The sequence below is a fragment of the Artibeus jamaicensis genome, unplaced genomic scaffold (genome assembly GCF_021234435.1).
Source record: "Artibeus jamaicensis isolate MK-2021 breed Jamaican fruit bat unplaced genomic scaffold, CSHL_Jam_final contig_519, whole genome shotgun sequence".
Taxonomy (NCBI): domain Eukaryota; kingdom Metazoa; phylum Chordata; class Mammalia; order Chiroptera; family Phyllostomidae; genus Artibeus; species Artibeus jamaicensis.
The window spans coordinates 24,008,636-24,152,814 of record NW_026521871.1 but is presented as its reverse complement, the minus strand read 5'-3'; the positions used below and the strand labels follow the sequence as shown (position 1 = coordinate 24,152,814).

Genomic DNA, 144,179 nt, shown 5'->3' with positions numbered 1-144,179 from the left:
CTGGGACTCAAATCAATGGAGTGGACCAGAAGGAAGAAAGAAACAACCAAACAGAAAAAAATGAAGAAATGAGAACTCAAAAAAATGAGGAGAGGCTTAGGAACCTCCAAGACATCTTTAAACATTCCAACATCCAAATTATAGGGGTACCAGAAGGTGAAGAGGGAGAGCAACAAGTGGAAAACTTATTTGAACAAATAATAAAGGAGAACTTCCCCATTCTGGCGAAGGAAATAGACTTCCAGGAAGTCCAGGAAGCTCAGAGAGTCCCAAAGAAGGTGGACCCAAAGAGGAACACACCAAGGCACATCATCATTACATTAGCCAAGATTAAAATGAGGGAGAGAATCCTAGAAGCAATGAGATATAAGGGGACAGTCACCTACAAAGGAGTTCCCATCAGACTGTCAGCTGATTTCTCAAAAGAGACCTTACAGGCAAGAAGGGGCTGGAAAGAAGTATTCCAAGTCATGAAAGGCAAGGACTTACATCCATGATTGCTCTATCTGGCAAAGCTTTCAGTTAGAATGGAAGGATAGATAAAGTGCTTGTCAGATAAGGTCAAGTTCAAGGAGTTCATCATCACCAAGCCCTTACTATATGAAATGTTAAAGAGACTTACCTAGGGAAAAGAAGATAAAAAACATGAACAGCGAAAGGACAGCAAACTCACAGTTATTAACAAGCACACCTAAAACAAAAGCAAACTAAGCAGACATCTGAAACAGGAGCAGAGCCACAGAAATAAAGATCACATGGAATATTAGCAGCGGGGGAGTGGGAGGAGAGGTGGGGAGAAGGTACAGAGAATAAGTAGCATAGATGGTGGGGAGAAAATAGGGGGAGGGCAAGAGTAGTATGGGAAATGTAGAAGCTAAAGAACTTATGACACATGGACATGAACTAAAGGGGGGAATGTGGGTGAGAGGGGGTGCGCAGGGTGGAGGGAAATGAAATGGGGGGAATGGGACAACTGTAATGGCATAATCAATAAAATATATTTTTAAAAAGTATGAAGTGGATTGAGTGCAGGCCTGCGAACCAGACAATCGCAGTTCAATTCCCAGTCAGGGCACATGCCTGGATTGCAGGCCAGTTTCCTACAGGCCAGTTCCCAGCAGGGGACGCACGAAAGGCAACCATACATTGATGTTTCTCTCCCTCTCTCCTTCCCTTCCCCTCTAAAGAGAAACAAATAAAATCTTTTTAAAAAAAGTATGAAGTGTATTTTGTGGTTTTGATTTTCATTTTCCTGATATTAGTGATGTTGAGTACCTTTCCATATACCTATTGGCCATTTCTATGTCTCTTTGGAAAAATGTGTATTCAGTTCCTCTGTCCTTTTAAAAATCAGATTTTTTTCTAGTGGGTTGTATGAGTTCTGTACATATTTTGGATATTAACCGCTTATCAGATATGTGATTTGCAAATATTTTCTCTCCTTCTGTAGGTTCTCTTTTGATTTTGTTAATGATTTCTTTGCCTTTTAATTTGATGTAGTTCCACTTGTTCACTTTCCTTTTGTTGTCTAATCTAAAACTCATTGCCAAGCTTTGATGTCAATGGTCTTGCTTACCTGTAACTTTTTGCTTCTAGGAGCTTTATGGTTTCAGTCCTTATGTTCAAATATTTAATTCATTTTTAGTTGATATTGTGTATAGTATAAGAGTGGTCCAGTTTTGTTCTTTGGCATGTGACTTTCCAGTTTTCACAAAACCATATATTGGGGACTACCCTTTCCCAGTTATATATTCTTAGTGCCTTTATCATAAATTAATTGACCATGTATGTGTGAGTTTATTCCTGGGCTCACTTTTTTGTTCCATTGATCTATGTGTCTGTTTTTATGCCAATACCATAGTGTTTTGATTAGTATAGCTTTGTAATATAGTTTGAAACAAGGAAGTGTTATGCTTCCAGCTTTGTTCTTCTACCTCAAGATTACTTTGGCAGTTTGGATTATTTATTTTTTTGTGTTTCCATCCAAATTTTAAGATTCTTTGTACTATTTCTATGAAAACTGTAATTTTGATATGGATTACATTGAATCTGTAGATTGCTTTGGTAGTATGGACCTTTGAATAATATTAACTCTTTCAATCCTTGAACATGGAGTATCTTCCCAAATATTTGTGCCTTTCTCAGTTTCTTTCATCAGTGTCTTATAATTTTCAATATATAAATCTTTCACTTCATTGGTTAAATCTATTCCTAGGTAATTTTATTCTTTTTGATGCAATCATCAGTGGGATTGTATTTTTTAAAGGTTTTATTATTTATTTTTTTGAGAGAGAAGAAGGGAGGGAGAATGAGAGGGAGAAAAACATCAATGTGCAAAACATTGATCGGTTGCCTCTCACATGCCCCGAACTGGGGACCTGGCCCATAATGAAGGAATATGCCCTGACTGGGAATCAAATTAGCAATCTTTCACTTTGCAGGATGATGCCCAACCCACTGAACTACACCAGTCAGGGCATGGGGTTATATTTTAAATTTCTCTTTCTTACAATTTATTGCTAGTGCATAGAAATGCAGCTGATTTTCGTATATTGATTTTGCTTCCTGCAACTTTACTAAATTTGTTTATTAGTTATAACAGTATTTTGATGAAGTCTCTAGGGTTTTCTATATGTAATATGTTATATAAAATAGAGACAGTTTTTCCTGGCCAGGTAGCTCAGTTGATTAGAGCATTGTCCTGATATGCCAAGGTTGTGGGTTTGATACCTGGTTGGGGCACATGCAGGAATCAACATGCAGTGAGTGCATGGATATTAGGACAAGTCAATGTTTCTTTCTCTCTCTTTTTCTGCCCCCCACTCTTTCTCTCTTTCTCTCCCCCTCTCTCCCCCTTCGTCTAAAAAATTAAAATTAAAATTAAATAAAGTTTCACTTCTTCATTTCCAATTTGGGTGCCTTTTATTTCTTTTCCTTGTGTAATTACTCCGGCCAGGATTTCCAATACTATGTTGAATAAAAATGATGAGAATGAGCCAGTCTTATTCCTGATCTTAGAGGAGAAATTTTTAGTTTTTCACTGTTGAATATAACGTTAGCTGAGCATTTGTCACATATGGCCTTTATTATGTTGAGGTATATTTCCTCTACACTCACTTTGTGGAGAGTTTTTATCATGAATTGATGTTGAATTTTGTCAAGTGCTTTTACTGCTTCTATTGAGATAATCATATGGTTTTTATCCTTCATTTTTAATTGTAGTGTATTAAATGGATCGATTTGCAGATGTTGAACCATCCTTGCATCCCTAGAGTAAATCCCAGTTGATCATGGTATGAGATCCTTTTAATGTGTTGTTGAATTTGTTTTACCAATAGTTTGTTGAGGATTTTTGTGTTTTTGTTCATCAGGGATACTGACCTGTAATTTCCTTGTCTTGTAGTGTCCTTGTCTGATTTTGGTATCAGGATAATGCTGGCCTCATAAAATGTGTTTGGGAGTGTTCCCATCTCTTTTGTTTTTTGGAAGAACTTGAGAAGGATTGGTATTAATTTCTCATTAAATGTTTGCTAGTATTCACCAGTGAAGACACCTGGTCTTGGTTTTTTATTATTGATTCAATCTCCTTGCTAGTAATTGGTCTATTCAGATTTTGTATTTCTTCATGATTCAGTCTTGGCAAGTTGTATGTTTCTAGGAATTTACTCATTGTTTCCTAGATTGTCCAGTTTGTTGGCCCATATTGTTCACAGAAATCTCTTATGATCCTCTGTTTCTGTGGCATCAGTTGTAATGTCTGCTTCTGCACCATTTCTCACTTTATGTACTTGAGTCTGCTCTCTTTTTTCTTGGTAAGTCTAAAGGCTTGTTTATCTTGTTTTTATTTTCTAGAAGCCAGTTCTTAATTTCATTCATTATTTATATCATCTTTTTAGTCTCTACTTCATTTATTTCTGCTGTGATCTTTTTTTCCTTCTTTCTACTAATTTAGCTAAAAGACCTTCACTTTTAATCACCCCTCAATCCTACCTTTCTTACAGGGGGAAGGGGGACTGCTATTTATCAGACCGCTTTCTTTATCTCTAAGAAAATTAGAAAGCTATTTTTTTAAATGGAGAAACAGAGAATTATTGTGTTGACTGTATAAACCTTAGAGAACACCCAAAGCCGTGAAGAAGGTCATAGACATGATTTCTGCCTGCCCATAGAGGAGCACAGGCTGGCATAGGGAGACCTACAAGGGGCTTAGCCCCAGCAGGTTGGAGGAGAGGACTCTAGTCACCCTTGGGGACTTCCCAGCAGGGACCTGGATGCACCACGTGAGACAGGGGAATACATACACGGGTGGCCTGGAGTCCTGGGGTGGTTTGTCTGAGTGGGGCCTATTGCTGGCAATGCTGCAGAGAAGGGGCATCGGTTGGAGTAAACTGGTCATCAGGGAAGTCCTCCTGCAGAGAGACTCTGAGAGGTGAGGGCTGGCAGGGTGGTGAGGGGGAAAGAGAAGAAGTGTTGGGAAGGGAACACTGGACACTTCCTGGGGAATGCAGGGGGGTATTTGTGAATTTACTGGGCCCCACAACAGGGAGGGAAGGAGTCTCTAGAGCGGAGCAAGCAGATCTGGAGATGTCCCACATCAAAACAGCTAGGACTCAGGATGATGACATGCCCTGGGTGAACAGAGAACAGGAAGTATGCAGACATGGCATTGGCAGTCACAACATGGCCCCAGGCCAATAGACAAAGGTCAGGCAAGGGACATCCAGGACTGGTACCAGCACTGGGCAGAGGCAGCTGGAGGGAGAGGCAGTGGTCGTTCCCTCTAATACATGCAGCTTTCATCTTTCCTGGGGACAAAGAAGGGAGAGAGAGGGGAAGAGTGCTCAATTGCCTGGGAATCGGTTGAGAAAGTTTGGTAGCACTGGGTCTCTTGTGAAATGCCTGGATGGTTGCCTGGCAGTGGTGAACACAGGGTTCAAGAGCTAAGCTAGGTTGGGAAATAAAGGCACCACCTTTCCCATGGAGATCTGGGTGAGGAAATTCACTGTCCTCTGCATTGTGTTTATCTCTTCTTTGAGGTAGGTCTCCCCCATTGTTACAAGTGGGGAGTTGAGGCGCAGGGGTATAGTTGCTCACCCAAGGCCCCGACAAGAAGCCAGGCTGGCATGTGAGCTCATGTCTATATGAAATCAAAGTCCCTGTCTGTTCCCTTGGTCTTGCTGTCTGTGGCCTTCTCCCTGGGGATCCTGGGACAGTGTATCAGCAGCAATTCCAGCAAACAGATCCTTGAACCCAGAGAAGTGCCCCTGGCCACGCCTGAGGCCTGGCTCCCCAGCTGCTCAGCACCACAACCTGCGGACAGAGCTGGAAACGTGGCTGCCCTTTCCTCCCCTTCCAGGGCAGTACTGAGCACTGATTGGAAGATATTTCTGGAGGCTGCTCGAGGGCCAGGCCTCACACACAAAAACCCTGGAGTGATTTTTCATCTGAAATCCTGGAAACATGGTGGAGAAATCTTGATGAGTCCATCACGGAAGATGATGCAAATCTCCTGGCTTTTGGTGCAGACATCTCCAGCCGAAAGATACCACCTCCAGATGTGGTACCCTCTAAAAATAGCAGGTGGAGTCATCTCCCCTGGCTAATTGTTCTAAGTGGTCCCTCAGTGCCATCTGGAAGTGGGTCTCATCAGTGTACCAGGACATTGCCCCAATTATCTGTGCAACGGCTCTTCAACACCGCTCCACAACAGAGGGGCAGCAGCTGTCTCCGCTCATCCCCCTCTCTTGCCGGCACCAGTTCTGCCTCCAATGTGCACTGCACACTCTCGCCCTGTGGGCTCTGCCAGAGGAAGCCATTCCCCCTAGAGGAAGATCCTGGTAGAAAGTGGCAATTTCCCTCTCCCAGGCTGCAGGAAGGCAATTTTCCTCTCCTGGGTGGGGATGAGGGCTGCTTTCTCTGTCTTCACTCCAGGAGAATTGTGGGCCAGGTCACACCAGTGGTGGATTCTGCTGCTCTGAGTGTGTAGCACCCACTTTGCGTGGCTTTCCTGCCAGCACCTCTGGCAGCCAGGTCAGGAGATGTGCGTGTGGAGCTATCTCTCCCCTGGGTTATGGGTGTCCTAAGGACAGTGGCCACCACAGTGGACTCAACTTTGGACTGGTCCTCTGCTCTCCTCAGCCCCTGGGAGATGAGCTGGTTTCCCTGCTCTGTCCACGAGTCAGTTATGAGGAGTGAGAAATGGCAAAGTTCTCAGAGGTCATGTGGCTCATGATGAAGTTCCAGGAATGCTGGTTTTGTGGGGTTAACCCTAGCACATTGTCCCCCATACTACCCACTATGCCCTTTTCTGATGTATGAAGTTTGTCTGGAAAAAGTCCAGCTATTGTTAATATAACAAGAACGGTTTGTGCAACATCAATATAACCTGGCAGCCAAGTAGAGTGGACTGGAATGTGTATGTGTGAACAGTGATGACTTCACTGTACTGGTCCATGGGGGCTGTAGATACTGTTGAGTGAGCATGTGTACTGTGTGGCTGTCACATTTAAAATGACTGATCAAATAGAGCAAACAATCGTCATCAAATTTTGCATTAAGGTTGAACATTCCTCCTCAGAAATTATTTGGATGATTCAGAAGACTGCAGCTGTGGGCAACTGGTGATTGGCAGCTTCATCGTGACAACATGCCCACTTGTGCATCACATCTTGTGCAGAGTTTTTTGTGTAATCACCCAGGTGACTCAGACCCCCTATAGCCCGGATTTGGCACCTTGTGATTTCTGGCTTTTCCCAAAACCAAAATCACCTTTGAAAGGTAAGAGATTTCAGACCATCAATGAGATTCAAAAAAATATAACGAGACAGCTGATGGCAATTGGAAGAACTGTGTGAGGTCCCAAGGTGCCTACTTTGAAGGGGACTGAGGCGTCATTGTCCTATGTACAATGTTTCTTGTATCTTATATCTTCAATAAATGCCTCTTTTTTCATGTTACATGGCTGGATACCTTCTGGACGGACCTCGTGGAATGAAGCCCACAGACCACCTCATTTATACCCTGAGGGGCACCCCTCTGGCCTAAATGGGAGGGAGTGCTTTGAGTCCAGGAGTAGCAATTTTGGAGTGCTCGGTGAGGGCATATGCAGACCCTGCCTGAAGCCCAGGAGGGCAGGTGGTGGCACAGGCATTTCCATGCCGTAGGGACAGCAACACCTGTACAGGACACCTGGGTCCCATCTGCACTCTGTTCTACTCCCACCTGCTCTGTTACCTGCACCAAGCTGCTTGTGGGTCAAGTGTTGTCTCAACTGGGAACACATTACTAATGAGAGGAAATGCAGGGATGGGGGCAGAACTAAAGCAATTCAAACTCATGGGGGTAGAGTGGAGACGGGATCAGGTGGTCAGATCCCCCTCCCCCTCAGACTGCCTAACTGAAGGGTGCCTAGTGTGGGGCTCGACTGCAGGAAGCATTTCTCCAGAAACAGCTGCAGAAACGAGCCCCAGCCCCAGCCCCATTCCTCCCCCGGGGCTCAGGGTAGCCTCCCCCCATGCACATTTTCTGGTGGAATTGTTCCTTGGTTTATCTTTGACCTCCACTGCAAGGAGGCTCATTCTGACAAGGCTTTGAAGTCAAGTGCCTGAGTCTCCCCCTCTGGGGCTGGGTCCAGTCCAGCTGGACAGGGGCTGAGTGCCTGGCAGAGGTTGGGGTGCAGGTGGCTGGAGGCAGGAGCAGGGAAGACCCAGCACGTGGGCCGTGGAGGTGGGTGGGAAAGGGCAGGGATGGGAGAGGTGAGCAGGGCAGTGACCTGGACGGGTCACACACCACAGGGTGTGGAAACCAGGCTAGGACACAAGGCCTCACCCCAGAGCCTAGTGGTGGGCATTTCTGGGCAGCAGCCACAAAAGGTTCACACAAAGCAGGTGTCAGATCTGTGACTTGAGTGGTATGTACCTTCACCAGGGGTTCTCAAACTTGAGCTTGCATCACAATGGCTTGTTGAAGTACACAGCATAGGGCCCCACCCCTGAGTATCTGAATCAGTAGGCCTGGGATGGGGCCCAGAATTTGTGTTTCTAACCAGTTCCCCAGTGAGGCTGCTGCTGGTGATCTTGGACCACATTCTAGAATGATGGCCTGAAGTTTTTTGCCTCCCCATTCCCTGGGGAACAGGAAGAGGCAGGCTAGTACTTTAAAGGAAGCAATGGGGGCCTGGAAATTCATTTTATCAGGGCTAACCGTAGAAGTGGTAACATTTGTTGAGCTTTTATTGGGTCCCAGTCACTTCACCTACATTACTTATTGAATCCATACAAGGACATTGCCCAATGGGATTATCACTTCCATTTTAGAGAAGGGTAAACTGAGGCTCACAAACTTGAGTCACCCCAAGTCACCTGCTAGCCAGTAGCAGACCTAGGGCTGGACTGCAGAGGACATCTGCTGGACTGCAGCACTCTCTGGTCTCTCAGGACAGACAGGTAAACGACCACCAGTTGTGAGATCAGTTCAGAGCCCAGAGAAACCCCTTTTCTTGACAGGCTCAGGGAAGGCACATAGGGCCCCTCTGTCCACTGATGCTGCTGGCCCAGGCCAGGGCCTCCTCAGGGTCTGACCACCTGGCCTGCATCACGGGTTAGACAACTAAAATGAGGAGTGAGCAGTGGGGAAGCCTGGGCCAGCAGCCTGACGGCTGCTGCCTGCCAGGTCACGCTGACTGTCCCTGTCCCTCTGGGCCAGCCTCTGCATCTGCGAAACAAGGGGGCTGGACCCTGCTGCAGCGGGCCCTTCCTGACCTACCGTAACACCTAACGGGGCTCCACACTGAGTGCCAATCCCTTGGGCCTGGAAAGGTTCATGGACACCCTGAAGCCAGGTCCACTCCACCTATGTTGGAGGGGTCGTATGCCTCGGAAGAAAGTGGGCCCTGCAGCCGGGCCCTGACTTCCGCAGAATGCCACCCCGCATCCCACACTATGGGGCCCTGCCAGGGGAGCGGGCCCAGTGCCCCCAGGGGGGGAGCTCTCTGAGCCCCCTGTGCTAGCGAAGTCCTGTCTGATAGCATCAGCAGTGCTAAGATGTTGGCTTAGCTCCTTCCACTTTTTTTTTTCTTTTAAAGCTGTTTCTGAACCTCCTTAGCCTATATTTTATTTTTCAGTTGAAAGTGCTCCTCCCTCCTCATCCAGTCTGTTTGGCTGTATAATTCCTGGACAGAACTTGTTGTCAATGATGCCAGCATATCTGTTCTTATCTGGGTGTGCATGGGGGCCTGTGGACACATGTGGGTGGCTGTTTTGTACAGGCATACGTGGTGTCCAGTGTGTCTGGATACAGGCAGGCCCAGGTACACGTGTGAGGTCTGTGTGCATGTTGCCTCACTGTACTTCCCGATGGGCATCAACCTCTAACTGTGAACAGATGTGCCTCACAGGGCCAGGCAGGGATCCCAGCTGTTTGGCTGCCAAAAAGCGGCCAGTTCTGAGGGCCCAGAGAGGAGCCTGGAGCACCTTGACCCAGGAGAGGAGCACCTTACCCTCCATGCTGCTGCTGGGCCAGGGCTGCCTCTCCCAGCCTGTGTGGCTGTGTGGCTGTGCAGCGTGTGGGGGAGGCAAGGCCGCCAAGCTGTTTGAAATCAAGCCCTTTGAAATGGTTGGGGGCTGCCGGCCAGGCCTCTGGCAGAAGCAGTGCTTTCTGGGCCTGACTTGGTGGTGACCTGGCTTCTCGCTCCCCTCTGGCCACTCGACATCACATCCCCGCCATGCAGTTGCCTGAGAGAGGAGGTCCTCTCCTCCCCGTTCATTCCCTAACCTTATGGAGGCAGGAATAGCCCTGGAGGATGGAGGGGGAGGAAGAGAGTGCCAAGGGGAGCCTCTGCGTCCCAGGGCAGGCGTGGGAGAGAGGGAAGGATGGTCTTCCAAGGACCTGACTGTGTCTGCTTTCCTCTGTGGTTCCAGGGCAGCCCTGATCTCCCTCTTAGCTCAAGAAATAACCCTAAAGGAAGACAGGAAATGACAGCAAGTGCAAGGACATCCCTCACATCAGCCTACCCTTCCATGTCCAGTGCCTAGCGTAGCCATTGACACAGAGCAGGCACTTAGAAAACATTTGTTTATTTTCCAATAATTCTGACTATTTAGCAAGTATTAGTGAATGAGGAGGGAAAGAAGTAGAAGCTTGGGGGTAAGGGCTGGTAGAGAAAAAGAGGAAGCAGCAGCCAGAGAAATCCCAGAGAGAGAATTAAGGAGCTCAGCTGGCTATGAGGTCAGTGATGGGACGGGAGAGAGGGAGACAAGGGCCAGGAGGTAGAGGAAGCAGCCAGCAGTGAGCATGGAAGTGGTGGTGGGGAGTGGGGCAGGGCGCCCCCTCCCACTGCTGCCCAAGTGCCAGCACCAGCGAGGTCATTGGTGGGCCAGCGGGCCGTATCTCTGCTTTCCCGCGGCAGTGGGTAGGTTGAGGATGGGTGGTGGGAAGTATAATCTTTTGGGTGGGGAGGAGGTGCTGGTTCCTCTGAAGCTTCAGAGTGCACAAACCTGGTGGGGTGAGGGTGGGCGTGAGGTGTGCAGCACAGTGGCCATCTGGGTGTGAAAGCCACGCTTGCTCTTAGAAGGGAAGTCTGTATTGAGGAAGGTGCCCGGTCATTGTGTCACCACATGTCTGCCATGGGGTCCTGCCTGTCCATTCGGGAACTAAGGAAACTGAATCTGAGAGAGGCTAAGAGGGTTTTTTTAGTAGGAAGTGGGGCACATTGGGAAGGAAGGGGCCCAGATATGCCTGGTGCCAGAGCCCCTGGGTCAGGACAGGGCAGGAAGGCTTCTTGGAGGAGGTGGAATTTGATTGGCTGAGACTTCAGTGACGGTAAATTGCATTATCCGTAAGAACCAGTGGAGAGAAGAAACCTTTTGTGTTTTCTTAAGTCAAGAGAGATGTCACATCTTGGGCTGCCACGGCTGCCACCCTGCATTAGGCTGCCCGTGGGCCTTCTGCGTGGAGCAGGGGAAATTAGAGGCAATCAATGCGATTTCAAGGCAGCAGCTCCTTCCCAGCAGCCCATGGACATGCCTGTTAACGAGCCCGCAGGCCCACTGGCCTGATACCACGAGCAAATAGCCCCTAATGGGGACCAGACCTCCTCCCGCCTGCCCCCCTGTGTGTCTGCATGCCTGTGTGCTGAGCGGAGAGCATTGCCCCCGGGACCTGTGTTGCCAGCAGGCCCCAGGCCTACTTACCCCTGCTGGGCCAGGCTGGGGGGTGAGTAAGGGAAGGTTAGAGTCCTGCCAGGGGTCCCTGCTCTGCAGGGAGCAGGGCATTTCCATCCCGTAGGGTGGGTGTGGCCTGGCTCACGTCTGCCCCCAGGAAGCCGCAGCCAGGTCATCTGACCACCGCATGCCTTTCGCTGCCCACAGAGGGTCCAGTAATTCTCTCTCTGCTTGTTGCCAAAGGGAGGCTGGGTGCTGGGACTGCTGAAGAGATTCTGCTGTGCATAGCTCCCACCTATCCAGGTCCTCCTCTTGAACCCCATTTCCCCAGCCTTGACTTGGGCCCTTATCAGCCCTTGCCTGGGATTCTTGGACTCACTCTCAAAGGTCTTCCTGCTTCAAATCCCTCTGCCTCCTCCCCCCACCCTGCAGCTGCCGAAGATTTTCTAAAACACGTTTGCTGGAGTTACTTCCCATCCTTAGTTGCTTGCCACTGCCTTCAGGGCAAAAGGCAAAGTTCTGAGCTGAGAGGGCTGCCCCTGGGCCCCCTGTTCTACCCTCTTCCCAAGAATCCTCTCTTGAATGAGCCAGGACTAGCGTGGGGAGAGTGAGGCATTCACCTCTGGTGCAGAACTCAAGGCAGATGCCCAAAAACTCAGTGATCAGCATAAATCAAGTCTTAACACGGTCTTTTGTGGAGTCAAAATAATGAAAAATTTTAATGAAAGCATGGACTGACGGGGCCAGGATTAAAGTCAGGGGAAGTGAGGTGAGTTGTGCAAGCGCACAGTCAGGTCCTGTCTTTATCGAGGCCTCACCTGCCACCCCTGCGTGCGGACAGGCCCACCTCATTCTCCAAGTCCACCTGTGGCCCGTGGAGCAGAAGCCCCCAGGCACCCCAGCCTTTGCAGTGCTGTCCCTTCTGCCTGGGATTCTCTCCCGTCTTCCTCCTCTCTTATTCCCCTGACCTTTAAAATTCTTCTAAAACTCCACCCCAGGACAGGTTAGGAGCCCTTCTTTGTCTCCCAGCTTTCCAGCCCCCCACCCCCACCCCCAAGTCATGTAAGCTCCTGCTCTTTTATGGCACGTTGTGTTCTCTCTTCATCTCTGCATCCTCGAAGCCCGTCCTGGGACTGGACACAGGCTGGGCTTTGATCATCTTTGGCTGATTGACTGACCCAACGGATGGAAAAGGAAAGACTAACAGGGCCGTGGGTCACATCCCATTCAGCTAAAACTTTAATGGCCCAAACCAAACAAAACCCCCGAGGTTCCTCAGGCCCAGAGCGTCCACAGGCTGCAGCATTTCGGTCCAGCAGAGAAGCTAGCCGTCTCCGAAATCCTTGGCGATGGAATTAGATCTACACTTTTTAAAAATACTCTTTTTTCCCCTCATGAACAAAATTCTTCAGCATTCTCTAAAAGATAACATAGGGGGCGGGTGACAGTGCAGGCCAGTCCTCTGCAAACAAGGCACAACCAAGCTTTCCTTTATTTTTTAGCAATGATTTCTTTAGTTCGAGAAGGCACAATTCCATGAACACCACCAACTTCCAGAAAAGTTTCAACAACTCATAAAGATCCACATGTGCTTGAAGACCCTGTGACCCCTTTTAGGGAAGGAGCCCCCAGAGAGCCCGAAACCTGGGTTGGGGCCCCGTTGTCCCGTCCCCAGGACATCTCCCCAGCCAGGCTGGACAGTGAGGCCCCCCGAGCAAGCTCGACTCTGCTGTGCTGAGACAGCCCGCCTCCCCTCAGCGTGCGGGAGAAAGTCAGTTTTGGTGCACATGACACCAGAGCATCCTGGAAAAGTCACATTCCCCGGAAAAATCTGACCAAACATAAGAAAGAAGAAGGCTGTCAGCTAACTTTGCGGAGACCTATGGAGAGCCAGGCTCCGAGCAAAGGAGCTGGAGGAAGAGTATTTAAAGTAACTCGGTGGAATTGTCCATGCCATTAGTGTCCTGGTATCCACAGCCTGGCCAGGTGCACACCAACCTGAGCAGGAGTCACCTACAAACAGCGGCTGGAGGCAGACACCTGCGCTCTCCTCTGCTCTCAGTGCTGTTGACCCATCTGGAAAATGGGGGTAACGTCAGGATGAGCTAATCAGTGCAAAAGCCAGAAAGCCTGCTGCCTCGCTCTCTCTGTTTCCAATATGATTTTTATGGCCTCCGAGATGGTGTCTCCTCGTAATCTTTCTCTGCAACAGGGTCGTTTTTCTCCTCAAATTCCTCCGTGCTTGGCTAAGAACAATCTGTTTTCCCCGCATTGGTCAAGTTGCTCGAAATTCCTAATGCTCATTCATGTCCTTTCCAAGGATTAGCAGAACACCCCTTGCTCGTCTTTCATCGCACACCCTCCGCATGCGGGGTAAAAACTGTACTCGAGCAGAACCCTGGCTGTCGGTGCCCATAAAATGGAGACTTTGGCGAGACTCACTTGCATGGGGCAGAGTGGGAAGGAGGCCGAAATGCGGGCCTGAGCATCTTTAATGATGTGCAGAAAGAGAGGGGCCTCTGCCCACACGGGCAGATGTGCACAGCTGTTAATGGAGAAGCCCCTAAGACTGCGACCAGCGCAGAGTAACGGATACCCTCAAATGCTTCCTAGTGGAGTTAAGAATTTTTTGTTGATCGTGCCTTTGAACTAAGGTCATTTAAGTATACAACAGATGTTTCTCTGAGGGAAACAGACTTATAAAGTCAGGAACATAGAAGGGACCTAATGGTTTACTGGGGGTGGCGCATTAAGTTCATAGCAGTTTAACTCCTTTCAATGTTAAACAAAACAATGACGCAATTTTATGCACAATAAAAACCTGTCAAAACAATCATCCTGGGCAGTGGAGGTCCTTTCAGTCATTTCTTCTAAAGATAAACTGAGGGCATAAGTGACCGACATTTTTGGCTCCCCCTGTGGTTAAAGCAGTCGGCATGGCAGCCTCTGCAGTTCAAGGCTGAATCATTCAGGCTGGTCAAACCCTGGAGATCGGAGTGGAGGGAAGGGGTGGGTATTAAAAAAAAGGCAGAAAATTCACGGTCTGTGTGGCTCACTGCCCTGCTAGCCTTCCATGGATGGACTCGGGAGTCCCCCGGGAGGGCGCCGTGCAGAAATGAACCCCTCCACCCTCTGCCTTCACCTGTCCTCCTCCCCCTGAGGGCTCTGTCAGTCAGACTGCTCACAGTTCTGAGTGTCTGCGCAGCAGCAGGCACGTCCACTGGGGTTGAATGAGTATTCCCCTCTTCAGGGTCTTCCGTGGAAATGTGATTCTCCCTGGGGTGACTGGATTTGAATTCAGATTGGAGTCTGAAGTGTAGCCTGCACTGGTTAGTTGTGTGACCTTGGAAAAATCACTTAACCTCTCTGAGCCTTTATTTTCCCCATTTGTAAAATGGAGGTGGCTATACTCTAACTGCAGGATTAGCAGTCTTGGGGGAAGAATGAATAAAAAAATTCCCAACACAGTTCCTGGAAAAGGCATTTCACTTCCCTTGTCAGAGATCCCTGCCTTCAGGAAGCTTATAGTCTAGATGCAAAGACAAACTCAGTGTACACAAAAGACAAGGGATTCTTCTGGGCCTTAAGAAGGCAGTGGCCAGAGAAAGCCACAGACAGACAGGAGCTTTAGCGGCTGAGCAGAGGGCAGGCCACAGGGACTGGGTCGTCATGGCTACGTCGGCCTTGAGCTGAGGCCAGGAGACTCTGCAAAGGGAAAGCAGTGCGTCTCGGTTAGCGGAGCCCAGTGAGCAAAGGTCCGCTGGGATTTTGAAGTCATGTTGGAGGCCCACTGTGAGGCGGCCAGTCTGGCTGAAGCACGGCATTCAGTGGGTTCCTGATGGGAATGAAGGTTGCCAGGGAGCGGGGATACACATTGTGAGGGCCTTGAACACAAAGCTTAGCTTTCTCTGGAGTCAGTAGGGATCACGGTTGTTCTTTGAACTAATGACTATTAATAACATTTGTACTCCAAGATTTGTCTAATCCATGAATGGAAAAATTCTGGCACATCCCCTCACCCCCCACATCCTGTGCTCACAACAGACATTGTTAATCAATCTCAGCTTGGAGGCCAGGAGACAATTCGGAAGCTGTTACAATCTGCTCTGTGTGTGGGGATGAAGATGCACCCTGTGTGTGCGTTCACCACAGTTATTTGAGAGCATGTGTCTCTCTACCTTTTATTTTAAGACAGGCAGGGAGAAGGAGCTTATTGTGAATGGACAACGATTTTCATCTTTGCTGCTCCTCAGACCAGCTTCTGGGTCTGGAACCTTCCCCCCAGCTTCCTGGCCACTCCGTGTTCACTGTCCCAAGCAGTCTCTGGTGCCCCCTGTTGGTTTCCGGATCAGAGCCCGACAGCTGCAGCTGCAGCTGGCGTCCAGCCTCCAGCCCCACAGCGAGTGGGGCTGGGGCTGGCGGGCAGGCCTGAGGCATGGACCCTGGACCGAGTCTCAGCAGTGAGCGGTGACGTGGGGCTTCCCATCTGCACCCTCTTTAGCGGCAGTGCACATCCGAAACCTCTGTTTGGGCGGGAGCTTGGCAGGCACAGCCTCCCTCTGGAAGGCGGGGAGGGGTTGGAATTTTCCTGAAATGACAAACCATTTAAATGTTTCAGGACTTTCTAAAGTTACCAAGGTGCCAGAAATAGAAGGCAAGGCGGCCTCACATTGGTGTAATTTCCTTCTTGATTTGCATTTAGAGCCGATTTTGGCCCATGGAGATGGCAGCTCCTAAAGCCTAGTCCTGCCTCTGCAAGAAAGGGAGAAGTTTAGAGGCCTCTGGAGAGCAGAGGTCCCCCTTCAACCGGCCAGGGCCCCATTCCCGGTGGGAGGCCCCCTCCATCCCACAGAGCCCTGGGCACCCTCCTGCCTTCCGAAGGGCAGGGCAGCTCCATTCCCTCCTGGAGAAGACACCAAAGTCTGGGCAGCACGAATGCCTGCTTTCCCACCTCCCTAGTAAGCACCTCCGGCCGCACTCGTCACTCCCTGCACCTCTGGCCACTGTCTTCTCTCCTGGCGGACTGGAACAGCCTGCTCAGTGGTCTCCCTGACTCTCTGCTCCCTCCTTCTCTCCTGCACTGTTCCATACAGCAGCCAGGTGATCTATTTGAAGAGCCAAATAAGTATTAGAAGAAACTGATTCAGATAATCTCCTAGGCACTCTGCACACAACAACCGGTGGGAGTGGCGTTGTCACTTTCCGATTGCCCATCTTAGAAGTGAGAAAACGGAGGCACAGAAGGCTTAATAGCTCACTTGAGACCACGTAACTACCAGGGGCAGAGCCAGGACCAGAACCCTGCTTCCCCTGGTTCAGAGCCCACGCGCTTAGCCCCCATGCCGCATTGGCTCTCTATGCCACGGCTCTGCTCGAAGCCAATCTCTGGCTTTTTTCCGCTGCACGTGGAGTGACACCCAGGCCCCGCAGCATCTGCCCAGGGCCCCTCCTCTGATCTCTGTCAGGCCATTTCCCTCTTGCTCTGCTCTGGTCAGCCTGGACTAGGGTTGCTGGAGGCTCAGTTACATTTGAACTTCTGATAAAATTTAAATATTTGGGGGGTATAAGTTTATCCCATGCAATGCTTAAGACATATTTATACTGCAGAAGTATCTGTTGTGTATCTGAAATTCAAATTTAATTTGCGTGTGTGTGCATGTACGCACCCTGTGCTACTAAATCTGGCAACTCTAGCTTGCTCTCTCTCTTCCTCCGACTGCTGAAGGCACCCACCTCAGGCCGCTCGCTGCTCAGGCCGCTCGCTGCTCCCGTGCTAAGGGCGGTTCCCTGACAGCACAAGGTTGTCACCGGTGGCCCTTGGGTCCGGGTGCCACTCTGTGGGAGAGTGAGAGAATCAGCTCCCAGTCATGGCCCATGTGTCATCCTCAGTCTGACAGGGACAGTGGCCCAGTCCGGACCGTAGTTGGGCATCCGGAAAATGTCTTGCTCCATTAGCCGAGGGCAGAGGTCTCTAATTTTCTGTGCTAACACCCTTAGTGCCTCAGTACCTTTTCATGGCATTCTAGACCAAAATATTTAACAGTTCTCCTTATTAATGAGTTAGGTACAAACAATTTAATAAGTACTTATATGCTAACAATTTAGTAGCCATTTGGGAAAAAAACTCATAAATTGAAAAGAAATGTCTTTGGTATTGCTCGCAGTTAGCCGCAGGGACTTGCTGATGGCATGTGTGTGCCCGCGGGGCCCTGCACAGCTTCTCCAGCCTGGGCCGGGGGCTGACTTCCTAATTACATTGGTTTCTGTGTGGCGCTTTCGAGGCCAGCAGCCACTGAAAGCCTCGCTGCACACAGATGTGCCGTCGTAGCTGGGTAAATAGCTCCACAATATTCATCGGTTTCTTTATAAGGGTATTGAACTCACTGCAACACGTTGGGGTGCCTTGGTGCATGGTTTGGGAGCTCTGGGCTTAGGGTTCACAGATTACGCCTCTGCGGAGCCCGGTGTGAGGCGGATGAAGACCTGAGCAAAGTCAGGGCTCCGTTCACAAGGAAAGTGGGAGTGGGTGCCAGACGGTAATGGGGTCCATTGAAGGGGACTTTACTGATGGTTGCCTGGATGGTGAATGTCAAGGCCATTAAGAAAGAAATACCTTCCCGTAGCTCCCTGCTGATGCCCGACACTGGGAAACAGTCTGGGGCCTGCAGAAATGTCATTCCTGTTACACGGGTCCTCTCACTCGGTTTCCATTGGAGACTTTGTTCAAAACACCAGGAACTATTTCGGGGGTTCTTAGACTCTTGGCAGGCTGATGAGGCCTGGGAGCCCTTCACAGACAAATGTTTGGGGCTGCTCGGCCCCTGACTCACTGTCACTTTAGGTACATTTTCTGACAGCTCCCGAGCTCGGCTTGTGGTGGAGACCTGTAAAATGCCGATGGTCACTCCCACCCAGCCTCCCCTCTGAGGACATCCTGTCCTGGAACGAGGAGTTCCTATTGCTGCTGAGAAAACTGGGGTGCTAAGGACACCTATTGACTGGAGCCATGGCCCCTTCCTTGGGACAGCCTGGATGGCCCCTGAGCCCACCACCCACTTCCCTGGGAGGGCCCGGCCCAGTGGCTGGGGGCCAGGCTTGGGGGTGGCCCCTGACAACAAGGCACATTTCTGGTCAGGCTCTCCACCCTCAGCCCCGAGAGAGGGCTCTGCCCCAGTCTGATCTCTCCGCCACCCTCCACCACCCAGAGCTATGGATCTGGCTTCTGTCTCACCAGAGCCCCAAAGAAAGGCCTGCAGGCTGAGTCAGCCAGGCGCTCCCTCAGCCCCCAGGTACAATCCCTCTTGGCTACCGCACAGGCTTATCAGAGTCCGGTGTCCTTGTTCCCCAGAGAGCTCAGACAATCTCTTTCCGGAGATTAGGTTCCCAAGCCTACGAGGCAGCTGGGGCTTTGATAACCACCTGGCGCAGTGGCCTTCACCTCCCCTCCGGAGGAAGCGTCCCGTTTCAGACTGGCCTGCCCCAGGGGCTGAGCACAGCCAGACCTCTGGTCGGACAGAGACGGGCCGGCGACTGCGGGTGACCTGCGCCACAGTGGGCTGGGAGCATTTTCTACACCTTGGAGAACCCCTTTCAGTTGGGCTTAGGTTTTCAGTCCACAGCGAGCAAATTCAATAGCATCAAATCCTTGATGTATTTACTTTGTGCCAGTCACTGGTTTTTCTTCGTACATAACTTTTTAGTGTATAATTACATTCAGTTCTCATGATAACTTGATAAGCAATTTAATTTCCTTCTCTCCCCTCTTTACAGATGATAGGATTAAGGCCTAGGACAGTTAAATAGCTTGCTTGCCCTGGGTAGTACCACCGGCAAGTGGCAAAGCTGGGACACGAGCCAGGCCAACCTGACACCCCAGTCTGGGCCGCTGACTCCTGCCGGGTGCCACTCTGTGGGAGAGCAAGAGAATCAGCTCCCAGGCCGGAGACCTGGGGTTCAAGCAAATGGGGAGCATTTGGTTCTAGCAGTAAAGACCCTGAGGCCTGAGGTCAACCCGCTCACCAGTGACAGAGAGGCTCTGAAACCTGCTCTTCTTATCCTGGGCCCAGTGCTCTTTCCAAAGACGTTTACCATTGTTTTATTGTGTGGGGAAGGTGGCCTTTGAGGGCAGGGAAGCAGGGAGACTGTTTGGTACTTGGAAATCCCAGAACTGATGGTGGTGGCAAGATAACTGAGTAGCAAGGTCTGTGGTTGAGGGGACCTCTGTCACTGGCCCTGAGCACGGTGTGCTGGATTCTCGGTTCACCCCAGGGGCGACTGATTGGGTAACAGAGGCCCGGAACCCTAACACCGCTCCTGCGCTTTGCCCAACGGTGCCACTTCTAGAAGTCCCAAGGGAATGTTCTGGAATGCAGGCAAAGCTTTACATGGCTTGACTTCTGCAACACCACAACATGCACACACAAAGCTTACAGCTGGGGAATGCTCCCGGAAACCTTGGCTCAGGCCAGTGAGGAAGACTACGCAGCCTCTGAAAATTGTGTTTGCAAAGGGAGTTAGTCGACTAAGTAAGAAAAATCTTGCTGGTGTAGGGTTAAGCCAAAGGGTGCAGTGGGGTGGGGAGAACCGGGCATGGAATGGAGCATGATAAATACTTTAGGATCTTAATTATTCGAAATAACAATTAGTGGCAGTATGAGGGGGAGTGGCGGGGTGGAGACTGGAAGGAAAATTCCATAAATTTGATAGTCTCTCTATGCAATTTTCTGTTTGCACAGTTTTCTACAGATTTAGCTCTATTTGTATAACTGGAAAACACAACCAACAAACCGGCCACAACAATAAATAGAGGTGAACATTCCTGGGGTTGGTGCCTCCCCGGACTGGGAGGGCAGGGGCAGCCCCCACCTTCCCTGCTCCCAGGGCCCAGGACAGAGGAAGGCTCAGGGACTGGCGGGGGTGCCCGTGTTCTGAACCAGCCCGGAAACCCGTCTGTCTGCTGTGTGGGCCGCGCTGTAGCTCCCCCTCACTGTGGGGGGTGGGCGGGGGTGGGGTGGGATGATCCCTCCTTTGTCAGGCACTTCTCCACACAGCCAGCTGAGCTGACTTTGCCTGTTGCTCAGGGAGGGTCCAGCCCCTCCAAGACTCACCGTTGACCCCTGGAGGAAGGAGCAGGCTCTCGGAGAAGGTGACTCAGCTGACTGAGAGTTAGTACTTCCCTTCATTCCCTTTGCAAAGCCAAACCAAGCCTGTGCTGCCTGGAAAGTGCTGTGCTTTGACTGGGTAGGGAAAAGCAGAGCCTCTGGGCTGGAAACAGTCTGAGTTCAAGTTTGGTCTGGTGTCCATCAGGATGGCTGAGGCGTCCGGAGAAACCTCCTTTGTGGTGCAGGGTGCCTGGAAGGGTTCAGAGTGCTGAGCTTTGGTGGGTCCATCAAATCTAGGCCACAACTTCCCCTGCATGTCCACCTGCTGTGGAGCCAAGGGTCCAAATGACATGCAGCCCAGGCAGGCCACTGGCTCAGGAGCTAGTGGACCAAGTCTGCACACAGGACTGCAACCCCAGCCAAGTGGGCTCCACAGATGCCTGGCTGCATGAGCAGTGATGGTGACTGCCATGGGCTGAGTGCTTGTCTTGCCAAGGACTACTCAGCTGTCCACACAGATGTCAGCAGGATGAACAGTTGGAACAGCCTGGGTCCTGACCCCAACCTCAACCTGCCACGTGGGGGCAATGACCATGAGCAGTGGGCCAGTGTAGGGAGGAGGACTTGGCCCCCAGGAGAGCCACAAGGTACTGAGGAAGACTCCGAGGAGCAGCAGAGTGACACTTCCATGCGGCAAGGTTGACAGTGAGGCTCCTGCAGGTGGAACCGGGGCTGTCCAAGGCCCTGCTCCGTTCCCAGGAGGCCTGCATTCTGCTCACTCTTGAGCCTTTCCTCATCCCCTGCAGACTCATGGGTCAAGGTGTCTCCAGCCCAGAACTGCAGATGCGCATGCGGGCCTCACACTGGCCCCTGCTCACCCTGGGTGCCTTGGTCTCGGTGCGGGAGTCTGATTCACACCCCTGGAACGGTCTTGGGTTTCTCGGCTGGATCTCCAGGACGTCTCTCTCTCTCTCTGGTGGCTGCACTGGCCCACTAAGCTACGCTCAGCATGTGTGTGGTCACAAGACAGTTACGAAGTTACTTGGTTCTGGTTTTGGTTTTGAGTTTTGTTTGTTACTGTTTCTTAATAATGCTTAGATCAGACAGAGATATGGTTTTGCAGAAAAGATAGGAAATCTTGGCTGTGAATGCGAAGAAAAGGCAGTGCAATGTTTCAGAGCTCCCACCTGTTTTATAATAGGAGCTACTGTTTACCGAGTGCTCACTGAGTCCTCTGCCCCTCCTCGTCACATTGTCACTAACCCTTAAAACAACCCTATGAAGTGGGTATTTTTGGATCATTCATTTATTCCACAACTCTTGAAGGCTGTTACTACACCTCACATCTCATCGCCTCTGTTCTAGGATGCAGGACAGGTCCAGAGGGGTGCAGGAACGTGCCTCGGCACTCCAGGCGGAGTGAAGGCAGGTGAGGGAGGACGGACTGGTGGAAGCAGGTCAGACTGGGGTGCACAGCACTTGTGCCGGGCAGAAGGCTTGATGTGACGAGTGGAGGGGACACTGATGAGCAGGAGAGCCACGGGCCAGGGCCAGGCTTGAAGGCAGTGGAGGCGGGTGGCTGTTTCCCCCTCTGCCTGTTTTACTGAGATATAATTGTAACTCAGCAGTGTAGAGGTTTAAGTGTGCAGCAGCATACTGACGTGGCTTACCTATACTGTGAGTTGATTACCACAGTACGTTTAGTTCCTGTCCGTCATCTCACATAGACACACACACACAAAGGAAAAAAATCTTATTGCCCCTGTGATGTGAACTGTTAAGATTTACTCTCTTAACAACTCCAAACGCACCACAGACGGTGTTACCCAGACGCCCCATTGTGCCCTGCATCCCTGGTGCTCAGTCACCGGACAGCTGGGAGCTTGGACCTGTTCACCATTTTCATCCAGTGTCCCCTCCCCCCACTCCCTTTTCTTTGGGAACCACAAATCTGATCTTTTTTTCTACGAGTTTGCTTTTTTCTCTTTTTAAAAAGACTCTCCATATAAGTGAGATCATATAATATTTGCTTTTCTCTGTCTGACTTATTTCACTCAGCCGTGAGGGCATGTCACAATGTCCTCAAGGTCCATCCACATTGTCACAGGTAGTAGGATTTCCTTCTTTTTTTTTTGTAGCTGGATAGTAGTCCCCTGTGTGCGTGTACATCTCTATCCATTCACTGGTCGCTGGACGTGGAGGCGGTTTGCACATCAATGCAGCCACGAACATGGAGGGGCAGACGGCTCTCTGACGTGGTGCTTTCGCCCCCTTTGGACCGTTCCCAGAGGGAGAACTGCCGCGTTGTAGTGTGCGCCCTCCATCCTGTTCTCCACGGCGGCTGCACCGGTTCACATTCCCCTGGCCGTGCACAGGGCTCCTTTCCTCCACACTCGCCAGCAATCGTTAGCTCTTGTCCATTTGACGATAGCTATTCTGACAGAGGTGAGGTGATATCTCATTGTGGTTTTTATTTTCATTTCCTTGATGATTGATGATGTTGAGAACCTTTTCATGTACCAATTGGCCATTTGTGAATCTTCTTCAGAAAAAAATGTCTATTCAGCTCCTTTACCTATTTTAAAGTTGGATTATTCAGGGTGTGTGTTCTTTGACAGGTTTAGCTGATGTACGATGTTCTCCCTTAGAAGGAAGAACATGCAGAACATCTGAACCCGTGTAGAGAATGGAAACTACCCGTCTTGGATTATTGCCCTCCCGCTTATACCTGGGAAACGACCCAAATCACCGCAGCATCAGCGAGTTTGGGCAGAGGCTGCTTGTCTGGGGCAGTGAGACCAGGCTCCGACCCCCTTCAGATGCCTTCCTTTTGATCTGGCCACACTGTGTGAACTTCCCTTCTCTGGAATTCCTTTCTGCCGAAATGCCTGTGCTGTCCCAATTGTCTACAAAGATTAAGAGATAGTAATATGACATAGTGGCTGGGAGGTCAGACTCCAGGGCAGACAGACTCGGGTCCTGGTCCCAGCTTAGCCGCTTCTCAGTTCTATGACTCAGTTCTGTGACCTTAGATGTAGTGTTTAGACCCTCCTCTGCATCTTATTTGTCTCAGCTGTTCAAAGGAGAGGATGATGGGAATTTGTGTCTCGTGCCGTTATTGTGAGGGTCAAGTGAGATGCAATCCTTGTAAGTTCCAGTGTCCCTGTGGGTCAGACGCGGTGCAGAGCCACAGTCAACGAAGCTCAGCCCAAGAGCCAAAGGCAGCTAACGCATGTCAGCCCTCACTGCACCTCTTGAAGAGCATCGCAGTAGATCCTGTCTGTGACTCGCCAGAATGATTCTCAGAGTCACGCTCCTCTGCCCCTCAGTTCTCCAGTGTGTCTGCTCCCAAATCCTCACTCGCCAAGCACTGCCTGTTCTCCCCTCACTGATTAGCTGCATCACATCTTAACCTGGTGGTGAAGGGAGCCTCTGAAGGCTCCTTTGTTCGCTGTTTTTGCCCTGCTGCTGATGCAGTGCTTACAAAGCACTTAGCGCAGAGCCTTGCCCTGCGTCAGATCCCAATGCTTTCTGCCACTATAAGGAGAACTGTGAAAGCACGTAGTTATTGTTCAAAAGTTGGAGCTCAAAAAATAGAGTCGGCTGGTACAAACAGCACCCCTTCTCCTAAAGATATTAAATAACTGAAGCAGTTATTCAAATCTTTAAAACCTTTTAAAAAGCTGTCCCCTGATGCTTGGGTCCACTGATCTCTTCTTAAAACCCTGTCTCTGGATTAGCAGGAGAAATTGCCTCCCCCGGCTGCTCTGGCAGCCTCTCTGGTTCCTGCCACTACTCCTCTGTTCTGTGAAGCCACAGTGAGTGTCTCTGAATTGCTGAGAGCTCTGAAGCTGGAAGGGATTTCATGCTTCCTTGGGCCTCCAGAATGGAGGGGCGGGCTCTGACAGCCACTTGGGCTTGTCAGAGTCAGCCAGAGCCTTAACTGGAAAGAATTACGTAAAGAATTACGTGAAGACAGAGGAGAGAGGGACAGCACAGACCATTCATTCATTCATTCGTTCGTTCATTTGTTCACCAGCTCTTCACTGAGCACCTCCTGGTTACTGATTGTGACAGACTGTGTTTTCCAAACATAGCCATACCTTTTTCTTACGGTGTGACTATCACTTCTTCCACTGAGCAGTGGGGACCTGGGTTTATTATCTCTGAGTTTGCCTGAGTGGGTATGACTCATCAACAGAGTGCGGCAGAAGCGATGCTACGTGGCTCCCAGTTTCAGGTTACAAAAACTGCACGGATTTCCCCTCTCTGCTCTGTCTCTTCTGGGTGCCTGTGGCCCCCAGTCACCGTGCTGAGAGGAAGCCAGGCCGCATGGGGAGGCCCTGCGCTCCTTCAGATAGTTCCGGCGGAACCCCACGGAGGCCCCGGGGGCTGTGGACTAGATGTCCCTGCTGTGCTAAATGCCTGACTTCCAGAAACCTCGAAGTTGCTAAGTTTGAGGGTAGTTTGTCGTGCAGCAATAGAGCTAAGACACGGGCCCTGTGGGGAAGCTGGGCCCACAGAGAGCAAGGCTCTTGGGGCCTCTGGGGAGACCTCTGCGTAAACAGACAATGACTTTGTTGTTTGATGAGGTTTCGGTGGAGGAAGCACTGAAGAGCTTCGTCTGAGTCCTCCGGGGCAGCCTCAGAAGCGGTATTTGGAAGAGGCGACACTTCAGCTTGGTCCGGAAGGGCAAGTAAGAGTTAGCTAAGGAAGTGAGTGAGTTAGCGGGTGGGGGCACTCCAGCGGGAACCTGGACTCGTGTCCAAACTCCTAGGAGATAGCCGCCAGGGAGCTAGCTATCGGGCCTTCCTTTTAAATATTTTATTGTTTCTGCTACTTCAGTTGTCTCAGTTCCCTCCTTTGCCCCCCTCCGCCCAGCCCACCCCTCACAGGCAATCCCCACACCATTGTCCATGTCCATAAGTGATGCATACATGTTCTTTGACTCATCCCTTCACCTTCTTTCAACCAGTGCCCCGCCCTGGTTGGAACAAGGGCACTCCAAATTACAGCTGGAGTGTTCTTCTTCCTATAGCTGTCAATCCGTTCCATGTTTCTATGCCTCTGGTTCTATTTTGCTCACTAGTTTATTTTGTTCATTAGATTCTATTTATAAGTGAGGTCCTATGGTATTTGTCTTTCATTGACTGGCTTATTTCACTTAGCATAATAGTCTCCAGTTCCATCCATTCTGTCACAAAAGGTAAGAATTCTTGCTTTTTTACTGCTGTATAGTATTCCATTGTGTAAATATACCACAGCTTTTTTTATTTAGTCATCTACTGATGGGCACTTAGGTTGCTTCTAAATGTTGGATTGTAAATAGTACTGCAATGAACATAGGGGTGTATAAATCCTTTTGAAATAGTTTTAAAATTCTTAGGATATATTCCCAGAAGTAGAATCGCTGGGTCAACAGGCAGTTTCATTTTTAATTTTCTGAGGAAACTCCATAATGTTTTCTAGAGTGATTGTATCTGTCTGCCTTCCTACCAACAGTGCTCTCTGGCTTTTTTAACTCAGTATCTGAGCAGAGAATCTTTCCAGGAACTGACCATCTTGAGGGGCCTCTGAGTTGGCAGAGTGCCCTGCATCTGCTCAGGGCCAATGGAATCAGGACTGTTCCCAGCCATCTCTGGGCCAGGCAGGGTATGAGGCAGCAGTCCCACGGTCAGTGGTGGGAGTTCCCAGGAAAGCATGCTTCTTCCCTGCACTGTGCCGGCAGTGGGATGTCCTGAAGTGGCCCCTACTCAGAAGGGAAAGGTGTTTCTAACACAAATCAGAGCAGCAGCGTCAGTGCACTTAGGCGGAGGCTGCTTGCCTGGGGCAGTGAGACCAGGCTCTCACTCCCTCCAGAGGCTCGCCTTGTGATCTGGCCACGCACAAGGAATAATACCCTTTTCTGAACGTAGCTTCTCCCAGGAATCCTTGCCTTTGGCCCGGCTCGTCCTTGTGCCAGGAATGCCCTTCCTGCCATTTCCATCTAACACCTGGCTTCAGACATCCCCTCCTCCAGGAAGACCTCAGAGATACCCAGAGCTCCTCAGGACTCCACAGCCCCCTCCATCACAGCCCTCAGGTGTGGCGATGCCCTGAGCTGTTTACCTGTGTGTCTCCCTGACTAGGCTTAGGGTAATGGGATGTTAGGGTGGCTGGGCTTGGGGTGTCTGGGTGCACAAATGTCTGTGTCTAGTGGTTTGGGTGTATGTGTTGCACAGGTATGCATGCTTACATGTGTCTGTGACTGAGGGTCCATGTGGATCTCATCGTGGATATTTCCAGATGTGTCTTCTCTGACTATGTGTGTGTGTTTCATGTCAACATGGGGACATACCCTCCAAGCTGAGAATGGGGGTGGGGGGATAGAGTCGGGGACCACCCCATCAGGAGCCAGCCAACTCCTCCAGCTCTTCATGGAGCCTCTCACCTGCCAGCCTCCCGGAACAGCCAGCCCAGCCCAGTAAGACCCTCTGTGCTCTCTCCTCACAGTTCTGACCTGGGCTCAGACCCCGTGCATGGCACTGCCTGCCCTCTGGGTCCCCTGCCTGGTGAATGTGCGTGTGGTCATGGCTGGCATCCCCTCTGCTCATGGTCGGTAAGGAATGGATTATAATTCTTGGGCTGGCTGCATCTGCAGCCAACTTTAGGGAAATAATTGTTGAGCGAGTTGAAAGACAAAAAAATTGGAACTTCAATTCAGCCAGCCATCCGTGTCATTAAATAAAACTAATATAAATCTTCAGAGCCTAATTTAGCAGCTTCCAAGGCTGAAGCCTTACCCTACATGGCTCTCTGGAGTCCCCACTGCAGAGTCCCTGGCAGACACGGTGGGCAGAGACCTCACAGCCCAAGGACTCACAGGGCCTGTAGGGGACACCAGCCACTCCTCAGGGCACTGGCTCTGAGCTGAGAGGCAGGCTGGTTCTTGGGCTGTCCCTGCCCCTCCCCCTGCCCCTGCGAAGTCACTCAGCAGCCCCAGGCTCATCTGCTCTTGCCCGGCTCACAGGCCCTATCAGAGGCCTCTGGGATGGAAATGAGGTTGCAGTTCCTCCGGAGTTGCCTTAAAGTTGCTCTTCCAAGCTGCATCTTGTTGACACCAGCCAATGGGTGACTGGAAGAAATGAGATAAATCTGTGCCAGAAATCCAGCTCTTTAAGGGACTGTCGTGAATCATTAATTCCTTCACCCACTGAGACAGTTAGTGACTCATTAACTCAAGCATTCCTTCCCTCCTTTACTAGTTCTTTTCTTAGACCCCTCACTCCCTCATCCCGTCTCTTGATTTATTCATTCGCTGGCCCCTCCCTCCCTTCCTTTTCATGCTTTGGGGAATTGTGTGGTAGGTGCGTGTCCCAGTGGCTGCCTGGAAGCGGAAATACTTGGGGGCCTGCTGCCCTGCGGATCAGAGTCCAGGCTGGGGCTCTTTGCCTCTGGCTCCCCACTGACCCCTTATCGGAGTACATTTCTTCTCTGCTCCCCTCTGTCAGTGGACATGGGAGCTGATGGTGGGCTGGTGGGTGCACCCTCTGCCAGGGCACTAGGGAGGAAAGGTGCTGAACTGACCTGATAAATGAACCGACAGGGATATGTGGCCTGGCCTCCCTCCCCCTTTGATCAAAAGCCTCTGAACCCCCGATGACATCCCATGGCGTATTCCTCTATTAATCAGAAAGGCCTTGACAGATGTAAGCAATTTGTCTTTGGAGCGGACTGGAGGGGGGGGCGCGGGGAGGGAGCCAGCTCTAGCCCCATCAGCGGGGAGAAGATGCTGAGGGTAAGTCTTGAAATGGGGGCTGAATTCATGCATATTAAGAAGGCAGGAGAACCCAGAGCCAGGCAGATCAGAAAGAGAAGTGTTTTCATTTCAAAGCATATTTCTTCCTTGATTGAATAGGGCCTCCCCCCACTGCCACCACCCAACCGGGGAGGCTGGAATGAGGCTGGGATCCTGGGGTTAATCCCACCCAGACCCTTTCAGGGCTCAGATGCTTGAAGCAACAGGGGGTTCACGTGTGGATTCTCTGACAAAACAGCAGTCAACGCTCCCAGTGCCGAGGAGCTGCTTCAGTCCTCACCTGCGGTAACGGTGAAGCTCCGCTGAAAACCCACACCGAACACCAGATGGACCTGCCACACAGCGGGTCCAGAGCTGGCACCGGAGATGCAGACAGGAAGTGATGTCAAAACCCCAGTCGAGAGCACCAGGAAGATAACTAACCCAGGAAGTGCGTGGACAAGGGAGTGGGCTGGACTGTATCTCCCACTCGAGGGGACACTTCCCAGAGGAGGAGGCATACTCTGGGTCTTTGAGGGGGACAAGACGTGCTCACAGGAGAAGGGCTTCCCTCATGGGTTGGTTTGGAGAACTTCTGTTCATACTTCAACACCCAGCTTGGGCCTCCGCCATCAGGCTCTTTTCCTCACTAATTCTCGAGGTCAGAAACTGTGTCTGACTCCTGTGCGTGTTCTAGTGCCCAGCCCAGGGCCTGACACAGAGTAACAACCAATGCTCTCTGAAGTGAGTGGAAAGGAGTTGCCAACTGTGGGAACAGCATGTGCAAAGGTATGGAGGCAGGCGTGAGTCAGCATGGGGGTGTACCGAGAACTACAGCCTGTGTTGTATCAGTGAGACTGTGTCTAAACAGTGCCTGCATCAGTAATAGGGGAGCCGAAAACTGGATTGCATTCCTGGGTTTTCACTTGAATGTCTGGCGCCGGACAAAGGCAGCCTAAAGACCGACCTGACTGCGTCTGAGGAGTACATACAGTCTTATTCTCATTGTGGTTTTTTTTGTTGTTGTTAAGAGTGCTCCATGAATCTGTTTAGATGCTTCAAACATAGATTTTAAAACTTGCTCTTGCAAATTTCAGAGATGAGAGCCATCGCCAATGTTTTGATCATTTGCCTCCTCCCCCTTCCAATAAACACCTAGCATACTTTGCCAAGCTTTCTGTGGTCGGGATTTACAGAGCTGTGACTCACCCAAGTGAGCCAGGGAACATGAAAAGATGTCGCTGGGGAGAAATATGCAGGGAAGGATGGGAGAGGTCAGCGCCTTCACCAAGCAGGACAGACTCCCACAGCTTTTCCTAATAAACAAGTTTCCAGGCCCTTTGAATTCTTCCGGAGAGAGGAGAGGAGAGGAACGTTAGCAGTCACATGCGGGGTGGAGGGGGGCGGGGCGGGCATCATGGACAGTGGGCCTCAGAGAGGGGGTGAACAACTCCAGCAGGAAACAGAACTGGGAGGCAGGCTGGTCCTGGCGTGGTGGTTGCTGACAGCCATCACTGAGTACCTGCTGTTTGCCCATCAGCAATGGAGTGAGTGGGGAACTGGTATCAGAGCTGGGTGTCCAGAGGGCCTCTTGTTCTGGACTCTGCTGGGATTTGGACAACGTGGGATCTTTCAGTGGGGCTGTGACTCGGGGCACCGTGTAGGTTGCTGCTCGTTGTAACATATCCAAGGATGCTCACTCATTTCGAGACCACCCCCCCCAAACAAGTTCCACAGTTAGTATAGAGTGACCACATTTAAAATAGGATTTACTCCAGGCTTAGAGTGTCCTCTGAGTGTCCCCAACCTGCAGGACAAACCCTCTGCTGACCAGGAGTGTGCATGTGTAAGTTCCTTCCTGTGCCCACAGTACATTCACCACTTCCCCGAGCCTTGTAGGAGGCCAGCTGAGTGGCCACCCCTCCACGCAGCCCTCCTTGGCTCCTCCGGCCTTCATTTACTTCCTGAGGATCCGACACTGAGAAAAACCTGTTCCACAAGTCGAGTTCTAGCCGTGTGCCTGCTATGCGCTCGGAGTTTTGTAGACGTTATCTGGGTGGATTCTTGAAGCCCCTCTCAGGGATGGGTCCTGTTGTCTTTACTTCCCGCATGAGATGTGGAAACCCAGGGAGGTTAAGTGACTTGCTGGAGGCCACACGACTGGAAAAGGACAGAGCAGGATTCACCTGCGTGACCGGGGAGCCTGCGTTCCTGCCAACTGCGCTCCGTGTCTCGAGGCCTCCTCCCCTCCCTCAGCTTTCAGGTTCCTGACTCGCGCCGTCTCCGGTCCACCTGGTCAGCCCTGACTTACCGGGTGGGGCACTGGCCTCTTCATCCCCTGGTACCTTTTGAACTGGTTTTTCACTGTGTGTTCAAGACATGTGAGGATGGTCGGAAATCGGCATGTGGCTTCTGGCAGGTTGCTCCCTCCACGCAAGTGTGAGCCTGTGTTTATGTGCATCTGTGCACACGTGTGAGAGCACGTGTGACTATGAGTGTGCACACACGTGTATGAGCATGTGCGTCTGTGTGAGTGAGCTGGCGGCGACAAATGGGAGACAAGAACAGGAAGGCGAGTCTGAAGGAACTTAGGGTGACGGGCAGAACAGGTCTCTGGGAGATGAGATGGGCCTGGTGTCCTCGGGGCTCTGCTGTGCCCCAAAAGGGACAAAGGTGGAGCAAACCTGGGGAGTCCAGCAGGGTGCAGACAGGCTGGCGGCCCCGGGGTGGGGGAGGCCCCCGCGTGGTGGACATGCCCCCCGTGACACTCGTACGGCTGCCGGGCGCCCTGGCACAGACCTGTGTGGACCCATAGGAAGAGAAAAGCAAATTTCTTACAAAAGCAGGATCTGCCTTAATGATGAGATGTGAAGAAAAATAGTAATATCTGCCATTAGCTGAGTGCTTGCCACATGCTAAATATGTTACAAGCATGAACAGATGTAATTCTCAGCCCTTTCAAGGGCTACATTATGAATGAAGCAACTGACCCAGAGAGGAGGCCACACAGCAGATGGGTGAATATGGAAACGTCAGGACAAGGATGGGTCTGCCTTTCAGTGACCGGAGCTGAGAGCCCTCAGCGGGGCAGTGCCAGGGCAGCCGGTGTGAACCCGGGGATGAGTTACAGAGGGCCACCAACAGGCCTTCCTTACTCAGGACCGAGGACCAGGCCTCCACTTCAGAGTGGATCTGGGCCTGCCAGACCTAAGCTGGCAGGGGTGCCCGGGGCATCTGATCAAGGAGGACCCGTGTTTTGCCCCAAACTGGCACAGAATACATGTCAGCAATGTTGACAGAACTTTGGAGACCTTGGGATCTGAGTCTTGGAGGTCAAGTGCTTGTTCTTACCCAGCGCATCCAGCCTCCGAGTCACTGAGCAAGCCGTCCCCGTCCACTTGCCAGTCTGAGTCTCACCACCCTCAGGGCTGAGTTCCAGGCCCACCTCCTCCAGGAAGCCTTTCTTGTCTAGTCCAGCCCAGCCACAGGGATCAGACCCTCAGGGTGGCCCTGCCCCAGCCTGTGTACAGGCTGCACCAGGTGGAAACGCCGCAGTGCGGAGGCCCTGCAGAAGCGGCGCAGCTGACGTGGAGAGGGCAGGGAGGAAAGAGCCACTGTCAGCTGCTGAGCAGCCCAGCGGAGGGGCCTGTCGTTTCCCTTGGAAATAAATTGTAGTTCAAGAGCTGCCGCTAAGTTCCTCGAAGAGTGTGCAGGTGGCAAATATAACCAGATACTATTTTTAAAGTGTATTTTAACATATATTCTAAAACGAGTCAGCTGGCATTTTTTCTCTGAAAGCCCACCCACCCGCTGAGACAAAGCCCTGAGGTTTGTGCTCCAGGGGCAGAGTGAGCAAGCACAGCCCAGGGGATGGAGATCCCTCGGGCAGGAGCGTGGAACTGCCTGCAGGAATCCTTCAGGTGCAGGGGAAAAACCTCTCCCAGGATTAGGAGGAAGGAGGAAGGCGGGGACGTGGCTGGGCCATGGCATCCGGTTCCCACCCCCATGCACCTGAGGAGAGATGTGATATAAGAACATGCAGAGTATTTCTGACTTCATGGAGGTAGACCGAGAAAATTGTGATTCCTCTTAGAAAGTACCACATGGCACCACTGACCATGAGATAGAGTCAGCAACAGCTGGACGGGGAACCACACAAATCGTGGCTGGTCTCCTTTGGCTCCTCTAGAGGAATCTGGCATCGTCCACGAGCTCCCACCGAGAGGTGTGGGAAGGCGGGAATGGAGCAGCCAGGGGGCCGCCACGGTGAGAGTCACGGAGACCTCAGACCAGAGACCGGGCTGGGGAGGCCGAGCTGGGCCAGGCGGTGCGCCTGGCAGAGACGTTCGCAGCATCTCTGAGGACGGGGCCAGGGGCTGGGGTCGGGGAGCCCAGTGGGCACTGAGCGTGCAGCAGGAAAGCCCTCCGGTTCTCAGCCCTGAGCTCCATCAGAGGAGGGCGGGAGTGAGCTGAGGGAGCAAGCCCAGGGCTTATCTCCCCCTGTCCCGAGACCCTCCCTCCACAAGAGGGGACACATAAGCTGGCCTCTACTTTTAGAAGCTATTTTGGAAAGGAGAGGAAAAAAGGGAGACTGAGTATTCACCTGAAAGACACTGGGATTCATGTTACCGTCAGTGGCGCCCGGCCGCCTTCCTGCACTGTCCTGACGGAGCAGATCTACGGAGGGGAAGGAAGAAAGCCTCGCTGTGGGGGGTGTTGTCCAGGGTATAACAGGTTAAGTTCTTGACCACGAAACAAGATTAGTCTCAGCTTCAACCATAAATTTATGCTGAGGGCATGATATCCACCTATGAAGTAGTTTTTTCTCTCAGAGAATTTACCATTTGAAATCATCTCGTTAATTATCCCTTTAAATACCCAGAAACGGAGACCTTTGAAACAGTTATGTGCCTTTCCTTTCTCCTTTCAGGTGGAAAAGTCTTTGCTGTGTTCTCTTAGTCTTCCGCTCCAACTCCTGTCTGCCCCACGGTGCACTTCCCTTCTTCTGTGTGTGGGGCGGGGGGAGGCCAGGGGTGGGTTTGCCAGCAGGCCCAGTGTGGTTGGTGTGGTCACTGGAGTACGGATTACTACAAGGGGTGCCAGATAGAGCTTTGTACACAGCCTGCAATGACATTTGCTATCTTAGCTTTTGACAGCAAGTAACAACGAAGGGTGACTTACAAAATATAGATACTTAACAGGAAGACTGAAGAAAGATATATCCAGAGTCAGTTCAGTGGCTCAAGGATGTCATCAAGTAGTAAGGCTCTTTCTAGCTATTTCCCTACCCATGACAAAAAAGCATGTCAGCATTTTTGTCCTTGTGCATGTTGCCTCATAGTCACAATATAGCTGCCACAACCCCAGACATCATATCCTCGTACAACTGTGTTCAATCCAGCTCATGTGTCTTTTTTTTTTTTTTCTGGTAGGAAAACATCTGCCAGAAAGCTTGTCCGGGGATTGCTCATGAATCCATTCTCCAGACCATGTTCTGCACCGGGCTTCCCTAAGATCAAGACGTTATCAGATACTCAGTTTTCTCTTAGCGGGGGGAAGGTTTGAGATGACCTTCCTTTGGGCCAGGAAACCAACAGTGTTTGTCAATGGTCCCAGTGAGACCAGACAGGGAGAGGGAGCCAGTATAGGAAGTTTCATGTGCCAGAAGCTGAGAGAAGACAACCAATAGAGTTTAAAGTGGGTGGATGGTGAACTGCAGTGTAGATGCTGCTGATGGTGGTGGTGATGGTGGTGGCTATGAGCTACAACTTACAAAGCACTAGTGCCACACTTGATCCTTACTTAGCAGTCCCCACTGAATCCTCACAGCAGTTCTACTATTTTGCTCACGAGGGAATTGAGACGCATTCTCACGTACTGGCAGGTGGGCACAGAGCTCACCATTTTACCACCCAGGCTGCTGGTGTGGGTTGCTGGGAGCACTTCAGAACAGGTGCTGTGTGGGGGTCCCTTCTTTCCCGTTCCATCACATAGTCAAGCAATGTTTAACGAAGCCTCCTCTGTCAGACTCATCTAACATCCTCACATTCTAGGATAGAGTGGAGGACACAATCGACGGTGCCTCTGCTCCTGTGGAGCTACAGTCTAGTGGGCAGTGCGGGAGATCGTCCAGAAAGCAGTCCACCAATAGGAAAGGTAGTGTGGCAAGAGTCCAGTAGGACATCGTGACAAGTTGGTGCCACCGTAAATGCTTGAGGGAGAGCCTCGTTTAGGTGGGATGGCCTGGGAAGGGCTCCCAGGAGGTGGCGCTCGGGCTGAAACTTCAGTGGTGAGGTGGCACAGGTGTGAGGGCACAGCTGTGTGACCATCTGGTGGGAGAGGATTCCAGGCAAGGGAACAGCAAGGGTGCAGGCTCAGGGACTGCAGGTGGCATTTGAAAAACACCTTGACAGGAGCCGGGCCAGCCAGAAACTGGCGTGTCTTGGAAAAGAGTCTGGATTTTTTTCCCAAGTAATGTGAGATGCAGTAAAGCATCTTCAGCAGGGGAATGTAATCTGATTTACGCTTTTGGATGGGTACTCCTGTGCACAGGGCTCCCCCTTTCCTTGGTGCACATTGACACTTCTGTTCTGTGTGCATCCACCATATTTCCCCAGGAGGACTGCAAGTTCTTGGAGGTGAGAATTGCATCTTCTCTTGCACCTGCCTGAAGCCATCAGCAGTGAACCAGCGACAGAGATAAAAAAGTGAATAAATATTGAAAGTTTCTATCTTTACCTAAAGGGCCTGAGAAGCAATTGTCCCAGGGGAGAATTGGAGCAAGAAGAGGCATGTCCTTCTGCAGTTCTTCACCGCGTCACAGAGCAAAGCAGAAGCACATCTGTCTTCCCTTGGAGATGTTTCTCCAGGTTGGCGAGGGTTCCTCTCCATCCAGCCGCCTGCACAAGCTTGGAAGCAGCCCTGGGTCTCATTAGGGGGAGGCTGTCAGATGATCTCAGCGTTCGTTCGGCAGATCATTCCTCCAATGAGATCTGATAGGCAGCAGACGTGTGTGCTGGGGGTGACCTGGTGAGCAGCTACCCCTCTGCCCCCGCCTGCCAGCCAGGGGCCTTCCCCCGCCCGCTCAAGGTGCTCTCAGAACTCGACTCTGAATTCACGAAACATGAGGCCATCCCCCTTAATCAGAGCTGACTTATGGGAAAATTAAACACAGAAGGACACGCCAGCTCCAGGGAATGTTCCTTCCCTGCCTTCCTGGAGGCCCAGTCTGGCTCTGAGCACCTTCAGGGACAAAGACTGACCTTGCTGTCAGCCCCAGAGCTGTGACCCCAGGTGGCACCTGCATGCAGATATGTGCATTTTGACGGGACCAGGGCGGTAGTAACAGAAGAATAATAAAACGCTGAACTTTTTGTTGTTGTTTGGAATGGTCTATCTAGTCTCCACATCCTCATGGCTGGATAGCATTGGTTTTTCAGAAGTACTGAGTTAAAATCTCATTAAGTTTTTCCAGGTGCATCAGTTACAACCCCTTATCTAACCCCCTCTGGAGCCACTAGAACGAATGCAGGTTCGGCGATGGAGAGCCCAGGAGGCCAGTTTACAGGGACTGTTGGGAGGATGGGCACGAGAAACCTGGGAGAACAGAGTTCAAGAGGCTGAGCCCTGTGGAGGGGAGACTGAGCAAGGCTGTGACTGGACCCCAGTGTTGCCACTTAGGTTGAAGGACAGGCCAGACGTCTCCTCTCTGAGTCACACCACACTGAACACGAAGGCAGCAGGGTGACGCAGAGCCAGGGGGCTTCTTCGTCTAACTGAGTTTGTCCGGAGAGCCTTTTGAAGGCTGCCGTGGGCTCCCGCTCCACTCAAAAAGACCCTTTCTCATGAGGATTTAAAGCATATGCTTAGCCAAGGCTGTCAAAATGCATCACAGAGATGGTCCCAAACCAACTGCTGAGCATTCCCCTGTCCTGATCAAAGCAGAGGAGGCCGGCATCCCACTGCCTGCGGACGCTGGAGCAGAGCATGGGAGAGCCAGCTGGGGCTGCACGCAGACGGCCCTGCTAGCAGTGGGGGCTGCTGACCCGCCCTGGGCCAAGGTGTGGGAGACGGGTCGATGATTTCTCTTGTCCAAAGCCAGGTCAGAGCAGCTTGGGCTGGGCCAGGGGATCAGAGTCAGGGCTGGGTGGGGTGAGGCCACAGATGGGAGGAGGCAGGCCTGCCAGGCTAGATGGGAAATTGGGAAGCATGGGTGGTACTTACGCCTGGGAGGTGGGTAGAGGATCAAAGGCAACCCTACAAGTCCCAAATCTGAAGCTAATTCTAATTACAACAGCTACCTTGCTTGAGCACCAGCCCTGTGCCGGGCACCATGCCAGAACTGTCATGCCTGACCTCAGAATGTCCTCCTAAGAGGCCTTGGGAGTGTGCACAGGGTGTCTCCCTGTTTGACACACCAATAGCGTGCAGAGAGACGGAATGCTGTGCCCACACGATGGCACAGTTAGGATCTGAACCCGCAGCTGGGCATATCCTCACAGAGGAGAGAGGTGGGGCGGGGGCCTGGGAGCTGGGGGCCCAGGGCTCTGCCAGCGGGGGCTGGCTCGGAGGACTCCCCTGTGTGGGAGGCCCTGGCGGTGCAGGTGCATACCCAGAGAAAGGCTGACGGAGAGGCGCGGAGTCAGTGAGCGGGGTCTCCTGCTGGCGACCCACAGGCTGCACCTGCCTGCACGTGGCCTGGGGGTTTGGCAGGGCCGAGGAGGGGCAAACCACACTCCCCACCTCATAACTCTTCCCTACACCATTAGATATGGGTCATGGCCCCATTCTCTGGAAGCTTCTGGAAAAACAAAGTTCTCACATCGGTAAAGTGAGTGGTGGGTGGCTCGTGGTCATCACAACAAAGAAGCTGGTTCTGGAAGAAAACTGCCATAATATGGGTGTTCTCTCTGGGATCCTAATGGCTCTGCCTTGGGAAGAACTCAGCTGAAGAAGAAGGTCCTGTGTCTAGGAAAGAGGCACAGTTGTCTGGCTCCCTGGAATCTGCTTTTCTGGTTCCCAGGTGGGAGCCCCTGGCTTGGGCAGCCAGGGTGTCTTTCTTGGGCAGGGCTGTGCGGGACCCACGCAGTGGGGCAGAGCCCAGAGCCCAGACATCAGGTCACTCTGGATGCCTTGCTGCCTTATATGGGCTGGAACGAGAGCCTCGCTGGGGAGCATGTGCCACATCCCCCATTTACTCCAGTCCCATGACTGAGTTCCCACTTGGCTGCCCCAGCAGCCCTGCCTGTGAGCTTCAGGTCCCCTGGTGGGTCCCTGGTACTCACTGGGAGCTCTGTGCTGCTGTCTGCCCCCAGCCCTCTGCTCCAGTCTAGTGCCCAACACATCAGACTTGTTGGGTCGGGTCTGGTCTGGCCTCCAGGGCCGGCATTTCCGCTAAATACCAGGCAGGCATTGGCTTCGGAGCAGATGCTCCCGGAGGAAAACTCCATCACCTATCAGCTGTATTACCTGGGGGAGTGACTTGATCCGTGGTCACAGACAATAGCTGCTTCCTAAGCTATTGTCTGAGCTCCAACCCGCCCTTCTTGTCCTGTTATGTGGTGCTCCTGGACTTTACAAATCAGGCTCTGCCCAGAGGGGACATCAGAGGGAGCCCGCAAGTCTCCCTTGACGAGGGAGAAGGGGCTTGCTCCTTCACTTCTGCTCCCTCTTCCCATCAGCAGTGACCCTGCACAGGAGCTGCTTCTTCTGGTGGCCTGTTCCCTCCACACTCCCAGAGCCAGCCCCATTGGGTCCTCCCTGAAGTCTAGGTCCCAGCCTTGCAGGCCCCTCTTCCAAGAGTCTAGGTCTTCATAATCCCAAAGTCTCACCTTTCTTCCCCAAGAGCTAGGAGTTATTACTGATGCTGAACATCTTTCAGGTCCTCATTTGCCTTTTCTATATTTTCTTTGATGTGTCTGTTAAAATCACCTGCCTGATTTTAAAACTTGCATTGCTTTCTTAATACTGAGTTGTAGCACTTGGCCTATTCCTGCCATTATTATCTCTGTGATATCTCACATTCCCTTCAGCCTTTTCAGTTCTGCTCCGTCAAAAGAATGTTTTTCTTCTCCTGATGGACACACCTGTCTGTACCTCAGAGTCTTCATCCGTCCAGTAGGGACAATGACTCACACACAGGTGGTCAGGAGGACGGTGAGGTGATCCCTGTGCTGGGTGAAAAAATGGTGGCTTCAACCCTGGTAAGAGAATCCAAGGTGCAGGTGGAAGCGGATGAAGCAGAGCCATGGAGCCCCACGTATCCCGTTAATGTGGCAGCTCTCACGCCATCGCCCTGGGGAGTAGCAGCCCTTTAACAATCTTGGCCCAGTCTAGTTCTATGAGATATGTCATTGGAATCTTGATAGGAGTTGCATTGAATCTGTAGATTGCTTTGGCAGTATGGACATTTTAATGATGTTAATTCTTCCCATCCATGAACTTGGTATGTGCTTCCACTTATTTGTATCTTCTTCAATTTCTTTCTTTAGTGTTTTATAACTTTCTGAGTACAGGTCTTTTACATCCTTGATTAGGTTTATTCCTGGTATTTTATTCTTTTTTGAAGCAATTGTGAATGAGAGTGTGTTTTCTTAATTTCTTTTTCTGTTAGTGTTTTGGGTTTCTTTGGATTGATACTCAGAAGAGGAATTGCCAGGTCCTTCTTTGTCTCTTGTGGCAGCCTTTGTTTCAAAATTTATTTTGTCTGATATAAGTATTGCTACCCTGAGTTTTTTGTTTCCATTTGCATAAAATATCTTTTTCCATCCCTTTACTTTCAGTCTGTGTGTGTCTTTCCATATGAAGTTTCAGTATGAAGTAAGTCTGTTCTAGGCGGCATATTATGGGTCTTTTTTTCTTATTCATTAGGCCACCATATTTTTTATTGGAGCTTTTAATCCATTCGCATTTAAATCAATTGTTGGTAGATATGTGGTTATATATTTTTCCTTCTTCTTTATAAAGAAGTCCCTTTAACATTTTTTTTCTAATACTGGATTGGTGGTGATGACGATGATGATAGGTTTTCCTGTCTGGGAAGCTTTTTATCTGTCCCTTGATTCTAAATGATAGCTTTGGTTAGAGTAATCTTAGTTGTAGGTCCTTGCTTCCCATCACTTTGAATATTTCATATCAGTCCTTTCTGGCCTGTAAAGTTTCTGTTCAGAAATCAGCTGAAAGTCTTATGGGAGCTCCCTTGTAGATAACTAACTGCTTTTCTCTTGCTACTTTAAAGATTCTGTCTTTGTCTTTAATCTTTGGCATTTTCATTATGATGTGCCTTAGTGTGTACCTCTTTGGGTTCATTGTTTTGGGGACTCTCTGTGCTTACTGGACTTGTATATCTATTTCATTCACCAGGTTAGGGAAGTTTGGGAGAAAACTGCCACTCCAGCCCTTACCCTGAAGCTAGACAATTCATTTCCTTTTCATTTGTCTCTGGCACTGTTTGAGCTACTACCCAGGAGTAGAACTCAGAATGGGTGAGTCTGTCAGCAAATAAGTCCATGTATGGGCCCTTTAAGTCTCGGGACACCAGAAGCCTTCTATTTCACTCAGCCACGATCTCTGTTGTTTTTCATAGCCAGAGTTATGGGGCCTTCTCTTCCTGGTACTGGAATTCTTGTCTGGGGAGCCTGGTGTGAGGCTGAGATTCCTCACTCCTTGGGAGGGACCTCAGCAACTGAGATATTCCTCCCAATTTTTAATTGTCCCATATGGGTGTGGGACCAGCTTGTTCTTCATCTCCACCCCTTCTCTATATCATTAGCTATAGGACTGCTGATCAGCTAGACCCTCAGGTGGCTTTCAATGATGCTTGTTTTGTAGTTATTTATCATTTTGATCTGGTCATGGGAGGAGGCAAGTACAGCATTACCTACTCTGCCATCTTGACTGGAAGCCTGTAGCACATCTGTATCCACTCATCTGTTGATGGGCATCTAGGTTTCTTCTGTATCTAGGGTGTTACTAGCAATGCTATAGTGAACATAGGTGTGCACATGTCTTTTTGAATTAGTGCTTTTGTTTTCTTTGCATAAATACCCAGAAGTAGAATTGCCAGATCATATGGCAGGCTCTATTTTTAATTTTTTGAGGACCTTCCATATTGTTTTCCAGTATGACTACACTAAAATCCCGTCCACATGCACGATGGTTACTTTTTCTCCACATCCTTACCTGACCCTTGTTGTTTGTTGACTTATTGATGATTTACAGTCTGAGAGGTGAGAGGATATTGCATTTTGGTTTTGATTTGCATTTTCCTGATGATTAGTGATATTTACCATCTATAAGCCTTCTCTGGAGAAGGGTCTATTCAGGTCCTCTGCCCGTTTTTAAATTGGATTTTTTAGGAGTTTTGCTGTTAAGTTGTATGAGTTCCTTATATATTTTGTATATTAATTTTTTATCAGATGTATCATTGGCAAATACCTTTTTTCATTAGGTTGTCAAAAACAGTAGGTTTCTTTTCATATTTTGATGGTTTCCTTCACTGTGCAAAACTTTTTTAGCTTGAAGTAGTCCCATTTATTTTTCCTTTTGTTTCTCTTGCCCAAGGAGATACATCCAAAAAGATATTGCTAAGAGTGATATCCAAGAGTTTACTGCCAATGTTTTCTTTTAGGAGTTTTAGGGTTTCGGGTCTTACATTTAAGTCTTTGAGTTTATTTTTGTATATGATGTAAGAAAGTGGTTTCGTTTCATTTTTTTTCTATGTGTATGCCTAGTTTCCCCAAAACCACTTGTTGAAGAGGTGGTCTTAACCCCATTGTATATACTTCCCTCCTCTGTCACAGATTAATTGACTATGTAAGTGAGGATCTATTTCTGGGCTCTCTGTTTCATTAATCTATACACCTGCTTTTATGATGGTACCATACTGTTTTGATTATTGTAGCTTTATAGTACAGTTTGATATCAGGGAACATGATACTTCCCACTTTGTTCTTTCTCAAAATTTCTTTGGCTATTATGGGGTCTATTGTGATTTTATATAATTTTAAGATTAGTTTGAGAGGAATGCCATTGATATTTTAATAGGGATTGCATTGAATCTGTATATTGATTTAGGTTAATAAGGACATTTTAACAATTTTAATCTTTCCAATCAATGAGCAAGGGATAGCCTTCCACTTATTTGTATCTTCTTCACTTTTATTTCTTCAATGTCATATAGTTTTCAGAGTACAGGTCTTTCACATCTTTGGTTAAATTTATTGCTAGGTATTTCATGCTTTTTGATGCAACTGTAAATAGGATTTCCCCCTTAATTTCTATGTCTGATCATTCATTATTGTTGTATAGAAATGCAACAGATTTCTGTACATTGATTTTATGTTCTTCAACTTTACTGAATTTATTTTTGGTTAATAGTTTTTTTGTGGAGTCTTTGGGGGTTTTCTATTTATAATATCATGCCATCTGAAAATAATGAGAGTTTTACTTCTTCCTTCCTGATTGGGTGCCTTTTATTTCTTTTTCTTTCCGACTGCTCTGACTAGGATTTCCAGTACTTTGTTGAATAGAGGTGGTGATAATGGTCATCCTTGTCTTGTTCCTGATCACAGAGGAAAAGCTTTTAGCTTTTTACCACTAAGTATGGTACTAGCTATGGGTTCACATATACAGACTTTATTATGTTGAGATGTGTTCTTTTTATGTACCCAGTTTATTGAGAGTTTTTATTATAAAAGGATGCTGAATTTTATCAAATGCCTTTTCTGAATCTATTGAGATGATTGTACGGCTTTTATTTGTTTTGATAATGTGATGTATTATGTTGATTAATTCACAAGTTATAATCTAATCAGCCAACCCCTCCTTGCCTCCCTGGGATGAATGCACTTGGTCATGGTGTATAAACATTTTCATGTAATGTTGAATCTGGTTTGCTAACATTTTGTTTAGAATTTTTACATCTATGTTCAAGAAAGGACAAGCTCTCTTCCAATGCCTTGGCTTAGGCCTGGACCCAAGTTCCTTCTGCTGGTTCCATAAAGGGGCCAGTAGCTTTTCAAATCCATTAATACCAAGGGACATTAGCAGGGAAACTGAGAGGACACAAGAGGCCTTAATCACTGCAGGTGACAGAACAGGCCGGAGGGCTCGGCATGGCCACTGCCCGCCACGCTACACGGTGTGGGTGGTGGTGGTTCCTGGCTGCCCCAGTCATGGCTACCACTTAATAGCTGTTCCTGGGCCCTCATGCTAGTCAAGCCATTTGTCTACATCATTTCATCTTTCCTCATGCCAACACTGTGACTGAGATACAGCCATTTCCATTTTTATACACGATGAGGCTACGTTCAACAAGATTAAGTAACTTGTCCAAGGTCATACCACTTAAAACTGGCAGGTCCTAGGCTGAATTCCGGTCCCCCTTACCACTGCCCTTCCTTACTCATCCTGGGGTGTGAAGGTTCAGAACTAGTCTGGGTGGTGTCCCCACCCGTGGAATCCTAGGACCAGCCGATCCATTTCTCGGCCCTCATTGTCTGTGCCGCACCTGCCGCGGGATGGAACCCAGAGAACCCACCTTGCTGGCTGAGCAAGGCCCTTGTCCTTGGCATGGGGAGCCCCCCAGGGTTCCAGGTTCTTAGAGGCGTGTTGAGGGCACGTGTTGGGCTGCTCGAGTATCTGAAATGCCATTGGGGGACGGGGGTGTCCCAGGAACAGCACTGCTCCCCGGGCTCTTCTTGCAGCAGGAGGCCAAGGCTGACCCCGATGGTCCCCCAAACACCAAACTGCATGTACTGGAACTGTTTTTGGAATATGTAAAACATTATGTAGTGTGTATGGAGTGGACGTGAAATGACCACCCTTGTTGTTGCCAGGATCTCAGAAGCCCCATGTGAACAGCTTCCCTGGCTCCTAGATCAGGGTGTCAAGAGCAGCACCATGACATTTGGGCGGGGTAATTCCTTGGGGGGTGGGCGGGGTTGGGGGGGGTGTCCTGTTCATTGCAGGATGTTTAGCAGCCTCCATGGCCTAGAGCACACTTCCCTCTGCCCCCAGTCATGACAATCAGATACTTCTCCAGACATTGCCACATATCCCCGGGGGTGGGGAGCGGATGTGTGTGTGCAAAATCTCCCAGTGAAGAAGCTCTGTCGTGGAGGAAACCGCCCTTCTGACTTGGTGATGGTCAGCATCTTGGTTTGTAGCATTGTAACGCCCACTTGCATATCCCTAAAGCCACAGTTTTGTTTTGCTGGTTCTAAACTCGGTAAACATTCAGTCCCACGTGTACTAATGTACCTGCGTGTGTGAGAGTCATTGCTGCTACCGCATGTACTTACCTCGTGTGCATTTCATCGCGGCGTAGCTGCTCTCTGAGAACAGCCTGCGCTCCAGCCCTGCGGCCTGGGGGCTGCTCCCGCCTGGGCTTCCGGTCTCGGGGAGAGTGCCGCTCTCCCATGGGTGCTCGGGGGGAAACGGCTTTCCCATTGGTGGGGTGCGAACACTCCTGATGTTCCACACCTTCACGGGTGTCAGAGATGGCCACCTTTAAGACAGTTGGTGCATGTGTTCATTTCGTATTCTCCTGACTCTGTTTGTGCACACGCCACAGGGGCCCATCCCCGATGCTAACCTGAGTGCCCCAGCCTCCCCGCGTCCTGGCTCCCCCCGCCGGCATCCTATCCACCCCATTTCTGTCCCTCTCTGGGGCCTAGGGGCCCCACAAAGGCAGGTTGTGTCCTTTACCTCTGTGTTTCCCCCATCCCACCAGAAGACTGTGTGTTGGATGAATGAGTAATTCGTGGGTGTTAGTCCCTCCTTCTGACAAGAGGAGAAAGCACAGCCCAGTGGGGCTAAAGGGTGGGCCCCTGAGGTCCTGACTCTCAGCCCTGTCCTTCTCAGTGGGTCACTCAGTCTGGACTGCTCCTCAGGGAGTCCTCCTTCTCATTGTTGTCTGTCCCCCATCTCCAAGTACATTTTGTCCTGACAGCCACTTGGGGCCCCAGGAGGGACCTGGCGGAGAGCTCCACTCAGGTACCTGCTCCGCTTTGGAAGGTCTTTGGGGAGGGAAGGGGTTGGACTGGGGGAGTGACTGGGGCACACCTGAAGTGTCAGCCGAGTTCCTCTGATTCTCTGCTGCTTTGGGGCAATGGTGACAGTGATCAAATTCCCGTCATTAGAGAGCATATCCAGCGAGGTTCGGGGAGAGCAGATGGATGGGCCTTGAGACACAGACACTAGCAAGGTCGGCAGCCTGGGACGCAGAGTGTGGAAAACAAGAGGGAGGGTGACGGCGGGGGAGAGCCTTCCCTCAGACAGAGCACGTAGGTGCCGGCCAGCAGGCTGGCTGGCATGGCAGGGGGCCAGCCGTGGAACAGGTGGTAGAGGTAACTAGCAGGTACACTCACTTAGTGCCCGCTGCATGCCTGGCACCATATAAAGTGTTTTACTGGCATTATCTCAATGATGAGCAAGGGTAGCATTGTTCCCATTGTGCAGATGAGGACTCTGAGGCTCGGGGACAAGAAGCAGCTTACCCAAGGTCTCTGCTTCCATGTCACAGCACACACTCCAGCCAGGGCTACTGAGTGGATTTGGGAGCCTCCCACACCCTCTCACACTCCTTGAAGGGCAAAGCCACAGCAAACTCACACTAGCCACAGTGGGCAGGACCTGGAGCAGAGAGAGAATGACTGCACCCTCCAAGAGCCCAAGCGAGCTTTGCCAGGACCCTGGAGGGGGCCGGGTGTGGAGCAGGCATGAAAGCCAGAAGGGAGAAGGGGCTGGAAGGGCAGGGGGACCCTTTGGAGATACAGAAATCCGGCTGGAGTGGGGACAGGGATGGAAGCGGGTAGGGCCTTAGGAGTTTTTAAATGACCATGTTGGTTGCTGAAGTTACTGTCTGCCATCTTTCCAAAACTCCTCCCAACTGGTTCTTTCAAAGGCTTTACACTCAAAGCCTTTTCACCCAGATGACCCTTTGTAAAATCTCTTGAGGGAGTAGGGTTGCCAGATAAGATACAAGACATACAGTCAAGTGTGAATTTCAGATAAATATCACATAATTTTTTCAGTATAAGTATGTCCCAAGGGTTGCATTTATCCAATATTCAAATTGACCTGGGCATCCAATATTTTCATTTGCTAAATTTGGCAACCCTAAGAAGGAGATCTGTGCTGGAATCATCCCCATTCCACCCCACAGGAGTGGAGGCACAGGTGACATGCATGGGGCACAGCTGGCACTGGCACGGTGGACCTGAGCCCATGCCCAGGCCCTTTCCACTGCACACAGCTGCCTCTTCTGAGAGCTAACTGCCAAATGGAGTCACCACAACCTGACATCTGGGGCGTGTGTCAGACCACAACAGAGCCCGTCTTCCCTTTCATCAGGCCTGGCTCGGGGGGAGCTGCCAGAGTCCTTGGAGGGAGGGAGGGTCCTCACTTCAAAGGCCTTGTCCTGAGAATTCCAGCCACTGCCTTCCAGGTTTGTTTTTGGCTTTAGTTCTTGGATTCGCTTGGCTCTTGGGACTGAGGTTTTAGTTGTATGTAGCGAAAAGCTATTGCTTCTTTTTTCCACAGGGGAGAAAATACCACCTTCACTAAATAGTGTGCAGCCCTTTTCCAAATTCTTTTCTATCTACTCATTAGTTCTCATGACAACCCATGCCATGCCTTCATGTATTGTTGTTCCAATATTACAGATGGAAATATTGTGCATGAAGCACTTTGGAGGCTGGTGAGGGCACACGGGGGTGGGGCGTGGCTTCTCAGCCTCTTCTCTGGCTGGAAGGTCTTGCCAGGCTACCATGGGGAGGGGACAATTATGCAACATGGGGAGTTGCTCCTGGATCTCAGAACATAAACCTCACTAAGCCAGACCCAGCAAACCAAGACTCCCTTCGTCCCAGACTCTGCCTTTTTCTCTGCCTTCCTTGTGAAGGAGGCAGACCCAGGATGCATGGAATTAAACAGATTTGAACTTTCCTCCAAAGAGACAGCCCCCACATCTGTCTGTAGGCCAACCCAGCCCCTCCTGATGCCTGGCCCTTCTCCTCCTCCTGCGGTTGTTCTGTTGCTGAGGTTCAGAGTTAACATTTAAGGGACATTCCGTCCAAAGCCACCAGCAATGATAGGAACCATGAATGCTGGGTTTTCAGAAAGATTACCAGCCACAGGCAGGGAAAAGAAAGTGATTTCAGGTGCTCCCTTCACCCCTGCAACAGAAGGGCCTACTGCCCAGGCCTCTGGCCAGCCAAGGTCTCCTGGCCGACAGTTCCAAGGCTTGGTGATAAGGTTGCTGTGGAGGGAGACGCAGAGGAAGCAGGTCCCTGCACCCTGTGGAGGAAGGGCTGACCGGCTGCAGCACCCTCTGCTTCTGGTGTGTGACAGAGGAGATAAAGCCCGGTGGCACATCGGCGCCCCATGTGGCCCTGTGGTTTGTATGGCTTTCCCTCAGAGTGGAGGTGGCCCTGTCCCCCCATACATTTCATTCCCCCAGGGTGGGTGTGATTTGGGAGGCACTGCTATGGATTCTACAACAAACTTCTCTCCCTGAGACAGTTCAGGCCCAAGCTGGGCTTGCTGCCTCACTGGGGAGCAGGGGGTGGAGCCTTAGGGACACTGCTCATGGTGTCAGGACAGACAGGAATGCGTGTGTGAGCTGCCCTGGGTCGTCTTTCAAGTGCTGCCTGCTGTGGCCTGGCCAGTTCCGTCCACTGGAGACAGAAAGGATGAGTGGGCCTCCACTCTCAAGCCCATTTCAGTGGCCTGGAAAAGTTAGAGGATTAGCCAGTGCTTCCAAAATCACAATTAACAGCACAGTGAAAGGCACGCTGGTTACAATAGCCTCTCAACTGGCTTCCCATCCTCTCCTGTCACCGCTGCCATGTGGGGGTCGTTCCGAGGGCTGCTTTCTTGCATAGAAGTTCCCTAATGGCTGGAATACTGGCTCAGACGCAGCAGCCTTGCACCCAGGTCTCCCCACCTGGCTCTGTTCTCTCCGTCCAGCCTGTGGACCAGGCCCCACTCACCTCCCACTTTCTAATTGCTGTCCTCCTATGAACCCGGCTCTGTAATCCTCGCCACCTGGCTCAAAGCCCAGCACTCCCTCTACCCTCCTCTGGCCCATACCAGTCAATTTCGCCCATGTCCCAAGGCTGTCCAAGTTTGTTGTCATTTTGTGATAACCACATCTCACAGGGGCCCAGAGCTCTCCAGTGGACAAAGCGCTGCCACAAGACACACTCATGTGTTCTTCACTGCAACGCAGTCAGCAGGCGTTACGCTCCCCGCTTTGCAGACAAGCATCAGAGAAGTTACCTGCCGGCTCTGGTTCTAACTCACCCGGTTTGCAGAGGCCGAGCCTGCCTTCCAGGTCTGACGCCTCCTGGTCACACTGTCTCCTCCTCCCACCACTGAGAGGCCCACAGCAAAGGCCTCTGGGCATAAATGGGGCTCCTAAGTGCCAGATGGGAGGAGTGTTGGCCCTCTGGCTCTACTGAACAGACCCTTCTAGAAAGCAAGTCTTCCCAAAGACAGGGTTGCAGAGATTTATCACCGAGCTTCCAGGACCAGAAGCTTGGGTGCCTGGGTGTGGGCTTTGGCATGTAGGAGGTAGACAGGGTCTTTGCAGCATCATCACCCTCATTCAAGGACTCGAGCTCCTGTGTACTTCCTGTCTTGGGAGACTTCATGTCTCTGGCAGGAAGAAGGGAGGGTGGAGGTTCTCTCTGTGCTGGTGGAAAAGGAACCAAGAGGTTACACGAAAAGGGAAGACACACTGTGTCAATCGGAGAAAAGCTGAAAACAGAGGCTGCTGCCACAGCTGCCCCAGCTCCACAGAAGGCCAGGTGGGGAAGGCTCCTCTGGGCTGAGCAGCCTGGGAGGATCTAACACCCATGGTCTGCATCCTGACAGCGGTCCCACAGCGCCACCTAGCGTCATCCCAGGAGAACAGGTGTCCCCTCTCTTCACAGAGTTGGGCACTGGACAGAAACCTTAAAGCACCTCCTAAGGACCAGATAAAAATCTGGATCTACACAAATGTATGAAGAGCACTGGAAAAGACATACATTGGGAAATATATAAAAATTTTCTTATTACTTAAATGTCTTTAACAATAATTTTTGGTAATGCAAAATGGTACAACCACTTTGGAAAACAGTTTGGCAGTCAGTTTCTTAAAAAAACTAAACAAATTCTTATCCTGTGATCCAGCAATTATGCTTCTAAGTATTTACCTAAGTCAATTAAACCTATGTCCACACACAAAAAAAACCCTGAATATGAGTGCATATAGCAACTTTACTCATAATCACCAACAATTGGAGGCAATCAAGATGTCTTTCAACAGCCGAATAATGGATAAACAAACTGGTACATCTATATGATGGAATATTTCTCAGTGATAAAAAGAAACGAGCTGTTAAGTCACAAAAACACATGGAGCAATCTTAAAGGGATAATACTAAGGGAAGGGAGCCAGTCTAAGAAGGCTACCTACTTTATGATTCCAGCCCTATGATATTCCAGAAAAAAGCAGTGGTTGCCAAGGGTTTCCGGGGAGTTGAGAGGGGTGAGGAGGAGCCCAGGACGTGTTGGCCGCAGTGAAACCATTCTGAACGGTGCCGTAGAGGTGGGTGCCTGGCCTTACGCCTCTGTCAAAACACGTAAGATGCACAACACAAAGAATGAACTGTAATGTGAACTGTGGACATCAGTTTAAAACTATAAAGATTGGTCCATCGATGGTAATAAATGCAAAGTGTTAATAATGGAGGAAAACTGGGGGTCTATGGGAACCCTCTGCTTTCTGCTCAGTTTTTCTGTAAACATAAAACTGCTCTAAAAACCAAAATCTGTTAGAATACAAAATAATTGTTTAAACAAAAATAGTAATTCATTGAGGATATGTATGCACATATGTATTATATATATTGCATATATGTGAAATGTATGATAAAATAGCATAAAGATCTGAGGGGAAAACAGACGTATACTACTGTAAGGTTCTTACATGTGGAATAATCTATTATCACCTGAAAGTATCTTGTGTCACGTACTATCCTGAAACAATCACCAAAATAAAAATATCAAGCCAACAAAGGATATAACATGGATTATGAAAAATACTCAACTAATTTGAAAACAAACAGAAAAGAGAAAAAAAGATTATGAACAGTTTGGACAAATAAAACTCAAATATATTTCCAGTCCAGCATGTGAGGAGCTTCGAAGTCATCTCCGTATCCTCACAAATAAAAAAGCTGAGCAGACAGAAAATCAACTCTTCTCAGGTCTGTCAGAGAAGTGAGGTCTCGAGGCAAACTGCCACCCACCACACTGCAGAGACAGAGAGGTGGCTACACAGATTCAAAACCTACAGCCACAGAAACCCAGGAGAGAGGCCTCTGCGGGAACCAGTGCGGCGGAGGGAAAATCGGAGAGGTAGTGGGTGAGTTACTGGAAACTCAGCAAGGACAGGTATGGGGGCGAAAAATTCCAGGGGGACCCAGTCTTAGGAGGAGTCTCAGACTTTTGTGAATTTTATCTTTTGGAACTGGAGCACATTATCACGGTGACGATCAGAGAATATCCCCTCACACTTCCTGCAGGGAAGGGGGGAAGGAACCGTTTTGAAATATACTCGAGTTGTCTGTTCTTCTTAATAAGGCCTGCCTTCAAGAAAAACTATTTTACCAGAGCCTAAGGGCCCTGGGGGAAGGAAAATACCCAACTCTGGCCCCAGCTAGCCATCTGGTCCCACCTTATGGGGCTGGGCAGAACCTGAGAAGCGCGTGTGAAGTTCACAGAGGCACAAGCTCATTAAAAAGCTGAGACTTAATCACAAGACTCCAGAGCACGTCCTCTGCCTCCACACCTCACCATCACACCACTAAAGGCCTGTCTGCTGCAGCTTCTTACTCCGTACATCATGTTCATCCATCAGGAAAAAAAGTACAAGGCATACTAGAGGGCAAAAGCATGGTTTGAAGAGGCAGAAAGCATCAGAACTAGACTCTGATATGGAAGGGACACTGGAATTATAAGAAGAGGAATTTAAAACAACTATGATTAATATGCTAAGGGCTCTGATGGATAGTGGAAAGCACGTGAGAATAGAAGAGAGACGGGAATTCTGAGGAAAAATAAATACGAAAGATTTTTTTAAATCTGCGACAGAAATGAAGAATGCCTTTGACGAACTCGGTGAACTGGGCAGGGCTGAGGAAGGAATCTCTGAGCTTGAGCATATGTCAACAGACACTTCCAAAATGGAAAAACGAAGAGGGGAAAAGAGGACTAACAACCAAACAGAATATCCAAGGACTGTGGGACAACTAACCCAAAAGGTGTAACATACATATAATGGGAACATCAGAAGAATAAAAAAGGGAACATTATTTGTCTAATCTCAGTCAAAATTCCAACAGTTCTTTTGTAAAATTGAAAACCTGATTCCAAAATTTGTGTGGAGCCCTGATTGGTGTGGCTCCATGAGTTGGGCATTGTCCCACAAACCAAAAGGTCACTGGTTCAATTCCTGGTCAGGGCACATACCTGGCTTGCAGGCCAGGTCTCTGGTTGGGGGTGTATGAGAGGTAGCCAATCAATATTTCTCTCCGTCCCTTTCTCCCTCTCCTCCCCTTTCTCTAAAAATAAATAAATAAAATCTTTAAAAATAAAATAATATTTATATAGAAATTAAAAAGACACAAAGTAGCCAAAATGACTTTGAAAAAAGAGAACAAAATTGGAGAACTAACTACCGGATATCAAGAGTTGTTATAAGGCCATAGTAATAAGAAAAAGAGAGTATTGGCATAAAGACATAAAAATAGATCAACAAAACAGAACAAGTTCCAGAAATAGACCCCAGCATGTATGGACAACTGATGTTTTTTAAAAGTACAAAGGCAATTCTGGGCAGAAAGGATAGTCTTTCAACAAATAATTCTGGAACAATTGGTATCCATATGCAAAAATATACTTCAATTCATACCTCATGTTAAATTTTAAAAATTAACTTAAAACGGACCATAGACCTAAATGTGGAGTGTAAAACTATGAACCTTTTAGGAGAAAACAGGAAAAATCTTTGATATGTTGGATTAGGCAAAGCACAACCCATAAAAGAACAAATTGATAAAACAAACTTCATCAAAATTAAAATGTTCTCTTTAAAAGACATTGTTTGGAGAATATACAAAGGTGAGCCACAAACTGGGAAAAAATATTTGGAAACATTTTAAATTCAGAATATCCACAAATTCCTGAAATTCAATAATAAGAAAACAAACAACTCAACTTCAAAAATAGGCAAAAGGTTTGAACAGACAACTTGCCAAAGAAGATAGATGAATTCTAAATCAGCGCGTGAAAAGATGCTCAGCATCAGTGGTCCTGCAGCCAGTGCAAACCCAAAACCACAACGCGATGCCACACATGCCTGTTGAAATGGACGCAACTGAAAAGACCGACCGGAGTTGGTGAGGAAGAGACAAAGCTTCATACACTGGGAGATGCAATGCTGTGCAATTTCTTTAAAAGACAGTTTGGAAGTTTCTTTAAAAGTTAAATCTACACCTACCATATGACTCAACCATCCCACTTCTAGAAATTTCCCAAGAGAAATGAAAACATATGTCCAAAGGAGGTTTGGACACAAATGTTCACAGGAGGTTTTGGGGGTTTTTTTGTGTGTGTGTAACAGCCAGGTACTGAAAATAACCCAAACCCTCAGCAGGTGGGTGGATAACAAATGACGGGGTACCCAGACAGTGGAGTATTGTTCAGCAGTGCCAGTCATCGGCACATGTGACAGCATGGATGAACCTTAAAATAATCATGCTAAGTGAAAAAAGTGAGACAAAAAAGAAATACATGCTTATGACGTCTTTAGACATCGTAAGGAAAGGAAGCAGCGGTTGACTGGTGGAGGGAGTTGTGTGGGAAGAATGGGAGGAAGGGATCACGTTCGGTCTGGTGCGTGTGTTCATTATCTCAGTTGTGGTGGTGGAGATATGGTGTGTGCGTAGGTTAAAACATCAAATTACATGCTGTACATATGTACCATTTATGATATTCCAGTTATAACTGCATATGCCTGTTTGTTCTCTTGTTTAATTATTTTTTAAGTCACTTTCACTGGGTCAGGAATGTGGGCATTCTCTTCTCGTATTTTCCACGAGCTCCTGCCAGGGCTGGGTGTGCAGAAGGTGGCCAACAGCCGTGTGATTACTTTAATCTCTAAAGACCCGGCAGTATGGAAGGAAACTCATTAGGAAAGATGTTTACCATGGCCATTTAGCAGATGGGGAAACTGTGATTTCCTGATGTAGCCAGATTCACAGGGGGTGAGGAGAGTTGGTCTGGTCCCTCATTCCTCTGGACTGCTAGTTTAAGTCGTTCATTTCCATCCGAAATGTTTGTAGCCCTGGATGGGTTTTACAGGAGACAGATGAATGCATGCCACAACTCCAGGGAATAAGGTGAGGAGACAAGGATGATGCTGACGGTGATGACAGTAATAGTTACCATCTATCAACCACTTGGTGGGCAGGGACTGTGTGCCAGAGCACTATCTTCTTCACGCCTGTGACCCTTCACCCTGGTCCTGTGTGTGGAAGCTGTTACCATCCCATCTTAGAGAGGAGAAAACCAAGGTGGTGAGTAGCAAGTGCTCATGTGCTTATAAGCTGTAGAGTTAGAATTTGAACCCACATCTTTTTTTTAAAATTGTTGTTCAAGTACAGTTTTCTGCCTCCCCCCCCACCGCTCCCCACCACCCCAGGGCTCCCTACCTCCTCTGTTTCCACCCCCTCCTTATTGTCCATGTGTCCTTTATAATTGTTCTGGCAAACCCTTCACCCTTTTCCCCTGTAATCCCCTCTCCTCTCCCCTCTGTACACAGTCAGCCTGTTCTCGATTTCATTGTCTTTGGTTATATTTTGCTTGCTTGTTCATTTTAGTGATTAGGTTCCTGTTAAAGGTGAGATCATATGGTATTGGTCCCTCACCACTGGCTTATTTCACTCAGCATAATGCTCTGTAGTTCCATCCATGCTGTTGCAAAGGGTAGGAGCTCCTTCTTTCTTCCTGCTGCATAGGATTCCATTGTGTAAGTGTACCATAGTTTTTGGATCCATTCATTTACTGATGGGCACTTTGGTTGCTTCCAGCACTTGGCTATTATAAATTGTGTTTCTGTGAACATTGGGGTGCATAGGTTCTTTTGCATTGGTGTTTCAGGTGAACCCACATTTTTCTTGTTCCAAAGCTCTTACTATTAATTTGCCCCATTCCCAGGCTGAATATACATGTGAGAACACATGTGTGTCCGTCTGTACACACCCAAGACCACACAAACACACATGTTCACCACGCACACACTTTAACATGTGTACATTTAGGTGCACAGCCATGGTCACCTACACATGCACACATATATGCATGCCCCCAAGGCAAACAGAAACACATGCACACACATTTGCATGACACGTATAGCCAAACACACACATACACTGCAAGTACATAACAGGCAGGCACACACACAGGACACCCTAAGAACATACATTCTGCCCTTTGGGTTCTGGCTTCCCATTAGTGGTGACCTGCACATGCATCTGCCAGTCCCCCACCCCTCCCGTCCAGCCCAGGCCCAGACACCCTCAGGACACTGCAGTCCTGACTCTGAAGTGAAATCATGCTCAGGCCCCGGATCTGGGGACTGCGTGCAAGTCAGGGCAGTCAGATGCATCACATTTTCTCATGGAAGAAATATCTGACAGGCTTATTAACCTTTGAAAATACCAGCTCTCACTCTGAAAGATTTCCTGAGTTCAGATCGAACTGAAAAGTAACCCTGTGACAGACCACCCAGTTCTGAGCTGATGGGAATTACTTTCAACCCAGGCCAGCATGTCCCTCAGACAAAATGTTCCACATACCAATACGGACAGCGGCCAGCTCTGGGGAGCAGGGGAGCCAAGTGTCAGCTCTTATGGATCATACCCATGACAGCTGTGACATGGGCTGACTGCTCTGGGCCAGCGTCATTGTGGGGGCATCTGGGATGGCAGGAGCATCTGGAAGGAGCCGGCCTAAGTGCCTTTGGCATTTATATCCCTGTGCTATAGGACAGAGGGTCTGCCTGTCATCACTGACAGATGTAGCCTTGGCCTCCGGCAATCATTTTCTGTTTTGAGTGTTCAGTTTGGGGTAGAATTGCCGTTCAGTGGGTGCTGTCAGAAGAAAGGAGACAGAGTGTCGTGTGGAAAATTGGAGATAAACTGATAACTCCAGGGTTGGAGGAGCTGACTCATTCACTCCCACTGTCTCATGGTGGAGAACAGTCTCCCTGCCTGACCTCTCTTGGGCTACATTCTGGGCTCAGAAGACAGTGTATGTCGTTTCTGGAAGTCTCAGTGCTTTTCCTCACCCCATGAAACACATGTGAACAGAGCGTTTCCACCATAACAGCTGCTAGCCTTGTCTTTGTACCAAATTAATTGGGTGGTTTGGGGCAAGACCCTTAACTTTGGAGCCTTACTTTATGCATATGGAAGATGGGAATGTCAGTGCCTGCCCTGTCTGCCTCACCGCTTTGCCATGAAGAGCAATGGGACTGATGAGAAGACAATGTGTGCTTTGAGAGGGAGAGGGAAGGCGGAGGTGCTGTCACGTCTTTCAATGTCCTCACCATTGCTCATGGTTTTTCTGCTGAGACACAGCCTTGCATGAGCTTCCAGGGACACCTTCAAATGTTTCCATTTTCCTCTGGAACTGTGGTAAATAGGTTCCTGGCTTCCAGATCTAGGTTCCTCTCCTGCACTGCTGCAAACTGCCCCACCACTCTGGGGCCTGGTAGTGCTCTAGGTTCTAGCGTCACAGCCATGAGCTCAGCCCCCAGCAGCTACTTCACACTTCTTGCTGCTGCAGCACCCAACACAACCTTGCCTTTTCTCAGCCAATGAGTTCACTTTTGCTCAGAGACAAGAGGCAGAGAGACAGGAAGACACTCTGAGTCCCACCTCCAAATCCATCTCCACACTCTCCCCATCTTTAACACCTTGCACCCTGGCACAATGGCCAATGTGCCCACTTAGGCTCACATTCCCTGAAGCTTCCCTGGGAACCTCCCATCATCCCTTGTTCCTTCTCACTTTACTCTATTCCTTGCTAGCTGCCCCTTCCAGCACACAGAGGGACTTCGGCCATGGAATTTGTATCTTTAGGAGGATGTTGGGCATTTGGATTCTGAACAGGGACAGGGCAAAAACACTGTGGGGGAGGCAAAAATGGGGCAGATAGGCCCTTGGTGAAGGCTTCAGTGATGAGTTTTGACATCTATTCCCAACCCTCATCTTAAAGAATTGTGAAAGCCCAGGGCAAAATCCTAGTCCCTTTGGGGAAATAATGAAAAGTTCAGACTGTAAAATTACTGACAGCTGGGTAATTGAAAATACTTTTGTTTTACAAATAAGGACCGATCCTTGCTCCACAGAGCTGGTGATCTCTCTCCCAGATATGACCTGATGAATCCCAGCAGTAGATGCGTCAATCAGAGGGCCAGCTCCCTTCATTCCCCAAAGGCAAATAGAACCCCACCCAGACCAATCAGCTGCTCTCACCAGGAACTTGAATTTTTTTTATTTTTTATTTTTATTTTTTATTGATTATGCCACTACAGTTGTTCTATTCTCCCCTTCATTCCCCTCCACTCTACCCCCCGTCCCCACCATTACCCCCCCTTTAGTTTATGACCATGTGTCTCAAGTTCTTTAGATTCTATATTTCCCATGCTTTTCTTGCCCCCCATCAATTTCCTGTCTACTGTCTATGCTACTTATTTTCTGTTCCTTCTCTCCCCTTCTCCTCCTCCCACTCCCCTATTGCTAACCCTCCATGTGATATTCATTTCTATGTTTCTGCTCCTGATCTAGCTGTCCTTTTAGTTTGCTTTTGTTTTAGGTGTGGTTGTTAATAACTGTGAGTTTGCTGTCCTTTCACTGTTCATGTTTTTTTAACTTCTTTTTCTTAGATAAGTCCCTTTAACATTTCATGTAATAAGGGCTTGGTGATGATGAACTCCTTGAATTGGATCTGATCTGAGAAGCACTTTATCTGTCCTTCCATTCTAAATGAAAGTTTTGCTGGATAGAACAATCTTGGTTGCAGGTCTTTGGATTTCATGACTTGGAATACCTCTTTCCAGCCCCTTCTTGCCTGTAAGGTCTCTTTTGAGAAATCTGCTGACAGTCTGATAGGAACTCCTTTGTAGGTGACTGTCCCCTTAGCTCTTGCTGCTTCTAGGATTCTCTCCTTCATTTTAATCTTGGCTAATATAATGATGATGTGCCTTGGTGTGTTCCTTCTTGGGTCCAACTTCTTTGGGACTCTCTGGGCTTCCTGGATTTCCTGGAAGTCTATTTCCTTTGCCAGATTGGGGAAATTCTCCTTTATTATTTGTTCAAGTAAGTTTTCCACTGGTGGCTGTTCCTTTCCCCCTTCTGGTACCCCTATAATTCAGATGTTGGAGCGTTTAAAGATGTCCTGGAGGATCCTAAGACTCTCCTCATTTTTTTGAATTCTTGCTTCTTGACTCTTTTCTGTTTGGCCATTATTTGCTTTCTTCTGGTTCACTCCATTGATTTGAGTCCCAGTTTCCTTTTCATCGATATTGGTTTCCTGTGCAATTTTGTTCATTTCAATTAGTTTCGCCTTCATATGTTTGTCTAATTTGTGGCTATAATCAACCAGTTCTGTGAGGATCCTGATCACCAGTGTTTTAAACTGTGCGTCTGAGAGTTTTGCTATTTCTTCATCGCTTAGATTTATAGGCTCTGGGGCTTTGAGATCTTGAGCCATTTTTGGTCTGTTCTCACCCGTTAAGTATGAGTAGTGGAGCCTTGGACTCTCAGGTCGCTGGGTTGTGACGCTGTATGTGGGGGCGTGGTCAGAGCAGGGAAATGGCGACCCCCTCTGCTGTTTCTGGCCGCTGGGTGAGGAGCAGAGCCTTAGGTGGTTCACCAGGGCGGGGCTACTCAGGTCGTTGGGTTATGACGCTGTATGTGGAGGTGGGGTCAGAGCGGGGAAATGGCGGCACCCTGTGCTGCCGTTTGCTGTGGGGCCTGCTCAGTCCCGTAGTCTCACCGCCCACTCCCTCGCTTATCTATCTGCGCAGGAAAGCACGACCACAGTCAACCCGCAGCCCTGCTCCCTCGCTGTTTCCCCGCGGTCGCTCGCTGAGTCGCTCACTAGGTCCAACCCTGCGCCTGGATTCCGCGCTCCCGAGTCTGTCTGACCGAGTTTTTCTGTGCAACCCTGCTCCAACAGCTGCTGGTTTCGCCCCTCTTACTGGTCAGGCTGAAGAATTTGTTGTTATCAGACTTCCGAAAAGTTCAATTTTCTGTGTTCTGGCTATGTTTTCTGTTGCTAATATTTAGTTGTCTCTAAACTTGGTTGTGAGAGAAGGCACAGCGACTCCACCTATGCCTCCATCTTGGCGGAAGTCCAGGAACTTGAATTTGATGGAAAGCTTTTGGCTGGAACCAAGTCACCCTGAAAGCAGCCTGCTGGAGAGATTTCTCTTGAGTTCTTGTCTCTGGGGACCCTGGAGCTGCTAGTCTTCAAGTACCTACCTGAGGCTTCACTGGTCAGCTTTCCCTTTAGCTGTGTGAGTTATTCAACATCTTTCAAATAACTCCCATCTCTGTTTAGTTAGGAAAGATTTCTGTTGCTTACAAGAGAATATTAGCTGATAACCATACAACTCTCTAAAGCTCTCCCTCTGCAGAGCTTCAGAAAGCCACCGACTTGCTGCCACTGGACCTTCTTGCACCCTCTTCTTGCTCCAGGCATCAGATCCTGAAAGTAATTTATCTTCATAATCTGCAAAATCAGTACTACTGATTATACCCATTTTGCAGGTGGGGGACTGAGGCTTTGAAAGATGTGGGTGTCTGCACAAGGTTATAGCTGGAATCAAGAATCTTGGTTACTTCATGTCAATGAAACTCAGTGTAGCTCAAGTAAAGGAAGTTAGGAAAAGGAAAGTGTGGTGGGGGTGGGGGCAGCAAGGGCAGGGGACTCTCTGGCCAAGGTAGCCCTTTCCTCCATCTCTCTCTTTTTCTTAAACCTCACAGTGGGCCACCTCCGCTGCTGTTCCATTTTCTTGATTTTCTCTGCAGACTAGTTTTCTCTGCTTACTCATCAGAGAGCATATTGCCAGAAAAAGGCTGCTATAAACCTAACTCTAAATAGTTACTTACTTCAAGCTTTACCATCCACTACAGTTTCTGTGTTTCTTAGTTTGAAATCTTGAGAGAAAATCTGCTTGGTACCTGGACAGCTGGGGTAGGTTGAAAATGCCCTTCCTTCCACAAAGTCATTTACTTACTCCCAATTCCAGGAACCTGTAAATGTTACCTTACATGGAACCAGGGTCTCTGCAGAGGTGATTAAGTTAAGGGGTTTCAGATGAGGACATTATCCTGCATTATTCAGGTGGGCCCTAACAGCAATCATATCAGAGCGAGGCAAAGGGACACGGAGCACAGACAGAAGAGAAGGTGCTGTGAAGATGGAGGCAGAGATGGGAGTGATGCAGCCATGAGGCATGGAATGCTTGCAGTCACCAGAAGCTGGAAGAGATAGGGAACGGATTCTCCCCTGGAGCCTGTGACGGGGCGACAGCTCTGCTGATTCTTGGATTTCGGCCCAGTGATACTGATTTCAGAGGCCTGGCATCAAGAACTGTGAGAACAAGTTCCTGCTGTTTTAAGACCCCAAGTTTGTTGTAAATTGTTATGGAGGTTACAGGGAACGAATACCCCAGCCAGTGGATTCATTCCTCTTGCATTATAGTGAGGAATCCTCTTGCATTGGATAGTGAAGTGTCCACTCACTATCCAATCAGTTCTCTCCAAGGGATGTTAATAGGATAAGAGCCACTGAGGCCTCTCCTTCCTGGCTTTGGGAAAGTAGGTAATTGATTCTCGGAGAAAGGGCATGGCTGGGAGACACCCAGCATGCATGCCACTCCCCTGACACCTGATTTCATGCCTGGGTGAAAGGAGGTGTTGGGAAGCACAGGACAGCAGTCATGCCTGAGTGCAGCGCCAAGCCTGGGGCTCTCCTTCCCCACCCACAGTGAATGAATTCACATGCGGAGCTCTTATGGGGCAGTGAGAGAGAAGAGGTAAGATTAGGTGAGTCTACCTGTCCCTCAAATTCAAACACGTGTTTAACTTGACACCTTTCTTTAGCTAGGCTTTGGGATAAGTTCTTAGCACTGACACCAACCCACAGGCCAGGGGAGAGTAAGACCTGCACATCTTGGACAGCTGAAATAAAAATAACAGTATCATTCAATTATTCATCTACTTGTTTATTTGATAAATGTTTGCTGTGGGCATAGATGTGACAGCCTAGGTGATATTATAATCAGAGGGTCATTGTCTTTATGGGGTGAGAAAAGTAAGTACACATAAATGAGCAAAATCACAAATTGAGAAAAGGGCTGTGAAGGAAAGGAGTAACGTTCTGAGACAATGAAGGGTTCGAGTTGAAGGAGCTGATGGTGCTGGTGGCAGTCAGGGCTTGAATTCAGGAGTTATATTTGGGTATAGGGGTCTTGTGAGAAGTTTGAATGGAGAAGTTGAGTAGGCAGTTGGATTTAAACTTGGGGCTGGAAGAAGAGTTTTGTGTAGGAAATATAAATTTGTTATTTACAGCCTTGGAAACGAAGAGAAAGCCCAGGAAAAAGAGCACTGGGGACTCTATGCATAGAGAAGGATTCGGACCCTTTTACATGTGAACAGTTTAGAGAAACAATCTGTAAAAGGCTTCCGGTTCCCTCCTCCAGACTACATTTCCCAGAATGCCATGGAGAAACCGCGTGGGGCTCTGAATTGCTTCCGGCAGCCTCCGGCGCTAGCGGTCCTAGGTAATTATGGCGACTCTCAGAGCGTCTTTGTGGCCGTGGAGCCTCCTGACAGGTTCTCGGGGTGCTAAACGGGTCTGTTTCCGGGCCCGAGGTCTGCCCAAGCCCGGCGCCCTGCTGCAGCTGCTTCCCGTGCCCTGCGGGGCGAAAGTGCCATGCCGTCGGTTCAGTTCTGAGGCCGGTAAGTGACCTGCTCGAGGTCCACTGGAGTGCTCTGGGAGACCAGCCTGCTTCTGGCTGGCAAGACCCACGCGGAGCCCCACCTGCACCCTATGCCGCATCCCTTGCCCTCCCCTCCCTTCCCACAGCGTGCCCTCGCACCCAGTCTTCTCCCTTCTGTACCAGCTGGGTCTGTCATCTCCCGCGTTTGTTCATTCGTTTACCCTCCTAACCAGCAGTGCTCGAGGTCTGCTCTTTGCAAAGCACTGTGCTAAGTGTAGGGGACACAGATTTTTCCCCGAAGGAACTCATGGCCCAGTGGGGAGGTGGCAGTGCATTGTGACCCGGACTCTGATAGGGGAACGCACGTAATACTGGAACTCAAATCAGGTTGGAAAGTGAGGGAGGGTTTTGGGAATTTTGTGGTTCCTGGAAAGGCCATGACCAAACGCTAGTGAGGAAATGAGCATTCCAAGTAGAGGAAACAGCATGAGCAAAAGTCCAGAAATGAGGCTGAACACAGGTAGTTTGGGAACCCATTTTGGAGGTAGGATTGATGAGAAGGGTTGGTTATGACTTTGGGTCTTTAAAAGAAGAAATGTGTTGCCTCCCAAGTTTCTTATTTACTTGGGTGGTTGAGTGGAGAATCGTCCTATTTATATCAAGACAGAAGATTAATTGTAGCAGCAGTTTTTAAGGGGGGAGGTAGGGGAAGAAAGGCAGTAGATGAGATAAAGAGATGGGAAAAGAGAAAGAATTCAACATTTGTTTTGGACACATTAAATTTGAGGTGCCTTTGAGATTCAAGTGGAACTGTCCATTAGGCACACCTGGTCGCTGCATGGTAACTGAAGCTGGGGGAAGGGGTCAGGTTGAGGAAAGTGCTGAGCACCTGTTGTGTGCTGGCTGCTTGAAGGGACCTGGGTGCCGGAGATGACTGCAAGAAAGGGTTCTGGACCTGGAAAATGACATCAGCTAGTGGGGGGCAGTGAAATAAGCAGACTACCTTAACTTTTTCCCCCTAATAAATGATGTGAGCCAAATTTAATTACATTTTTAAAAATTAAATATTTTTTCGGTTTTATTGAGATATAATTGACATACAACAGCATATAAGTTTAAGGTATACAGCAAGATGATTTGACTTGCATGTATCATGAAATTATTACTATGATAAATTTAGTTAACATCCTCTATGTAGATAAAAAAGAAAAAAAAGTTTAGGATTTGCTTTCTTAACAACTTTCATATATCTAACAGCAATGTTAACTGAGGTCATCATGTTGCCTGCCCATCATTTACATCCCCCACACTTACACCCTGTAACTGAAGTTTGTACCTTTTGATTACCTATGTCCAGTCCTCTGCCACCTCTGGTAATCACAAATCTGTTCTCTTTAGAGTTTGGGTTTTTTGTTGTTTCTAGATTTCACATGTAAATGAGATCATAGAGTATTCTTTTTTCTCTCTGACTTGTTTCACTTAGCAGAATGCCTTCAAGATCCATCCACGTTGTCCTAAATGGCAAGATATCCTCCTTTCTTATAATAATAACACGCCACATCTTCTTGTTCATTCATCCGTCAGTGGACACTGAGGTTGTTTTCACGTCTTGGCTATTTTAAATAATACTGCTGTGAACATGGGGGTGCAGATACCTCTTCAACATAGTGTTTTCGTTTTCTTCATATATTCCCAGAAGTGGAATTGCTGGATCATATGATAGATCTATTTTAAAATTTGGGGGGAAACTTTGTAGGTTTTCATAGTGGCTGTTCCAATTTATATTTCCACCAGTAGTGCAGAAGGGTTCCCTGTTCTTCACATCCTAGCCAGCATTTGTTAATTGTTTCTCTTTTTGATGCTGGCCATTCTGACAGGGGTGAGGTGATGTTTCATTGTGGTTTTGATTTGCATATCCCTGATGATTAGTGATGTTGAGCACCTTTTCAAGTACCTGTTGGTCACATATCTTCTTTGGGAAAAAATCTATTCAGGTCTTTTGCCCACTTTTTAACTGGATTGTTGGTATTTTGCTATTGATTTGTATGAGTTCTTTATATATTTTGAATATTAACCCCTTACCAAATATATAGTGTACTAATATTTTTTTCTCATTTCTTGGTTGTCTTTTTATCTTGTTGGTTGATTCTTTTGCTCCTCAGAAGTTATTTAGTTTGATTTTGTCCCATTTATGTTTTGTTTAGTTGTGCTTTAGGTGTCATATTCAGAAAATCATTGCCAAGGCCAATGTCAAGGAGCTTTCCCCCTACATTGTCTTCTAGTTTCATGGTTTCTTGTATTTCATTGAAGTCTTTAATCCATTTTTAGTTAATTTTTGTGAGTAATATAAGATAGGGGTCTAGTTTGACTCTTTTATGTGTGAATATCCTTTTATCCCAGCATAATTTATTGAAGAAACTATGTTTTCCATTGCATATTCTTAGCTCCCTTGTCAAATAGTCAAGTATTAGTTGACTATATATATATTTGGGTTTATTTCTGGGCTCAGAGTTGTATTCCATTGGTCTGTCTGTCTGTCTGTCTGTATGCTAGCAACAAACTGGTGTGATTACTGTTGCCTCAGGGTGTAGCTGGGAATTAGGGAGTGTGATGCCTCCCACTTTGTTCTTTCTCAGGATCGCTTTGGCTGTTCAGGGTCTTTTGTGGTTCCATATAAATTTGAGGATTGTTTGACCTATTTCTGTAAAAAATGCAGTTGGAATCTTGATAGGAATTGCATTGAATCTATAAATGGCTTTGGGTGGTATGGACATTTTAACAATATTAATTCTTTCTATCCATGAACACAGGCTACCTTTTCATGTATTCGTATCTTCTTTGGTTTTTCCCCTCAGTGTCTTGTAGTTTTCAGCAGAGTGACATTTCACTGCCTTTCTATTTTATTGTTTTTGATGCTATGATAAATGGTATTTTTAATTTCTTTTTCAGAAAATGTGTTTATATATTTGTTATATATAAGTTTATATGTGTTATATATAAATTAGTATATAGAAACACTACTCATTTTTAATGTTAATTTTTGTATTCTGCAACTTTACTGAATTTGTTCATTTGATGTCACATTTTGGCATATTTTCTATACATATAGGATTTTTAATATAAAACCATGTCATCTGCAAATAGAGACAATTTCACCTCTGATTTTCTGTGCTGGTGCCTTCTCTCTCCTTTCTTTTCCTGCCTAAGTGTTCTGGCCAGGACCTCCGGTCCCGTCAGTAGTAGTGATGAGAGGGCTCCCCTTCCTTCCTGGTCTCAGGAAAGGCTTCCACCCTTCCCCCACTGCGTGCGTTGGCTGTGGGCTTGTTGTGTATGGCCTTTATTATATTGAGGTATGTTCCTTCTGTACTTTAATTTGTTAAGAGTTTTTATCATGAATGGATGTTGACTTTTGTCAAAATGCTTTTTCTGCATCTATTGAAGAAACTATAAGATTTTTTCTTTTATTCTATTAATGTGATGTACAATGTTCATTGAGTTGAGTATGTTGAACCCTCCTGGCATCCCAAGGATAAATTCCACTTGATCATGGTGAATGATCTTTTTAATGTGCTACTGATTTCAGTTTGCTAGTATTTTACTGAGAATTTTTGCGTTCATATTCATCAGGGATATTGCTCTGTAGTTTCCTGTTAGTGTCCTTTTCTCACTTTGGTTTCAGGTTAATGCCGGACTTATAAGTTTGGAAATGTTCCCTCCGCTCTGGTTTTGGAAGAATTTGGAAAAGATTGGTGTTAATTCTTTAAGTGTTAGTAAAATCCACCTGTGAAGCCATTTGGTCCTGGGCTTTTCTTCACTGGGAGATTTTTGATTACTGATTCAATCTCCTTACTAGTAATTGTTCTGATTTTCTGGTTTAGTTTTCTTAAATTTTTTTTTCAATTATAGTTTACATTCTGTATTATTTTGTATTGGTTTCAGGTGTACAGCATAGTACAGCTTGGTAGTTAAGTACAGCATAGGAAATATAGTTAGTAATATTGTAATAATTATGTATGGTGCTAGATGGTTACTGGAACTATCAGAGAACACATTGTAAAGCGTGTGATTGTCTTCTTGATTTAGTCTTGGTGGGTTGTATGTTTCTGAGAACTTTCCTGGTCTTTCAGGTTGCCCAGTGTGTTAGCGCGGTGGTTTGAAGTGGCCTCCTGATCCTGTCTTTGTATTTCCGTGGTATCAGTGGTGAAATTCCCTTCTTCATTTATACTTTTGTTGATTTGGGCTCCTTTTTTACCTCGATTAGTCTAGCTAAAGGTTTGTCAGTTTTGTTTATTTTAGCAAAAAATGAACTCTTTGTTCTGTTAGTCTTTCCTCTTGTTTGGGTTACATTTTTAAGTGGTTACTGTGGTGGTTCTGCGGAGAGTGGTTTATGGTGGGGTCAGAATGGAGGCGGGGAGACTGGTACGGAGGCCAAGGCAAGAGACGAGGGCGACTTTGACCAGGGTCGTGGCAGTGATAAATGGAGAGTAGAGAAAATTGATGAGTTATGATAGGCTACGTATATCCCGGGTCACTGTCCTTTTTTTCAAATGGAGATAATCACAGTGTTTAAAGGGGTAGTTGTGAGGGTTAAATGTGCTTTGAAAAGTACTTAGCTCAGTCAGCGCTGGCCCATAGTAAATATCTAACAAATGTCAGCTGTTAGTAATGTAACTACTGCTGCTGTTGGCTGGGCGTGGAGGGTAAAGAAGTCAGGAACGTGGAGGGAAAAGGAAGGTGCCTGCCTCACAGGTCTGTTGGATGGTAGTAAGATAGGGAATAGCAGGAAGAGTAGGTTTAAGACAGGAGAACATTGATGGGGTCCGCTTTATTGAAGTGCATGTGTAATGTCCATGGGTATTTGGATGGAGGATGATCTTGGCTAGAGATTCAGATTTGAGAGTCTCCAAAATCCAGAAATAACTTAAGTGATAGAAGGCTAGAAAGTCATCTGTTGAGAATGTGGGAAGGGAGAAAAGAAGGAGGCAGTTCAGAATCATCAGGGACACCAGCAATTACAGGACTAGCAGAGGAAGAGGCGGCCGGGAGGAGTGGCCCTTTTTCCCTAAGGAAGTGGACATGGAGGTCAGGCGAGCACATAGGCGCACTGCACGGGGCAGAATTGAGATCTGAGTCTCCTCTTCTGTCCAAGGCTCTTCCAAGACACCACATGGCCTCTTCAGTATCCTGTCCAGTAATCCAGGCCGCTCTTTCCTAGCTGCAGCTTCGCAGCCTAGAATTCTTTCCCCGTTTTTTCCTCCATCTTGTTTAGGCCCCTGGGAAGCCGTGTTTGACCCCGTCGTGCCCTACATGCTCCCAGGCTGTGTGCTTCCTCCCCCAGCAGTCACAGGCCTCCCCCGTCTGCAGCACTTACGCTGAGGAGCACGGTGGTGGACTGGGATTCATTCATCCAGGCTTTAGAATCAGATAAGCCTTGGTTTAAACCTTAGCTCTGTCCCTCAGTAGCTGGGTCTTTAAGCTCCAGTGTCCTCATTTATAAAATTGGGACATCAGTATTTATTGTGGGTGGTTGTTGCCATTCCTGAAACTGTGTGTAAGGTCTGGCATATAGGAGACAACTCTGTAAACGAAAGCAACTATTATTATTATTATTATTATTACATTAATTACTTTTTTTCCTGTTACTTCCTCTACTAGTCTTTGAGTGCCTTTTAGGCAGGAACTGTGTCCTCCTCATTATGAATATTCAATAAATTTTAAAGGAAGGAATGAACCAATAACTACGTCTTGTATTAACAATATGTGTATGAAGGTAGATATTATAGACACTAAATCATTTTTATTTTTAACTTTTATATTTAGAGGCATTGTTGGCTTGTCATTTTTTCCATTTCTTATTTGCTAAAATTATTTTAACAGAATCTGGTAGCTCAGAGATCAAGAAACCTACATTTATGGATGAAGAAGTCCAACACATACTTATCAAGATGACAGGCTTGGATTTGCAGAAGATATTTAAGCCAGCTGTACAAGAACTGAAGCCCCCAACCTACAAACTAATGACTCAGGCACAGTTGGAAGAGGTACATGAATGCAGGAATATTGGTAGAGAATACCTCTCTTTAAAGGGTTAAAAAAGATTTGCAGAGGCCCCTCCACATGTTGATAGTTTTTTTTTTCCCTCAGGCACTAAGGAGAGGGGACTCCCAGGCACAGAACTGAGAAAGGAAATAGGAATGGGCAGGCGTGGGGCAGGGAGCAGGCCACAGGGAGGCAGACTGGGCGTGTGGGCCGGCGGGTCTGGGGGTCGGAGCAGAGCATCCTCTGCTCTGAAACCAATCCGAGCATCCTTTCTGCCCCTGCTCCCTTCCTGGAGGGACAGTTGTCCTGAGCTGCTTTGAGGCTGAAACTGGAGAGATTATGAGATCCTTCTGAACAGCGTTTTGCTGCAGGCACCAGGCTCCTCCTGGAGTCATAGGTATTGAATGCTTTGTGGGAAAGGCTTCAGTTTATAAATATGTGAAGCATTTTTGCTCTTCTTCTAATTCAAAACTAATTTATAATCATAGCAAAAATTCAAATACCTGATAGTGCTGTATATCACATGAAGAGCCCAAGTCCCCTCCCACCCCTCGGAGGTAACCGTTGTGAACGGTGTGGTGTGGAGCAGTGCGGTCAGTGGTGGAACGTGGGCTTCGGAGTCGAGTTGCCTGAGTTCACATCTGTGCGCTGCAGTGTCCCAGCGTTTTACTGAACGTTCGTGTGCCTGTTTTCTCACCCATAAGTAGTTGTGGGCCACATACATTCAGAGTATTTGAACAATATCCAACACACGGCAAGCACCCAATACGTGAAATCCTCTAGTCTATTTCAAGTAGCTTTTGTGCCCTGGCTCTGCCTCAGAACATCTGTTTGCTGTTTTGAGAGTGGTTGAGCCTGTAGCTGGTGCGCTCACCCAGACCACGGAGGCAAAGATCCGGGCCCAGGAGCCCACTCAGCGGTTTACTTCACTGACTCTTACCTATGGCTTCTTCTCTTTGTAGTCCGTAGCAGTTTTGATTTTTGTCTGCTTTTGTCAAATGACCCGTTGGTCTGTAACTATGTGACGTTCCTTAATATTTTATTTCATTAGGCTACAAGACAGGCAGTGGAGGCAGCTAAAGTACGGTTAAAAATGCCACCAGTTTTGGAAGAACGAACACCAATAAATGACGTGTTAGCCGAAGATAAGATTTTGGAAGGAACAGAAACAGCCAAATACGTGTTTACTGACATATCATATAGCATACCACATCGGGTGAGTATATGTCTAATCGCGAACTGATCTGTATTTGAAATACTATGTGGAGATGTGACCCAGCTGTCTCTGAATCTTCCACACCAGAATTTCTGTGTCTGGTTGAAAACATTCTGGAAGATATAGCTTAAGGAAGAAGAGAAATGCGGACTGCCCCGCCCTCACCCGACGTTACCATATCCTACAGATTAGGAACACAGTGTGCTCCAGGACGACTGCAAAGGAGGGGCCGAGACTGCTGGGACAGGGCAGGGGTGTGTAGACAGAAACCCACTGCCAGACCTCAAACGGGCAAAAATCTTCCAGGCGGGGAAGAAGGGGGAGTCTTTCTTTCCCCGGGTGAGACTCACTTCCTTAGCTGATGCTTTTTGGAAAGACAGTGTTTCTTTCCTGTGCGCACTTGATGATCCGAAAGACCCAGACTGCCCGAGGGTTTTCATTTCAGAGTTTGCAGTGAGAAGGGCACGCCCCACGTGGTTTTCAGGCAGCACCACTGCCGCTGTAGTTTTCACTCTCTCCACTTCCCTCGATTGCCAGTTCGAGAACACTCTGGCACTTACAAAACATATCAGTTCTGTGTTTGAGCCTCTTCAAGTAAAGAGTAACTTGCATGTAATTTATAATGCAGTTCAGCTCACAAAATGCAGTAGAGTAGTGCATAGTGCCAGGCCTGGGAAAAGGGCCGCCCCGCAGCAGTCTTCATCATACACGATTGTGGTTAGGAGACGTGGTCTGAGCAGTGCCCGTGTCTCTACACGAACCACCCACACGTCTGATGTGTGCACATCACAGCGTTTCATTGTGATTGAGATTTTCCCTTTGGGTGCTTTAGCAGATGTCTGCAGTGCTGCGGAGGCTGGCTCGTGGGAGTGCTCTATAACCTGAGGGGGAGAAGGGAACCTGGAATTCAGATTACCAAAATAATTGTGAGGAACAGTTATGTTATTTTGTATTTCTATTCGCAGTACTTGATGAAAGTTTTAATTATATTATCCTCAAAATACATTCAGAGACTCTTTTCCTCTGAAAAATTGAGTCAGTACCATTAGGTGAATTTAATTAGATATGTATCAATTATCTGCTGTGTGCAAAAGCTCCGTGTAAGTCACTCTGGGTGTTGCAAAGAATTATAATCCACAGTTCCTGCCCTTTCCTGGTTCTGTAAGAACATTAACAATATCTGGGTGTTAAGAATCTTTTACATGATAAATTCTCAGCTGAGTGGTGCAGAGAGGAGGTGGTCCACCTGCCTCAGATCTGGCAGTTGGAAGAGTGGAGAGACCAGAGGCAGGTGGACCAGTGAGTCTGACACATTTATGTCTCATGTCGGTATGAGGAGTCACAGAGGAGTGGGTTAATGTTCCACATTTTGGGGTTTGTTCCTTTGACCCCCAGGACAGTAAATGTACATCATAAAGTTAGTAAGCTCTGTTTAGGTGAGACTTCGGCATGGGGAAATTAAACAATTTGAAAAGGTTTTATAGCACTTCTTTCTTCTGAAAGGCATTTAGAAGATGAATCTCAAATCAGCTTTTTTAGTTGAACCACTTTATGTATTGAACCCATTTTAGGATCACAGCTGGCACTTAGTAAATACTTTCATTTTAGATTTCCAGTTGTCAGAGGTTGAACTGTGATTAGTGAAGAAAGTATTAAATCTTAGCCAAGTTGTTGAGGTTTAAAATTATCATTGAAGTCATGCACTGATTGCATTTTATGTTCTCCACTTGTACTTTATATTGTTGATTGCAAATTATGCTTATAATGGCATTTAGTGGGACACAGGAACTGAACATAGGTCCTCGTAAACTCATCCTTGACTGTGTTTTCTATTTCAGGAGCGCTTTATCGTCGTCAGAGAACCGAGTGGCACACTACGCAAAGCCTCTTGGGAGGAACGGGACCGGATGATACAAGTGTATTTCCCAAAAGAAGGTCGGAGAACTCTACCGCCAATCATCTTCAAGGAAGAAAATCTTAAGGTAGGGGACTTGGTTTCACAGCGTCAGTGGTCACGGCTTCGTTGAAACAGTTGGCTCTGGTGCTGTTGAGCATTTTGCTTTGGAAAACACAGATAAACATTTCTAGTGATAACTCGACCAGAGTTACTTATCTTACAGCTGGGATTTGAATTCAGGCATAAGTTAGAAAGCCTGTGTCATTTCTACATGTCTCTCAGTGGGCACAGATGCGGCCTGCGTGTGGATGGGCAGGCCTGTCATGGCGTCAGGATAGGAGTTGAACTCTCCCGTTTCCCATCTAATTCCAACTCTGCTGTGTGGGTTTAGACCATGTACAGCCTGGACCGGCATGTTGATGTCCTCAACCTCTGTGTTGCCCAGTTTGAGCCAGACTCTGCTGAATATATCAAAGTGAGTATATTTTCTAGTTTCTGAATTATGGGCTTAAGTGTGGGTGTGAGTAAGATTTTTAATCTAGCACAGTGAGTTAAGTTACAAGTTTTGATGCAGGGTCAAGGATCTGATTTTACCAGATAGATACTTTATCCTTCCAACTAGATATTTTATCCTTCCAACAACCCTCGAGGTGAGGGTGAGAGAATGGGAAGAGTTAAGTAGCTTGCTGACAGTTGCACGGATAGTGAGTGGTAGAGTTAGGGCCCAAACTTGATGACAAAGCCAGTTCTTTTTTTCAATTTTTCATACAGGAACAAAGTTACTAAAATTTACCAAATTGCAGAGGGTGTGTCGTACAATTCAGTTTAATAAGTTATCACGGAGTGGCTGCTGTGCGTGAGGTAGTATTGTGGATGGTATAGCTGATGATATGAACCAGGGTGGGGTGTGCTGTGTCAAAGCTTGTGGTCCAGAAATCACTGTGGGGAGCGGGGCTACCGAAGTACGCAGAGAATTTACCACCTGAGGTCTGAGACGTTCGGTGCTGAAAGAAGGTTACCACGTGCTCTCAGGAATGGTTCCACAGGGATCTTAAAGAGGTTCTACAAGGGCAGGGAGCACTGCGGTGGGCAGAGTTGGGTGAGGAGAGGTGTGTCAGGTGGAGGGGACAGTATGAACAGGCTGGAAACGACAACGGATGCTTGAGAAGCGGCCCGTCATCTGGTGTGCTTGTCACGCAGTGCCTGCGCAGGGCGTGGTTCGGCATTAAACTAGAGGGGTAGATGGGGCCTGTCCCAGGTGACCCCAGGTGCTAGGCTGAGGCATCCTGACTTCAACCAGCAAGTCTCTGAAAGCCTTTGAACACAGGCCTGCCCTCATCTAAGTCTTCATTTCAGAAGATCAGTCTGGAAGGAGAACTGAAGGAATGTTAGTTAATAAGATGGGAGTAGTTGATGGATACGGTAGTTGATGAGATGGGGTAAGAGGGAAGGAGTGAAAGGATATTCTTGATTCCACCCCTTAATAATCAGGGAATAATGGTCCATTATATTCAGTGGTCTATGTATGTAATTGGTGCTTCATAAATAATGCTTGGTTGCTGAAAAGTAATCGATCTGGCTGTGAACGTTTGGAAAACTTGTTCCAGGCTGCCATTTGCGTCTACAGTGGAGGTCTGGTCTAAATCTTACCTACTAGTTAATGGCAGTGGAGGCACAGGTATAAGTAGACCCGGTTTTGCCGATACTTTCTTAGGCAGTACTCATGCTAGTAAATGTATATCCAGTAATGCTGCCCTTTATGAAGGTTACAAAAACTTTATTTTCATGTTTCTGAAAAAAATTGCGTCTTATGTGGACAGATTCATCATCAGACCTACGAAGATATAGATAAACATGGGAAATATGACCTTTTACGTTCAACGAGACATTTTGGTGGAATGGCTTGGTATTTTGTAAATAAGAAAAAGATTGATGGTTTACTGATTGACCAGATTCAGAGAGATTTGTAAGTATGATCTTTATTAGTAAGTAAAAGAAATTCTTATTACCATTAAGTCTGTATTTAAGCTATGTTGTTTTTCCAGTGAAACAGTGTGCTGTCCATTGATAACAGCTGGCACTCACCGCAGTTTATGGGTTTGTTCTTCCAGTGTAACCCAGTTTTCTGTGTTTGTTTTTGTTATGTAAACACCGCTAGAATTCTTTGAAAGAGTAAGTGGCTTCGGATCTGTTCTGTATATCTGGTTATTATTGACTTATCCCTGCTCGTGGGCAGCAGTGAACTTTCCAGACACTCACAGGGCATTAAGTAAGAAATGTAAATAAGTTGACATAGCTCGGGGGAGGGAGGGGGTGCTTGTTTTCTGGCAGGTCTACTTCTCGGGCTTTTCAATAAAAGCCATCATTTAACTTATGAAAATACTCTTTTGATATTCCTTGGCTTTTGCAATATTTGTAAGGCATTTTTGAAAAGGTTACATTTTTCAAAGTGCAGGAAACAAAGACTGTGTGTTGTTCCGGCACGCAGACCAGTGTGCTCCCGGCCTTCTCACTGAAGTTAACAGTGTACCGTGCAACTTGTGATAGCACGGAAAATTGTTTTTGAGTGTCTGTTGATTGGGTTAGAACGACCAAAGAGAGAAGGAAAAGAAACCAACTAAGAAAGTCAGCTTTCCACAAAAAGCCCTTGCTGGACTCAGAGTTCTGGGTTACAAGGAGGTTTAATGAATTGCCACCTTCAGACTAAGGTGTTTTGACTCACAGTGTCCGCATGTAATTTGAACCATTCATATAAAGGTAAGGCATTCGTAACTAAATAAAAGGTGCCGTAGGCATTTCTAATAAACACAGCCCATATTTGGAAACCATTACTTCTCATAGAAACAGCATTGTTAACAGTAGGTGATGTCCAGCCAGCCTGCTGCAGCCTGTGTAGTGTAATCCAACGTAGAGGGCAATGCGGTGTCTGTCCAGGAAGTAACCAGCCATGAACTAGGAACAAGAGGCATGTACCGAAGATACAAAATACAAGAAATACTGTTCTTAGGACAATGACGCCTCAGTAGGCACCTGGGGACCTCACAGAGTTCTCCCAGTTGCTGTCAGCTGCCCCATCATATTTTCCTGAATGTTATCAACAGTTTGAAATCCCTTCCCTTTCATAGGTGATTTTAGTTTGGGGAGAAGTTGCAGGGTGCCAAATCTGGACCCATTGGGCCCGAGTCACCTGGGTGATTGGATGTTTTGCCAAAAATCTCTGCACGAGACGTGATGCATGTGCACACACATTGTTGTGATGAGGCTGCCAGTCACCAGTTGCTCACAGCTGTGGCCTTCCAACTCATTATAGTTTCTGTGGAGGAATGTTCAAGCCTAATGCAAAATTTGTCGCAGATTTGCTGCTCTTCTGGCTCAGTCCTTTTAAATGTGATGGCCACACGATGCACATGTTTAGTGAACAGTAACGTGGATTCAGACTCAGGTCTCACTGTTGGTTTTGAATTGAGATTCTTAATGTGTACATTTTTTAAAATTTCAGATATGGCTGGGTATGAAGCTCAATTGTTGAGACACAGGCATTGTACTTTAGCATGAATGTAACAGAGCCATAAACATGATTCTAATATACAAAAACCCAGTTACGCTCCTTATGGGGCCACCTGCTGAAGCTCTAACGGGATTTATTTTTATATTTTATTTGCGATGTTTGTTGCCAGGTTTATTGGACTTTGTTACATTATAACCAGCATAGTAGATTTATAGTTAACATTTTTGAATTTTTCTGCCTGGAAAGTTTTACTACACGAGCACGTCTGGTTTCTTAGTTCCCCCAAGGGAGGGCCTTTAGGGTAGATGGGCCTTAGGATAAGCCTCCAGGTATTTAAGGCTTGAGAAATTCTTTACCTACTCCTAGGTCACCTCACTCTTTAACCCCCAGCTCAAGTGATAGGAAAGGAGGGAAGGTCGAAGTGTGATAGCTGGGGGAGCACAGAATTAGGGTGTCCTCACTGCCCCCAGCCAGGAGCCAGTACACAGCAGAACCTCAAAAGCACAAGCATACTAGAAGGGCCGTTTGTAAACGCTCCCTCGGCTTTGAGGTGGCGAATAGAAAGGCGCTGACTACGTGAGAAGATAGTGGGTTTTTGCTGAAGAACAGGAAAGATGTTATTGTTTAAGGGTTCTTTTATCTTTAAAATTACTTTATTGATTATGCTACTACAGTTGTCCCAATTTTCCCTTTTGCCCCCCTCCACCCAGCACCCCACTCCCTCAGGCCGTCCCCACACCACTGTTCGTGTCCACGTGTCATGCATGTAAGTTCTTTGGCTGCTCCATTTCCTATATTGTATTTTATATTCCCATGGCTATTCTGTACCTACCTATTTGTACTTTTTTTTTTTTTTTTTAAGATTTTGTTTATCTTTAGAGGGTAAAGAGAGAAACATCAATGTATGGTTGGTTGCCTTTCATGCATCCCCTGCAGGGAACCGGCCTGCAACCCAGGCATGTGTCCTGACTGGGAATTGAACCACAGTCCTCTGGTTCGTAGGCCTGTGCTCAATCCAATGAGCTACACCAGCCAGGGCTATTTGTACTTCTTAATCCCCTCGCCTCTTCACCCATTGTTTGTAGGTTTCTAAAAACGCAAGTACAGTCCTGAACTGTATTTTTGTTCTGGCTTCATCATAGACAGTTGTGTGACACTGACATTAGACTGCTGAAGTGGGAACGTGGCTTCCCTCCATCCGACGTGCATTGTTTCAGATTTGCCTCACTAGGATGTTTTTTCTTTTTAACTAATGGGTTCCTGTAAATACACAGGTAGCTGGGTGTCTCTCCTTGGACTCCTAGTAGACCTCTCGTAAGAGGCCTTTATCCACTAGCTCAGAGTCTAGTGAAAATTCTGTTAGTAGGAGCCGACACCGCTAACACGTAAAGGCAGTGATTTCGAGTATCCCTGTGACCACCGGCCTCTGGCTCACGTGGGATGAGGGTATATTCCTGCGCTGAGTTGGAGGATATTATCATCTGCTTGTGCAGTGGGCTGGCCTAGGAATCATCTGCCGTTAACAGTGTTTCCAGGAGAAATGATGCTGCTTCCGAAACTAACTCAGCCGTCTTTAGAGTACGTTCACTTCACAGACTGGGCACCACCTGAGACTCCTGCCCTACCTAATGCGGGGTTGGTATGAAGCCGAAATTAATTTCCCTGAAAATGCTTTTAAAAATATAAAACTGAAGGGTTAAAAAATTTTCTTTCTGGCCCAAGGACGCTTGAAATGTAATTTAGCTTTGAGCTGGCACACCCTTTTGTAGGACTTAGCAAATGGAGAAAACAGTCAACCCTCTCACTCTAGAGCTGAGGATGCCGCCGGCCTGGTGCAGCTGTACCACATCCTCCATCCAGATGGCCAGTCCGCGCAGGAAGCCAAGCAGCAGGCTGCTGAGGGATTACATTTAATTAAGGTAAAGTGACTGTTTCCACATCGGCTCTTGCGTGATAATTAATTTAGGAAGAATTCTGAAATAGGTTATGTTTAATGGGAACTCAGACTTGTAGTCTTGAAACAGTGGTAAAGCCCCAAATATCTTCAGCCTGGACGCTAGAAACAGTGGGTGGCGGGGGAGAGGCTGCAGGTGGTGTCTGAGAAGTTCGGACAGTGCGGCAGCTGCCCCCGTGTTCTCTGCAGTACCGTCACCCGATCAGGTCAGCAGCAGAGCGCGGTGGAGGACACGGTGGCAGATTCCAGTGCGGCTCCTGTCCGTCCTTCGGTGTGGTCACATTCTTGTTCAGGTGTCCAGAAGGGGAGACGGCGGGGCTTATATATTACCAAACCTTAGATGAATTATTGTTTTGAACTACAGACCCCTCAAACCATGAGTTTGCACATATTCCTCTGTAAATGTTGATATTTTTTTCAGGAAGGGAAGGGGAGATCATTGTATAATTTCCATCTCTTCTAATATTCAGAATAGATACGGTTTTGTGTATCTGGCTTCTATCCCAGTATTACCTTGTGCATTTGCAAAGCAGTTACAACGTTTATTAAGAATAAAATGGCCAGTGACAAATACTCTAGGACAGGGCTGGCAGACTCATGTTCACTGGGGGCCACATCAGCCTTGTGGTTGCCTTCTAAGTGCCAAATGTGATTTTAGAACTATATAAATGTAACTACCCTTTAACTAGGAGCGCGATGCTCAGTGCTGCCGGGTAGAAACAAGGTGGAGGCTGGATTCGGCCCGGGGGCCTTGTGTTTGCCGCCTCTGCTCTAGGAGAGAGAACTACAATAGTAACACTGATTTTGTCATAAGCCAGAAATAGAATGCTTTTGGAAAAAACATTTAAAATGAAAAGTTATAGTTTGTTGATTCTAATCTTCCAGATTTCTCTTAAACATAATAGCTCTCATTTTGATTTGGCAAGAGGTGCTAGATGATCCAATTTCTTTTTAGTTTTTTTTTCCTGAAAGATGGCAGCCATATTAGGATACTTCTGGTGTTTAGTAAAAATTAGTATTATGTTTGAATTGTGCCGGATACTGTTGTTCTGTCCCTCTTGTATGCTTTTTGCATTATAATCAGAAAAAACTATGAAACTTGGAAATCCTTTAATCTTGTACTCTGCTACTACAGAATTGGTAATGATGTCTAAAAAGTCTAAAAACTAAGAATTTTATAAATGGTGTATGTTCAATTGCTTTATAAAAAACATTTTCTTTTAATTTAAACAGGTTTTTGCAAAAACAGAAGCACAGAAGGGAGCACATATAGAATTGACACTGCAAGCTTATCAAGACGCATCCATTAGCCATTCTGCAGCTTCCTGAAAATATTTCTCAAATAAATTTCATTTTACTAAATACTACCTAGCTTTCTGATGATTGAGCTGGGTGTTTAAACTGTCAAAATTAAAAGGTACTGATTTGGAATTCCCTGTAAATTTTCTTTTGTGTTTTAAGTTCCAAATAGTGCCTCTAGCAGAAATACAAAGAAAACTTATGCCACTCACTTTTCCAGGCTACAAGGGGACAATTGAGGAGTGTGTGTTTGAGTGCCTGGATATTAATTTCTCTAATCACAGCAAGTAAGTGTAGCATCAGGGAAAGAAAGTACCATGCCTTTGCCTTTCCGTGTTACAGAGCCCAGCTCAAGGGGGTCAGAGGAGCTGGGGTTTCAGACCCAGATTCCAATCAGGGCAAGACAGAACAGGCCCAAGGCACACGGACTGAGGCAAACAGTGCAGTGAGGTTAAGAGAATTATACCATAAGAATTATAGTACAGCTAAAAAAAGAGAATGTGGGATAATCTGTACAGTGAGGTGTAGTTCTGGCTCACCACTGTAAAACCAGACGTTTATTTTCATTATTTAGAAAGGAAACTTTGAAGTGTCTTTAATAATTCAAAAGGCTTTATGATATATGGTCCAATGACAGTTTTTAAAAAATCCCAGGTCTATTTTAGTTAACAAGGGAACAACACACTGACTTAGATGCTACGCACAAACTCCTAAAACGAGGAGGGAGTTTGTTAAAATGTAAGGGGTTTCTTTTCGGCATCCCAGCACTGTGGTCAGGTACCTGTCCATAATAATGATCCTTTCAGTCGGGTAATGGGAAAGATTACTATTCAGTCATCCAAAATCTCTTCATCCAGGTTGATATCTGTTGTGTCAATATCGTCTAATTCCAAATTATCCAAATCTACTTCCAGTTCAAGTAAACTCTACAAAGAGGAGGAAGGAGACGGTGAGTTATGGTACGATGTTAAAGTTCATGATCCAAGGAGAACTGGAATGATACAGGCACACCTCGGAGCTACTGTGGACTCAGTTCCAGGCCACCACCATACAGATTTGTTTTTAAACAACTCACATCAATTTTGCTTCCCAGTGCATATAAAAGTTATGTTTACACTGTAGTCTATTTAGGACACAGCATTATGTCTAAAAATGCACATACCTTAATTTAAAAAGTCTTTACTACTAAGAAATGCTAACCAGCATTTGAGCCTTCAGCAAGTTGCAATTTTTTTGCTGGGGTAGGGGCTTACCTTCAATTTGTAAAAAAACAGTAACTGAAGTGCAATAAAATGAGGTCTGCCTGTAGTCAATCAAAAAGGGTCTCTTCCCCTTTCCAAGCCCCTGCTCTGAAACTGATCACACACTTAAAATGCAGAGGCCTGCACACCTTGCAGAGATATTCAAGGGGAGGGAAAGGTGGGGTTCGATGGGAAGTTGGGGGAAGATGGCCATACCTTTTCTTCTTTGTTGGCTGAGTGGGATGCTATGATAATGGGATTAGGAGAAGCAGGTTTCTCATCGAGTTCCTGAAAGCCCAAATGGAGATATATTTAGAGTTCCCCACCCCCCAAGGGAAGATTGATCAGGATTAGGAAGTGGGAGATAGTACTTCCTCAACAAAGCTCAACAAGATGATCTCATTCATTAGCATTCCACTGACCTGTTGAGCTGCAGGTCTTGAGGGCTGAAAGCCTTTTGCCTCTTCCATAACATTTCTTTCTTCATTTGGCTATCAGAAAACAAAGCAATAATAAAATGAAGTATTTTGAAATTGTCATTCATCTGTGAAGTAGGTTTAAACCCCAGATATTAGCTTTTATTCCAACAGTAATGTATGTAATATTGTTCAAAGTCTTGAGTTGTGAATGCACCTTCACCCTACTATAGTCACACCAAAGGAGGCCTGCCACTCACCGTGACAAGTGGGTATTGTTTAGCTGGCCACAGACTGGCATGTGTTTCCTTCACCCATTCTTCGGCAACGAAGGCTTCTTTTAATCCAGGGAAAAGGTTTTCATACTCTGTTGGATCAGCCAGGGATTCCGCTGCTTTCTGATTGACTTTTGAGAGACTCTCTCTCCAGAGTTTCACCACCCTAATACAGGTATCATGGAACCAAAGGGAGACTAAACACATGTGCTGTTTTTATTCGAAACATTTCTTCCTAAAATTAGGAAAGTCCGTACCTTGAAACCTGACTGGGTAAGTAAGTCCGGGCCAGGAAGGCAGCTTCTGGCAGTCGTCCAGTTCTAATCAAGAGCTCCAGGCAGGCATCGAGCCTGAGGAATAAAGAGGAGAGGCAGTGTTTCCAGGAGTAAACACTGTGCTTAAACACCGGCATTGAACACATTAAGAGAACGCAGACTTGGTGTTGCTAAGTCAGCGTTCCCTCCCCAACCCCCACACATGCACCTCGTTTCTGTCACTGAGCCACTGACTTGTCACCACCAGTGTGTCCCACAATCAGTGGACTTCAGGTGTCGTGAAGGGTGAGAAAGCTTTTGTGACCATTTTCAAACTCTGTTACTTGTTTTAACAACTCCTGAGAAGAATCGAGAGGGGCTTTTCAAGGCAAGTTAAGGCAGCTGGGATAAGTAAGCACCTGTTAAAGACTTCAGGAGATAGGGGAACAAAAACAGGTTGGCAAGTAGGAACCAAAACGGCAGTGTCTCCAACACAGGCTGCGCGGGACGACGCAGTGGTATCCAGTAGGAAAATAACCCAAGTGGCTGTTTTTTCTTTCCTACTTTCATTTTTTTGAGTTGGATAAGTATGTTTTAGATTTCAGAAGTCTTTGGATTTCAGAAAGGTAATATAGTACATATATATTACCTACTGTCAGTATCAAATAAAAATGGAAAATATTCTGCAGTAACATAAAAACTAAATGACATAAAAACACACTGAGTGGCATAAAGGTAACAAGTATTTTAGAGTTCAGGTTAGGTTTTGCCATCAAATAAGTTACAAAAAACTCTTCAGAATATTTTTAGATTCTTGAACTATACGGAAGAGTGGATCTAGCCTTAATAGGTATACAAAATTAAAAGTATATTGTCTGTAGTAAATACATATTAAATACATAAATATCAAATATGAATACATACACTGGGGTGCACATTCAAAGTTTCTATGCTAATTAATGGAATTTAAAAAGTTAGCGTGTCGGGCAAGGTTAGTGAATACTTCTGTGTTTTGTTTCACAGCATGGTCACTACTATTGAAGTGATTTGGTTTGCACTAACTGCCAGACTTAAAAATAGGACATTTTTATGCTTTACAGTTGGACTCAAATCTGAGAGTAATCATCGGCATCTTCATCTCCCTTTATTCTTGCCATGAAAAGATCAGAATTACCTGATTTGGGTAAAACCATCAACCATTTAGGTCCCAACTGGAGCAGCACAAATAACCTCCTGCCATCATAAAATGTTTCAGCCAGAAATGGCAGGGCTGTTGAGAAATTTCTCTCAATTAAGCCTCCCTGAATAGCTCATTCTCCTCACACGTTTAGACAATTATGCTAACAGCATCCTCAGCTGACAGGGCACTGTCTTGACTGCCCCCCCACTAGCTCCGCCATTTGGCCAGGCTCCAGATCTCTGTGTAGGGTTTATTCTTCATAGTCCTCTTCAAAAATCACCCTCAAAGTGAATGCCAAGAGTGCTTTTAATTACTATGCCCGCCTCTTTCACAGCTTGGGTTAGTACTTACTTGCCCTGTAAGAAGTAGCTCATGAATGCCACATTATTCTTGCCATCTCTCTCTGCACCCTCTGCTAGCTTGTTCACCATTGTAGCATTTCCAGAAGCAGTGGCCAACAGCAACAGACCCCCATAATCCTGTGCATGGTGCAGGCACTCCTGGGCTAGGGCAAACTGGCACTTACTAATGGCAAGCTCGGCAAGTTGTTTCCACTTCTGTTCCGACTGTAAGAAAGTTTCCAAGTCAAAATATCTTTGGAAATAAACATCTGAATTTCCAACGTCAACATTATTCTATTATCCTGAGCAGTACTGTGCTGACAGTGGGAGGTTATATACACACACACAATATACACACATATCTAGGATCTGGCAGAAGGCCTGCTTGAGTGGTTGGTAGGATAATAAATGAGCGTAATACTTTATAGTTTTAATTAGAACATTTCACCTAAAAGTCATATGGTGTGCTTGAGTGTATATTATTATGTTACAGAATTACATGCTTACGATTTTGTAATAAAATATTTTGTAATAAAAAAGGGTAAGCCCTGGCTGTTGTGGCTCAGTGGATTGAGTGCCAGCCTGTGAACCAAAGGGCTGCCAATTCGATTCCCAGCCAGGGCACATAAGTTGGGTTGCGGGCCAGGTCCCCAGTAGGGGGTGCACAATTGCAACCACACATTGATGTTTCTCTCCATCTCTTTCTCCTCCTCTTCCTCTCTGTCTAAAAAGAAATAAAATCTTTAATACATAAAAATTTTAAAGGGGCATTATTTGCCCTGGCTGGTGTAGCTCGGTGGATTGAGTGTGGGCCTGGAACCAAACAACCGCGGTTCAATTCTCAGCAGGGGACGCACGAGAGGCAACCATACATTGATGTTTCTCTCCCTCTCTCCTTCCCTCCCCCTCTAAAGATAAATAATAAAATCCTAAAAAATAATAACAACAAAAATAAAGTAAAAGGGGCATTATTTGTGCCAGACCCGATATATTCAGCTGTGCTTGTTAACTTGGTTCTATCAATCAAAATAAAATGGAATGACAAAATGTATAATAAAGAAATGGAAGTTATTCAAATATTCAAAATTAATTCAAATCAATTTTAATAATACATGAATAGTCATCAACCATTGTATTTTTATTTTGTAATTAGTCAACAAACTATAGAAGTTTTAAGGTAATTAGATTTCTGTCATTTTAATGAGTGATTTAATAGCATTTTTGAAAGATTAGAAAATTGTTTCTTGTGTCCTAAATATTTAATAATTAGTACTTGTCATTTGTGGCTTTTCAGAATTCAAAATGCAGCACGTTTGGGTGAGCTTAACATAGCTAAGAGTTAGTCCACACATCTGAAAGTAATTTACCAGTAAATGCTGGACGTATACCACAACTGGGATCCCTCAACGTACAAAGACCCATAAAAGTTTCCCTATCAAAATGTCAGAACCCTTCTTTAAAACCAATCTTTCTCAGTAGTTTTGGATGTTGGCAAATTACTGCTACACTTTTTTTTAAAAGAGTTCCCAGACTAGTTTACCTACTATCTCACACCATTCCTTCTCTTCCAAAACAGATCTCCTATAACAGGGGCATCAAACTCATTTTCACCGGGGGCCACACCAGCCTCAACTGCCTTCAAAGGCCCGAAATAATTTTAGGACTGCACAAATGTAAACTACTCCTTAACTTTAAGGAGGTGAAATTACATTCGGCCCTTTGAAGGCAACTGTGAGGCTGATGTGCCCCCCGGTGAAAATGAGTTTGACACCCTTGTTCTGTAAGACTTGAAAACTCTTAAACAAATTAGAATGCTAATGCCTCCAATATAATCCACGTAATTTATGCAAACATTAACATCATGCATATTTTAAGGAGACCAAAGTAAAGAAATAACCTCACTAAAATGAGTCTAATTTACATTTCAGGAAACTTTAATAACAATTTATACTAAGCACAACGAAGCACACGTTGACCCTTTTCCATCAGTTACTAGCACATACCTCTGCTTCCACAGCTAATAGGTATGCAGTTTCGAGTTCTCCAAGCTGAAGAGCAAGTTCAAAGCGATGCTCAGGATCTGTGGATACTGTAAGAGCTTGCTGCTTGAAGCCCTAAACAAATTTTAAAAAGTGTGTATTTATGTATACAAAAGTGTGTGTGTAGTCTGTACATAAACTGCATACACAAGCACTCAGCAAATCACCCATTTCCCTTTCAAATTAATGGATACCCTGCTGACATAGAAACCCCATTACTCGAATCAAACAAAAGTAACATAACAAAATACTCATGAGAAGATGGAGAAAAATTAAGGAGTCATTAAATTAAGTCACACAAGCCTACTGTTCTCTAAGCAGTGGAAGCTGGCCAATGAGAGATACACTCAAGTAAAACAACAACCAGTAAAATCAGAAATGTAAAAAATAAAAATGTGAAAAAGAAAAGGATTTTAGAAGGTTGACTGAATGAGAGTCATTTCAGAAAGAAGGCTGTTGGTAATTTACTCACTATGCAGGGTCTTAGATCATCTAGTCTGTGCCTCCAAGAAAAGGAGGTCAAATGTAAAATGGCCCACTTCTCTGTCACCTGTAGGTCACTCAGCAAACATCTGCTTTCAGGCCCTAACGCTGACTAGGTGTCATTACCTGTGCCAAGTGCTGGTCTCATGTTCCATTTATTCATCAGTAAATATTCCTTCCCATGCTCCACTCATCAGGAGCAGGTGTTTAACAAAAACTACTGTAATTTCTAAATTAGCTTCTCTCCCAAGACAAACAGCACTAGTGAGGTCTACCCTATGGGCAAGGTCTTCAACTCTAGGGAAGTGGTGTGTTAGGCAAAAAGCTCAGATTTCACCAGTTACGGGTTGGTCAGAACGGAGATGCTGGACAGTTTTCCGAGTTGTTCACAGGATCTTCAGGATGACTGTGCCATCCTGTTTAAAACTAATGTCCCAAACTCTACAAGCTGTGCCTTCCTCATTGCCCATGAGTCCAATGTAAACAAGGCGTTCTGTCTAACCTGCACACTCCTTTTCCTCCCTAGCACTGAGGCAGACAAAATACAATCTCAGAGTGGGGGATGAAGGTCTATGGAACTAGACACAGGCAAGGACAGAGCAGCTGAAATCAGGTGGACAAAACATAGTGGTACCTCAGGACTCGTCATTAACTCGTTCCAGGACTCAGAACTAGTGCCAAAACCAACAAGTACCGAAACTGACTCCTACAAATTCTGGCAAGTGTGATGAGTCCTGAACAAGTGCCCGGTGCCAAAACACTATTTTTCTCATCAAAATGCAATGAGTATAGGGTTTGACAAGTCTGAGGCTGACGAGTACCGAGGTATGGGCTGTACAGTTTTGTTTTCCTCCATATCCTCTGTGGAAGGACACTAAAGGGATTCTTCTTTAAAGGCATAAACTTTCAACACACAAAAAGAGGAGATGTTAGTAGCAAAATGAAATCTGGTGGCAGGGTATAGAAGTCAGTTAAAACAGTAGAGAGGATCAGTCCTCCATCAGGAGGGAAGGCGGCACAGAAACCCCTGATTCGCACCTCAGAATCCCCACAGGTGTCTCCTGAAGGACAGTGTGAACACAAACACAACTGCCTCAAAGTCCACATGAGAGGCAGATGGGTAACACAGGTCCTCTCCTTCACACCCCTGCACACACACACACAAACACAGGCTTATTCTTAGGAGACAGTCTCAGGTCTGACGGACACCCTGTACACTTTGAGGAAAGAGTCCTGAATATTAAAAAAAAAAAAAAAAAAGGGGGGGGAATATGAAAATGGGTGTTGAGACTAAATGAAATACTAAATTCTGAGACACTAAGCTGTCTTCTACTTAGCCCCCAGAATAGTGGTGGTTGGGGAGCTTCTCTGTAAACTAACCAGCCCAAGGGGTATAATGTAAAAATACTGAAATGTCAATGAGGGCTATGTGTCAGCTAGAACAGTGCCTGGTACAATGTTAAGTGCTCAATAAATTCATTAAATGAATAAATGAAGAGTTAATTAACCAAACTCATTAGATGAAGATCCTGACATTGAGGTCCCCCATCAAATGGCCCAACAACATTACAAATTGTAAGTCCATACCCAACAAGCCCAGCCACAAACAAACTCAGACCTTTTGATCTGCTTCTTAGACCTCCACTCTTCAGTGAGAGCCCAAGGGTCATCAGATACCTGAGGAGAATCTCTAACAGGAAAAGTGGAGATCAAAGTGAACCAACAGCAGTAGCTGGACAGAAGCCTACCACGTAGGGGGAAACTCCAAAACAACAAAAACCTATCACTTGCATCTTCGGAGAAAGAAGAAAAACTTCACCCATAAACAAGATTTTAAAAATCCAAGAATAACTAAATGAGAAAACAAGTTCAGGATGTCCAACATTTAAATAACAATTCCAAAGAAAGACTACAGAAAACAAAGGAAGGAAAGTGTCAGAGAAATGATGTTTAAAACTCAAAACGACGTGAGTTTCCAACAGTTTTCCTGATATCCAGCAGAATGGATTATAACTGGTACTTTTTAAGGACCACCATCAAGATATCACAGAACAACAGGGACTAGATCCAAAAAAGCTTCCAAAAAGAAAGAAACAGATCAGGTACCAGGAAATGGAATAGAAATGGCTTTGGACTTCACTAATAACAAGAAGCTAGATAGCAACAGAACAAAGTCTTTAAAATTCTGAGAGAAAATTACCTCCAACCTCGAAGCCTATATCCAGTTAAATGGTCAATTGTGTTTCAGAGTAGATCAATGAATGGCACTTTCAGGTAGTGAAGGTCACAAAAAATTTATTCACCTTAGTAAGTCCTTTCTCAGAAAACCACACGTGGATATGCTACAGCAGAATTAGGAAGTAAACCAGGAAAAAAGACGGAGCACAGGAAAGGATGGATCCAGCTCAAGAGAGAGGCAAATGTGAGGCCCGGCATGATGCTGAGGGGAGATTATCCATGATGAGAGCAGAAAAACCAGTTCAGACTGAAGCAGACCAAACATACTGGAAGGAGATTTTAAGGAAATCTGAAGAACCAGCAGAGTAGGGAGACTAACCATAAGTACATTTAAAAAAAAATAAGTAACGTATAAGAAGAGAGACAATTATCAGTATCAGGGAAAACACACTGCAGGAAAGGAAAGCTACACTATACCACGAGACTTATTAGCTGTGCACAGTGTTTACAGAGCCACAATACTTAAACATCGGATACTGACCTAATCAGAAACATGACGTAACTACTTTGGAAGGATAAGGAATAGGAAACCAGCAACGGCATGTGTGTGACAGCAGTGGTGGGGGGGGGGTAAATCCTCATCTTCTACCCACTGGGAAATCGCTAAAGCTGGGAAACATCAATATAAGCATGTTATTCAGAATCTGGAAACAAATAAAAGAGGGTCAGCTAAAAGAATTAAAAGTGATGGCCTCTTAGCAGGAAGGAGGGAAGGGAGAGCTGTTTTTTTCTTAAGCCTTGTAAAACTATGCATGTATAATTTTGACTTAAAAACACCATATTGAGAAAAAGGTATATCACTCTTGGTAAATTTTATGTTGTGTGTATTTTACCATAAAAAAATAAAATAAAGCCAGCTAGAAGAGAAAGTTGCATTACAGAAATGAAAATATTAATTGAATGGAAAAGAAGTCTACAGGAAGGGAAGACTGATAATTACCCCAACATTTATATGGGGTGCCACGCACCCTGAGAAGGGATAAGGAAGAGTAAGTATAACAAGTGACGTACATTTATAGAAAAACTCCACTGCCGTAAGGAAACCAGTGGCAATTAAGAAATAGTCTTTCAAATTCATATTAACATTCTTTTGAAATGCTGGTTTAAAGAAACACGGAAAAAAACTAAACAGACTAACCACAAAACCTCCTTACCTGCTTTTCCAAAAAGTGTGCAACTCTGGTCCTTTGTTCTTTTGGAATGGTGGGAAGGACCTTGTCGGCCATGCTGAAGTCCCGCCGCATGACAGCCGTCTGGTATTCCAGCACTGAAACCAGCAGGGAGTAGCTAACGATGTTCAGTTCTTTATCCCCCAGATAAAGCCTGTTGTCTTTGGGAATATAGCCCAGGAGATACATCGTTCTGTGCAAGAAACAGTCACCAATTTAAAAGCACTAATCAGTACACACACCCCACACACTCTGCCTCCTACTCAAAATCTTGCCATTAGATTGATGTAATTTTGATTAGCAAATGCCAACCTACTAAAACTGTAACAATGAAAAATCAGGCCTATCATTCCTACAAGTCAGCAACAGGTTTTGTTTTAAAAGTATACTTTTAAATTTATAGTGCTTAAGACAAAAATGATACTACCTGTCCAAGTGGGCGATGGTGACAATTTCTCCTCCAACATAGTAATTTAATCTGTTCACAGAACTTGTGTAGATGAAGCAGTCACCTACCCACAACCCTGTTTTCACAATTTCCTGAATCTCACCAAGAACCTACAAGAAGAAAGTTTATTATTACCTTATTCAGCGTTAGAAATCCTGTAACAAAAAATGATAATTAAGGGTGATAAGGCAGAGTAAGGGACTCAGAGCAAAATCCTGTTTCAAGAAAGAAAATCTATTCTGGGAATTTTTCTCTTCTTTCTTCAAGAATAGAATCCTGCATGACTATTTGTAATGGAAAATCTCACTGTTGTGCCAAAGCTGTGATCTAAACTCCTAACACACGTGAAATTGGCTAATAAGTATTTCATACCATCTTCCAAGACATCTCCACAATGGATGATTTATCTTTACCATTTGAAAACTCATTTAAATCACTCTGCCAAATTGTTTTAAGACCAAAACACCTTCTAATTTCCTTTAAAAAGACACCAAAGTTAATTTAAGGATTTCCTAAAATCAAAGCACACATTTCTTTTAAACATAAATACTTGCAGACCCTGATCTCTGAACCAAGATTTTAATTTTCAAATTCTACTGTAACTCTTTAAATGCTTAGTTTCCCCAAACCTAATTTCTACCAAAATGTTCAAATGAGTGAAGTTCTGTTATAAGACCTCAGATCACCTACAAAGTTAAAGTTGTGCTGATGTCATTACCTCAAATGCATCTTCAATGCCGTCTTCAGTGACTCCCTCATGTGTTTCCTGTGCAGCCAAGACTTTTTCTGACAGATACTTAAGGATGAAAAATGACTCCTCGGTGGCAATACAGACTAGTTCTCCAGAGTCCGACCAGAAGATCTGCAATGTGACAAAGAAAACATAGACAAATTATTTTGGATTTCTGAGTGGATATGATAAACTGCACACACTTTGTTTCTCCCAGATTTATCTCACATTAAGTTGTAGTGAACATATACATATATTTGGGAAGGTGGACAGGGCAGTGCTGTTCCATTTAGCCTAGAAATGGACAGGTTAAGGGAGACAGGAAAGAGAGCTGTCAGTGTTCAGTAGGTGTGCCGTGATTTACCGGAGGAGTAGCCCATTCACTACTGTTCTAGAACCGTGTTCATTCAATTCCCTCTGAACTTTTTTAGACACTGTTTTCATACCCACTTTCCACTATGAATTTATATCACAGATACTACTGTATGTATGTTTATTCATATATAATGCATACACATATAGTAAATATATTAGATGATATGTATATATATATACAAATATGTATATACATACATACATATATATACACACACACACAAATAGAGAAAAAGAGTTTTTTCACCCGACACAAGCCGATTTTTGTCCCCTTTGCCCACTGAGAGTAGGTGCTATAGGAGCAGGACCTTAAGGAGGTGGATTTGTCTCCACAGATAATTCCCTGACAATGAAAGCCGTCACAGAGGCAGCGGCAATTCGAAAGGTAGGAAAATTTTGTCGCTGGAGACAGTTACCTAAAGTTTAAACAGCCACTGTCAGGTGAAGTATGAAAATACTCTCTGCAATGAGTGGGAACTTTAACGGCCTTTGTAAGTGAAGGACTTCAAGACTTCTTGTCTTCAAAGCATGTTTTTTTTTTTACTCAGTCAGAAGCCATTTAAAATATGAAAAGCACTTGGCACTTGTATAACTTTCTATATTTTTCAAAATATCCAGCACCCATTACCTTATGTTAATATCACAATTCTGAGTGTCTAAGTAATCCTGAAGCAAATGGCACCAAGCCCAACACAATGGAACAAAGACGGTAGGATACAAGAACATTTCTGGTCTCAGGAACCCAGAGCTCATCACAAAGACATACAGTCTGAAAACAATGGCGGGAACTCACATGTTTGGGCTGGATTTCGATTCTGCGTATAAGTTCTGTATTGTCCCAGTCATAGAAAGCTAAGCCATTTACAGATCTGACACCCAATAAGAAGCCTCCATAGATACCTAAAAAGAACAAAAAAGTTTTTGTGCAGATGTTTTTCAAGCTATTACAAAGCTTCTAAAAATGTATAGTGTATAAATAACACTCACTTTCAGCTCCAAAATCTGGTTTAAACGACTTTTTTTCCTTAAAGTTCTTAAAAATCTTTACAACACTGTTGCTCTCTCGTATGGCGTATCTGGGGGGAGGGCAAAACGGAAGGCAAACATAGCACATTACACACCAAGCCATAATTCCACCAAACATTACAAGTTCCTTCAAATATATTTAAGTAGTGAACTATGCAAAAATTTAAAATATTTAAAGATTCACTAGTATAATTTTTCCCTAAGAGTTGAGTGAACTCCTTATATAGTTGGGCAAATTATACATGGGTTTCACACTATTACGCAAATTACTAGGGCTTACAAATTTTTTATAAACCAAGAAAGACCCTAAAGTCCACCGACAGATGAACGATCGAACAGACTGATATGTTCGTACAATGGAACACTCCACTGCCAACAGGGACTGATCACTCACTGGCCCACACAACAACGTGGATGAGTCCCAAAAACACCGAGCTGAGCAGAAGAAGCCAGACAAAAGAGTGTATGCTGTATTAATTCCATTTATATGAGATCCTAAAGTAAACAAGCCTAGTCTATATGGTGCCAAAAAAGCACACATTTGTCTGGGGCTGGGACGCAGGGCCCTGTACTGACTATTACAGGATTTTTTCTGAGGTAACAGAAATGCCCTATCTTGGCTGTACTGGTGGTTAATGTTTATAATTAGCTTAAATTCGCTGAAATATTCACTTAAAATAAATTACTGGTATAAATTATACCTCAATAAAAGTGACTTAAAATAAAAGACAACTTTTATAAGTGGCTTACTAGTCACCCACATTTGGCAAAAACTTAAGAAAACTATATACAGTTCAGGCTTCTGCCTTGAAAAGGGCCTGTGGCCGCTGCTGGCTATTCAAAGGCACTCACTGACAAGTGCTGTACTGAACACAGAAAAGATGCTGAACAGTGTCCCGGCTGGATAAAGCGAGAAGGGGAACTACCAAACAGAGGCAGTGGTTTGTTGAGAAAGGTAAGGCCATTCAAAGTACATTTCAGTCTCTGGAACTGTGCACGAATGAGTGTATTTAGGAAATTTATGAAAAAAAATCAAAACTATTCCTTAACCTCTCAGTTAATCTTCTTGTTTATTTTTAAAAAGTGCCTATTATTACATAACACTAAGGCTTAATTATACACTGTTGGAGCCAGAGGCAATGTAAAATATGAGGAAACAAAACTATAAAAACTGTGAGGGTGTAATTTGGTGTGTGGTCTGAAACTGACCAAAGCCCTAATGCTTATTACATGCACCAAACTGGAATCCAAAAGGGATCAGGCAGTGACTCTGAATATAATAATTCAGAGTTAAATATATTTTTCCTGTTTTTAATGAGAACATTTTATGAACATCTGAATACAGATAGAATTTGTTTTATTCAGAATAAGAGGTAACATCACAGAAAATGAGTGTTTTAAAAAGATTCAATGAAATTGTCAAAATGACATCAGACTGTAGCATTTCTCCCAGGCAGTTGATAAAGGGGCAGCAGCACCTCAGAACACCAGGTCAGAGGGTCGCCCCAGGTCACCTGCCAGGGACCTGATATGAGGGCCTACTTACCTTGCACCCGGGCCCTGCCATGGGTTGCTATCAAGGAAATGGGTGCTGGATCCCCAGTTAATGGGATTATTAGGTCAGTTTGCATGAACCAGCTCAATACTGAATTTAGAAAGGGCAGAGGCAGCTCATACTGCACAGCTAACCTTCTAATCTTCTAACACAGAGCTCTGATGAGAGCCGTTCTTTAATACGAAGAAGCACAGCATCCACTGGGCCTCGAGACCCAGCCACACACAGAACGCCCACATGCCATCAGGGCCACCTGGATACCACACAGTGTACTTACTCTGAAGAATCATGGGCCCATGCAAACTCCTGGGCAGATCCAAAGCTCTTGTTTCTCAATGCCATTGCTGTGTAGATGATATACTCACCATCACCACAAACCACAACAAACCTAGAAATTAAAGAAGCCGGGGAGGGGATGACAGAGGACATATACAAGAAACAATTATTCATATTCGTTGTAAAGTATTTCTTTTTTAATACTAACCTGAGGATATTTTTTTATTATTGACTTGACAGAGAAAATAGAAACATCAATCGGTTGGCTCCTGTGTGCACCCCAACTGGGGATCAAACCCACAATCTAGGTAGGTGCCCTGACTGGGAATGGAGCCAGCAACCTTTTGGTGTATGGGACAATGCTCCAACCGGACCCCCAGCCAGTGCAATGGTAAAATGTTTCTAATAAACGTTATTTCAGTCGGCTATTATAACTGTACCTAAAATCTTACAAAGTTATACATGTCTATGAATGTAGAACTAGATTAAATACTCTTCCCAGCAAATCCAAAAGCAAATTATGAAATGGGGTTATTGCTGCAGTGGTTTTCTTTTACAAACAAAGGAGACTGGGAACAGGAAGATGAGGATGGCTGCAGATGCATCGGGCATGGTGCTGCACTGCACGCCTACAGTCCCAGCTACTTGGAAGCCTCAGCTGGAGAATCCCTTGAGCCCAGGAGCTCTGGGCTGTACTGCGCTACGCCAATTGGGTGTTCACATTAAGTTCAGCATCAATATGGTGACTTCCAGGGAGCGGGGGCCAGCAGGTTGCCTAAGGAGGGGTGAACCGGCCCAGGTTGGAAACGGAGGTCAAAACTGCCATGCTGATCAGTAAAGCTGATCATTCGGATGAATAAAAATATCTCACTCCAGTTTTCAATGACTACTAGATTTATCAAAATAAACAAGAGATTTCAGCACTTAAATAATGAGTATAAATAGAATGCTGAAGGTCAAAATTTTCTCAATAGACACAAAGCAACCCTCTTTAAAAGTTGCAATTTAGAATACAGTAGTGGCTGCTACTAGATTACCAAAGGTGAACTGCAAAACTTACAGCAAAAAATGTTTTATGATATTAAGGGGAAATATATAATGTGTTTTTAATATTAAAAAAAAGACTTTCTTACAAATTATGAATACCATTTATTGAAACAGGCAGCATAACTGGTTTATCTACTTTGTCCTCTTAAATACTCATATGCCCAGATCTACTGTAAATTAATTTTTAAAGCTCCACAGGCTTAAATTCATTGCACCAGCAACTCTTCTCTCACGAGATGTTTGGTGATTTATAAATCTTTAGGGAGGAACAGAACTAATGGTCCAAAATACAGAAAAGGACGTACTCCCAATCCCAAAGCCTCTTCAGAAGATGTATATACATACATACATACATACCTACCTACCTACATATATATACACTTCAGCCCTGACCAGTGTGCCTCAGCTGGTTGGGCATCTTCCTGCAAACTCGGGGTGTAGGGGGTGGTCACCAGTTCAACTGCCGGTCAGGGCACATGTCTGGGTACAGGTTCAGTCCCCAGTCAGGGCACATGAGAGGCAACCAATCGATGCTTCTCTCTCACAGCAATGTTTCTCTCCCTCCCTCTCTCCCTTCCCCCCTCTCTAAAGATAAATAATGAAATCTTTGAAAAGATACACACACACACACACTTCAGAGCCAGCTTTTTTTGGGGGGAGCAATGAGTCAACAAAAACTGAGAGGGTGCCTACTGAGTCTCAGGGTAAGATATGATCCCTGCCCTCAAAGGAGCACAAGGACACAAACCCAACACATATGAAATAAGAGTAAACAGAAAACTATGTATCTGTTCAAAACTATGTGATGGGACCAGGCCAGGAAGGCAAATATGCTTTACCGTGCGTGCCAGCTCGACCCACTGGTCTGACTGCCTGCAGCTGTGCCAAGGATTGTGCAGCCAAGGAAAAAGCTCAATGAGGAATGCCCACCACAGGGCAGGAGTGTATACTCTGTGGCTGTGCAAACCCTGCTCACACACACAGAAGCTCAGAAAGAGACTCTGGTCATGGCTTACCGTCCATTAGGATTGTGCTGAATAGTCTGAGGGTAAATTTCACAGCTGCCCATATCCTTCACCGCCAGTGGCAATCTTTCTCCATCTTTAATTTCGGCATCTCCCATGGCCTTCAGGTTGGCCTGCTGGATTTCTGAATGCTTAGCCCAAATTATCTTTCCATTGGCATCCATGGACATGGCGGGTTCCTCCCGACCAAGCTGGAAGAATGACAAACGACTCAGCAATGAAAAGGAAAAGCAAAACCACAACAGAATAAACAGTTCCAACTTTCTTTTCTTCCACTTCATATCTCCAGTGTTTAATCTCTTGTACTTAATAAAAGCAGTGCTAGTTTAACAAAACTGGTGACTTAGAAAATGACTACACTAAAACCCAATGAAAATTGCTTCCCCTGGGTCCACCTATTCAGAGAAATGTTACAATTAATGATTACCTTAACAATGATACTCCCTTCATCATAGCCCAAAGCGACATTGTTGGACCCTCTCAGACTGGCCACACACCACACCCTCTCCATCCCATAATTCAATGTGCTCTCAAGGCGATAGGTGCTTGAATGCCATATGCGCACAGTTCCTAAAAAGAATGAAATACTTTTAATTTAAATGTCGACAATGAATTGTGTCAGGTGAACCAGACACATGACAGTCTTTATATTCAAACAGAAAACACTTCCTGGCAGCTTCATTTTTTTAAATCTGTAGTCTATGAGTGATTTTATAAAGCAACATAAGCAAACTAGTAATAGAAAATATATAAGAAACTAAAACTAAGAAATGTAAATTTAAATATGAAATAATGAAAAGACTTCCTGGTTACAGTATATACTATGTGCCAGATGCTTCAAACATGTGATTTCTTCTCAGCCTTTCCCCATAACCCTGTACGGTGGATAAGTCCATTTCCAATTCATAATTTGCCCAAACACACATCCACGAAGTGGCAGAACCTGAACTTGACGCCAGGTCTTACACGCCAAAGCAAAGACTTTTTTACTTTTTCTCTAGGGCTTCTGGATGTCCTCTTATTTAAGTAACAGAGTCAAAACACATCAGGATGACGATGGTGGTGATGATGGTGATGGTGATGATGATGATGATGATGATGATGATGACGTCCCTTTCTCTTTTATGGTTTAAGTATTCTACTCTAATAAAAATATTTAAAATCCCTGGAAAATTCCTATTACATACATGCACACACTTCTGCCTGGGTTCTGCCTGACTTAAACACCCACTCAGTAACTATAGGCATAAAAATAAATGTACATTTCCAACTTACCATCTTCTGAACCTGTGATGATGATTGGCAACTCAGGGTGAAAACTGGCACAGGACACATTTTGGGCATGTCCCTCCAGTGTCTGCACACACGTTTTGTTCTGGAATCAGACACAGAAAAGTTTTTTGTTTTTCCAGAAAACATTTTTATTAGTGAAAAACAAGCAACTCATCCTTACTTTTGCCAGGTGCACAAATACATTACAAACGACAGTGGTTGTAACACTCTAAAAGTATTCGGTACAGACAATTTTACAATAGGATTATCTTGTATATACATATATCACAGTATGGGCAAATGTAAATGTAAATATCACATTTAAAGACAAAAATACACCCACACTCACACCCCAAAAATATCTCTGGTTTGCATCCGAGCATTTTCCCCCAAATTCCTATTATAGGTCTTTAATGATTTTTTTCTGTACTTAAATACAAAACTGGTTTTCTAGTCCTCATTTTATTAACTGCCTGGGGGAATTTGTATGTGAGAAACAAAAATGTAAAACTTAACAAAATCTTGAAGATAAAAACTATTGTTAACAAGAGTTCATAAATAGGTATATAAGAGTCTATGTGGCAAAATGGCTGTACTGTGGCTATTTCATAACATTATTCATTGACCTGCTGGTTTTCAAATACGAATGAAAGTCTGCTAATGATGACACTAGAGGATGCACAAATTCATTTTAATTAAAATGTTAACATTTCTTTTTAATCTGTTAACAGTTTTATTATTAATTTTTTATGTTAAATATCATGGGGCAGGATTATAAGGATGAAAAACTCAGTTAACAACCACCTCACAGGGAATAAGAAAAATTCTGCCATGATATTAGCAAAGGTAAAGGAGAAAATTTACACTGTAGGAGGTGCCATTTCCCCACAGAACACCTCTTGGCATTGCCTGAATGAGTGGAATTAGCAATCGAAATAAATCATATTTCAAGAAATAACAGCAACAAATAAAATTTAAAGGGATTATTAAAATAATATTTCTAAGACTGAACAATTCTTGAACTCTTATTAAAACCACAAAGAAAGGCCAATCCTTTATTTATGAACTTCATTAAGGACTGAATGTGTAGCTGACATCTGCTAGTGATGATGTGGTAATACACAATTTGTCTGGTAGCCGACCAGTTTGTTTTTATTGTGTCTTCTAACCCTAAGAGATCATTAAAGGTAAAGACTATATGATGCTGTACACACACGCAAAAAAGTTCACCATGGGCCAACTACCAATGAATTGGTAGGGAAACAAGTCTTTTTCTGTTCAAGAGAAAATAAAAGAAATAGCACTCTGCATGCTTCACTCTGCAAGCTGAATTTCCCTAGAAAGTATCCAATGAAAATGGCTGTAATTACAAGAAGTGAAGGAAGAGGACTGGTGACATTCTCTCCGAAGGATGCAGCTGAGGTCGATCCAGACTTATCTGAGTGTGCTACCTTTCTGAGCTTTAAGCCTTTATCGCTCAAGTGTCAATTTTCTTTTGATAGCTTCCTCATTTCTGAAGTCTTTTACACTCTTCCATGAGTTTCCTTGTTTCAGTATGACTGAGTGAAACACATGTGGTTTCGGCACGGGTCCATCTTGTTCAGATGCATTCAGAACAGCTTTGCTAGGTTCCATATAATTCAGTTTATCATTTTCCTTGGGCATTTCAAAAACACATCCAATTCAGAATCCATTAATTCAGCAGGTATTGCTTCTTTCCACAAAGCTTCCATATCTGAAATGTTTGGCAGAGCAAAAACTGCACCACAAACTTGTGTTTACTCTTTTCACTGGGATCATAGTCGAAAGGCTGTAGCATTACTGACAATCCATCACAGTCAACCCTGGGTCAGTAATTCCACTGCTGGGCCTCACACAGTACCCACGAGGTGCTGAAGTCTTCACTTTGAAACACACTTTTCTATCGGTTGGATTTCACAACTTAAGATTTGTAGTGGCCACATTTGTGAAGGCACATTTCAATTTGAGGTCTGTGGGAGGGTCAAGGACCATAATCTGCTCATTCTCCACCACTGCCCCAGAGGCGGACGCCATTGAAGAGACAGAGCAGAGCAGGTGTGCACCTGCAGTGGCTGTTGGCTGGCTGAGGACAGGGGACTACGGTGGCAAGGGCTCAGCTGAACTCTGTGATCGGCCAGCGGCTCTGGGTCTCACAACTGACTCAACCCCACACCAGCCGCTGCCGTCCAGCGCATGCACTGTGATCCTCAGCACCCAATGTGACAGCTTCTGCAAGTCTACGGTGAGCGCCCCGCAGCCAGGAGCCTAACATTTCTACTATTAAATGAAAAGTAAACATGATAGCATTTTATTTTTTAAATTGTGATAGGCATCTGTTTTCATTTTTATGGGGAATTCTGGGACCACGACTTAGGTATGAATAATGAGGCCCTAAGTTATTATGCTACGAACAGAGTCCAACAATCCCCGTTTTAATTGTCCTGTAAGAAACATTAAGAAGCATGCCTAACATACAGCAAGTAAAGTTATAAAAGAAGTGTACCTGATAGTCCCATATTTTAACCAGACGGTCATCTGCACCTGAAATGAGGTACGGTTTGTCGCCACCACTGTAGTAATCAATGCAATTCACGCCTTTCTCGTGTCCCTCCAAAGTGAAGTTTGGTGACGAAGAGCCCAGCTGCCAGACCTTCCGAGAGCAACAGCACCGCAGGTCAGTGTGGGGACTCGCCTTTCAGAGGACAGCTCTACCACACCTCGGACGTAATACCAAAAATGCCAAAGCCCAGGAGAGAGAAGCTAAGAACATTTATTTTTTTTCCCACCCATTTGTTTTTGTCCTTTCTCACTTCACCTGAATTTCTAGGGGGCAGAATCACTATGGTATAATCTGAAAATGCCAATTTCTGGGCTTCAATCCATGTAGATTATGATTCAGTGGCACAACAATGATCTTAGGAAACTAGATTTTTAAAAAATCCTCATCCAAGGATATGTTTTTATTGCTTTCGTAAGAAGAGGGGGGAGAAAGAGAGAGACACACAAACATCAGTGCTAGAGAGAAACATCAATCAGTCACACCCCTATTGGGGATCAATACCACAACCTTTTGGTGAGTGGGATGACATTCCAACCAACTGAGCCACCTGGCCAGGGCAGAAAACCTGATTTTTAACAGACATACCAGGTGATCCACAGGCAACACTTTGAGAAAATTTAAGGATAGGAAATGATTTTATGAGAGATTTAATGTAAAGCTAATGAAAGTAGATTTAGTGAGATGTATTAAAAAGAAAAAAAATACTGCTTAATTAACGTATGGAAAACTAGTCAAACATCACTACAGCATTCATGGTGAACTTTATCTCTTTATAAATATTTAATGAGCACCTACTATGTGGGAGTCCCTATGGGAGGTACGTATGTTTATTACTTACTGTATACTACAGTATAATAAAGTTTGTATACAAACTTTACTACAGCCAAAGAGAAAGACAATTCTTACTCTCAAGACATATAATTTAGTGAAAAATGCTTAAAACTAATTTCAAACTTTCCAACCTATGTCAAAGCAAGGATGATACAATGAAAGGAAAAAAAAGTAATGTCAAAACCCTAATATGTTCAAACATACAACATTTAATAATAATTAGGCTGTCAAATAACATGTTATATAAGTTATAGGAAAAAATATTATACAGCTGTTAGCATACATGTGTAAGCATGTATAATGCTTATACAGTTAATGCAATATATCCTTTTAAATCTCTGCATATAGAGATATGTTAAATATTGTGATGGAAAAACAAATGTGACTGCATTCACTATAATACATATTCAGCATTGAGTACAGGCAAGACACTGTGCTGCTCGCTAATGAATATGTTTTCTTGAGCGAGGTGAGTGACACACAGTTCCTGACCCAAACATCACCATTTCAGGGGATAAAAATTTCCAAAGGCACATTATTATTCAATGTGGAGGCCATAATAGAGGCAAAAAGCAATGAAGCGAATGGGATGAGCATGACTAGCTCTGTCTGGAGGTGAAATGGATATGTGAAGAGAGCTTCTCAGAGTAAATAATTGTGCTAAGCCTTGAAGGATGAGTAATTCACCAGAGGAAAATAAATCAAAAAGGGAGAATAAAGAGTACTGCAGGCAGAGGGAGCAGGTAAATAAGGTACGATTCTGTGAACAGCGATGGCATCTCTAGAGAATGGTGACTATACCAGGGCTACAGAAGGTATCTCATAAGTTAGCTGAGGCTAGTCTTGGAAGCCCTTGTATTCCACACTAGGCATTGGAATTTTATCCTTATGCTGGCAACTGATAAGATAGAATTCATATTTCAGAAAGATAACTGGCAGACTGGAAAAATGGAGTAAGAGAATGGAGGCAGATGAGCTTTAAATAAAAATCAGATCCATAATCAGCAGAGGTCAGCAACAAATACACTAATAGGAGAGGATACAGTAACCCAGAAAAGATACGGGCATTTTTAAATTTTGGGTTTGCAAAGGTTTAATAAGTCTTAAAATATTGCTTCTGCATGGAAAAACATTCCTTCATGAGGAATACAGAGTTGCCACAATATTTTTCTAAACAGAATATGCCTTTCTGGATCAAAATGAGAAGTCCTAGTTTGACTTCAAAATGAGGTTTTGAGAATAAACTTCTAAGATGGGAACAACTTTCTGGGCAGCCAGTAGTAAAATTCCTAAAACAACCGCATTTCACAAATAACCCTAATTGACACAAGTACTGAACACCCTACCTTGATAGTTCTGTCCAAAGACGCGCTGGCAAACTGGTTGTTATCCTTGGGGTTGATCACAATCTGCATAACGTAATGGGTGTGTCCTTCAAACACCTGTGAGCAAGACCATTTTTTATCCCAGTCCCAGAGCTTAATAAGCATGTCATCTAGGCCGAAAAGAAAGTCTCAAGTTAGCTGCAATTTTTATGTCTTTCATTCAAAAGTAAGCAGCCTCTAACACAAATCATACATTTCATGACTTCCAGAAATAGTATCAGGAGAACAGATTTTTCAAAATCCTTATTTATTCTAAGAATAAACTTAACTCTCTACAAAAAAGTAGAGATAAAAAGATAAATTACTAATAACAAATATAAAAATTTCATGGCAACACTGAGGACAGACTCTGGGCTTTACAGAATGACAAAGGAGTAATGCAAGTTTGGTTAGTGTGTAAGTACGATGGAATAATGATGGCAGTAACTATTAAAGGAACAAGCACATCTCTTATAATACATGATAGGTTTTAAAAGTTTGAATTACTTCTCAATTTTTAACTTAAAAATGTTTCAAAGAGCTATTACCAATTCAGTGCAACTTGTTTTAATTGTGATCCAAAAGGTCCACTGTTTTATACAAAATACCAAGGAGCAAACTAGTCTGAATATACAGGTAACACCGAGAGGGTGTATGGCAATCTGCCAGAAGCTCACTCATCAACATATAAATGAGCTTTCTGTTCAGCAGATGTTTAAGCATCTAGACCTTCAGGTCTTCTCTGATGGGAACTGGAGCAATTCTGCTATATAAATTCTAAATAGAGTTCTATTTCATTAAAATATAAAAGCAACCAACATCAATAGCAAGTTAATGGATTTAAATAGTTTAAAGGCTGTTTGGAATTAGAACTCTACTTGTAACAGCAGTAAAGAATTACAAGTCTCACTGAATGAAATCACTCAAAGAGATGCACATGACCAAAACGGGTCACCTCTTACCACTGCTGGTTAGAATGAAAGGCTGGGTTGGATGAACAGCGATGCAGCGAATGTAGTCCGAGTGTGCTTCGAACATATGAACTCTCTCCAGAGTATTGTAATTGAACACTCTAATCTGCATGTCATCCTAGAAATGGAAATTTTAAAATTATCATTAGAGTTATGAACTGCATGAAAAATTACACTATAGGCTCATGCTATAAAGTCCATGCTTCAAAACATTGCGCTAATTCACAAAACTACTCAAGAATCAAAATCCTGTACCTCATTTATATAATCTCTCAGCAATTCAGAAAATGGGACTAGAAACTCATGTGATTACTTACCGCTCCTGTCACAACCCAGTTCTTCCTTGCAACAAACTTGGCAGCTCGAACAGGAAGATCACACACTTCAAATGTTTTCACCAGAGTCTTTAAAATTTAACAAGAATATATACACTTTGAGTTATGGGGAAATAACTGAAAAATCTATTTGGTTATACTTCAAACATCTAATTATTTAGATCACTTCTGATTTTAAAGTGTTGTCAGGCAAAAATATGAAAGCTCAACAGTCAAGTTAAAAAACAGATCAATCATGTTTTGCTTTAACAGGTTCTTAAAATAGTTGTAAAAGGTAAGAAAAAACGAATGCTCACAAGATGGAACTCCAGATCCTCTGTGCTCCAGTCCTTCCCGACTGTTCAAGCCTCATCTGTGGCTGTTCTCAAACTTACCTTTGAGAGCAGGCACTCCTGTTCCTGCTTTCCTCCCTTCCCTCAGCCTGAAAACCTGCCCACAGCACTTCATACTCCCCTGTCATAACTTTACACCTTCAAAATCATGTGTTTAACACCAATCCTTCCTGGTGGGCTCCCTGAGGGCGGAAATCTTGCTTACCACTGTGTTCTTAGAGCCTAAAACAGTGACTAGAAAACAACCAGCATGTTGTAAGTATTTGTTGAATGAATCAGCTCTTAGTTTTCATTAAAAATGAAACCCATACACTCAGGATATAATTATTCTGTACACTTTAACGTATGTATCCATACAAATGCTACTTACCTCTTTTTAGTACAATATGAAAACAGTGACTTAGATGTACCTTCAACCTGCCCCAAAAGGAGTAATATACGCAGAATAAAGGTAGAAAACTAGGAGACCTTCCTAGAAAGAGCAAGTATGAATGCATTTCTTTGTTCTCTCACTGTGATTCCTTGTTCTTTAAAATTCTGAAGAATCAAACCATCATTTTTCAACCTCTGTTTTTGTACCACGCAGTAATAAAAACAGCACAATCTTACTGACTGATTAACCATGTAACTAAACAAAAAGAACAGGGACTAGTTCATCAGAACTACTCTGCTTGAGGAGTACTGAGCCTACTCTGGCTTGAGGAGCTTCTTCGGACAAATAATGAATAAACAGGGACATCAGCTCTAACCTGTACAAATGCTACCAGTCGACTGTGATACAGACACTGAGAGCAGACAGAAATGCAATCTGCAAAATGACAGACAAATCCATGAAAGCTCACAGGAGGAGCCAACAAACCTAGGGATCTGCTGAGCAGTAAAAGTAAAGCAGTTGTAGAACAAGCAGTCACGTCAGGTCCGCGTTAAGTGTTGTGGCTGATACAAATGACATGAGAGCTGGTTTCCACACTCTCAAAGCTAAACTATCTAAAGGGGGGAAATGCTGCACACGCCACACCCAGCGTAAGTTAGAAAAATAATGGCCAACACACAGGTCTCATACACAATTTACCTAATTTTATTTAGTCCATTTGACAATCTTGTGATGTAGGAAAGGAAACAATATCTTTATTTCAGATAAGTAAACTGAGCCTGAACCTGGTTGAAAGGCCCACCCATATAATTTAATTAGCAGGATGGCTTCAAATTCTAACATATTGATTTTTTAACCATTGTAGCCACCACCTTAAAGAGTATTAATATCTCCTTATTTGAAATTCAAGTACTTTGAATTTACTTCCCCAAACCTTTTTGCCTTTAAGAATTTTGCTCGCAATATATATGAGTGGCAAGTAACTACTGCTGGTGATAAAGTGAAAATAAAAAAATAAAAAAATAAAAATAATCAGGAAGAACCAAATATGGGTCAGCCATTCAACAAAGACTGAGTTTGCACCATGAGCCTGACTGCCAGGGACGCCCTGGGAGCAACGGTGGGAACTCAGACTAGGAAAATCCCTGCTCTCATAGAACCTCCATTCTTGAAGAAAAGAAGAAAATTAAACAAGATATTACCCATAAGATAAATTACAAAAGTGCAAGCAGACGGTCTTGCAAGAGGAACAGAAGATACAAACGAGGAAAACAAGGCAAAGTAAATGGCCTGGATGTAGTGGATTTGTTACAGTAAAGCCCAGAGAAGGGTAAGGGGAATACATCTGGGCTTTAGAATAAACAACAGGGAAATGACAGAGTTGAGAGATGGTTAAACGGAGCTGACAGAGGGGTCCCTAGAAAGAATTAGCAAGTGTGGTGGGGGTGAGGGGAAACATCAACATACCTGCTAAGCATAAAATCAGAAAGGTTTCAAACATGAATGAAGAAATAGACAAGAATAAAAAAACAAAACCATGAAACAAAACCTATATTATCTGCATCAAGGAAAAGGAATTCACAAGGTAAAAAGATTTGAAATTACAGAGGAAAGAAATCCTGAATAGTAAAACAATAATAAATGGAATGCTCATTATTCATTGGTTCAATGAATAATTATTGAGCCCTTACTATGTGTCAAGGAATGTCATAGGCAATTGGAAACAGCAGAGAACAAAGTGTTAATGTTCAGTCACTGTTTCATTCCAGGGAAAAAGGCTCTAGTAGGGTTTTTACGTTTACTCCTGATGTTAGTGTCCTTAGCCTATTTCTGCCATCTTAAATTCCTCAAGTGTGAATTTTTTATCTGGACCCTAGAACTTAACCTTGGACACTGAGGACAATAACTGTACAAGAGACATAACTGTATGGTATTGTGCTGACTATCTGTTCTGTACTTCTGAAGAAAAAGATCAAGGGTGGTTAAGAAAAACTAGAAAATATGATAAACTAATTTGAAGGACACATGATTTACTCATATGAAAGAGAACAAAACAAGCATGTAAGGCAAATATTCTGTACAATGCAAATTCTCATGTGTAATCAAAAGCTGACTACAAATATTTCTTTGATATAATTTGTCATTTGTATGGCTGATTGAAACTTATCTACATATCATTATTAAGCACTGGAGGAAAAATAAAATTTAAAATTCCATTCTTAAGACTATTAGACTATTCACTAAATGGAAAAGTAAATACCATTAAATACCTTTTCTACAGCCAAGTAATCTTATACTGGTGTTGGTTTCCTTAAGCTCAAAGAAAAGCTAATACTACCTACATCAGAATTTAACATTTATAGACTGTGTATGCGAAGCCCAGAACAGTGCCTTCCACAAAGGTATGTTTCTCTTTACAGAACATACTTTGTACCAATTTGAGGGAGCAGTCTGTATATAGTTACCAGACTCTGATATGCTATTTCTTCTCTTTCATTATAAACACAGTCTAACACAGTATTTATAATAAAGTCCTTAAAAATTCCTACCTGTGTTTCATGATTCCAAACACACACGCTGCCATTGTAAAGACTCGCCAACATCCACGGCTCTGTAGGGTGTAAATCCACACTCTTAACTCGATCTGATCGAGCAGTTAGCTTTCGCTTGATATCGAGTCGTAGCGGCTAAGAAGAAATGACATTAAAAAAAATTAAATTGTTATGCCAAATAAAACGTTTGAGGTTGTAACTAAAAACAGTGCATTAACAGGCCTACAAAACAACTCAGTTTTTACTCTAGGAAATTGTAGACACAGTATCAAGTCTAAATGTTTGGAAGGAGAAGTTGACAAAAAACAACCAAAAAACAGAATGAGTATCATCCTCATCAAGGCAAAGGAATCACAAAGTAAATTGTTCTACTTCCTCGCTCATACACACAAGAAATATAAATATTTAAACATTTAAAAAGTATAGCAGCAGTTGTCAAACTTTTTGATCTCTGGACCCCTTTATACTCTAAAAAGTTTTAGGGACCCTAAAAAAGATTTTTATGTAAGTTATATATATTGATATTTACCATGATAAAAATTAAAACTGAGGCAACTTAAAATATTTATGTATTCATTTTCAAATAACAATAAACCCATTTCATGTTAGCTTAAATAACATACTTTTATGAAAAGTGTATTTTCAAAAGAAAGTTAATGAGAAGAGTAGTAATTTTCACTTTTTTGTAAAACTTTAAATTCGGAATTAATAGAGACAGTTGGTTTCCCCTCTCTGCTTCCGCCTCCAGTATGTGGTGGTATGTTGCTTTGTTTGAAGGATATGAAAAAAACTGGTCCCACAAAGATATGTAGTTAGAAATATTTTAACTTTTTTTTCAAGTAACTGTGGATATACTTCTTTGATATCACACCAAAACTTAACAAGTGGTAGTTTCTTACAGGTTAGTTGCTGTATGAAATCCGAAACTATACAAATGAACTTTTTACACTTTGCTACTTAAAACCCATTAGTCTATTCTGTATTTTGAATGGATTCACGCATCATTTTGTAACATCATACATCTGTTATCTGGAAAATGCTGGTTCAATGCATTACACAGATCTTCCAAATGCTGGCATATTGCGTTATACAGTATCAAAATCACCTGTATTAATATCACCATCAACCTTAACTGATTAGTTTTAGAAATCTGTGAAGGTCAGCAATAGAACTTTTCTAAAATTTTAACTTACACGAGAAAGCTCTAATTTTATCAGTAGCAAAAAATACTGTCAGGGACTTCTTTCAGCTTTTAGAAAATGTCTGCCAAACAATCGGGTCTGGACATGGTCAGCCATTGTTTCAAGTGAGGCTGCAACTTGAACAACAGTACACAACAGAAGTGTTTTATGCACACTTCCCACTCATCACACACAATAATTAAAAGATGCATACACAAGTGCTGATATGTGATAAAATTAGTTTTTTTTACTACTTCATCAATGATATTCTTAATAAAACTGGCTTTTTAAAAAGAAAACTGTGTGACAGTGAAGAATACACTATCACTAGAATTTGGCGACATTGCACCAGCAGTTTTATCTTTCATTACTTTCACAGCATCAGTACAAATACCAACACAGTGAAAAAGGCCTATAGTGTCTTACTATCAGGAAAATAGTTTTACCTTGTGGACCCCCTAAAAAATATGGGGAACTCCTATGAGATATTGGACCACATTTTGAGAACCCTTGGTTTATAGACTATCTGGTAAATAAATATAAAATATCTACTAAATCACCATTTCTGGCCATGTCATTAATGTCACATCAGAAAGTATTCTTTTTTAAAAAAATTATTTATTTATTCATTTGTTCAATTTTATTTACTTATCTTTAGAAAGGAAGGGAAGGAGAGAAATATCAATGTATGGTTGCTTCTCATGCATCCCCTGCTGGGAACTGGCCTGCAACCCAGGCATGTGCCCTGACTGTTTGCAGGCCTGTGTTTAATCCACTGAGCTACACCAGCCAGGGTCTAGAAAGTATTCTTAAAAAAGTGTTATTCATAAAGTCTTAGTAACCCTAAATTATAATACTAATCAAAACAGTACAGTATTGGCATAAAATGACAAAGATCAATGAAACAGAATAGAGTCCAGAAATAAACTCACACATATATGTGGGCAAGTAATTTATGACAAAGAAGCCAAGAACACACAATAGGGAAACACCAGTGCCTTCAATAAATGATGCTGGGAGAACTGGAGAGCCACATGCAGAACAATGAAACTGTACCCCCATCCTACAGCACCCACAAAAATTAACCCAAAACTGATTTAAAACGACAATGTAAGACTAGAAACCATAAAACAAAAAAAGCTCCTTGACATCCATCTTAGAGATGATTTTTTGAATCTGGCAGCAAAAGTAAATATAAACAAGAGAGACTATATCAACTAAAAAGCTTCTCCACAACAAACATTAACCATCAACAAAATGAAAAGGAAACCTATCAAATGAGAGACAATAATTGCAAATCATATATCTAATAAGGGACTAATGGCCAAAACATAATAAAAATTCATACTAATCAATAACAAAACAAAAACAACCCAATTTAAAAAGGGGCAGGTGATCTGACTACACATATTTCTAAAGAAGACATACAGATGGTCAACAGGTATATGAAAAGATGCTCAACGTCACTCCTCTCAAGGAAATACAACGCAAAACCACAGTAAGATATGACCACATCTGTTAGAACAGCTCTATCAAAAACACGAGAAGTAACAAGTGCGGGTGAGAATATGGAGAAAAGGGAACCCTTGTCGCACTTCGTGGGAATATAAGTTGGTGCAGCCACTTTGAAAAACAGTATGGAATTCCTCAAAAAATTATACATAGAACTACATGATCCAGCAATTCCACTTTTGGGTATTTATCTGAAGAAAACGAAAACACCAACTCAGAAAGATATCTGCACCCATCAATGGGTGAAGAAATAAGATATATATGTATACACATTATGGTGGAATATTATTCAGCCATAAAAGAATGAAACTTTACTATGACAACATGGATGGATTTTGAGGGCATTACACTAAGAGAAGTCAGACAGAAAAAGACAAATACTGTATAATCTCACTTATACGTGGAATCTTTTAAAAAAATCCCCAAACTCACAGATCTGTTCACAGAGAACAGACTGGTGGTTGAGAGAAGTGGGGGCAGGGGCTGGTGAAACGGGTGAAGTCAAAGGGGACAGACTTCCAGTTATGAAGTAAGTCATGGGATGTAACACACAGTGCTGTGACTATAGCTAGTAATACTGTGTTGCATGTTTGAAAGTTGCTGAGAGTAGGTCTTAAAATTCTCATCACAAGAAAAAACAAATTTTTGCAACTATGTATGGTGATGAATATTAACTAGACTTACTGTGGTGATCATTTCACAAAATGTATATACAATATCTAATCACTATATTGTGATTATTGTTACATTTCAATTACATATTGAAACTCATATAACACCGTATGCCAATTATACCACAAAGAAAAAAAATAGAGTTCTTCGGAGGAAGTAGATTTATTTTGACAATAACGCTAGACAATGTAATGTGTGATCAATATGGGTTATATCTATGTCCGTGAAAGCCTGTGGAGCAAATGGAAGCGTTTATAATATTTTAATCAATTTAGGTTGCAGGAACCTAATGGAAAGCAGAACAATTTTAAATAACTCAAATACTCTCTCAAGCCAGAAAATACTAATAGCTTAAAACTGCCTTTTATGCCCTGGCTAAGTTGCTAATGTTGATTAGAGTGTTGTTCCGCCAAGGCTGCTGGTTCAATCCCTGGTCAGGGCACACACAAGAATTAACCAATGAATGCATAAATAAGTGGAACAACTAATTGATGTTTCTCTCTCTCAAAGCAATAAACCTGCCTTTTCAACTTGGATTCCTCATCTAAACCACAGAACAGAAAATGATTTAAATAACAATTTTCTTAATTCTCCCAAAGATACCATTCTAGGAGAACTTTCATATATAATACATGATGCCTTGTGGCAGCAGTCTTAATTCTCTTTTAGGCAGACTGAGGAAGACTGATTTAAAATGTATTCACCCTTCAACGGCTCTTAAACACAAACTAAGAGTTTATCTGACAAGCTGAGCTACGTCAAACTTCTATTTTTGTAAACTTCCATGATGCTCATGAATGGGGTGGAAATTTAAGGTTACTTTCCAACTCAAAATGAAGATCACTGGATAATTTTAGCGAAGACAATTTCCTGAAACAAAACAAACACTTCACAAGGCTTTTGTTCCTCTTTTTGCATCTGTATCAAATTTGGGTCACTGATTAACTTAAACCTTGTTTTTACTTCCATACACTCTTCGCCCACTTTTGGCAACACCTGTAGCCCTTATTTTACTTTACTTCCCACCTTATACACCCCAACCTGTACCCCTTAATTAGAGTTCTTCAGCTCTTCTCTACCATCACCACAAAAAATGTTTCCACTGTCACCCCTTCCTCTCCATCTCAAATTTTCTACTTTCAAACCAACGTCTTCACAATCTATGCTCATTCAAGGTAGCAAGGCCTTTTACTTCATCCATGTCTGAATTTTGCCTCATCACAAATTTTAACTTTTTCTGATCTCTTCTGAATCAACAAACATACAGTGTCTATTATGTACTAGGAACCATGGTGGGGACTTTCACTAAGCCAGCACATCTCGTACTTTTCCTCTAAGCAAGAAAATTAGACACTTACAAACTGTGTATAGTTCATCATTAAGTGTTTTAAATAATTGATTACTGAGCAAAAGAGATGCTCCAAGAAGGTGGGCCAGGGGACTGAGATATCCTACTGTACCTTTACCTTCCCCTACTACACAAATCCGTTTCAAAAGCACAGCCAAGAAAGAGCTCGCATTGTTATACTTCTCTCAACATGTAATTGACTGCTTTGAATGAGACATTGTACTGGGCACTCTGCAATACAAAGATTAAGATACTCATATCGTACTCTTAACTCTAAATGTCTCCATCTTCCAAAAGCTGGATTCATTTAGGACTCAGCTGAAATGCCACTGCCACTAACTACGATCTTTCTGATTACCCTAGCCATAAATAGCATTTCCGTTGGGACTCTATAGATTAAATTTTAACCTTTGAAAATGTGTATGTGTCCCTTTTTGATTTCTGAAGTAGATGCTCCTTAACGGCAGGGTCATTGCTCATTTGTCTTTATCTCCACAGCACCTTATACAGATGTATCTTGGAGACAGTGCAGTCTGGTTTCAGACCACTGTGATACAGCAAGTCAAATGAATGCTTTGGTTTCCCAGTGCACATAGAGTTATGTTTACACTATACCGTAGTCTACTAAGTGTGCAATAGCATTGTGTTGAAAACAATGTACACAATTAAAAATGCTAACCATCATCTGAGCCTTCAGTGAGTTGTAATCTTTTTGCTGGTAGAGGGTCTTACCTTCAATTTGTAAACAATAACAACAACAACAACAAACCCAGTATTTGTGAATCGCAATAAAGCAAAAGCAAAATGAGATGAGGTATGCCTGTACTTGGGTATAGGGATTTAGGACAGACAGCATAGCCCAGGTGTAGAGAATCATGCTGAATTCAAATTTCAGTTCCACCATTCATTAAAATGTGCAATACTGGGCAAGTTTACTTAACTTCTCTTAGGCTCAACACAGGTAAAGGAGTGATAATACAATTATCTATCTTTTAGTGTTAAGGAAATAAATTCAGTGTTAAACTGAACAGTGCCTGGCCTACTGTTTGTTTATAACTCACTTCCCAGATGTATGAATTAGGAGGCAAAAGTTTAGCAAAGTGCATGGAACACTCTCTAGTAAATAAGTGAATAAATGAATTCATTTTGTATCTTAAACAAGATACAAGATTTAAATTGTGTTAAAAATGAAGGCAATTATAGAAATATATTCTTTAATGTACGGATTACAAAACAAATCTTAATTAGGCAGAGCCAAGGGCCTTTCACAAAAATGTCCATTACTGAAAGCACAGCAGACCCGAGTAGGTCGTTGATATAACTTAAAAGACTCAAAGTCTTGTTCAGGGGCTCTGAACCTAGTGACCCAAGAAAGTTCACAGACAAGACTTGGGGGTAGGGCGTCTGTGAGTAAACCCACTGAAATTTTATGCAACATGGTGTTTCTCTACGCATTTTTCTGGGAGTATCCATAACTTTCAACAGCTTGCCCTAGGAATCAATCTCTGTTGTAGTTTCAATTGCCTCAATTAGTCTCATACGAACTTAATCTTAAGTTTTATTATTTTTTTCACTGCCAGATGGGGCACTTTAACTTACGAATTCCGAAGTTCTTCTAGCTTTGAACTTATGCTTCATAACAAGCAAAAAGAGAAAGGAAAAAGGCAGGAAAATGTTTAAATATAAAATAAAACTCACGTTCTTACTTTTTTTCCAGAAAGGATATTATTACACTACCTTTTAAAAAAATAACACACTTGTGAAAAAGTATTTCAGGGCATTTTTGAGGGAGAGGGTGATAATAAAAAAAGTGCTGCCATTCTTACTAGCCACCAGATTTGCAAATGCAGAAAAGCAGGCCAGTTTTATAAACAACTCTCTCACCCTTCTTTTCCCCTCAGAAACCTTAGCCGGAATCTCAAAGCATTTGGAATCCCACTTTCGACTCCATGTACACTTTACTTTCTTTTTTGCTCTTCTGCTTAAAGCTCATAGTTTGTGGTCAGCACACACACACACACACACACTATACCAGGATTAATTTCAACCACAGTGCAAGACCAGCTGTCACTGTTTTAAGGGCAGAATGAGGAAATTTTGCCAAAGCCTTCCACGAAGTTCATTTACGGCGTTTCGTATTTCCAAACTGGACAAGGACCACGGACCCCGCTGCAGACTTCAGGAGCTCCGCCAAAGGCCATAAGCACCAGTGGAGTCAAGGACCGCCCCCCGCCGCCCAATTTCAGGTACTGCTCCGCCAAACCACCCCAATCTCCTGGGTCCCATCGCCTCTTCACGAACACAAACTGGACCAGGACCCCATAAGGCCTGAAGCGGTGGCCGCAGCGGGAGCCTAAGCCGCTTCTTACCGCGGCCCCCAGACCAGGATTCCCATGCACTGGCCTCAGACCAAGGGGTCTCGTTCTCTCCTGCAGGGTCTGGACCTACCATGGCTCCGTCAGACCGAACTCGGATGCCGTCACTTGAAATCAGCAATCAACTCCCTAAAGAGAATCACCCACCCGCTGACCGACAGACTGACTGACGTGGAACTTCCGGGAAGCGATTCTCGCGATAGTGGAAGCTAGGACGCGAGCGCCTGCGCCAACCTGGCGTAGGATTGACGTTCTCCTAATCCCCGCCCCAGTTTCCTAGGCAACATGGTCCACTTACTGCACAGAATCGTCGTAGTGCCGCTGGGGTAGACGGGATGTGGCCTTGGCCAAGGAGGACAGGGTCGTGTTACCTCTAAGCGTGAAAAGGAAAACTAAGATTAAAAGGGTGGGAAAAACGAAATGATTAATTCCTGCTGGACAGGGAGTGCCCCCCCCCACGCCATAGAGGAATTGGTCTCAGGCCTGAGAAGTGCTGTAAGGCTCGCTCTGACTCTAAGGAGAGGGATGGGAAGAGAGAAAGTTAGACAAGGTTCTAAGCCCACGGTACCCTAATGAGTTATGCGGCGTGGGTCAGAAAGTCCCCTGCGGACCCTGGACCTGGCACTTCATTGAGACTGGGAAGGTGTGGGCCGGACCCTGGGCTGAGCTTCGGCCCTCTGAGGTCAGAGTGGGCGAAGAGCCTTCAGCTGTGAAGCTCCCCGCAAGACAGGATTACCCAGCTGTGCATGATCACCGTTAATTGACCATCCACTGTGTTATTCACTCATTTAACAAATATTTAATCGATCTTTGGTTGTGTGCCAGACCTACTTTCCTCTCAAATCCTACACGAAATCAAAATTATCTCGATTTTACTGAGGAGGAGTCCAAGGCTCAATGAGGTTAAGTGTCTTGGCCAAAGCTGCGTATTACGTGGTAGCAGAGTCAGGCTTTGATTCCAGGCTGGTATGTACTCAAAATCCTGTGCTCTTCTACCACCTCAAAATACCTCGCCCTAACCCTGTAGTATAGTGAAAGGTTGCGGGATTCGATCCCTAGTCAGGGCTCATACAAAACAAATCTGTCTCTCTTTTTTAAAAAAAAAAAAAAAGAAGTTGATGATGATGATCCTGGCCCTGGGTGGTGTAGCTCAGCTGGTTGGAGCGTTGTCCGGGAAACCAGAGGGTGGAGGCTTCAATTTGCCGTCCCTCCATAAGTCTGGGTTGCAGGTTGCAGGTTGCAGGTTGCAGGTTGCAGGTTGCAGGTTGCAGGTTGGGTTCCTGGTCAGGGTGCATGCGAGAAGCAATCAATGGATGTTTCTCTCTCACACTGTTTCTCTCCCTCTCGCTTTTCCTTTCTTCCCCCCTCTCTAAAATTAATAAGCATATCCTGGGTGAGGAAATAAATAAATATCAAGAAAACACTAAGTTTCTCTTCACTAAGGTAGCTGAACTCCAGAATAAAGGACCTGTACCATAGAGGTTACCAAATAACGAGAGTATTTGCTTACCACCCTTCACCCTCCTAAATCTCTGGGGTTGGGGAGGGGGCAGGAAACCACTGTGAGCCAAATAACACGTGCCCTCTGGCTTCATGTAAACGAGGATCTCTGACTTGAAAGAAGCCCTAGAGGTTTGTTTAGACCTCTAGATTTTCAGAAAGGCAAAAATAAAATATGTATGTTGAAAGTGATATTTAAAGACATGGACTTGGCATCAGGTCATTTGTCTGTTTGTAGGAGTTTTGCTGCTGATGTGACCTCAGTTTTCTTCACTTAAAAAAAGATTAGGTTTGGTAGTTTCTAACAATCTGTGTTTCTGTGATAGTCAATAGTAGAAAGAAGAGTGGGTCTGGAACTGGGTTTTAGTGCCAGCAACGTGATGTTATGATATGTAAATTGAGACAGATAACTGAATACTTTGTTTATGCTTTGGAGTGATTTAGGATCATAAGAGTTGAAAAAGTTACAAATATGAACTATACCTACTATGCTTGACGAGTGAAGGTTCCAGTATTTCTACTTCCTGGATACTCTTGCACTTGAACGAGTCTCTTCAGACTTGACATAGTACCACAAAAGTAACACAAAATAAAATAATACTTCATTTCTATTCTCAAGCAACTCAGTTGGGAATACTTAATCCTTCTGGTACCCAAGAATTTACCCAGCTGATATTGATTAGGGCTGAGCCCCCAAGTGTCACGCTCAATTTGACTCTATCTTTTCTTTTTGTTCTCACTGCAGTTAACCAACATTAAGTTCTGCAGTCGTACAATATAAATTCATTCTTCTTCCAATCATTACATGCTGAATTTATACTATACCCAAAGTACTACACACATGCTGCATGAAAGTTATACCTATAGCCCTGGCTGGTGTGGCTCAGTGGATTGAGTACCCACCTGCAAACCAACAGGTCACAGGTTCGATTCCCAGTCAGGGCACATGCCTGAGTTGCAGGCCAGGTCCCCAATGGGGGGCATGCAAGAGGCAACCATACATTGATGTTTCTCTCCCTTCCCCTCTCTGAAAATAAATAAAACTTTTGAAAAAAATAAATGTTTAAAAAATTAACCTATAAAAATCTAATCGTATTTTAATTGAAAAATTTTTGTTTAAAAAAATAAGATTATCAGATGTGAACTAATACATAAAATGGCATTCAATATATGTGTGTATATTCCTGTGTGTTCAATTGTAGGTTTAAAATAGTCTTCTAATTACTCTTTGGTTTAGAGGAGATTGGAATGTTAGGACAGTAGCTCTGGAGAAGAACAGAAATATGGACAAGCAGAGCAAACTGGTAAAGGGTTTCCCAAGAAGCTGACCGCAATTGATCAACAGATCTTACAGTCTTGCCTGATTGGTTTCTAGGATGACTATTTCACCCCTGCCTTTTTGCTGCTCCTGGGAGAATTCCAAGTGGAAGTTCAGCCAGCAGTGACTAATATACGCCCTTCCCTTTCCATTATATTCCTACCCGTTTATAAGAAGTTAAGGAGATGAAAATAATTCCCTAGGAAAAGTCTACTTAGTGCTTAAATATACATTTATATACACATGCCACGTCACTTAGCAAAGTGTAACAGCATAATAAGAACCTAGTTTCTCTTTTCAAAGAGGTTACAATCTCTAAGTAGGAAGGATTGGTTTTGCACAAATAACTGAATACCAGACAATAAGAGAGAGAGAAGTACCAATAAAATGCTCTGAGGATAAAATACCTGGTTGGGGAAGAAACAAGGTTCATGAAGAATGCAGTCAAGCTGGACTTGAGGTGAAGAATATATGGTCTCTTGAGGACCGGGAAAACTCATTTGCTTAGGGAATAGTCTTCATCAAGAAGGGCAGTGAGGGGAAAGGCTGAAGGATGGGGCTAGGTCCTGGAGATTTTTCAATAGGGAGGAATTGGGCTTTGCCTTGGTAAAAATTTGGGAAACATATCTGCACCCTATAATATATACCTATTGTTGATGTGTGTGAAGAAATGGTTGGGAATGAGATACTATACATGTTTCAGGGAAGTGGGTATGGAAATAAGAGTAATAATGAATAACTCTTACTGAGTACCCACTATGTACCCAGCTTTGGTACCTAGCAGCACTTTGCATTCTGCAGTTCCTATAGTAACACCAAAAGATAGGCATTTTCTCCAACTTACAGATGCAAAACTAAGGCCAGATGGATCTAGTATGTGCCATGCCACACTGCTCAGGAATGAGTGACAGCTCTGGCTGGGTTGCTGAGTTGATTGGAGCATTGTCCCATACACCAAAAGGTCCCTGTTTCATTCCCAGTCAGGTCATGTACCTAGGTTGTGGGTTTGACCCCTGGTCATGGTTCATAAAAGAGGCAACTGATCAATGTTCTCCCCCTCTCTCCCTCTCTCTCCCTGCTCCCCTGCCTCTGACATAAACAAACAAACCCTCAGGTGAGGATTAACTTTTTTTTAAAAAAAGAATAAGTATCAGAGAAGATTGAACCCAAGTCTGTCTACAACACTAAAGCTCTTTTGCTAGACTATGAGCTCTTCCTTTTTCACTAAGAAGCTAGAATCAACAGAATACACAAATATTTGAGTTTGTTTTGAGTTAAGGGATTGGAAGGCATCCTGATGCTAATGTTCTGAATCTAATGAACCCAGAGGAATATCTTTAATTAGAGAAAGAAGCGGAGCCAGGAAATGACACAGAGAAGGAGCAATTAGAGTAGGACAGCTAGCAGAACTGTATGCCACACAAGGAAAAGGGAGGGAGGACATTGTGGGATGACTAGAAGTCTAGATGGCTTTGGAGACCTTAGAGAGGCTTGCTTGGTATTTGAGGGGAAAAAAACTGTTGCCAATGAATTCAATTGTTATGAGGACACTAGTAGCCTCTAAAATATTTTCTGTTGAGTAATGCTAAGGAAAGTGGGTTTGCAAGGGATTAAGAAATTATTCAAACAATAAAGAAGTGGAGGTGGTGAGTATAAACTATTTTACCAAAAGATTAGTGATGGAAAGGCAAATGTTGATGTCCCACTGAAAGTGCCTTGATTGTTCCCATATTCGAGGGTGCAGTTGACATTAACTATGTTATGATAATAACTCCAAATGGACATCTACAACTAAATGGAGGTGAGAAAGAACTAAGCAGACAAATGTTAAAAGGTTATGTACACGCAGGGCATTATCAGAAGAGGGAAGAGCAAGAGCTTGATTTTTTCCAGAGAACTAAACATTTTGTGTGCCTGGGCCAGAGAGTAGGAGGGGGAGGCTTGAGAAATGGATTAGAAAGTGATATGAATCTCAGATCCTGGAGGTCCATGATTGACAGTTTAAGGAGTCTGGACTTTATCCTGAAGGCTCTTAGGAACCACTGAAAAATGTGAAGTAGGGTAATCTTTATGCTCCATTACTGATTCATCATTGCATGCCAGCTACTTTCCCTGTTAAAGGAAATCTTATCAGCTAACTTTCTATATGCAGTGAGTGAAAGGGAGAACTTTGACCATGTAATGACATACCGACCATCAGCAGACTAAACAAAGATGGTGAACTACTGAGCTGTCTTCCAAGAAGAATGAAGCTTGTGGTTGCCTGATCCTTGGAGGCAAAAGCTTAAGACCTATTGCAAAACATTGATCAACTACAACGTTGTACACATCATGTGATTACCTTCTAAGACTTTAAAATCTGTTAAAACCTATTTACCCATGTTAGTTTGATGTGAGATTCAGGATGGAGGGAATGTTCACCTTTGTTTACCTGAAAGCACAAAAATCCAGATTCTCAGTCATGTTTTTCGTATGGGTATAATTTTACTTTTTAGGGTATGCATTAACTTCATGTTGCTTTAATAAACATTTTTAGAGGAGACAGACTTTAAAGGGAGCTCTGAATAAAATGGAGGAGGTCATTTCACAGGTGAGAATTATGAGACATGTAAATGTGCAGCAGAGGTTTGGGAGTTTGTCATTTAGTGACCTCCATAATATTCCACACACCCCAACATTCTGTACCTGGCTCTTCACACATGGGGTGCTAGGACCACCCATGATAAATCATGACCAGCAGACTCTGGAGACTTCTCTGTCCCAGAGTTCTCTTGTGGAATTACCTCTCTGAGCCTCAGCCTCTATTACCTACAAAATAATGTTGAATATAATAAACTCCAAAGTCCCTTCCTCTTCCAAGCTTCTTTAGACTTTTCAGTCTGAAGGTTCTCAATTAGCTTCTTATTAAATGAAGTGGGCAAAGGGAGTGGCTGTCGGGTATGTTAGTGGACATTTGTTTTTACTTCATTCATGTGGCGCACAGTAGTTCTTCCGTATTCCACAGCATGCATCGCTCTTTTCTCCGGAAGTCACCTTAAATCGTCAACTTCTTGTCGAGGCTTCTTGATGCTTGGAACAATACTGTACCACCCGATTGTCCCGGGCTTCAGGGCGGAGAGCCTGGTGGGTGTGCGGCGGCCAGGAGCAGAGGCCCAAGTGCGCGCCGTACATGGAGGTCCCGGTGAACATTCTCTGACGACCAATGCCTAACTTTCTTTCCAGAGAAAAGGTTTCAGAAAGTTTTACATCAGCAAGTTGATAAGTTTAGAGAAATTATGTTTCCCCAAGAAATATGTCCTTGCAAATGACAGTGCTGCATATAAATAAATGAATAATAATGACAAATAGCCTGTATATCTGGCATATAGCAGTTACCTTTAAATTAACTGAAAAAAAAATGGATGTAAAAGTGAAATATCTGGAGTGACAAGGCACTGCAGAGTACAATTTCCATCAAATTGCCTTATTCTGCTTTTTTCTGAAGAATTTGTCAGCTCAAGTTGATCTAAGGGCATACTGAATTTGAATTCAGATGTAGTTCAAGCCCTAAGGTTTAAAAATGAAGTCCTTGGGCTCTGAACTCCTGATGTGTTTTTGTATCTGAAGATGATAATCCGAATCGTGTTGGGTGTGCTACCACAGGGTTTTTTGTTTGATGTCAGAGCGACTTCACATTGACAGTGCTTGTCTACTCACCAGAATCCAATAAAGATAATGTCTCCAGGAAGAATAAATTGTTTCTTCTGCTAAATACAGCTGTGCCTTGGCACATGTGACACTGACAATAAATACAGAGATAACTTCATCCTAAAAAGGTTTCTGTATAAAGTGAGTGTTAGTTAATTGGATCAGATACGCACGCATGCACACACACACACACACACACACACACACATAAACTCAGTATCTGGGGGAAGTGGAAGGAGATTACAGGTGCTTTTGTTTATTTCTTAGCTTTTTTTTATTATAAATGTATACAGTATAATAGAGAAAATAAATTATTTTATAACCATAAAATGTAGCAAAGGAGTATATCATTTGAAGGAACTGTATTTTAAATATGACTATAGAGCAAAAAAATAGTTCTTTTTAAAATTTTTAATTGATTTGAGAGAGAGAGGAAGGAAGAGAGAAAAATAGAAATGTCGATTGGTTCTTCCACTCATTCATGCACTCATTGGTTGATTCTTGTATGTGCCTTGACCAGGGATTGAACCCACAACCTTGGGGTATCAGGATGACTCTAACCAATTGAGCTATCTGACCAGGGCCAGAAATATTTTTTTTCTTTCTGCATATATCTAGACTTTCATTTTATATAATACCCATTATAAAATACGTTAGTGGACATAGTGCAATAAAATAATGCAGTCATATCCAGGAATGGATATACAAAAGAGAATCTGTGGTCTCTGTCTGAGTGTCCGAGGGAACCGGGAGCCAGGTTTGGGGATAGAAAGTTGTGCTATGGCTTTTTGTTAAGGCACATTCCTGGCAGAACTAGACAAGGGAATAGCCTTGCTGGAAGGTTTATGTTTGCTTGTTCCAGAAAGGTGACCAGTGACCAGGGAGCAGAGGAAGAAGGAAAGCTGGTAAGAGGTCTGGTGGAAGGGCTGTAAGCAGGACTCATCCTTATCTGGTTTGTATCAGGACTGCTAATATATGTATTAAAATACTGACTGTTAGATAGCTGCCGTTTCAAATGTCTCTACCACCCTAGCTGATGGGGTCCCTTATCTGGGTTTCCACCTATTCTAGCCACTAAAGGGTTAACAACTTATACCACAGGGGTCTCCAGGATACTAATTTTGTGCAACAGCCAGCACTGGTCTGATGCTGGGAATATTTTTTGACTGATGAGTGCAGGTGCCTTACAATTGTTAGATACTGTATCAACTTGCCTGTAAGGAAGGATAAGGAACCATTCTTGATGCATCATCAACAGATCAGGAACCAATAGAAGGAGACAGCAGGTGTTTTCTACCAATAAGCTATATGCACAGTAGGGCAAGTCATTAGGTAGGTCTCGCAGGCCTTTGGCAGCCAGTTCCAGCCTCTCAGGTACTCCCTCCCCCTTTCCCAACTCCATGGGCCTTCACAGGTCCTTGTTCTATGGCTTTCTCAGACACCGGTCGGATGAATGCATCGCAAGGCCTATCACTGTAAAGTGCAATCAACCCACATGGGTTTTTCAGGCCTCTCCCAGAGTGCATAGAGTTTCATAGGGGACCAAAGACTAAGAAAAGGGACCAAATTCATTTTCAAAACCTTTTTGTGTGTCTGTAGTGTATAGAATTCTAGGTTAGCACTAATTTTCTTTGAGCACATTAAAGCTGTATCGGTCTACCCTTTTCTGACTTGCTATTAGAAGTCCATTGTCAGTGGCTCCTCTGAAGATAATTCTTTTTCCCTCTGGCTGTTTTAAGGTTTTTCTCTACGTGTTGGTTTTCTGCAGTTTCATTATGAGTTGTCTAGACATGGATTCCATTCTATTCTGATTGGAATCCACCAAGTCTCTTAAATCTGTGAGTAGGTGTCTACCGGTTCTGAAAAATCCTCCGTCTGTCCTCCTCTCTTTCATCTCTTCCCGGCATGCCAGTGTCAGAACTTTGTACCATATTCTCCACGCTCCTGCATGCTTTTGTGTATTCTTTCCATTGTCTTCTCCTAGCACCGCATGCTATAGAATGCCTTCTGCCCTTTCTTTCCATTCATTATTTCTCCCTTGTAGGGTCAGTATGTTACCAATATGATTGTCGAGTTTTTTTTATCTCAGTTATTTTTACTTTTAGTTTAGTTCTTTTTCAGATATGGCCTGTAGCTTTTTATAGTCTCCTCATAGTTGAAGTCTATGTGGTCCTTTTTCTGCTGTTTTGCTGGTTCTTGTTTCCTCAATACTTGGTTGTCTTTGATGGGAGAACTGGTCACTGTTCTTAAATCATCCAATGGGGTACTCCTAAGCTTAGTTTGGATGTGCCCCAATCTGGAAAGGCCTTATTTTGGTTTTGCCAGGAACCTAGGAGCAAGAACAATTGAGAACTTGTCATAGCAAATTCATGGCTTCAAAGTCTCTAGCCCACCCAGGCTAAGGGTAGCCACAAGAGGGTAGTCTGTGGCCACAACTTTTCAGAATTATTTTCTTTTTCTTTTTTTTAAATTCTCCTCCCTTGCTCATTGCCAGGTCAGGCCTTCCTGCAGTCCCCCGAAATTGAGGGGCAAGGGAGGCAGATTTCAATATGGTTTGCCCTTAATCTACATGTGTACTAATTAGGGGGAAATGCCCTGTAAGGCTTCATTTTCACTGAGCCCCTAGGTTGGTGCCCATCTAGTCCCTCATGGCCACTGCAGTATTGACAGATGCCCTGAGGGGCTTTGATGGTCCAGCAGTCTTTTTACCATTTTGGTAGCAGGCTTTCTCATCCACATATTGAACAGGAAGTTCTTCTTCTTTTTTTTTTATTTTCACCCAAGGACATTTTTCATTGCTTTCAGAGAAAGAAGGGGGGTGGGGAGAGAAACACCAACTGGTTGCCTGTTGAAGGTTCCCCAGCTGGTGACTGAAGCCACAACCTATGAATGTGTCCTGACAGGGAATCAAACCTGCAGACTTTCAGTGTACAGGACATTGCTGCAACCAACTCAGCCACAAAGGCTAGAGCTGACCAGGAAGTTTTTTATTATGCTTCCAGGTCTTTGATTATTTTAGGGTAGTGGTGTTTTTAAAAATCTATTTTAGCAGTCTTTCTGTTGTTTTTAGCAAGTGTGTTGACCCGAGTAATCTAGCCTACTACTGCCCAAAACCAGAAGCCTGTAGGAAGTTTATAACTGGGTCTCAGTAAAGGCCTTCTGAGCATGAAAGGCAGCCATTGTGGTGAGTTATTCTCATTTTGCAGGGAAGAAAGAGGTCTAGGCTGAACAGGTAAGGAGCTGCACAACAGAAGAGTAAGTAGCACATGCCAAAGCGACATTTTTAAAGGAGGTGACAGACTTCTCAGTGCCCCTGAAAATTGAACCTACCCATGGATGATGTGGCAGGATAGCATTTTGACAGATGTGACAAGAATTTTCCCAATATTCTTTCAGGTGCCTATTTTCTCCCAGCATGTCTCAGCCTTGACTCTGTGCCATCACCTGTCTCAAGTGGTCCCTGCATTCTCTCCACCAGTGCTGCCTCCCTCACCTGGGTCAGAACGTGAGGGAAAGGTTCACAGCGGGCACCAGCATTCTCAGATCAGAGCAGGATCTTTTCTCAGGGGAAGAAAAGTACATGCACATATACTTTCTCATACAATTTTAAGATTTCATGGAACCCATGTTAAAAACCCAAGCAGCAAGCCTATGATGTGGACAATGCAATTAAATTCAATAACAACTTCTGATGACCTATTATGTGCTGTGACTCATGTAGAGTTATAGAGATAGATAAAGACACCATTTCTATCCTAAAGGTGATGAGATTATTATAACATAATAAGAAATGTCATCCTACTCTGGCCTGGTGGCTCAGTTGCTTGAAGCATCAACCCAGGCACCAAAAGTTTGTGGGTTCAGTGCCCAGTCGGGGAGCCTTTTGGGCTGGGTATGGAGAGGCAACCGATCGATGTTTCTTTCCCATATCAGTGTTTCTCTCTCTCTCAAATCAATGAACATATCCTAGGATGAGAATTAAAAAAAATTGTCCTCACAAACATGTCCATGGTGTTTACTCTTTGAAAAGACTTCATAAAATTATTTTGCATGCATAAAAATCAACAACAACCACCACAAAAAAGACCCCAGGAAGTTTGGATGAACTGTAAATTTCAATTGCAGCAAAAAGAGCAGGGGGCTAGCTACAGATATTAGAGGCCAGTAGCCACATGGCCAAACAAGTGAAGAATAAAGAACACAGTACAGTGGTCACCCCACAGGGGTGATTGTACACAGTGTTTGTGTACAATCATTGTCAGCAGTGTTTGTACACAATGCCCCTCCCCCTGTACCCTGGACATGTAGCTGGGGGCAATGACAATAAGAGAGCATCTGTGGGATACCAAAGAGAAATGCAAGAAGCACACCGACATTTAACAGCCCTGGATAAGGAGGAGCATCAATCTTGCATTTGGCATTAGGGGAGAAGACAGAAAGACCAGAAACTTAGCCACATCTTCTAACAGTCATCGCAGAGGGAAGGGGGCTGTTTATGTCCTCTTCCACGGACCAAGTACGTTCCCCTTGTTTCATCCCCTGCCATTTGCATCTGCAACTCACTGAACAGCTGGTGTGTATAACACAGTCTTGAGTGGGAGCTAAGAAACCGGTGAGCTAAGAAAGCAGTGAGTTCTGCGTCGTGGAACTGTGTCATATATTTATATTTACACAAATTCAGCTATTTGAATTCAGAAATAAATTATTTAAATAATATTAAAAGTACTTTTTCCTTCTCATGGAATAAATACAAACTAGAAGAAGTGAATCTGCCGTTCCTTCAAAACAGCTCATTGCCTTCATGCCATCAGTAATGAGAACATGTTCCCTTACTGAGTGAGGGAACAGGTGATTTTCCTATCACATGCCTCTCAGTGCATTCCATCTGTGTCATCCAGTATTAACCCAGGAATCAATAATGAAAGGGGGGAAAGGCTGGGCTGGATTTACTGAAAGGCAGTATGTCAGCCTCCAGCATGGCTCCTCCCTTAGAACATTTTAAGGATTATTTTGTCATGATTTTGTATGATATGCGAAGTGTAGAACCCAAGCCTTGCTTGTGTGACTCTCTTGTAAATGTAAAATACATCTTTCTTTGTTGAGGAAGGGCAATGTAGATAACTCGCTAGTAAATTTAAGGTGCTAAAGGGGAAGTTTGCCATGAAGAATACAGTTTGGCTATCTCAATTCAATGACTTTCTACAGAAGATGTATTGTGCGCAAGGAATTTTTAGGTGCTGCTGGGAATACCAGGTAGATTCCTGCCTTTGAATAGTCTTCGCTGCCAGCGTTGAGCTCTAGGAAGAAGGTAGGAACCAAAGACAAAAGAGGAGGGTGGGACACCATCAACTTTAGGAGATGGAGGAAGGCCTTTTGGAGGAGGAGACACCTAAGAGTGACCCAGATACCAGCTGATGCCGACAGTAACAACAGATGTCCACGTGCCACAGAGTTTGCTGCTTCATCCAACAACCCTGAAGTGTTTCCATTTTATAGCTGAGAAATCCAGTGGCCACAAAAGTTAAATAACTTCAAGATTACAATATGTGGTAGAGCTGTGTTGTAAGGTTACAGCCCTGCCTATTCGAGTATGATGTCAACTAGGCTCCTAGAATGCTCAGCAGTCAGTGAGCACTTAGTAAATGTTAGTTCCCTTCCCTTTTTCTATATTGTTTCCCTCTCACAGGGGTGTCCAACCTGCAGCCCATGGGCCACCTGCAGCCCAGGATGGCTATGAATGTAGCCTGACACAAGATCATAAATTTACTTAAACATTATGATATTCGTTTTTGTGATTACATGTCACAATGCATTTAATGTGTGGCCCAAGGCAACTCTTCTTCTTCCAGTGTGGCCCAGAGACACCAAAAGGTTGGGCACCCCTGCAGGACCTAGCTCAGTAGTAAATGTTTCATAAAAAGGCCAGGAAGAAGTGGGCTGGAGAATGGGCTTGAGGTGTGTAGGGCAGGAAACTGGTACAAATCACTGGGGCCCCGCCATCTGGAAGAGAAACCAGGCATATCCCATGTGAAGATTTGTCGCAGGTCTTCTATTATGAAGGAGTTGAAAATAAGATCTGCACCAGGACACCCAGACCTGTTTTCTGTGCATATTTGTTAATTGAGTTCCAGAAAATACAGAGATGCACACACACATTGAGTTGCCAAAAAGTCCATTTAGTTTTTCTGTAAAATAAAAGACACATTTATCATTTGCACCAAAACCTTTTATTGATTTGGATATTTTCAGTATGTCAGCTATCTCCTGCTATTGGCATCTAGTGGGTAGAAGCCACAGATGCCCACAGCAAAGAATTATTTGGCTAAAATGTCAATAGTACTAGAAACTTCACAAACCACTTTTGACACATTTGATTGGTCACAGTACCTTCTCCATGAACTGCACTCATTTTTTGCATTTTAGTTGCATTTTACCATTTTTGAAGTAATAAACATAATACACCTAAATGTTGTATATCTTCTTCTATCTTCACTATTAAAATGGCTGCACAAAAATTCACCAATTTTGATAAGATTTTTAATTTTAATTATTTTAACTTTATTTTTTAAATTATATTTTATTGATTATGCAATTACTTGTTCCAATTTTCCCCCTTTGCCATTTTCCACCCAGCATCCCCTACTCCCTCAGGTAATCTCCACACCATTGTTCATGTACATGGGTCATGACTATAAGTTATTTGGCTACTCCATTTTCTATACGGTATGTACATCCTCATGGCTATTCTGTAACTAACTATTTGTACTTCTTAATACACTCACCTCTTCACCCATTCCCCAACACCTCCCTCCCATCTGGCAAACATCAAAATGCTCTTTGTATCCAGGATTCTGTACCTGCTCTTCTTCCCTGCTTAGTTTGTTTTTTAGATTCAATTGTCGACAGGTATATATTGCCATTTTATTGTTTACAGTTTTGATCTTAAATAAGTCTTTTTAACATTTCATATAATCATGGCTTGGTGATGATGAACTCCTTTAGTTTTTTCTTGTCTGGGAAGTTGTTTATCTGCCCTTTGATTCTAAATGATATCTTTGCTGGGTAGAGTAATCTTGGATGTAGGTCCCTGCTTTTCATGACTTTGAGTATTTCTTGACAATCCATTCTAGCCTGCAAAGTTTCTTTTGAGAAATAAGCTGACAGTCTTATGGGGACTCCCCTGTAGGTAACTAACTGCTTTTCTCTTGATGCTTTCAAGATTGTCTTTTTATGTTTAACATTTGGCATTTTAATTATGATGTGTCTTGCAGTGGTCCTCTTTGCATCCATCTTGTTTGGGACTCTCTGTGCTACTTGGACTTGCATGTCTATTTCATTCACCAAATTAGGGAAGTTTCTTTTCATTATTTTTTTTCAAATAGATTTCCAATGTCTTGCTTATTCTCTTTTCCTTCTAGCACTCCTATCATGCAAATGTTGGATCTATTAAACTTGTCCCAGAGGCTGCTTATATTATTCTCATTTTGGGGGGTTCTTTTTTCTTCTTGTTCTAATTGGTTGTTTTTTGCTTCCTTATGTTCTAAATCATTGATCTGAGTCTCAGCTTTATTCACTCTACTGTTGTTTCCCTATAAATGGTTCTTTATTTTAATTAGTGTATCCTTCATTTCTGACTGCATCTTTTTTATGCTGTTGAGGTCCTCACTAAATTTCTTGGGCATCCCTATCACCAGTGTTTTGAACTTTGCATCTGACAGATTCCTTATCTCCATTTTGTTTAGTTCTTTTTTGGGAGTTTTGATCTGTCTTTTCTTTTGGCCATGTTTCTTTGTCTCTTTATTTTAGAAGCCTCCCTGTGTTTGTTTCTATGTATTAGGTAGGGCTGCTTTGATTCCATGTCTTGGTAGTGTAGCCTAAAGTAGTTGTCCTATAGGGTCCAGTGGCACAGCCTCTCCTATCATCCAAATTGGGTACTTGTGGTGCACCCTTTGTGTGGTCTGAATACACCCTCCTCTTGTAGTTGAGACTTGGTTGCTGATAGCAGGTCAATAAGAGGGATTTACTCAGGCTAGTCAGTTGCAAGGACTGGTTGTGACCACTGACTACCAACTCCCACCCTTCATGGAGGATCAGCTGTGCAGGGGCAGGGTGGTGGTGCTCCGATGTGGACTCTTGCTGTCCACTGGGTGTGCAGGCCCTGGGGTTTTCCAGGTGGTGCAGGCTAGGATCAGCCCTGACCTGTGTTTTGCCTGGGGTCACCCTTCCTGAGGTATAGAGCAATCTGAGATGTCTGCTACTTGTGCTGGGCTTGGAGATTCCCAGGTGAATCCAAGCTGTGAATCTAGGCTGGCTGCTGCTAGTGCTGTGCCTGGGTCCACTTAGTAAGAGGTTTTGGAACTGAGGGCTCACTAAGGCTGGCTGTTGATTGTTTGAAAGGATTTAGGAAGGTGTGAAGCTTGAGCCAAGGCCAGCCACTCATATGGAGAAGCTACTGTTAACAGCTGTAACTGGGTAGGTTGGAGCCTTAAGGTATCTCCAGGGGAGGGCAAACTGTGTTAGCTGGGTTGAAAGAGTCCCCATTATTGCACCTGCCTGCCAGCTCTGTGGCTCTGCTTCCCTTTCTGTCTGGGGGAAATCTGTTCCCCAGCTCCCACCTTGATGCCAAACACTTCAGTTTCTCCCTGTATGTCACTGGTGCCTTTCAAGCTACTACCCAGGCTCTAGAACTGAGAGGGAGTGAGTCTGATTAGGAGTCCATGTGTGGGTTCTTTAAGAGAAATTGCTTGGGACTCCAGAAATTTCTTCCACCAACTCAATCCTTGCTGGTTTTTACAGCCAGAAGTTATGGGAACTTACCTTCCTGGCACTGGTACTCTGAGCTTCGGGGCTGGTGTGGAGCTGGTGCTCCCAAGATATCTCTCCTGGATTTTTATCCACCACACGTAGGTGTGGGACCAGCCCATTCCATGTCTCCACCCCTCCTGCCAGTCCAAATGGATGTGGTTTCTTTAATTCTGTACTTGTCAGAGTTCCATTCAACTTGATTTCTGATAGTTCCGAGTGATGGTTGTTTTACAATTTAATTGTAATTTTTATGTGGTTATGCCAGGAGGTTAACTGTGTTTATCTATATCTCCATCTTGACCAGAAGTCAGTAAGTTTTTTTTAAATGCACACTGATATGACAGCTGTCACAACACAATCTAACAAAATTATTTCAAATGAAGTTAAAGACAGCTAAGCTCCACTAGAGCCATCATATGAAAAAAAAACCCAATGGACTTTTTGGGCAACCTGCTACTAATAAAATGTATATATAACATAGCATGTGTTTATGTGAGTGCATATACGCACACACATATATACACACATATGTAAATTTGGACATCATTACCACATGGGAGTAGCTATTTTTATTTTTTCTCACTCATCTACAATGGATGTTATTGTTTTGGCTGCCCAGCATATTATATACCCTTACTATATGAGGACACTCCCTATCCCCTGGCAGTGTGAGTTTAAGCATGGCCATATGCCCTCAGTACAAACTTTAAGGTGCTCCTGCTTGAACTGAACCTGAAAGGCTGGCCAGCTGGTGATAACTTGCACCAGAGTCCAGTAGTGCAGAGAGCATGCCCAAGGCATGAAGTGTAGCAGTGCCAATGGAGAGGACCCAGGGGCAGTGATACCTGTGGTGCCCGCCCTGCCGGTGGCTCTGTGGGGTCACGGCTAGGCTCGTTCTCCAGCCAGGATGCTTCTGATCATACCTAGTGGTGCTGTCTGTTGTTTTCAATCAAGAGCCCTGCCTTGCACAATATCCAGTAACCTGCCCCTAAACAAAAGGTGGTGTGGTGCTCTCAGTGGTAGTTCTGAGACCTGAAGGAAAGCCACAAATGTTACATTGATTTTAACAGTAGTCAAAGCAAGTCTGGGATAGTAACCATTCCAAATTGGCCTGGGGTTTGGTTACCATTTATGGAGATAATGCTATATATGTCTAGATATAGGGGTGGTAAGAAAACAGTCAAAATCAATAATCAGACAAGGCCTGACCCTTGGCTCTGTGTGGTTCAGCTGATTTCTTGGCTCAATTCTTATTTCATCCAATGCCAGGTCAGAATGTGCAGGTGCAATGTTCATAAAAACCAAAGCTTAGTGTGAACACTTTCTAAGGTCGGGGTAATTTACAGTCTGTCCAGAGAAGCTTTTAGAGATGTAGAATGTGATGTCAAATGTGACTGCAATCCACAATGCACTCTCATTACCCTTCCTTCCTATTAGAAATTGATTCTGGCACAGTTCCTTCCATGGAAAGTGACTCTGTCAGCAACTGCTGTTTCCTTTTTCACACATTGGGGGTCCCCCAACCAAAGTATTAAAGCATCTTTAATGTTCCCTTAGAAAAGGTTAAATACAGTTTCCACCAGCACTTGGGATTTTATATTTGCCTGTTATTTCTACTGTGTTTCACTCCCTGAGCAATTAATAATTGCATAGAATGAAAGATTTTTTCTCAAATTTCCCGAGCTTGTCTACTCTGGATGCCAAGTGACCCTGAAGGAAAATAACCAAACAAGGCACACAGCCCTGACTGTGGCTGGCAGCATGTGTCTCTCTTTCTCCCTTCCTGCACCTTGACTCTAGATGAGCCAGAGGCCACACTGGCACCTGTCAATAGTTTAGTTGACAAAAATGTGGTCAGTTCATCTTTGTATGTGGCTATTAGAGTTTCTGCAATTTTCTGACTATTGGATGGTGTGCTGGTTAACTTTATGGGTCACCTTGATAGGATCATGGGGCGCTCCTTGCTTTTTGTCTAAACATTATTACTGGGGGGTGTCTGTGATGGTGTTTCCAGATGAGACTAGCATTTGAGTTGGGCTGACTGAAGCCACTGCCCTCCCCAGTGAGGGCCTGAACAGGACAGAAATGAGGAAGAAGGGGGAATTTGCTCTCTACGATCTCCTGCCCTCAGAGTGAGACTTAGACCATCAGCTCCCCTGTTTCTCAGGCCTTTGGACTCAGATTGAATTATTCCATTGGCTTTCTCAGTTCTTCAGCTTGCAGAGAGCGGGTATTGAGACTTCTCAGCCTCCACTGTAGCATGAACCAATTCCTCATAATAAATCCCTTTATTTTTGTTTCATGAAGAACCCTGATTAATATAGGTAGTGTCTCTTAATAGTATTCATGGTGCTCATTTCCTGATACCATGTTTTGTTTTGTTTTTTACCTATTTTAATTCATGCCCCCTTTGGTTAAATATAAAAGTTCTCTTACCACATATATAGAACATTACATTTTCCACAAGTCCCCAGATGTCAAGTAGATGTCAAATTCAATTTTTTAAACTTATTTTTTATTTTTAAGGTTTCCAAATATGGAAGAATATTGACTGTGCCTCTTAAAGATTTGGGTCGGCCTGTAGAGGGAAGAGGCCCCTGGTTACCAGTCGTGGGTTGCGGTAAACCCGAGAGGGGTGAGCCCGTCAGCCCTTTCTCCTTCTTCCCCTTGTTGCCATTACTTTAAACACCCACCAGTGGTTCCATGTTTATAAACAGAAAGGAAATAATAAGAGAAGGCAACCTGAAGCACCAAGAAAGAAAAAAGAATGGGGTGAGCAAAATTATGGGTAAATACAATAGACTTATCTTTTCTTCTTGTTTTCTATATTGTTTGATAAATAAAGCAAAAATTATACCACTATTTGATATGGTTCTAAATATGGAGGGAATATTTAAGACAATTATATTGTACGTGGGAGAGGATAAAATATATAAAGTTCAATAAAGTTTCTGTACTTCACTTGAACTGGTAAAATAATGACACCAGTGGACTGGGGTCTCATGTACATATGGTGTAATACCTAGGCTAACCATTAAAGAGCTATACAATGAAATACACTAAAAAGTGCTACTGATAAACCATAATAAGATTCTTTTAAAAGTTCAGATAACCCACAGGAAGGCAGGAAAAAGGAGATAGAAAAGTGAAAACAGAACAAACAGAAAACAAAAAGTAAAATGGCAAACTTAAGTCTTCATAGATCAATAACTATATCACCTGTAAATAGTCTAAATATTCTAATTACAAGACAAAGACTGGCAGAGCAGATTAAAAATGGACCCAATTATGTGCTATCTACAAGAGACTCATGTCAAATACAACAATATTGTCAAATATAATGATATAGGTAGATTAAAAATAAAAGGATGAAATAAGATATATAATACAAACATTAGGCAAAAGAAAACAGAAGTGGCTATATTATATCAAATAAAATAGACTTCAGAGCAAAGCACATTTCCAGAGACAGAGAGGGACATTATACAAAAGCCTGCATTAACAAAGAGGAAGCCTCAATTCAATAATCTAAATTCTCACCTACAAAACCTAGAAAACAAAGAGCAAAATAACCCAAAACAAGCAGGAGGAAAGCAATAATAAAGAACTGAAATCAATGAAATTGAAAACAGAAAAATAACAGAGAAAAAGCAATAAAGCAAACTGCTGTTTCCTTGAAAAGATCAACACACTAGACAAACCTCTAGCAAGCCGGACAAAGAAAGGAAAGAGAGAAGATACCAATGAACAGCATCAGACATGAATCAGGGGTATCACTACAGACTCCATAGATGTCAAAAGAATATGAAAGGAATACTATAAACAACTCTGTATAAATATGGCCAATTTGATGAAGAGGACAAATTTTGAACAATTTATCACAACTCACTTACTATGAAATAGAAAATATGAATAGCTTTATGACCATTAAGGAAACTGAGTTTGTAATTTTAAAATTCTTAAAGAAGAAATCTCCAGGCCCAAATCATTTCACTGAAGAATTCCACCAAATGTTTAAGGAAGAATTAACACTAGGTCTACACAATCTCTTCTACAAACAGGAAGGGAGAGAACTCCACACTTCATTTTATAAAGCTAGTATTACCCTGATGCCAAAACTACAAAAAGAAGAGACAAAAAGAAAAGAACCCTACTGATGAACGTCCTTCATGAATGCTGACACAAAAACCTGCAACAAAGTATGAGCACATATAATTTAGAAAAATATAAAAATAATCATACACCATGGCCAAGTGGGGTTTATTCCAAGGATGCAAGTTTGGTTCAATATTTGTAATTCACCACATCAATGGACCAAAAAAGGTCATACGATCATATTAATTGCCACAGAAAAAGTTTGTGACAAATTTCAAAACCTATTAGTGATTAAATTTCTTGGAAAATTAGAAAGAGAAAAATTTCCTCAAGTTGGTGAAAAGCATCTACAGAAACATTAATGAGAAGGATTAAATGATCCCCTTCTTTTATTGGGAATAAGGCAAAGATACACATTCTCATCACTCTTAACTCAACAGAGTGAGAGAAGCTCTAACTCACACATTGAGACAAGAAAAGGAAACAAAAAGCCTACAGATGGGAAAAGAAGAAATAAAAGTGTCCCTCTTTGCAGACATAACTATCCATGTAGAAAAATCTCTACATAGAAATTATAACCAATAAATGAGTTATGCAAGATTGCAAAATACAGGATAAACATAAAAAATAATATATTCAATACATGGACACTGAAATAAAAAAATATAACACCATTTACAATTGCTTAAAAATTAAATACTTAGATGTACATTGCCCTGGCTGGTGTGACTCAGTGGATTGAGTGCTGGCCTGTGAACCAAAGGGTCACCAGTTCGATTCCTAGTCAGGGCACATCCCTGGGTTGCGGGCCACATCCTCGCAGTGGGGAGTGCATGAGAGGCAACCGCACATTGATGTTTCTCTCCCTCTATTTCTCCCTCCCTTTCCCTCTCTTGGAAAATAAATAAAATCTTTAAAAAAAAGAAATACCTTAAAAAAAGTTAAACACTTAGATGTAAATGTAATTAAGCATATATAGGACTTACCTGCTGAAAACTATACAACACTGATAAAATAAATTAAAGATCTAAAATACATAAAGAGAAATCCCATTCATGAACAGAAGACTCAAGATAGTAAAGATGTCAACTCTGCCTACAGTGATACACAGATTAGCATATACTTGCAACTCCCATCAAAATCTCAGCAAAGTATTTTGTGGATATATACAAGGTTATTCTAAAATTTATATGGAAAGGCAAAGAAGCTAGAATGATTAAAACAGTTTTGAAAAAAGAATGAAGTGAGAGGAATAATCTGCCTGATTTTAAAGCTTATTTTTAGCTACAGTGATCTAGTCTGTGTGGCACTGGAGGGGGGACATCCACATAGGTCGATGAAACAGAATCGAGTACCCAGAAGCGGACACATGCAAATAGGCCCGACGACTTTTCCACAAAACTGCAAAACCATCCAGTGGAAGAAACCCTGCCTTTTCAGCAAGTGACACTGGAGGAGCTGGACATTCACAGGGGCGGGGATGAAAGGGGAAGTTAATCCAAATGTCATATTTTTAATAAAAATAAACTAAAAATGGATCATAGACTTAAATGTAAAGCATAAAACTCTGGAGCTTTTAGAGAAAAAAATAGGAGAAAGTCTTCAGATCTAGAGCCAGGCAAAGATATTTAGACTTGACATTAAAAGCATAATCCGTAAAAGGAAAAACTGATAAATTGGACTTCATCAAAATTGAAAACTTTTGCTCTATGAAAGTCTGTGTAAAGAGGATTAAAAAAAAGGGACAAGCTACAGACTGGGAGAAATATCCGTACACCACATACCTGACAAAGGACTGGGATCTAGAATATATATGTAGAGAATGCTCAAAATTCAATGGTAAAACAAATGAATAATTCAATTATAAAATGGGCAAAAAGCATGATGAGACATTTCACTAAAGAGAATATAAGGCAGGCAAATAAACACATAAAAAAGAGATTTGTACAGGTACTAGTATAAAGGACACATGGACAACAACTAAGGGGGGTGGAAATGGGAGGGAGGTGGGGAGCACTGGAGGGGGTGGGCTGGGATGGGAGTAAAAGACAGAAAACTGTACTTGAACAATAATTAAATACATTTTAAAAAATGAATATAAAAAAAGAGAGAGATTTGTCACTAGCCACTAGGCAAACACAAATTAAAACCCCAGTGAGACATTACCGCACACTGGTCAGGATGATTAAAACGCTGACCAGGATGTGGAGCGAATGGACCACTCACACACTGCTGGTGAGGATGTCAGAGTACGGCCTCTTGGGAAACAGCTTGGTAGTTTCTGAAACTGAACAGGCACCTACCACTCGACTTAGCATTTGTACTTCTAGGCGTCTGTCCCAGAGAAATGAAACTATGCTCACACGAAAACCTGTACACCAATGTTTGTAGCAGCTTTATTTGTAATAACCAAAGACTGGAAACAATCCGGGTATCCTTTAACAGGTGAGTGGCCAAACAATCTATGGCACATTTATATCACGGGGTGCTACCCAGCAATAAAAAAGGATGAACTAATTGGCCCTGGCTGGTGTAGCTCAGTGGATTGAGCACAGGCCTGCGAACCAAAGCATCGCCGGTTTGATTCCCAGTCAGGGCACATGCCTGGGTTGCAGGCCATATCCCCAGTATGGGGTTTGCTAGAGGCAACCACACATTGAGTTTCACTCCCTCTCTTTCTCCCTCCCTTCCCCATTTCTCTAAAATAAATAAATAAATAAATAAATAAATAAATAAATAATTTAAAGGATGAACTATTGATATAGGTGACAACCTGGATGCATCTCCTGTGAAAGATGCTAAGTGAAAAAAGAAGCCATTTCCCAAAGATTGCATACATACGGGTGCAATGACAAGATTATGGAAGTGGAGACTACATTAGTAGTCTCCAGGGGTTAAGGAGATCATGGGTGAGAGGCAAGGGGGTGTGGCCTAACCAGGCACCATTAGGGATCATCGTGGTGAAAGTTCTGCGTGTTGACTGTTCCAATGCTAACATCCTAGTTGTGACATTGTATTACAGTTTTACAAGATGTTACCATTGGGGAAAACTGGCAAAGGTTCATGAGATCCCTATATTCTTTCTTACAATTGCATGTGACTTTGCAATGTCCTTAAGAGAAAAGGTTTAATTAAAAATATCCGTACTTTGTTCAAATAATGTATTTTATTATTTATAAAACAACTTGCATTAATTGTGAACTACTGCCCTAGAAGTTTAAGCAAGTAGTTTTTTACTTAACACTTTATTTTGAACCACTTCTAGATTCACAGAAAAATTGTAAAATAGTAGAGTTTTCATATCTCCTTCACCTATATGCTCCCAAATGTTAACATCTTGTATAAACATAGTACAATGGTCAGAACCAGGAAATTAACATTGGTACAATACCATTAACCAAATTCAAGGTCCCATTCAAACTTTACCAGTTTCTCCACCAATGTTCTTTTTTTGTTCCAGGACCTCTTTCAGGAATTCACACAGTATTTAGTTGTCATTTCCCCCTGTTCTCTGACTGGCTCCAGTTGTTCCTCAGCCTTTTATTTTCTTTTTATGACCTTGACATTGCTAGAGATCGGTTGTTTTAGTGACTATTCCTTATTACAGGCCTGTCTGGTGTTTTCACATGATCAGACTTGGCTCTTGCACTATGAAGCCATCTGAAAGCTTCTAGCTTCTGAAAGTAGGAAAGGATTCCTAAGAAAAGGGAGGGGTGAGGGAGCAAATTTATTGGGTCTTGTAGAAATATATATGTTATCTCATACATAACACACATTTATTTACAGGGCATTCCCTCCAAAAACCCCCAAACAACCAGGTGTGTTACTGGCTCCTAATTATTAGCTATTCTATCTCCTTGCATAAACACCTTCAACCGCTAGGGGGCGCCTTAATTCTTCTCAGTGGCAGCGTTTTTGCTATTTAGCACCAGGAGTCAGCTCTCAATGTCTTTTAAGTGAATGGTTCTTTCTCAACCTACTGCAGAGCGTGCAAATCATTTCCTCAGCTGATTCAGATGTACTATGATGTGCTGGGAAACTTGAACATTCTCCTACCCTGTGGAGATTAATTTCCTTAAAATATTCATTGGATTAAATGTATTTAAATGTGCACTGTTTAAAGCTCAGTGCTGCAAAATGTCATACTCAGGATATATATTACATATTAAATAATTAGCTTTAGTGTGGGAGAAGGAGGGAGGGAGAGAGGGAAAGACCTTATTCAGTGGTCAGCCAAGGGTGAGACTGATGGCAGCCAAGTCTAAAGCTTTCCACAAGTCAGCTGCACCCTGGCTTCACCCGTTACTAGAATTGTTACCTTGGGCAAAATAATCTCTTTAAGCCCCATCTGTATAATGGGGAAAGTAGTACCTTGGAAGTATAAATTTTACATGTCTAATACTGGGTCCTAACAGTATACTAACATGCAGTAGGCACTCATACAAAACAAGATTCAGGAATACATTTTTTTGCTTCTTCAGACCCAGAGATGGCATTGGTCCTGGCTCTGGGGCACTCTCTCCCCTGTGCCAAGGTGTCGTTCCTTAGCTCTGGAAGGTGTCTGAGTGTGGGTGTTAGGTGCACGGACTCAGGAGCCGAACTGCCATGGTCTGTGGTCCAGCTCCCACACACACCAGCTGTGAGACCTTGGGCAAGTTTCTTAAATTCTCAGCGCCTTAGTCTCTTCATCTGTAGAAGAGGATAATGGTAGTACCTTACCTCACTCGGTTGTTGTGAGGGTCGACTGCGTCATCACATATAAATTCATGAGAACAGTACCGACATCCTTGGCGATGTTGCGGTTTCAGCTCCAGGCCACTTAATAAAGCCAGCATCGAGTTGTGATCATTTTTCTGGTATAGCTTCTGGCCTTCAGTTTGTACAAACCACACCACCTGTGAAGCATAGTAACGGGAAACATAATAAAATGCCTGTACCTGCCACATGGTGTTATACAGGTGTTGGCTATTATTATTATTTAGGTTAATTTAGGCCACATGTGCCTTCACCACTTAGCTGGCCTTCATACTCAGAGTGGGGCCCGCATTGCCACCCAGCACCCTGTTCTGTTCTTAGTGCCCTGCTCAGATTTTCAAACTTCTAGGAGCCCCTGGGCAGGTCTACCTTCTCCAAATGGTGCCTGCTCTATGCTGGAGGTCTGCCCTCCCATCTTGTACTTTCTCAAATTCACCCTCCTCATACTCTGATTTGTGGCTGCTGTAGAAAGTGGGCCAAACCAACAAATTCATAGGAAGATTTGAATGGCTGAATATAAGCTCCAGCAGGGCAGAAGTCTTGCTGGTCTTCTTCACTACTTATCCCTAATACCTAGCAGGTGCCTGAACATAGAAAGCACTCAAAAAAAAAAAGGAAAGAAAGAAAGCCCTGGCTGGTGTAGCTCAGTGGATTGAGCGTGGGCCTGCGAACTAGATGATCACGGTTTGGTCCCTAGTCAGGGCACATGCCTGGGTTGCAGGCCAGTTCCCGGCAGGGGACACATAAGAGGCAACCATACATTGATATTTCTCTCCTTCTTTCCTTCCCTTCCCCTCTAAAGATAAATAAAGAAAATCTTTTTAAAAAAAAGAAAGTACTCAATAACTATATGTTGCATGACACTTGGACCTGTAGGAACACATAACCTTAGCTGAAAATAATAATGCATCATGACTGGTGGGATTCCAGACATCGTGACAGGCTGAAGAGGCAAATGTAGGCAGGGTGTGCCTACCTGGGTCCCTCAGACCACAGTGGCTAGGGAACTTTCTACTTCATTTACATGTGTGTGTGTGTGTGTGTATACAACTGTATTTTTACAAACTTTTTCTTTTGAAATCAACTTTGACTTAGAGAAAAGTGGCAAAAAGAGTGCTCATTTTCAGCTTCCCTGGATGTTAATGTTAACATCTTACTTACACAGCCATAGTGATCAAAACCATGAAATTAACATTGATATTATGAATGTTACTATTAATGCTGTTCATTACTGTTAATTAAACTACAGGCCTAATTTGAGTTTTGCCACTTCTTCCACTAGCGTGGAGCTCACAGTGCATTTAATTGCCTTGGTCTCCTCCAGTCTGGGACACTTCCTCGGTCCTTCCTCGTCTCGTGTGACCTTCCCATTCACAAGGAATACTGGTCAGCTACACCGTAGAGCGTCTGTCAGCTGGGTTTTGTTGGGTGTTTCTCAGTATTAGATTATGTTATGGATTTTTGGCAGGGACACCACAGAATAATGTGACCTCCGCATATGTATCAGGGGGCACATAATGTCAATATGTCTTATTATTGGCGATAATTAACCCCTGATCACTTGTTTAAGGTGGTGTCTGCTAGGTTCTTCCATGTAGAATTGCTATTTTCCCCAATATAACTAATAAATATCTTGAAGGAGATACTTTGAGACAATGAAAATACTCTATTTCTCCTCAAACTTCCTCATGGTCATTTGAGCATCCATTGGTGGGTTTTGCCTATATTAATTATTACTGTGGTGTTTGCCTGATAGTGATTTTTTACTATTTTTTATTTCTTTTACATTTATTTATTGGAGTCCTTCTGTAAAGAAGAGCTTTCCTTTCTTCCCCATTTGTTTAAACAATTACAATTTATATCAGTATGAAGTCATGGGCATTTATGTTATTTTTATGGATTGTAAACCAACATTTACTTTATTCATTTCTCAATTTGTTCCAGTTTTGGCCAACAGGTCTGGCTTTCAGCTGGTTGGGTGTTTTATCATGCGCCCCACTCTTTCCCGAGCTCTTTCATAAGGTCATATGGTAACCATGGAGACGACCTCGGCACATTCCCATTAACACAACGGGGGAAGGTCCAGGGTGCACGTTGCTGTTAGGGGTGGTTGGCCTTGGAGTGTCTGAATGCCTGTTCTGCTCTCTGCGAAGGCTCCATGCTGCCTTCCCACATTTCAAGTACCAAGAAATTCACATAGCCCTATACTTTCCTCGGATTCCCAGGGTGCAGCCGCCCACTGGTTGGCTGGGAGCTAGAAGGCGGAGCGTTCTCCCACTTCTGCCTACCAGCTCCTGGAGCCACGGTCACGGATGGCTGGCCTTCTCCAGGTAGCTCCTTGCATCTTCCCCCAACCCCTGGCAGGCAGTCGGGGAAGGTAAATCTTTAGATTATTGTTATTGATGCCATTATAATGCTGTAAAAGTAAGCACCTCACTTTTCGGCTAGTGTAGTCACCCAGAGCTTTTTTAAAAGTGGAGGTGAAAGATATTAAGAAATAAAAAGTGCCAGTTAAAATGGCCAGTTATAAAAATAGGCATAAGAATATAAAGTACAGCACAGGGAATACGGCCAATAATACCGTAATAACTGTGTATGGCGTCAGATGGAAACTAGGCTTCTCGGAGTGATCACTTCATGAGGTGTATAAATGTCTAATCACTATGCTGTACACCTGAAACTAATGTAATACTGTAGTTCAATTCTAACTGAAAAATAAAATAAATAAATAAATACAATTTAAGAAGTGTGGGTTCAGCTTATTGCTTATTCAGGCAGTAACGGTTCAGAAGCAAATGAGGCTTGTTACAGGAGCCAGAAAATTTAAGCAGGAAATGGTTTTCTCCGCAGAAAGAGGAATAAGTGAAGGGCTATCACTCGGAAACATTAAGACATGTCCACCATGTGTAATATTTTACAAGAAAATTGGCCTGGACTCTTTACAAAGTCAGTGTCGTGACAACATCGATGAAAAGTGGTGAGGGCTTTATAGATTTAAAGAGGCCAGAGAGGCATAATAACCAAAGACAATGTGTTGATCCTTGATGGGATCCTGATTTTTAAAAAGTTATACAAGTCATTTTGACAATTGAGGAGATGTAAATTTGAACTGGGTCTTAGACACCAGGGGCTTATTAATTTTCTTGGGTGTGATAACAGCATTATCATTCTATAGAACACTCATGTTCAGAGGAGATAACATGCTTAAACATTTATTTAGGAGTGAAGTGTTTTGATGTCTGCAACTTACTCTCAAAGAATTCTGAAAAAAAGTTTATAGAGTAAATCAAATGTGGCAAAATGTTACCAGCAGTTCAGTCTAGGTGTATAATATAACGCTGTTCCTCTTTCAGTATTCCGTATGCTACAAATATTTCAAAATAAAATGTCTGAGGAAAAACTACCCTCACAGTTTTGTTTTACACCCTCCACTTACCAAGGAAACACACCCTCCACTTTATTCCCGTAACAATGACAAAAGTCAGTTCCGTGCTTTGCAACGACCTCATGAGCAGGGTTCAGGGTGGGGTCACGAGTATGAAGCCTGGGTCTGTGGAGAGATGTCAGGGCCAGGTTGTAGAGCTCTGGTCTCTGTACGTCTGGGCTCAAAGCCCAGCCTCTCCGCTGTTTCATCACTCAGTGACCTTGGTTAAGGAATTCAGAACTTCTGGGCTTCAGTCTCTGCAACTGTGAAATGAGGGTAGCAACATGTTATTTATTGTAAGAATCAAATGTTCCATTTTTACATGCCATCTAACAGGGGCATGGTAACACCTCCCTGTACAGCAACAGGCCCACCACAAACAGCAGCTGCTGTGTTGGGTACTGAGGGCCACCTTCTGAGCCCCTGCAGACCACGTAGTCCCACTGGGGAGAGCAGAGAATATGGGGCTGGTAGCTCAGGCCCTACGTGAGAATAGGGGGCCAGCAGGTGGCTGGTGGAAGCAGGCATGCAGACGGGGTGGGGCGGGCGTGGGATCTGTCATCAGGGACCTTGAAATAATTTGCGAAAATGATATTTTTCTTATAATCACTGTACCTTCATAACTTTTGGGTTGAGAGCATTAATTTATTAAACTTAAACACTTAAAATATGTGACAATATTTTAAAATTCTGCTTAGCATAGCTCCTTTTTTTTAATGTATCGGGAGCTTCAAGAATAGAAAGGTTGACAAGTAAATATCTTTATGCAAAAAAGATATTCCCCCTTACGTGACACCACATACAAAAATTAGCGTGAAACAGAGCTCAGTCGGAATGTAAGAACCAAGTAAAAACACTCTACAAGTAAACATAGAAAAAAAAACTGTAGTGACCTTGGATTAAGCAATGATTTCTTAAGTGAGACACGAAATGCATGAATTATAGAAGAAAAAATTGATTAAAATGAACTTCAACAAAAGACATTGTCTTGAAAAGACACTTCAAATGAAGCAGCAAGCCCCAGACTGGTAGAAAATATTTGCGGAGCATATATTTAATAAAGAACTTGTATGTAGAAAACATAAAAAGTTTCTTACAACTCAAGAATGAGAAGATAAACAACCCAAATAAAAACTGGGCCAAGGACATGAATAGACACTTCACTAAAGAACATACACAGACAGCAAGAAAACACATGAAAAGCTGCTTGACATCATCAGTCGGAAAATACAATGAGACGGCACCACACCCCCACTGGATGACTGACGTTAGAGGGAAAACGCCAGCTACTGGTGAGGGCACAGAGCAAGTGAAACATTCCTGCGCTGCTGGCGTGAGCGCAACATGGCAAGGCTGCTCTGGAAAAGAGCTTGGCCATCTCTGCTGAAGATAAACATACACAATATGATCCTTAGAAATTCCATTCCTAAATATTTATCCAAGAGAAATAAAAGCATATGTTTGCACAGACATTTGTGTGTGACTGTTCTTAGCAGCTATATTTATAATAGCCCCAAACTGGCAGCAACCCAAATGCCCATCAGCTGGCGAATGAATGAAAACTATGGTATGTCCATAGACTGTAATGCTATTCAACAATTCCAAAAAAAAAAAAAAAAAGGAATGAATACACACACAAAAAATGGGGGAATTTCAAAATGTGGTAAATAAAAGAAGGCAGACATATAATCACATAATTTCACTTCCATGACATTCTGGCAACTTTAAAGAAGGGTGTTCTGGGAAAAATAACCTAGTGGTGTGGAGAGGACTTGACCTGTGGAGGTCCCCCAGGGCGGTGTACCTGCTGTTCAGCTGGTGCTGTAACCCTGACTTGACCTTGTGGGAGCCTGGGCTGTGGGGATTAAAGAGAAGGAATGAACGTCAAGGGCATTTTACAGAAGGCTTGGCTTCTCATCCTTGTTCTTCTAGGGATAAGCCGCGTGCTATTGAACAAGTCACTTAACTTCTTTGGGACTCAGCTTTTCATCAATAAGGGGTACATATCTACTCCCAAGAAGAGTGAGAGGTAAGTTGGATTTATAGGTCGAAATGTCTCACACCCAGAAGAGAAATGGAGCTCTTCGAAGATTAGTTCCCTTCCTTTTCCTTTGCCTCTCATTTGACACGTGTCTTGCCCCCTCCCTCTGCTTCTCTCCTGTAAGGAAGGGAAGCACAAACCTAATCCAGGGCAATATGTGTTTTCTGTCCGGCTTTTTTCCCAGCACCAGACCTCAGGTGGGTCTTTCTTCAGCACACCTTGGCCACCAACATCCTGTGTGACCTTGGGCAAGTGAACTTCCTTCTCTGGGCCAGATGGTAGCTATGGGCCCCAATTTAGCTCCTTCACTCCAGGATTCTAGTCCAGGGATGAAGAAATGGCAGTACTCAAGAAGCAGTTGCATAGGAAAGTCCAAGGGAAGAGAGGAGTCCACTGAGGCCCCCGGCCTGGGCCTGCGGTCCAGCCGTGAGTAGAAAGGGGGCCTTTGGGAAGTCAGTGTAGAGTCTAGAGGAGAGGGATGGTGAATTCGGAGTTGTTCCTGCTCCCCCCCCACACACACACAACCTCCACCCAGCACGGTGTTGTGTTGTGTGGCGGATGGGGCGCTGTCCTCGCTCAGAGGAAAGTCACTGCTCAGGATGCGTGCTGTGTGTTCTAAACCTGCTCCCTTCTCTGGCACGGCAGACTCATCACTAGGTTCCAATGAACAAAGGCACTTGGCAGCATCCCGTCTTCTTGAATTTCTAGCTTTCTTGTGATTTCTATCAGGCTTAGCTACAAAAGCAGTAAAAAAAATAGGGGTATGCTTACATTTGGTGGAGTGGGAGGAATATGCATTTTGACACATCTTTTCCGAGTGGGGAATCCAGTGTGGACTTGGCTCCTTTCCTCATCCGTACTCCTCATGATGAGTAAGACACCTCGTGTGGGAATGAACTGCTGGGAGCGATGCAGGCACTGGGACTCACCAGACACAGACCGGGTCTGCCTTCCCAGATTTCCCGCCACCCTCAGTCAGGCCTGGTCTCTGCAGTGGAAAATGAGGTGCCAGCCCCAATTCGTGTGGCAGTGAGGGGCGAGGCAAGCCCAGAATCCTTGGGGGTGTGGCTGGCTGCACAGGCCTCTGCGTGACCCCCGGCCCCCACTGGCCAGCAGCGCCCGCCGTGTGGGGAAGAAATGGTACAGCACTGTAGTCTGTCTTGTGACCTCAGCCTCCGCAGGGTTCTCTAAGCAGGATGCTGAGCAGCTTCGGAGCCAGAAAGGAGACAGTCACCTCCCTGGACGGAGGGCGATTGACCTCAGTCAGATAAAGCCCCTTTCCTTTGCCCCGGGATGGGCAGTAACTTCCAAACGGGCCTGCTGCCTCAGGCCCCAGTTCCACCCAGATCGGCATTTTGTCTCTGACAGGCACATGTCTTGTAAAAATGCCACGTAGTCACACAGGCCTGGGTTCGGACCCCAGTTTTTCTTCTTTAGAAAAGTGGCTTAGCTCCTGTGTGTCTAACTTTCTCGTCTCTACAAGGCTGATAAACCCACCTGGGGGAGCCATTCGGAGGAGAACCAGACATGAACGTGGAAGCAGTGCTCTGTATGTGGCGGGTGCTCTGTGAACGGGGGCTGTTCCCGACAACTGTCTGTAGGATCCCATGCACAGGAGAAGATCACAGACCGCAGACTGTTTGGGATGCGACAAGGTTGATTTTTCTAGACCCGTGGTTCTCAGAGTGTTTCATGCTGACCAGCAGTATCTGGGAACTGGTCAGAAATACAAATTCTCAGACTTTACCTCGGGTCTTCGGAATCAGAAACTCTGGGGTGCAGTCCAGTGAGCTGTTCCAATAAGCCCACAGGTCAGGGGTGTCAAACTCATTTTCACCGGGGGCCACGTCAGCCTCGAGGTTGCCTTCAAAGGGCCGAATGTGACTTCAGGGCTGTGTAAATGTAACTACTCCTTAACTAGGGGCGAGGAGCTGGGTGCTGCCACCGGGTAGAAACAAGGTGCCGGGCTGGATAAAACAAGGTGGGGGGCCGGATTCAGCCCGCGGGCCTTGCGTTTGCCACCTGTGCCGTCGGTAGTTCTGATGCACACTCGAGTTTGAGAACATTTGTATTTTTGCTTTACAAATTTCAGTGAAGAGAATTTAAAATGGTGTTGTACAAAAATATATTAACTATGCACCAAATTTGAAATAATGCAAATCCCCCCCAGTAAGTATACCAGCACGATTTTCATCATTTCAAAGCTGGTGAGTGAGTCAATTTTGAACAGTATTTACATGGTATACTCGGTAGTGCCTTTTTAGTTGGTATCAATTAGGATGCCTTTAGAAACAGATAACAGAAGATTCTGACTGAAACTGGCTTAAGAAATAGGAAAATGTGTTAGTTAATGTGACTGATTCCACAGGTGGTGCCTCAGGGGCCCTGGGCTGCCCTGCGATTCCTTCTGATTCACATCGAGTGTTGGTTTATCTTCAGGGTGGTATTCCAGCCACAGCAGTTCTAGCTCTCACACCCAGACTTATCAGCAGTGCAAGGAAGAAGCCTATTTCTGTGACCTTTAGGAACCAGGAAAAATGAATACTTTAGTACGTACCCATACAATATTTGGGAATACCACTGCTAAACAATTATTTGTTGTTTATCTGAAATGCAAATTTAGCCAGGAGTCCTGGTGTTTTTATTATGCTATTACTTTACTTAAATAGGACAACACTGGATGGAGAAAATGAGCAGATATTCTGTAAAAACATTGAAATGAAACAAAAGAAAACAAAAATGCTTCAGGCAGAAGCCCCCAGCTACCTTGGAAAGGTCTCATTGGCATTAAATAGGACTCACCGTTCCTCCTCGGGCCCCTTCCTGAATGTGGGCACTGTGTTAACACCTTCCAGGGGCTACCTGCGGCTTTAATGAAATTCCAGTAGACAGAGCCAAAGCCCTCCTGGCTTCACATGACTCATACGTGAGTCCTTCTCCTTCTGGTTGTGCCCTCAGGACACGAAAGAACTGGAAAGACTTACATGACTCCAGCCTCTAGACCTTGGAGAAGACAAATAGGTTTGGAGTAGAGCAAGGCAGAGTCCAGGAGGAAAGTTTTCTAAAGAGTTACCTACAGTCTAATGAGCAAAATAAAAATAAATATATCACAAGCATGAAAGCAAGCAATGTGTAGAAGGCAAAGGATAGATGAAGAACCCTGCCTAGAACCCCCCCACCCCCTGAAATGAAGAAAACTCCCTCTGGCCATTTGAGGATATTTTTGTTTAGCTGGCTGTTCGCTAGATTTTTATAGCAATGGAAAAAAAAAGAGAAAAGAATAAAAAAGGCCTTGGATCTTTGATCAACTCTCTACTTCTGGGAATTACTGCTTAAGGAGAAAATCGAACAAGTGCCCCCCAGAATAAAAAATCATATATGTTCAGGGATATTGGTTCTACTGTTGTTTATAATAGTAAACAAAAAGATTTATGTGGTCAGAAATTGGTTGAGTAGATGATGGAAATTCATACCTTGGGATACCATGCAGTGTTGAGAATAAATATTGGGTTTTGCATTTTATCTATTTCTGAGTAAGAATAATTAGGTTATGGAGCTACAGCAAAGGAAAACCCCCTCGATGTTGATCTGCTTACCTGTGGTTGTATACTTTTGCTTATAGAAGTCCCCATAAAGGTGTTTTCTCAAGAAGTTATCAATGGCTCCCATGTCTTATGATGGGATTTCTAATTTTCCACCCTTCTTTACACTTTTCTGTATTGAGATGATTTTTTAAAAAACATCATATATGTATTGACTTTATGTAAAAAAAGAAACCACTCATATCTCCCTCTGCCTTCTGTTAATGGAGAAACTTGATTCTTCTTGTTGATGCAGTAAAGAATTACAGATCAGCAAGTCTATTAGTGGGCAAGCAGAGCTTATGAGTGATATATTCTCGTGGAAGAGAAAGGGACTTCCTGAGGTGGGGCAGAAAGACATAGGTTCAGGGCAAAGCAAGGTAAGGGCAGCAAGAGGCAAGGGCCAGGGTGGCGAGAGCATCAGGTCCTTTGTTCTGAGGATTTGTATAGTTGGCGGGATGAGGGTGAAGAAGTTACCTATTGATTGACCAGTAATGGTGGTGTCAGCTTTCCTGGGTGGGGGGGGGACATGACTACCCAAACTTAGGCATGTATGGGGGTCTGTTAGTCTGAATCCTTATCGTGCTCCAGACCCCATTTGTGCATCTTGTTGTACAACAGGTATGTGACAGGAGGCAGTTAATTAAAGTTGGGACAGTTACCCCAAGTTATTTATGGGCTCTCCTGTACACATTAGGGGCTCCCTTGTAAGACAGATGGTGACCAGAGGCAAGCAATTAAACAAAGTTGTTTTATGGGCTTCTTCTTTGGACACTGTGGACTCCCTCTTCTTCCCCCACCCAGGCCTTGGGACCAAAACACACTTTCAGGACTTTCCCAGATGGTAGAAATGGTACATAGAATCTCAAGGACTGCCCTCCTCTCGTGTTAGCATGGTGTTTCCTGTGATGTTGGAACACACGGCAAAATTATAAGACCAGGCTCAGGACTGCTGAGTTAGTGGGTTAGGCATGTCTCCCTCCCTCCTCCTTCTTGCCTTGGTTTACTAGCCATCCTAGCTAAGTGCTAAAACGCATTTCCTGGCGACCAGGACGCTAGATGCTGGCCAGCAACAGCAATGCAGCCTCAGAGCTTTTTCTATGCTGTCTCCTGCCTCACTTTCTTGAGCTCAGGG

At 44.3% G+C, this 144,179-nt stretch overlaps 2 protein-coding genes and 1 pseudogene across 2 annotated transcripts; 1 reads left to right on the top strand and 2 right to left on the bottom strand.

Annotated features, from left to right (window-relative positions):
* Positions 1 to 59,930: 59,930 nt before the first annotated feature.
* MRPS22 (mitochondrial ribosomal protein S22) lies at positions 59,931 to 76,153 on the top strand. The gene is made up of 8 exons (XM_037139411.2): positions 59,931 to 60,127; positions 65,986 to 66,149; positions 67,199 to 67,363; positions 69,202 to 69,345; positions 69,652 to 69,735; positions 71,081 to 71,226; positions 74,579 to 74,687; positions 75,956 to 76,153. Exons 1-8 carry the CDS (start codon positions 59,956 to 59,958, stop codon positions 76,049 to 76,051), a joined length of 1,080 nt encoding a protein of 359 aa, XP_036995306.2. The 5' UTR covers positions 59,931 to 59,955; the 3' UTR covers positions 76,052 to 76,153.
* Positions 76,154 to 76,534: 381 nt separating this feature from the next.
* On the bottom strand, positions 76,535 to 110,030 carry COPB2 (COPI coat complex subunit beta 2). Its single transcript, XM_037139409.2, has 22 exons — positions 109,912 to 110,030; positions 102,748 to 102,885; positions 99,476 to 99,562; positions 99,150 to 99,276; positions 98,170 to 98,318; positions 95,936 to 96,082; positions 93,415 to 93,514; positions 92,567 to 92,709; positions 92,131 to 92,330; positions 90,069 to 90,179; positions 88,198 to 88,286; positions 88,004 to 88,110; positions 86,824 to 86,967; positions 86,085 to 86,215; positions 85,643 to 85,850; positions 81,732 to 81,842; positions 79,739 to 79,953; positions 78,211 to 78,303; positions 77,939 to 78,119; positions 77,685 to 77,753; positions 77,479 to 77,550; positions 76,535 to 76,947 (listed from the first exon to the last, which is right to left on the bottom strand). Exons 1-22 carry the CDS (start codon positions 109,912 to 109,914, stop codon positions 76,852 to 76,854), a joined length of 2,721 nt encoding a protein of 906 aa, XP_036995304.2. The 5' UTR covers positions 109,915 to 110,030; the 3' UTR covers positions 76,535 to 76,851.
* Positions 93,543 to 95,929, bottom strand: LOC119044860 (vesicle-associated membrane protein-associated protein A-like; annotated as a pseudogene).
* Positions 110,031 to 144,179: the final 34,149 nt, after the last annotated feature.

What these genes read in the sequence shown, in the direction of transcription:
- COPB2 (XM_037139409.2), bottom strand. An exon ending in AAGGGAGTATCATTGTTAAG is followed by an intron (nt 92,331 to 92,566) that starts GTAATCATTAAT and finishes TCATTCTTCCAG; the next exon opens with CTTGGTCGGGAGGAACCCGC. An exon ending in CAGCACAATCCTAATGGACG is followed by an intron (nt 90,180 to 92,130) that starts GTAAGCCATGAC and finishes TTTAATTTCTAG; the next exon opens with GTTTGTTGTGGTTTGTGGTG.
- MRPS22 (XM_037139411.2), top strand. Translation starts at nt 59,956, where the DNA reads ATGGCGACTCTCAGAGCGTCTTTGTGGCCGTGGAGCCTCCTGACAGGT. An exon ending in CTCAGGCACAGTTGGAAGAG is followed by an intron (nt 66,150 to 67,198) that starts GTACATGAATGC and finishes TTATTTCATTAG; the next exon opens with GCTACAAGACAGGCAGTGGA. An exon ending in TCAAGGAAGAAAATCTTAAG is followed by an intron (nt 69,346 to 69,651) that starts GTAGGGGACTTG and finishes GTGTGGGTTTAG; the next exon opens with ACCATGTACAGCCTGGACCG.